The sequence below is a fragment of the Molossus molossus genome, unplaced genomic scaffold (genome assembly GCF_014108415.1).
Source record: "Molossus molossus isolate mMolMol1 unplaced genomic scaffold, mMolMol1.p scaffold_m16_p_22, whole genome shotgun sequence".
NCBI lineage: Eukaryota > Metazoa > Chordata > Mammalia > Chiroptera > Molossidae > Molossus > Molossus molossus.
Window position 1 is genome coordinate 10,510,971 of NW_023425358.1, and position 144,179 is coordinate 10,655,149.

A 144,179-nucleotide genomic window follows, 5' to 3' on the forward strand; every position below is an offset into this window, starting at 1 on the left:
TCTCTCTCTCCCCTTCCTCTCTCTAAAATCAATTTTTAAAAAAGAAAGGAAGGAAAGAAAGAGAGAGAGAGAGACGCACTCATTGAGTTTTTTGATTGCCACAACCACACTGGTGTTCTGCACAGAAGCCTTGCTAACAAAAGCAAATATTTGCCATCCTTGGAAGGTAACACAAAATATCCAGCTGAACACATCTCAAGCGTTTTATCTGTGAATGAATACTCCTTGCTTCGCATCTGCATGCTGAACATCTGTTTTAATTGTACATTGCATTGTAACTATACTTTGAGTCATAGTGACTTTCTCATATTATGGCATTTATTTGCATTGAATACAAACAGCAAATAAAAAGAAATAAGTGGCTTAAAGAGAAACCAAGACGAAGAGGAGGAAGAGGAGCCCGAAAAGGAAGACTAGATCCAGGGCCCCTGAGGGGCAGAAGCACCAGGCTCTGGGTCCAGAGCCAGGGCTCCAAGCCTGGCTTAGACCTCGGAGGTCACTTCTGCTGAGAAAGAGCAGCATCTGCACCCAGAGCTAGATCAGAGGACTCGGCATTCCAGGCCGCTTCTCCCTCAGTTCTGCAAGCTTCTCTTTGTGCCCCTCCCATTCTGGGGTAACAGCTAATGTCCCCTGGCACTGCCTGCCACTCCATAGTGAAGACACTGCTCTGTTACTGTGCTTCAGATATGACCCTTCCCTCTGAGTTTCCTCCAGATGCTTGCACCCCTTTCGAAGGTCTCTGCAAAAAAGGGTAACAACACACTCTCACGCCCCGGACTACACACAGCAAAAAAGGTGGATGGGAACCTGCACTGTTGCTGATCCCGGTGGATCGATGCAGAGCTTGATCATTCCCACTCGGGGGGACGCTGAGGTCTGCTGACTGCACCTCATGGTGTGAGAGACACCCCAGTGACAGCGGTGTGGGGCCAGGGCAAGAGCATGTGCAGGGGAAGCTGAGGGACACACGGTCTGTCTGCTTCAGTGCTTTGCCCTGAGATCAACTCAGGCCTTCTTACAAGCAGGCACAGGCCCGGTTCGGGAATGGGAAGCACGCACGCCCAGTTAGATAACTGGGAGTTCTCCCACACGGTGCCTCAGCTTCCCCACCTCTGAGTGGAGGTGATAACAATGCCTCCTTCAGAGCGCTGCTGAGACGATTAAATGCAAGGATGTCAATAGTCCTTATTACAGGGCTGGTGTATAATCAGAGTGCGTAAACAGACACCAGGCCAGGGTCCTGCAACTTTTGGCAGAGCTGTGTGTGTTTAAGGAGCCAGGTGCTTGGGAAGAAATGCCACCTGAAGGAGGGAAGCCCGGGCAGAAGCAGGAGGAGGGTTCCCAAGGGGCAAGGGCTCAGCCTGACATGCCTCGAGGTTCTTGGCAGCCACGCTGAGCAGGTGCACGCCGCTCAGCCTGCCCCAGCACTGTGCTCCCAGGCAGCTGAGACAAAGGAATGAACTCTAGACCCCGGCGTCCTGCAGGAGAAATGACACACATCTTGACGAGCAGGGTGATTCAAGGCAACTCCGAGGGCCCTTGTTACATTCTTGAGCTATAGGAGAGGCCGGCCGGTGCTTGGGTTTCGGTTGTTCTTGGCCTCCTCACTGACCTGGGGCACTATTTCCTCCTCCTCGCCTCTCCCCCCTCCCTCCCCACCTTCTCTTTAAAAAATGTTTAAGGGCTTTTGTCAGTGAATGACTTTATTCATAAACCAGGAGTGCTGACAGTTTGCAGAGTTAAATGGGCACTTAACTGTGTGTCTAATAAATCTGCAACAAAAATAAACAGAAGGGAAGCGGGTTTGGGAAAGAAAGGAGGTCAGGTATGAAAGGAGCCTGTCACGGTGATTTACTGCAGCCCGGTCCCCTCCTGGCCACTGCCGACCTGGATTTACCAGAGGCCGACAGCAGAGCAGCAGGTCGAGGCCACTCGGGGCAGAGCTGGGTGGGCGCACGCGGGTTTCGGGAGAGGAGGCGGGAAGGTCACCGCTGCCCACTGGCGAGGCAAGCACAGTGCGCAGAGAAGCACGACCAGGCTGGTGCCCGAGCGCCTTCCCTTCAGGGTCCACACCCAGATCACCAGTGGCATTACCACGACCTTTCTGCCCTTGCCAACCATCTCCACCCAGGATTTGGGTGACAATCTGGGATTAGAGGCATATTCAGGTGAGTTTAGCAAACACCTGTTGTTCCTTCCAGGAGCACAAGGGACCTAAGACACTAACGCTCTGCTGGCGGGACTACAGAGGGTGGGGACACATGACTGCGCTCCCCCACTCTCCCCTCCCTCATCAGCACGAGCAGGTGCTGAGGAAACACCTGCCCACAGGAGCTGTGGCTCCGATGGCTGCTTCTAAGGGCGGACGCTTCCGACCCCAGGTGGCTTGGGGCCTCTCTCAAGTCACTACCGTCTCTCCCAGTCTCCTCCTCTGCAGGTGGAAAGGATGCTTCCGGCTATGCCCATCCCAAGATTGTGGAACTGACCCCAGCTATGACCTTCCTGCCGTTGCCCTCCCAGGCTTCTCTAGGAGGGACTCATCTCCTGTCAGCACCTCCAAATGTCACCTTGGAACCAGGCCAAACCACCTCAGCAATGCACTGACAGCTGTCGAATAGGACTCTGGCCTGCACAGGGTTTTAACTTTTGTTTTAGACGATTCCTCAACAGGCGTTTGTCTTCCTCCAAGACCGACTGCTGCAACACTGCCCATGGACACCTTTGCCCGAAAGGAGTCAGCAGAATGGGGGCAAACTGACCCTTGGCCGTGGAGGTTTTCACGTACAGGCTCCCGATCACCCTTACCTTACGCTCTCGTCCCTGAGGAAGCAGGCCCAGTAGTGCCGCCCGCGGGGGTCGGGATTGTTTCTACAGAGATCGGCTCTGCCTTCCCTCTTGCTGCCGAAGGTGCCGGCAACCCCAGCCTGCAGCCACTGAGCATGGTTCCGACAGTGACCGATGGCCGGGAAAGCTGCTTCATGATGTGAGGCCTCAAGGCTTCATGCCAGGGGGCTGGACCCACCACACTGTGGGGAACACAAACCTCTGGACACCCAGGAAAGATGTCCGCAGGAGACCAGGAGCATCCGGAGCCCAGGAGCATCTGGAGCCCAGGAGCATCCGGAGACCAGGAGCATCCGGAGACCAGGAGCATCTGGAGCCCAGGAGCATCCGGAGACCAGGAGCATCTGGAGCCCAGGAGCATCTGGAGCCCAGGAGCATCCGGAGACCAGGAGCATCTGGAGACCAGGAGCATCCGGAGACCAGGAGCATCCGGAGCCTCCAATGGCCCATCTGTGGGCCTGTAGAGTCCTCAGCGCGGAGAAAGGAACTCGGGACATATAATCTGAAAAACAGCCTAAGGAATTTACACTCTCACAGGGAAACAAAACGAATCCACGTCCTCTTTGGAAGTGTGGCAGCAGTGACGGGCACTGAGTGGCGGTGACGAAGGTGCGCGAAGAGGCATAGGTGAGGTCAGACTGGAGAAGAGGCGGGTTCTGAAGGAGCAGGTGGCTTCCAAGGTGTCTGCTGAGCGGGTACGGGACAGGGCGCCGAGGCCGTGTGTGGGCACAGAGCAGGCTGGGGTGCAGCCTCGCAGAGCGGGACTGAGCGGCTGGCAGGAGGAGGTCTGTGCCCGGAGGACGCAGCACTCAGCAAGGCCCACGGACGAGCGAGCCAAGGCGGTGTTAACACAGTGGCAGCAGCTCCTCCAGGCTTTGGGCAGACGGGCGACTCAGTGCACAGAAATCCTGAGGAACGAGTTCGCTTTCTGTGCAAAGCACAGTTCTCTCACCTCACAACATCCCACCCTTCACAGGCTCTTCCAAGTATGATGGGGGCTAGCCCAGGCGGCACCCTCAGAAAACTGCCCGAGGACCAAGCAATCACCTGGTGGCAGGCCGGGGCCGGGGCCGGGGCCGGGGAGGACTGGGGAGAGCCCCTTGGGGTGGTCTTTGATCCGGTCCCACGAAGTCCCTGCTAGCTTCCTGTGAGCGGACAGCACGAGCCAGGCTGGCCAAGCCCGTCGAGGAAAGCATCCCCACCGTGCAGTCCGACTCCAGCCCAGGCCCGAGCTGGGGCTGAGCACTGCTGGGCAGCACGGTGTTCAAAGGTGGTGACAGGGCAGGGAAATCCAAGCACCTGTGGAGGGGAAGGGAGAGTCACAGAGGTCCCCAGACCCCCTCACCAAGACTGTTCCAGAACTGACCAGTCTCTTGAGAAAAACTTAAAACCAGTCTTGTTAAGGTTGGTTGACTAGTTTGAGGGCGCAGGTCTCATAGAATAAGACCCATTTGGTAATGGTTTGAGGCTCAGCAGACCTTTGCGGACCATAGAGAGGACGATCAGAGAGCACGGTGACTGGGGCACAGCTCACCCTTGGACACCTACCGAGAGGCCAGGATCTGCTCCGGGAGTCCCTGACCTAACACTGCACTGCTCCTGGCGCCTCATCTTGGGTCGCCGGGGACCCCTCCCCGTGTCTGCATGAGGGCAAAGTTGAACTACAGGGAGCAGACCGCTGCTACCAGCATTTCCAGCCCCGCCCCCACCCTGGCAAAGGCACAGACTTGTTTGCATGGGAGGAGAGAAGGCTGAAGGCCCTCTGCTGGGACCCGGCCCTGGGCTTGGTTCTGGGCTCGGAGTCTGACTAGCTACGATCCGGAGAAAGACAACCTCTCTCTGACTCACGAGCTTCCTGCAAAACCAAGAGAAACAGCCTATTTCATAAGCCGAGGGGCAGCATCAGCTAAAAGTGCTGGTTAGAAGTGCTCCCCCCTCCCAGAGGAGAGGCTGAGAGGGAGGAGGGTCCGGTGGGAGCTTTGCGGCCGTGGCCCGCTCCCTTCCTCTGGAAAACAAAATGCAGCAACTGACCAGACCTTCAGATAAGACCCCGAAGCCTCAGGGTCTCCATCCTGGGTGCCAGAGAAGGGAGAGAGTGCTGTTGTTTAGCAGGGTCCCAAAGGCAGAGATGACTGGGAGAACCTGGAAGAAGCTGAGAAAATGAGGAAACCTCCGTGGAAAGAACTCCTGAGCATCAGGGGTCACTGCACAGTCCTGTTCAAGACTGCACAGAGCGACACGGAACGACCTACTGACCACGACTCGCTGAACCCTGTGCAGCTGGTTTCCAATGCCTGTCTCGAGTCTCGGGAACTGGAAAAGAAGAGAAAGACTGAGGTGGAGGGAGCAGGCCTTGGCACTGAACCAGTACCCACTGGCATTTGAAAGGCCCGGCCTGGCCCATCCTGAGTCACAGGGCAAAGCTATACAGAGCTGAGGCAGGAAGACAGGCCCAAGGCTTGTAAGTGCACTTGACCTTGGGCTCAGGGTTTCGGAAACAGCGGGAAAGATCATCCAAGATCTTAAACCCTCCACTGACACCCTTTCAACCCCTAGGGACAGTAAACAATACCAAAGATGGCAGGCAAGGACTCAGGGCTGGAAGTCAGAAACAGGCGGGAACCCAGGCTCAGGAAAACTGTGTGTACACATATCTGGGTGCAGTGGCAGTTACTACAGAACACCTCAGACAAGGCTAACAGGTGAGTTCAGGACAAGAGACCAAAAACCATCACAGGAAAATCGAATCCAAATGAAAGGCCACCGGGGGCCCGGAGGATGGGGTGAATAGGACAGAACAATTCCTCAGGAGTGACACTGAGTTGGCACAGATCCACCTGCTTGCTTTGGCCACTGTGTACACTCTCTGGCCCGTTGTGACACCACCTGATCATAACACTGTACTCGGGGTGGGCCTGAGGTGATGAAGACAGCTTTCTGCACACACCACACGAGAAACCTCACACAGACTTGCACAGGGTGTGGCTTGCACAAACTGGTTCTGAAGGCCAAATCCTCCCCTCCTTTGTCTATTCACAGGAGTTGAGAAAAGAACTGCTTTCTCTTTGTTGATCTCAACTGCAAAGCGAGGCAGGTACTGCCTTCGGAAGGTCAGAACGGCAGCTGGTCCCGACTGTCCACGCTAAGAGAGTGAAAACGAGCAGACCACTCCTGTTTCACGTTGACAAGAATCACATGATTGTTTTACAGAACTAGTCACAGGTTTGGCTTCCCGAGCTGAGGCCATTATGAAAGTCTGTTTCTATGTCCTGAGCCCCTGCTGGCCAGAGTTACCCCATAATTAACAATGGACAGTTCACAGGATGGGCACTCTGCCCGTAGGACACCACCAGTGAACGCCCCAGGGAAGACGACCATGGCCACCCCTGTGGGGTCAGGCCTCTGGGCCAGCCCACGTGACAACCAGATGGGAGTCACGTTCTCCCTTCAGGATGCCCAGAACCCACTTCTTTCTGGGTCTTCTGAAAAGCAGGGCAGCATTTCCAACTTAAAATCACAGAGCACACATTTAGCCAAGTAATTCTCAAATCTTCTTTTGTTAAAAGTTGCAGAACCCGTCATCCAAGTGCATACTTAGTAAAGAAAGATAAACAAGAAACCAATAAAAATGGTTACCTGCCGGGGATGGAGGGCAGAGGGCAGAGGGGAATGCAAGCCTTCTTTTTAGATAGCTTGATTTTTGAAGCAAATAAATTGATTATCTCTTAAAATAGTAAAATAATGTTTGAAGGTGGAAGCCCAGAACGTTCAGTACAAACTGTGGCGCTGCTCTGGCAGAAGGCGGGGGGAGCAGAGCCCCGCCACCCTGCTCTGTCTTCACCCAAGGGCGTCTTGGGGTGTCGTCCATTCGCTCCCTGCACTGACACTGCCGGCCGGGCCCAGTCTTTTCGGCCTGGAGACCAAAGCCCAGGGAGCTGGGCTGTCTCGGGGTCGCTCTTTCCATGAGACACATTCAGGAAGAGTTAAATGCACGCCCCAGAAGAAACAATACACCCAACCCTTTCGAAAGATTTATTTTTAATTAAAAAATAAAAGTTTATCTTAACATATCTGCATTGCATCTTCAAGGATGGCAACTCAATGAAGCAAGAAAAACAAGGCTTGTCAGTTCTTAAGTCACCTGACAATCTTATAATGGGTTCCAAGGCACACCGGCTTCAAACAAACAAACTTTATTCGGAAACAATTAAAATAACTCAGAACTCCCTTCCCCGAACTCTTTCAGCCCGCCCTCACCGACCCCTGCCCCAAACAACAACCAAAACATTAAATTCTCTTTTTAAAACTACGGAAATAAGTGCTGAGTCAGCGAGGAACCTGGGCAAGCTGCCCAAGTCCTCCACATCTTTCTGCTTTGATGACTGGCTGCCCAGAGGCTGGCAGGGGGAGAGCCGGAGCCATGCCCCACCGTGCCAGGTGTCAGCCCAGCTGGGTCAGGCAGTTGCAAGGCACTGTCTCCCTTTAAGGGCATCCTGGGGCTAAAGCATCCTTTCAGGAAGAGAAAGGCCTAAGGCAAGCAAGTCTTCTCAAATGCTTGGGGTGGAAACGCCACCAAGACCTGTGGGAGGGAGGGAGACAGGTGGCTCTCTTCTCCCTCAGTGCGCCAGGCTTTGGGAAGTTTTTCTCTCCTATTCACCTGCCTTCTCTCTTTCCCTTCTTCCCAGTCTCCCCCTCCCCTCAAAGAGTTTTGTTTTAGCTTGATGGTGGGGGTTCGGAAGAGGCCGCTGGCGACTCCTGTGGCTGGCCTGGGGGCTCTGCCACCTCTAAGGGGACACCGCATGCTGTCGGTTCCTGTGGGTCACAGGGCTGCTCTCCTCCCTGCAAGGGCGTGAGGCTCCTCTGGCCCTGGGCCTGGCTGTTCATCTTCTCTTCAGCTTCAATTTCTTCTGAGGTGGGGATGGAGTTCTTCTTGGGACGACCTTTGGGCTTTGTGGGTGCTTCCTGGCCACCTTTAAGAACCTATATGGAAGAAAAAGGGTCATTAAATCCAAGAGACAACGCCTTCCCTCTACTTTACCACTGAGGAGCATGTGTCGTCCCTTCCCAGCAGTGACAGAGTTGGGCAGAAACTATCTTCGGCCTGTCGCCTCCAGGCGACAAGGACAATCTTCATCCTTTAAGCTCAATGCACTTTTAGCCAATGTGACACATACCTTGGCATTAAATAGAAGGCTCACAAACACACACACACAAAGCCAATTTCAATAATGAGGAAAGAAGTGAAAATTAAAACACTGATGTGGTATCAATGAAGCTGACAAGTTAAAAGAAAAAGACAGTTATTTGTAGCAAGTAGGAAAATAAAACACTCATACTCCAGTGTCAAAGAATAACTGGTACAACCTTAGCAAAGGGCAATCTGAGAATTCAACAGTTTTAAAATGTGCATACTCTGACACAAAAATTCCACTTCTAGTAATTTAGCCTGAGAAAGCCCTCAAAGACAAAAGCTGATATGCAAAAATACTGATGACAAAATTGAAGAAAATTACCCGTGATTGGGTAGGTAATTATAAATACATCACAAAGAGAGAATACTTGATGACCATTACAACTATTACGTAGGAGAATGTTTAACAACATGGAAAATATTAATATTTGTTGTGTGAAAAACAGATTATAAACCAGCATGTTTCAATTTGGAGGCTTGATGATTATACACCACGTTGTTTATAGTGTCAGGATCATGAATAAAAAAATTTTTTAAATATATCTCTGTATTCTCTGATTTTTCCACAATGATCATGCATAAGTATTTCTGTAATTAGAACAAAGGCGTTGAGATTTCCAGTCAAGACTGTGATGTAGGTGAAGGCTATGCTTGCCTCCTCCCATGATCACATCAAAACAACAATCCAATCATAGAACATTCAGCTTAGAAAACACGTGAAGATGAGCTGAACAGATGTCCTATAACTAAGGATATAAAGAAGACTGCTAGGGTGGACAAAGACATGAAATAGGATGGCCCCACACCCACTGTGGCAGTTGAGAATCAGGGGGTATGTCTCAGCCCCAGAGGTCCCCCCTGGGGAGCAAGGGGTTCCATCCCCAAACCGGGTCCCCAGCCAGGAGCACCAGTGCAGCAAAGGGAGATCCCACAATATCTGGCTATGAAAATCCGCAGGTATTCTGTCTCTCCAAGTGAGATGGAAGGCTGCTGGAAACCCAGGCATCCTCTTAAAGGGCCCATACACAGACTTGTTCACTCGTAGGCACTCACCTAGGGCTATGGTAGAAGGACAGTGACTCAGGAGGCACCAGACACATATAGAGAGAAACTGATTTGTGTGGCTTAAGGTCAAGGGTTGGAGGGACAGCTGCCATTGTCCCTGGTTTGAGCTGTCCTCCTACACAGCTGGCAGGTGGGGGTATATTTCCTGTGTTGAGCTCTCCCTTCACACAGCCAAATCTGTATCTGCATTCACCTGCTCAACTCCACTCACTCCACCCTGACGAATCACTGAGACCCCAATCCACCCAAATCACACAACACCAGGGTCTGTTCCAGAGGCAGGCAACCAACCTTGGCCCACACTGCAGTCTTTAAAAAGAAAAATTTCAAAGGTCCACAGACCCCAGGGGTCTTGGTGTGCCCTGTGACTTTTGCTTAGTGGTCCCAGACTCAGCACTAGTGTCAAATCTGAATCTGCATTAGCTTGGTGACTCCCTGAGAACCCCTCCTTATCAAACTCGTACCACCCAAGGCTCTTTCACTGGCTGAGCTTTACAGGCAGACAGCAGGTAGCAACAGACCTCAATGTGCCCTATACCTTGTGCTGACCTGACCCTGGCCCAGGACTGGTGGCAAACAAACTTGGTTTGCAGCATGGCCTCTCCAATGCACTTCTAGGTCCAGTGCAGGCAGCTACAACTGCAGACTGCTTTGTAGCTCTTACCAGGTAGCCCCAGGCCAGTCACAGGCAGTGGCTGACCTTGGCCTGCACTGGACCCCCTTCTAAGAGGCTCCAGAACCAACATACCCCATGGCCAGATTCAGACCATAACAGAGCAACACCTGATTAGCTTCACAAGTGGCATACCCAAAGGGTGGTTTCAGCAGGCACCAGAGCAGGGTGGGGTGAATCCCCCTCTATGGAGTAAGCCACTGTAGACCATCTTGTGTACTTGGTGGTGGCCAAGCCTCACAACCAGTCAGCCTGAGGGTCCATCCCACCCACTGACAAGCCAACAGCAATCAAGGCTCAACTATAGCAAGAGGTCACACACAACACACACAAGGGCCACCCTTGGAGAACCTGGCTCAGGTGATTAGAGACTAGGCCCCAAAGGACACCTAGTACATAAGGTCACCCTGTGCTAGGAGGTATAGCAGCTCTACCTAATACACAGTAATAAACACAGCTAGGCAGCCAAAAGTGAGGAGATAAAGAAACATGTCCCAAATGAAAGAAAAGGAGAAAACTCCAGAAAAAGAACTAAACTAAATGGAGACAAGCAATCTACCAGATGTAGGATTCAACAATGGTTATAAGGATGCTCAAGGAACTTAATGAGAACTTCAACAAAAACACAGTCGGCATAAAAAAGGTCATAGAAATCTTTTTTTTTTTTTTTTTAAAGCTAGAAATGATTAATATACTAGAAGGAATCAACAGCAGATTAGATGATGCAGAGGATCAAATCAGTAGTTTGGAAGACAAGGTAGCAAAAAACAACAACACCTATTCAGAAAAGAAAAAAGAACTTTAAAAATGAGATAGTTTAAGGGACCTCTGGGACAATATCAAGCATAACAACATTTGCATCATAGGAGTAACCAAAAGAACAGAGAGAACAAGGATTGAAAACTTCCCTAATCTGAAGAAGGAAATAGACATACAAGTCCAGGAAGTGCAGAGAGTCCCAAACAAATGGACCCAAAGAGGCCCACAGAAAGACACTTCATCAATTCAATGGCAAATGTTAAAGACAAGTGAGAATCTTAAATGTAGCAAGAGAAAGGCAGTTATATATTTACAGGGGAATTCCCATAAAACTGTCAGTTGATTTCTCAATAGAAATTTTGCATTCCAGAAGTGATTGGCACGAAATACTCAGAGTGATGAAAAGGACCTACAACCAAGATTACCCAGCAAGGATAGTATTTAAAATGGAAGGAGAGATAAAGAGCTTCCCAAATAAGAAAACGCTAAAGAAGTTCATAACCATCATACCAGTATTATAAGAAATCTTAAAGTAACTTCTTTTAAAAAGAAAAAGGAAAAAAAATACATATGAATAATAAATGGCAATAATGATGTATCTATCAATAATCACTTTAAATGTAAATGAATTAAATGCTCCAATAAGAAGATATAGGGTAGCTGGATGGATAAAAAAGCAAGACCCGCCCTGGCCAGTGTGGCTCAGCTGGTTGAGCATCATCCTGTGCACCAGTTCCATTCCTAGTCAGGGCACATGGCCAGGTTGTGGGCTCAGTCCCCAGTAGGGGGTGTGCAGGAGGTAGTCAATCGATGTTACCCTCTTACATCGATGTTTCTCTCCCTTCCTCTCTCTCTAAAATCAATAATAAAAACATATATTTTTAAAAGAAAGCAAGACCCATACGTACATAAGGGACTGACTTCAGATCAAAAGAACACACACAGACTGAAAGCAAAGGGATAAAAAAAGATATTTTATGCCAACAGGAACAACAACAACAAAAGCTGAAGTAGCAATAGTTATATCTGACAAAATAATCTTTAAAACTAAGGCTACAACAAAAGACAAATGACATTACATAATGATAAAGGAATGAATCCAACAGAGGATATAACCCTTGTAAACATCTATGCATTTAACATAGGAGCACCTAAATATATAAAGCAAATATTGATGGAAATAAAAAAAAAAGATTGGCAGTAATACAGTCATAGTAGGAGATTTTAACACCCCCTTGACATCAATGGATAGATCTTCCAGACAAAAAATCAACAAGGAAACCACGGCCTTAAATGACACATTAGACAGAAGGACTTAATTGATATTTTTAGAGCATTTTACCCCAAAGGAGCAGAATATACAGGGTGTCCCTCAAAAATGTATACATCTTTAAAGTTGATAGCTCAACTGATGTTATTTCTTTTCAGATTTAACCCATTGGAATTTATAATTATTCAAAGTGTGTATACATTTTTTCAGACACCACATATGTTTTTTTCAAGTACACATAAAACATTTTCCAAGATAGATCACATGTTAGGTCACAAAACAAGTCTCAATAAATTTTAAAAAACAGAAATCATATCAAGCATCTTCTACAACCACAATGGTATGAAACTAGAAATCAATCACAAGTAAAAAACTAAAAAACATACAAATACATGAAGGTTAATTAACATGCTACTAAACAATGAATGCATTAGTAATGAGATTGAGGAAGATATCAAAAAATGCCTTGAGACAAATGAAAATAAAAAACACAATGACCCTCCCTGGCTGGGTGGATCAGCTGGTTCTATACACCAAAAATGTTGCGGGTTCAATATTCCTGGTCAGGGCACATACCAAGGTTGTGGGTTCAGTACCTGGTAGGGGCATGTATGGGAGGCAACAGATCGATGTTTCTCTCTCTCTCTCTCTCAAATTAATCAATCATCAAATTTTTAAAAACCACAATGACCCAAAACCTATGGGGCACAGAAAAGTCGGTCCCAAGAGGGAAATGCATAGCGTTGCAGTCCTACCTCAAGAAACAAGAAAAATCTCACATAGACAATCTAACCTTATAACCTAAAAAAAAAATTAGAAAGAGAGGAATTGATAAATATCAGTGAAAATAAATGAAACGGAGTATTTAAAAAATGCAAAATATCAATAAAACCAAGAGCTGGTTCTTTGAAAAGATAAAACTGATAAATCCTTAACCAGACTCATCAAGAAACAAAGAGAGATAAATAAAATCAGAAATAAAAGAAGAGGAGTGACAACTTACACCACAAAAATACAAAGGATTATAAGAAAAGACCATGAACAATTATACACCAACAAATTGGACAATCTGGAAGAAATGGATAAATTCCTAGAAAAATACAATCTTCCAAGTCTGAATCAAGAAGAAAACAGGAAATCTGAACAGACCGATTACTATCAACAAAATTGAATCAGTAATCAAAAAGCTCCCAACAAACAAAAGTCCTGGACTTTTCACAGGTGAATTTTACCAAACATTCAAAGAATTAACACTTATCCTTATCAAACTGTTCAAAAAAGGTTAAGAGGAAGGAAGACTCCCAAGCTCGTTCTACAAGGCCACCATTATCCTGATTCCAAAACCAGACAAAGACATTGCAAAAAAAGAAAAGTATGACCAATATCTCCGATGAACAGAGATGCAAAAATCTCAACAAAAGATTAGCAATCCAAATTTAGTAATACATTAAAAAGATCATACACCATGATTAAGTGAAGTTAATTCCTGGGATGCAAGGTTGGTACAATATTTGCAAATCAATTAACATGATACACCACATAAACAAAATGAAGGATAAAAATCATATGATCATATTAATAGATGTAGGAAAAGTATTTGACAGAAATGAGCACCCATTTATAATAAAAACTCTCAGCAAAGTGCAAATAAAGGAAACATATCTCAACATAATAAGGGCCATATATGACAAACACACAGCTAACATCACACTCAATGCGAAGAAGTTAAAAGTATTTTTCTTAAGATTAGGAACAAAACAGGAATGTACACTTTCACCACTCTTATTCAATATAGTAATCAGAAAATAAATAAATAAAAAGCATCCAAATTGGAAAAGAAGAAGTAAAACTGTCATTATTTACAAATGACATGATATAGAGAGAAAGCCCTATAGATTCCACCAAAAAACTATTAGAACTGATAAAACAATTTTTTTACATAGAGTGTAAGGAAGGAAAGGAGAAAGAGACAGTGTTATGAGAGAGACACACCATTTGGTTGCCTTCTGCATGACCCCAATGAACCTGCAACCCAGGTACATGCCCTTGACCAGGAATCAAACCTGAGACCCTTTGGTCTGCAGGCTGATTATCTAACCACTGAGACAAAATGGCCAGAGCAATCAGTTGTATTTTTATACACCAATAACAAACTATCAGATAGAGAAATCAAGAACACAACCCCATTCTCAATTGCATGGGAAAAAAAGAAAATGAAGTACCTAACACTAAATTTAATCAAGAAGTAAAAGACCTGTTCTCCAATAGTTATAAGACATTGAAAAAAGATTTGAAGAAGATACATATAAACAGAAGCATATGCTTTGTTCATAGATAGGAAGCACTGATATCATTAAAATGTCCATACTACCCAAAGCAATCTATAGATTCACCGCAATCCCTATCAAAATACCAATGGCATTTTTCACTGAACTAAAACAAATAATCCAAAACTTTATATAAAACCACAAGAGACCCTGAATAGCCATAGCAATCTTGAGAAAGAACAGTTCTAGGCATCACACTACCTGATACCAAACTATACTACAAGGATATAGTAATCAAAATGGCATGCTACTGGCATAAAATCAGATACATAGATCAATGGAACAGACTAGAGAGCCTAAAAATAAACCCATGCTTATATGATCAATTAATCCATGATAAAGAAGGCAAGAATATACAATGGGGTAAAGACAGTTTATTCAACAAATGGTGTTGGGAAACCCAGACAGATACATGCAAAAAAACAAACAAACAAACAAAAAAACAAAACCAGACCATCTTCATACATCATAAACAAGAATAAACTCAAAATGGATTAAAGGCTTAAATGTAAGACCCGAAATCATAAAAGTCCTAGAAAAAAACAAAGGCAGTAAACTCTCTGACATTGCCCTTCGTGATATTTTTTTCTTATATATCTCCTTGGGCAAGGGAAACGATAGAAAAAAATAAACAAGTAGGACTACATCAAACTAAAAAGTTTTGTACAGCAAAGGAAACCATCAACAAAATAAAAAGGAAGCCTACTGAATGGGAAAAGATATTCACCAATAATACATTCATTAAGGGGTTAATATCCAAAATGTATAAAGAACTCATATAACTTACCACACACACACACACACACACACACACACACACACACACACACACATCCAATTAAGAATAGGAAACCCATTTCTCCAAAGAGGATACACAGATGGCCAATAGACCCATGAAAAAAATGCTCAACATTATTAATCATCAGAGAAATGCAACTTAACACCACAATTAGATATCACCTCACACTTGTCAAATGGTTATCATCAATAAATCAACAAACAAGTGCTGGCAAGGATGTAAAGAAGAGGGAACCCTCATGCACTGTTGGTGGGGTTGCAAATTGGTGCAGCCATTATGGAAGTTCCTTAAAAAATTAAAAATAGAACTACCAGCCTGGTCGGTGGCTCAGTGGTTGAGTGTTGATCCATGCATCAACAGATCATGGGTTCGATTCCCCGTCAGGGCACATGCCCAGGTTGTGGTCCAAATTCCCAGTGAGGGGCATGCAGGAGGCAGCCAATCAATGTTCTTTCTTATTGATATTTCTCTCTCTCACCCTCTCCCTTCCTATGTCTCCCCCCTCCCCCAAAAAAATCAATAAAGAAAAAAAACAAAATAGAACTACCATATGACTCAGCAATTCCAGTTCTGGATAATTATCTGAAGAAATTTAAAACACTAATTCAAAAAGATATATGCACCCCTGTGTTCACTGCAACATTATTTACAATACCCAAGATATAAAATCAACCTAAGTGCCTATGAATAGACAATTGGATAAAGAAGAAGTGGTACATATATAGAATGGAATTTTACCTATCCATAAAAAACAATGAAATATTATCATTTGTAACGGCATGGATGACTCTAGAGGGTGTTATTCTAAGTGAAATAAATTGGGCAGAGAAAGGAAATACCATATGATTTCACTTATATGTAAGCTCTAAAGAACAAAATAAATGAACAAAAAAACCCCAAAAACAAACGCATAAATACAGAGAACAATCTGATGGTTGCAAGATGGGAGAGAGAGTGGGGGACTGGGTAAAAAAGGTAAAGGAATAAAGAACTACAAATTGGTAGTTACAAAATAGTGAAGGGAATGTAAAGTACGGAATAGGAAACAACGTAAAAAATATTGTGATAACTATATATGGTGCCAGGTGACTACTAGACTTACTGGGGAGACCATTTAGTAAATTACAGAACTGTCTAACACAATGCTGTACACCTGTAACTAATATAAAATAATACTGAATGTCAACTATAATTGAAAAATGTAAAGAACGAAGATGTCATAAATCATATAGTGGTATATTGTTCAAAGAAGTAGTAGAGCATAGTAGAGAGTGTTCCAGCTTTGACAGTGGAATAACTAGATTAAATTCTAACTCTGCTCTCAATGGGGGAAAAAGGAGGGACATCTGTAATACTTTCAACAATAAAGACAAATTTTTTGTAATCCTTACCCGAGGATTTTTTTTGTTCAGACAGAGTGGGAGGGAGAGAGAGGAAGAGGGAGAGAGAAACATCGACGTGAAAAGGACATATCGAGTGGCTGCCACCCACACGACCCAACGAGGGCCAGGGACAAACTACAACCAAGGTACGTGCTCTTAGCGGGAACCGAACCCGGGTCTCTCTGGACCGCAGGCCGACACTCTAACCGCTGAGCCGAACCAGCCAGGGCTAAAGACAATTTTTTTTTAAAAAAAGAATAAAAAAGAAAAAATGCTAACTCTGTTACTCGTGGACTTTGTCTTTGGGAGAGTCCTTTAAAGACTGAGCTTCAGTTTCCTAATCTGTAAAATGGGGATAATAATACCTTATCTCACAGGGTGATGGTGAGAGTGAAGAACAGATATGCATATGAAGAACCAGAACTGTCCTGAATGGCAGATTTCCTCTGCCCAGAATATACTCTGCACCCTGCTCACCTGGTTAATTCCACTTAGGTAGTGCTCCTTTTGGGAGGCTTCCTGACCTCTCAAGTCTGGGTGAATCCCTCCACAATATGCCCTAGGAGCACTCTGTACTCTCTCCATCAGAACACTTTTCATAAAGGACAGTCACTTCACGCTTATCTGCCTGTCCCTCCCAACTCAGTCAACAGCTATTCCTGAATAAAGTAATCTTTCTCCACAAGCCTTTCCATAGTGCTGAAGAAAGACATAAAGCTAGCAAATTGAATAAAATGAACTTTGCTGATTTCAAATGACTTGCACATTTATTATCCCAATTTATGACTTACATAAGAATAATGAGATTGGAATAATTTTTAAAATAATTTTTAAAATATTTTTGTTACTTTGAAATGCATCAGGTAGTCCTTCCTCCACTGAATGAATGCTTGCTTGGTATAGTTGCTGATTTTCTGGGCAGCTAGTGAGAAGGACTAGCACAGATAATCAGAAGTGGGATATATTTTTGCTACCTATATATCTACCTTAGTCTTATCTTCCCCATTTCAACAAAAGCTCCTTGAAAGTAAATTCTACATCTATCCCTGGCTTTCTGCAGTCTTAGCATTTCATCCATTTATGATGTACAATTTAGTGATTTTTAGAACAGACACAGAATTGTGCAACTATCCCCAGAATCCAGTTTTAGAACAATTCATCACCCCCAAAAAGATACCCATGCCCATGGGCAGTCACTCTCCATTTCTCCCCAACTTCTGTCCCCCAGCCCTAGGCAACCACTAATCTGCATTCTGTCTTTACATATTTGCCTATTCTGGACATTTCATATGAGTAGCATATATAATGTCATCCTTTGTGACTGGCTTCTTTCACTTAGCATATGTTTTCAAGGTTCATCCTTGTTATAGTACATATCAGTATTTCATTCCTTTTTATGGCCAAAAAATATCCATTGTATGGATATACCACATTCTGTTTACCCATTCATCAGTTATTGGACACTTGATGGACACCTGAATTGCTTCTATCTCTTGGCTATAGTGAATAATGTTGCTGTGAACATGGGCGTGCAAATATCTGTTAGTCCCTGCTTCACTTCTTTTGGGTTTTATATACCCAGAAGTGAAATTGCTGATTCACATGGTAACTCTGTTTAACATTTCGAGAAACTTCCATGCTATTTTCCAAAGCAGCTGCACCATGTTACAGTCCAATCAGCAGTATATGAGGATTCTAGTTTTCCACATCCTTGCCAGCACTTGTTTTTTTCTTGTTGTTGTTTTGTTTTTTTTTAACTCATCTTTATTGTTGAATGTATTACAGATGTTCCCCCCTTTTTTTTCCCCATTGACACCCTCCTCCCCAATCCCGCCCTCCTTCCTTCCCCACACTATTGTCGGTGTCCATTGGTTATACATATATGCACAGAAGGTCTTTGGTTTATCTCATCCTGCCCTCCCTCCCCCATTTCCTTTGAATTTCATCAGTCTAACAACTATTTGTACTTCTTAATTCCTTCATCTTTTTCATCCATCCTCCCAACCCCCAGCCATCTGGCAAGCAAAAAAGTTCTCTGTATCTATGAGTCTGTTTCTGTTCTGCTTGCTCATTTTGTTTGTAGATTCTATTGTTGATAGATATGTATTAATTGCCATTTTATTGTTCATATTTTTGTTCTTCTTCTCCTTTAAGAAGGCCCTTCAACATTTCATATAATACTGGTTTGGTGATGATGAACTCCTTTAGCTTTTTCTTGTCTGGGAAACTCTTGATATGTCCATCAATTCTAAATGATAGCTTTGCAGGATAGAATAATCTTGGTTGTAGGTCATTGCTTTTTATCACCTTGAATATCTCTTGTCACTCCTTTCTGGCCTGCAGAGTTTGAGAAATCAGCTGATAGTCTTATGGGAGTTCCTTTGTAGGTAATAGACTGCTTTTCTTTGATGCTTTTAAGATTCTCTGTTTGTATTTAACCTTTGGCATTTTGATGATGATGTGTCTTGGTGTGGACCTCTTTGGGTTCCACTTGTTTGGGACTGTCTGTGCTCTGGACTTGTATGTCTGTTTCCGTCACCAAGTTAGGGAAGTTTTCTGTTATTATTTTTTCAAATAGGTTTTTAATTTCTTGCTCTCTCTCTTCTCCTTCTGGTACCCCTATGATGAGAATGTTGGAGTGCTTGAAGTTGTCCCAGAGGCTCTTTACACTATCCTCATTTTTTTGGATTCTTTTTTCTTTTTGCTGTTCTGGTTGGGTGTTTTTTGCTTCCTTATATTCAAAATCGATGGTTTGTTTCTTGGCTTTACCTACTCTACTATTGATTCCCTGCAAATTATTCTTTATTTCAGTTAGTGCAGCCTTCATTTCTGACTAGTCCTTTTTGATGTTGTTAATATTCTAAGTTCCTTGGAGGTCTCCTTAAGTTCCTTGAAGGTCTCACTAAGTCCCTTGAATGTCTTGCCAAGTTCCTTGAGCAACCTTATAACCTGTGTTTTGAACTCTGCATCTGGTAGATTGCTTATCCCCATTTTGTTTAGTTTTTTTTTTTTTTATCCTCACCCAAGGACATTTTTCCATTTTTTTGCACAGATAGAGTGGGAGGGAGAGAGAGGTAGAGAGAGAGAGAGGGAAACATCGATGTGAAAGGGACACATCGAGTGGCTGCCACCCACACGACCAACCAGGGCCGGGGACAAACTGCAACCGAGGTACATGCCCTTAGCGGGAACCGAACCCGGGTCTCTCCAGACCGCAGGCAGATGCTCTAACTGCTGAGCCAAACCAGCCAGGGCTTGTGTAGTTCTTTTCCTGGAGTTTTATTCTTTTCTTTCATTTGAGACATGTTTCTTTGTCTCCTCATTTTGGCTGCTTCCCTGTGATTGTTTCTATGTATTAGGTAGAGTTGCTATGTCTCCTAGGCTTCATAGGGTGGCCTGTTGTTGTAGGTATCCTGTAGAATCCAGTGGCACAGTCTTCCTGATCACCCCAACTGGACCTTTGAGGTGCACCCCTGGTGTGGACGGTACACACTTCTGTTGTATTTGAGTCTTGATTGCTGTTGGCACATCAATGGGAGGGATTTACTCAGGCTGATCAGCTGCTAGGACTGGCAGTGCCCACTAGCCACTGGCCTCTGACTACCTTGGATGATTAGCTGTGTAGGGGCCCACCATAGAGAGCAAGAGTTACTTCATCAGGATTCTGGTACACACTGAGTCTTCTCATTGAGTGTGTCACTTGTGGAGGTGGTTGGGAGGTGGTGCTTCAGCATGGTCTGAAGCTGTCCACTGGGTGTGCTTGCTCTGGGGCAAGGTCAGCCATTGCCTGTGTTCTATCCAGGGCCACCCAGCATAAGCTACAAAGTGATCTGCCGATGGCTGCTTCTTGTGCTGGGCTTGGAGGTGTCCAGGAAAAGCCAGGTTGTGAACGAAGGCTGGCTGTTTCTGGGGCCACTTAATGGGAGGTATGTGGCTCGCTGAGACCAGATTCTGCTTGTTTGAGATATTTTAGGAAACTCTGAAGCAGGATCCAAGACAGGCCAATCCTATGGTAAAGCCTTTAAAAACAGCTTGGATGGGCCCAAAAGTTGGGTGGGGTGGGGCCTCAGGGAATCACCAGGGCGGGGCAAACAGTGTGAGCCAGGTTGCTGGAGTCTCAGATACGGTGGCTGTCTGCCGCCCAGGGAAGGGCTCACCAATGGAACATTAGCCTCGCCAGCACGTCTGTCCATGAGAAAGCTGCCTCTCCAACCCTTGTCCCAAGGCCAAACAGCTCAGTTCTTCCCTATATGTCTCTGGTGCCCCTCAAGCTGCCTCTCCTCCCAGCTAAGAGGGAGCAAGTCTGAGTAAATCCCTGCGCGGGCCCTTTAAGAGGAGCTGCCTGGGGCTCCAGAAGCCTCAGCCTCTCTCAGCCTCAGTTCCCACTGGATTTTCCACCCAGAAGTGATGGGGACTTCCCTCCCTGGCACTGGAACCCTGAGCTGGGCCGCTGGTGTGGGACGGGGACCCCTCACTCCTCAGGGAGGACCTTCCTGGCCAAGGTGTCCCTCCTGATTTTTGTCCACCACACATGGGTGTGGGACCAGCCCATCCATGCCTCAGCCCCTCCTACCAGTCTGGATGTGGCTGCTGCTTTAATTTTGTAGTTGTAGGACTTCCATTCAGTTCGATTTCAGGTGGTTCTGAATGATGGTTGTGTTGTGGTTTAGTTGTAATTTTGATGTGGTTGTGGGATTAGGTGAGACCGTGTTTACCTACCCGCCATCCTGACCGGAAGCCCTTCCCAGCACTTGTTATTATGTATTTTTATTAAAGCCATCCCAGTGGGTGTGAAGTGGTATCATTGTGTTTTGATTTGTATTTCCTGATGACTAATGAAGTTGAGCATCTTTTCATATGCCAGTTGTGTATCTTCTTCAGAGATATGCCTATTCAAACATAATTTTTTTTGTTAATCCTCACCTGAGGGTATTTTTTCCATATTTTGACATCTATGTGAGAGAGACACATCAACTGGTTGCCTCCCACACACACCTGAACTGGGGCCGAGAACTGAACCTTCAACCTTTTGGTGCACAGGATGACACTCTAACCACTGAGCCACACCAACCAGGACCCATTTTTAAATTTGACTTTTTTTTTTTATTATTGAGTTGTAAGAGTTCTTTACATTTTCTGGATACAAGTCTCCTACCAGATATAGGATTTGCAAAAGTGTTTTACCATTCTGTATGTTGTCTTCACAGCACAAAAGTTTTAAATTTGCTCACGTCCAATTGAGTTTTTCTTTTGCTATTTGTGCTTTTGGTGTTATATCTAGGAAGGTTTTGCCTAACCCAAGGACATGAATATTTACTGGTATTTTCTTCCAAGAGTTTTTTAGTTCTAGCTTACACATTTAGTTAGGTCTATGATTCATCTTGAGTAAATGTCTGTGTATGGTATGAGGAAAACCGTAAGTTCTCAATAAATACCACCTTTTAGCTGGGACTCCACCCAAACACTGTACCTTCCATCCAAACACATAGATCTGAAGGGGACCTCTAACAAGGTGTAGATGTTGACAGAATCCACCTTTGGGGAGAAGACATCCCTATATATGTTTTTCACATAAGTCAATATCTGATTTTTATTTCAGTGCAGGCTGTTGAAAGCATCCGAATGAGCCAAGATGGAATTTACATGTTGAAAGCAGCTCCCCTCGGTATGAAAGAGGTTATACAAAATTAAGTTGCTCCATGTAGTAATCATGTTATAAAAGGGCAGGTCTAAGGAAGCCACCTAATTGGCAAAAGAAAGTCCAGCCCAGCAATTAGAGAACACCACCCACACAGCTTGGATCGACCCCACCTGGCTGCTGTCCTACAGCGCGCGCGCGCACACACACACACACACACACAGAGTTCAAAACAATCACACCATTTTCTAAATGGAATAAAACATTCCAGTGCAAGCAATAATTAGGAGATAACTACACTCTTGGCTGCCTTCCTCCCTCGACCTCTGCCCTCTGCCTTCCAGCTCACCTAATACATGCAATTATCTCACAACCATCCCACACTAAGAGCTGCACATTCTCATGCACCCTGTGGCCCTTCTCACAGGACCCCCCGCTCCCCAACTATTCCTAGAGCCAATTTGGTCCCCTTGGTCCTGAGAGGCCAGTCAACCCACTGCACACAAGGTCACATATCTCTGGGAAAAACACCTAGCACATCATCTACTTCCATTAGCCATGCCTGATGACAGCCCTCCTCTGAGCTCTAAACTAGATATCCAATGTCCTCTTGCTCAGGATGTCAGGGCAAGGCCTTTGCTCCCTTTCCAAGGTGCTTAGGTTGGGGACAGGCAGTTTGACCAGAGAACCCAAAACGTCAGTGCAGGGAGGGGCCTTCTCCCTCCCCCGTTATTCAGACAGCTACCTGAGCTGAGCAGGCAGAGGGGTTCATTACTGTCAGAGAGCAAGCCAAGGGCAGGGTCAAGATTTGAACACAAAACTGCTGACCATTTGAATCTAACACTTTTCCCCGTACTTCACTGTGTATAACGTTGGAGGGATACGTAAAATGTGCCACTGTTATTTCTGACTTTCAATATTTATCTGCAGTTACCCAGCCTCCCAGCAGAGCCCCGGCCGTGGACTCTCCTTGCAGGGCTCTGTGCTCCCTTTTCTCCATCTTTATCTGCGGCTCTATGGAAGAGTGAGAGCCACCTAGCTGACTGGCCCCACGGAGCTGAGAAGCAAGTTTGCATTCTCTAGCATGCATCCTTCCCAGGACAGTTTAGCAGGCTTTCTCCACTCGAAGATGGGGTGTTCCACTACATCACGGGTCCAGGTGCTAATGCTCTGACGGGACAAGGCTGGCGTGTGGGGAATGAGAACGGACAAACACCCAGGATTGCTCTTAACCTGAGTCCCAGGAACCTGGCTTATCCCTTCTGGCCTCCAAAAACCTGGGTTCTCTGGAAACATGAATTTCGTGGACAGGTAAATAATTTTTTTTTTCTATCCTCACCCGAGGACATTTTTGCATGTATCTTCCAATAGAGCAGGAGGGAGAAAGGGAGGAAGAGAGAAACATCGATGTGAGAGAGACACATCGACTGGTTGCCACCCACACAACCCCAACTGGGGCCGGGGACAAACTGCAACCGAGGCACGTGCCCCTAGCGGGAACCGAACCCGGGTCCCTCTGGTCCTCAGGCCGGCGCTCTAACCGCTGAGCCAAACCAGCCAGGGCAGGTAAATCATTTTTAAAATAATAATAATGAGAAGAAGAGTAGCAGCTAATATTTCTTGGTTATATACTACGCAGCAGGCACTGTTGTAAGTTTTGCGGGGGTTCGCCCAGTTGATACTACCACCTGACGAGGTATACCTTAGGCATTTACTGATAAGGAAACAGGTACACAGAGGTTAATTAACCAACCCAAGATTACACAGGTAGCAACTGGTAGGAATTTCACAGGATTGTTGATTACCAGGAGACTTTCACTGCAAAAAGATGCTGATGGCACATGATCTGTGACCTACCCAGCTCTGTGACTGGGAGAGGAAGGTGGTCTCCACCTGGATCCCCTCACAGAGCAGAGTTCTGTTTGTTCTGTATTTCAGAGCTGAAAAGGCCCACTGATGATGAGGCTCTTTCAGCCTGTTGCAAAACACTGTGTCCTACTGGAACTAAAGCCAACCAGAGATGGAACAGTGTCCCATCTCGTGTGTGAGATCAAATTTACCCAACCCGCTATAGGTTAAACATGCTGACCGGTAAAAACTAGTCAGAGATGCTATCTTGGTTTTGGCAGCACGGTCCTTGGCAGCTGTGTGAATAACTCTGAGAATCAAATGCTAATCTTTTTCCAGTTCCAATTAGGTCTCTAGCCTTGAGACATCTTTATTACCCAATTATCTTTCTCTTTTCCTTCCCAGTACCCGAGGAGATAGCCTTGACAGAGTTTCACCAGGAAAATACGTGAAGCAATCAGGATCCCAACAATGCCTTGCTGTTCTGGGGGAGTCAGAACTCAGGTCCACAACTGAGCAGCATCCCACGTCTTAGCTCCAGCCATCCTGAAACACTTCAGGTGCACCCCAATGCTTCTGTCCCTTTCTTCTGTCTCTGATACCCTTCTCGCTGTCACTTGGCCCATTTCTATTCATCCACTAAAACCAACTTGTTTGTTGTTGTTTCCATCACCATTTATCCCCTCTGCCCTCTTCCACCTCTGCCCACCCCCGCCCCCACCCCCTGCAATCACCACACTGTTGCCCATGTCCCTGAGTCCTCTATCTTTTTTGCTCAATCTCCCCCCAACCCCCACCTCCTCACCAGAGCCGTCTGCCTGCTCTCTGTCTATGAGTCTGTCTCTGTTTTGCTTGGTAGTTCATCCACTAAAACCAACTTCGATGGCACCTCTTCCACGAAGCCCTCCCTGCTCTATACTGCTTCTGAACCCTGTAAATGCTTCCGCGACTGCCCTGCTCGCTCTGCATAATTGCTCATTTACAGGCTGTCTCCCCCACTTGACTGAGTACCTTTTCTAACTTTATTTCTGAATGGGTGGGTGAAGTCTTTGCATCTCTGCCTGCACTCGGTCTTTGACTGCTAATGCTCCTGAAAACTCGGCTTCCTCCAGTGACCTGAATTGGGTTGGCCTGTGGAATGCTCTCTGGGGTTAAGTCGGCTACGATCCTTCCATCTTGTTCTAGATGACATCAAGAACCATCAATCACCAGCCCACAACTGCGCTGACAGCAGAGCGGCTGGAGAAAAACAAGTGATGTCAGAGGCCGCCGCACACGCGTGGTCCCACGGGCACTGGGCGGTGCGGCAGAGATGGCAGGCTGTCAGTTCCTTAATCATCTGACTCATGAAAAGATTGCTGATAACCAATTTAAACAATGCCTCTGCCACTCGGGAGACATTGATTTTGATGATGATGATTGACGAGGAAGGAGGTGGGTGGTGGAAATTGCACAGAAAGCAGTGAAGGGACTTGCCCAAAATCAGCCAGGGAGGGGCAAGCATGGGAACACGGCCCAGAGTTTCCAACTCCCGAATCTGATCTCTTCTTTCAGAGATCAATTCCGCCAGTAGTCTCAGTGGCATCTTAGCATTCTAGAAGGTTTAGAGTAGCCACAGATTTCATTGAATCTGCTATTCACCCTTCAACTTCCACTTCTCCCTGCAGGTCCCCAAGACCTCTCTTCTGAACTCTTATGGGACGTGAGATCTTTACATAAACAACCAGTACTTAATTATAATGTCATCCCTCGCTGCTTTCTGGACCTTGATTCTCCAACTAGATAATAAATTCCATGAAGGGTGATACTTTGTTTCATTACTTCCTACAGTGCCTAGGACAAGGCATGGTTCACAAGAGACACTAATTGCATATGTGTTGATTCATGGGACTTATGTTTGTACTACAACTGGCCTCTCCACCTCACTTCATGAGCCAAGCGACCTCCAGCTGAAAGTCCTTCCACCTTCAAGGTCAGGACTAGCCCCCCACCCCACCCTGGAGGAAATGATCAGATTTGTCCAGAAATTCGTTTCAGGATATATAATAAATGATGCCTTGTAGGCTTTTTTTCCTACTTTTTCCATTCATAGTCATTTGTTATTTATGTATTTTTCTCATTGTTAGCAAGCATAGCGAGAACTAAAATTTTAAGAAAAATATTATTAGACAAAAACACAAAATTGAGAAAAGGCCTTAATATCTATTACCTATTTAAAAATATTAACTTTCTCTTTTTAAACTTGGTCGGGGAGTGGGATTTTAGTTATTTGGTAAAGGTGAAAAACTTCATATTCCAATCCTTAAAACAACCAGAAATTATGACTTGTGATCAGATGGGTTAGCTAATTAGAACACTATCTGGGCAGGCCTGGACGGCCTGGTCCACATGAGAGGCGAAAGGGCCAAGGATCCGGCAAACATGAGAAAGGCCCAGGGCAGAGGCCCTGGTATATCTGGTCTCCGAAGAACAGAGCAGAGATTCTTTCTTCTCACCCTCATTCCATCCTTTCCTCGGCTTTGACCTTGTCCCTTGTGGTTTACAAAACTGGAAATGAAACACTCAGCTACTTAGGAAAATGTTGATTTAACATGCCTCTAAAAAGGGGGTGTAAACTACTATTAAAACTGAGTTCCTCCCATGTAGAAATGTATTCCTTTTTTAAAGTAACCTCTTTTTTTTTAAAAAAAAATTTTATTGATATTTTTTAGAGAGAGAGGAAGGGAGATAGATATAGAAACATTGATGTGAGATAGAAACATTGATCGTCTGCCTCCTGCACGCCCCCTACTGGGGATGGAGCCGGAAAACCCAGACTTGTGCTCTAACCAGGAATTGACCCGGGTCCTCTCAGTCCATGGGACTATGCTCAATCCACTGAGCCAAGGCAGCCGGGCTATTTATTCTTTTTTTTTTTTTTTAATTAATGTCTTTTCTAATAAGTTCGTTTAAAAAACAAAGATGAACCGGTTCATTAACTAGGCACCAGATCAGTAGGAGGGAACTGTAGTCATTCTGCCATGAGCATCTGAGGAACCCGAGTGCTTGTCAATACATATTCCCACCCCTGTCCTGTGACAGGGATCAGAATCCTGGGAGGGGCCTGGGCTCTGCATTTCTACCTGCTAGCCAGGTTACTCTGATGCCCACTAACGTTTGAGAATCACAGCAGTAGAGGACACACAGCTATAAAAACAGATGTGCCCTGAATGTCACTATAAACAAAGAGTACTGACATCTATTCTTAGCTCCTGGTGGGTGGGGGAAGGAAGTTCTTTGCAAAGGCTAGCAGGTGGGGTTAAATGTAGCAACTGAGAAGCTTGTGGGCTTTCACTTTCTGTTATTCCTAAGGAAACTGTGGAAAAGAATATCCTTGTGGTCAGGAAATCCAGGTCAGGAGGAATGGCTTATCCTTCTGTTCACAGAGCCTCCCTCCCAGCCAGCACCATAAAAGGTCTCCCAGTCCCTGGAACCCACACCATCAAACGGTCCTTCCCGCCTTCTTCCCAGTCCTGCAGGAAGGGTTTATCCCGCCATGACAGGCATGTGGTTGGACGCACTCTTCTTGCTTACCATTTTCTTCCATTTCATCCTGCGATTCTGATACCAAGTCTTCACCTGCAGTTGAGTGAGTCCCAGAGATTGGGCCAAGTCCAACCTAGAAGGCATAAGACATAAAAGAAAGATGAGGAAGAAGACAAAGGGCAATAGAGATGGGGTCCTGTTAACTGGTTCCGGGCACAGCTTCCAAGACTCAGACCTCCCCCATTAAACGAATTCTTCCTCAAAGAGCTTAGCTTTCCTTTCAAAAATCCTGCGGATGAAACTCTGGGAAAGTAGAAACGGATGCCCATGCCCAAGGACTTCTACACTGGCTCTGAAAAGGAATTGAGTCTTCATGGCAAAGTCCTTTTCCTACCTGACAGCCCTTACTCTGATTCTATACAAAATGAAGACTCTGACCCAGAATCCAAGCAGGGGAGGAAAGGTCAAGCCATATTTCCCTTTTTGGAATCCCATTCATCGCTCCAGATCCATCTCAAGTCCCACCTCTTGCAGGCGAGCCTCTTGGACAGCCCTCAGCTCACGCAGGTTGTCTCCTCTACACCCTCTGGTGGGTCAGCCACCACCCAGGGGGCTCCAAGTTCTCAGCTGGTCTCTAATTGCTCCACATTAGTGATTTCTGCCTCCCTGCCTCAACTGCAATAGTAGAGTAGTTTCCTGCTTCTTTTTTAACCACGAAAGTGCCTATCACATTCCAAATCCAGAACTAGCGCTCAAAAACACATTGGGATGGATGACTCACTGTAGCTTCCCTAACTTGTCATAATAACAGGTTCCAAAAGAAACATTAGACCCACAGCCCTCCTGATTCCCATTCTACTGCTAACCTGGTTCTGCATTTCCCTGTAGCCTTCTGCAAAGTCTTGAATGTCAAAGCCACTCCTGGGAAGTATGCAGTTGGAGTAATTTCCGACCACAAAGCAACCATTTCCTTGGTAACACAGTGCCCCAGGCTACGTGCTAAATCCCTGACAAGTGCTGTCTTACTTATTCCTTCACAACCTTGTGACATAGGTATAATTATTCCCATTTTACAGATGAGAGAGCTGAAGCACAAAGAGATTTGAATCTCTCGGAAACCATGGCCAACTCCCGTCAGCTGCCTGTTTTGTGAATAAAGTTTTATTGGAACACAGACAAGCTCATTTTCTTTTTCTTTTTTTTTTTACATAGTGTCTATGGCTGTTTTCATGCTACAACCTTGGAGTTGAGTCATTGTGACAGAGACCATATAGCCCACAAAGCCTAAAATAGCCTCTCTCTGGCCCTGTACAGAAAAAAAAAAATTGTTGAGCCCTGGGAGATAATCCTAGAGTAGGAAGTGGGGCAAGGATTCCAATGTACTTACATCTGACTTTTATGCATCCCTCTGTACAGGGGCAACTCCACCACCATTTTTTGTGCAAGTCAGATCTGCCGAGGGAAGCCCTTGCTCGGGCTTTCGTGGAGAAAATGCAGGGCTGCTCTGTCTCAGGGAGTAGCAAGCAACGAGGGAAGCATATGAAATGAGGTTTCACTCCTCAGTCCTCAAGACTGTAACTGTTGACCTACGTTGCTAAGAACCCCAGGTCAACCTGGGCAGCAGCTGGAAGGACCGCCTCCGCTGCCAACATTAGCTGTTTCCCTGTGGTTCCAACCCTGGCCTGTGAGCCAGTGTGGACTCCTAAAAGAGCAACGTGGGCCAAGCATCCTTGAGACAGCTTAAGCGGTGTCCACCATTCTTGAAGACCCTGGCTTGCTGAGGACTGGGATTTGTGGAGCTAAGGTCTACTCTCTCACACAGGCTTGCACGGCACAAGCCTGAGCCGGGGGAGTCTCGGGTGTGAGTCCTCAGCTGCAACTTTCTCTCCCTGAGGGGTAGTGAGCAACATCTCACCATCAGGACGAGCAGCGGGTACAGGCGATGAAGGTCCCAGGAGCTAACTCTCGGCAGCCAGGTGCAGCTGCCCACCCCAGAGTGCACAACTGAAATCTCCAATAACAAAAGCAGTCTTCCTTGGAAGGACTTCAGACCCTGTCTTACACCTGCATTCACAGATATACGGTTTTCCCAGGAAAGGGGCTACTGGAAGCTGACAGTTTTATTGAAAGCGATGAAGAGATTGAAGCTGATAAACTCCCAGGGCTAAACCACTGGGCTCTCCCCACTAAAGAAGCACTGTTTCCCAAGCAGCCATCCATTAAGCACCCAGAACCCGGGGGGCAACCCCACAGACTTCGGGTCTCCCAGGCCTCCCTGGAAACAGGTCCTCCGGGCTCCCACTGCGTTCGGAGTGCGGGTCACCTGAGGCCATCAGGTGCATTCGTCAGTGGAAGACTGAGCTCGCAGCTCTGCCTCGCGTCAGCAAATGGTGTTAGCTCACTTGGGAAAAATGCACCCTTGGCTCACTCTGGCTACGGAAACACACTTCACTGTCATCGGCGTTCTCTCGTTACCTGCCACCTTACAAATTCTCACTTCCCTGCATATTCACTTAAATGGGGTCACCTAGGAAACTGGAGAAACAAACAGAGAGGAAGAGGGAGTGCTCATGGCCCCGGTCACGTACCGAGGTGAGGAACATCCGAGAGGGCAGGTTAAGGCGGCAGCTTCGTGCCAGCCAAATGGTGTCCTCCTCCCCAGGCAAGTCAGTCCGTCCTGGGTAGGTCACCTGGGCTGCGAGGTGCCTGGGCAGGTATAAGGAAGCCTCAGGAGGTTTACTAGGAACTAACATTTCTGTTAAAAAAACTCCCTGACTTCTAGAAAGTAAGCCTAGAATTTTACCCAGGCCTTTCAAAAAGCACCACACAATTCGTGAAAAACGGTGCCCACTCCACCGGGTTGCCCAAGTATGTGAGGCTCTTCATGATATGCTGGGGCATCAAAACAGCCATTTGATGCCTAGAGAGCCCGTCTAGGAATCCCCAGTTCACAGACCTGTCTCCACTGTCCACCTGAAGGTGGTGCTGCTCATGTCCACACAGAACTCACTTCCTCCACAAAACCCACTCTGTCTTCGGCTCTCCAGGGTCAGTTCCTGGTACCCCTGTTTACCTGGCGGCCCAATCCAGGAACCGCCGAATTCCCAACTCCTGTTTCTCTTCCTCATGGCAGTGTGATTCTGCCCAGCTCATCGTCAAAATCGTTCCTCTCTGTTCCCACTGTGACCACCTTCATTCAGGTCCTCAGACACCGTCCCTGGACTCCCTGGGCCCCTGCTCCATGTCATCCCTCTCTAATCAATCACCAATGTGCAGATCCTAAAACGTAAATCCGGCCACGTCCCTTCCAGCTCTCAGCGGCTGCTGGTGGACGGTCCGGACCACGAAGCGCACGTCCTGTGGCTCGGCACGCGAGGGTCTTCTCACCTCTGCGGCCTCATCGCCCACCGCGCCCCCGTTCGCCTCACGCTGCAGATGTCCCGGCCACGTGCCGTTCCCTCAAGTGCCCAGCGAGCGTGCTGCTGTGCCTCTGGTGTGGCCCTCCCTCCGTGGAATGCCCTCTCCCTCCTGCAATTAAAGCTCTTCTTACATGTTGACTCCTTTGCCCTGGCTGGTTTGGGTCAGCAGTTAGAGCATCGGCCGGTGGACCGAAGGGTCATGGGTTTGAGTCCCGGTCTAGGGCACGTACCTGGGTTGCACGTCCTGGTCAGGGTCATTTGGGAGGCAACCAATTGATGTATCTCTCTCACATTGATGTTTCCCTCTCTCCCTCCCTCTCTTCCCCTCTATCTAAAAAAACAATGGCAAAATATCCTCGGGATGAGGATTAACAAAAAGAAATGTTGCCTCCTCTGAGAAGCCTTCCCTAACCCTGCCGGCACTCTCGGCAATATCTCTGAGCTCCTACTGCCTCTGTCACATCCCGGCCACCAGCAGCCAGCTCACTGTGTTGCGGTACTGCAGTCACTCCCTTCCTGCGACCTCCTCCATCGATCTCCTCGAGAGCTGCAGGACTCTCGTCTGCTACTTTCTAGACCCGTATCCCTTCCACAGTGCCAGGCACAGAAGGCCCTCAGCAAACAGCTGACGGGTGCTCAACTAATGGAATCAGTTAACAAATTCTCTTTTAGCCAGTGATTTGCAGACCTCACTTAAGTTTTATCAAACAGCTACTAAATAGTTTATGAGATACATTTGAGTTTCCTTCCCTTTCTCCTGGAAAACACTTCCAATAAAAACAGGATCACAACGAGCTGAGCCATCTCCAGAGTGAGTTTGAGGAACAAGATAGGACACACACTCTTGAATATTTTTCAGCTAAGATACCAGATTAAAGCAAGGGGCTGAAGCTAATGCCTCTGAGGAAAGGAGTCACGACCACCCTCCCCTGGATCTCAAAAGGGTTTGAAGGAGGAGATCTCCTCCAGGTCCTCCTTGGTCTCAGCCAAGTGGCCCTGACCTGATAGCCATCGAATTCACCAGGACATCGGACAGCTCCCCGCCCACTCAATGCTGCCTGTCCATCAAGAGCCAGGCGGCGATGGACCAGGCAGGAGCTGGAGAGCGAGGGGAAGACCGAGAGTCTGACAAGCAGTCCTCAAGCTAGTCCCGCTGCGTCTGGTCCTGAGTGTGAGTGACTTTAAAAGCCAAGCCTTCTCCCCAGCTGGGAGCCTGGGCAGCCATCCACTGAACTTGACCTTGCTGGTTCTGCTGGAGTAGTTAAGTTAAAATACGGAGAGACAGTGAGGAGGACAAATTCAGCAACAGGCAGGTTCCTGTCGGGCCAGGTGTGCTGAATTCCCATGGGCTGGGTTCTCTCGAACCAAGGCTGAGCTGTCGTAAGCCAAGGACCAGAGTCCTGCCACAGTGTCCTGCGTGGAACCGTTCTCGTGCCCCCGCGTCTCAGAGCGAGAGCAAAAGGGGTCTCCCCTCCTCAAGGGCCTTAACTGTGGACAGCCCCTCCTCGTGTCCTCACCTGTCTGGGGTGGACAAGTACTTCTGCTTCTGGAATTTCTTCTCCAGGCCCATGAGCTGCAGCTCGGTGAAGATGGTCCGACTCCGGCGGGGTTTCTTCTGCCGGGGAGTGAGCTGCTCTGTCTCTGACTCGCTGCTGCCTGGAGCCTCCCCGCCCGGGGCCTCCGCAGGGGCAGCCTCGGCAGGCGGGCGGCGGGGCAGCGGCGGGGCGATTCCCGGGGCGGCAGGGACCAGGTGAGAGATGACTGCGGGCTGGCGGGTGATCACCGAGAGGAGAGGATATGCCCGAAGGGAAGTGGGGCCTGAAAGACAAACAGGGAGGCAAGTCATCCCAGGAGCAGGGGTGGAAGGAGGCCAGGGGCCCTTGAGGCCCACTTGCTGAGACTGACCGGAGGGGCCTCCAGATCCTAAAAGGTAGGGGAAGAAGAAGCAACTCAAGCCCGTAAGGGTTGGGTGGGCAGGAAACACACAGATGAGCTCAGCCTGGTGAGTGAGAACATTCAAGTGCCCCTTGGCCAAGAAGAGGTGCCTGCAGTCCCTCGGGTTTTAAATGACTCTTTCCTCTCTCTCTCTTTTGAACCCCTAAATTATGGTTTCAGAGATATAGGTCAGTAGGATTCACCAGATCAAAAAGAAGTAGTCAGAAAATGCTAGAAACACATACTTTAGAAAGTCAATGTAGCTCTGTAATATACACACTGCTGAGGGCCACCTGTGGTCTTTATTAAAATACATGGTTGTAACTATGAAAGCCTCCTGAGACGTCTGTATACCTTGAATCATAACATTTTCAAACCTGGAAGGATGCTTAAAGGTTATTTAACTCAAATCCCTTATTTCGGAGACAAGGAAACAGTCCCATAAAGGCTGAGTGACTTGCCTAAGATCACAGAGCTTGGAAGAAGCAGATTCAGGAGTCAAACCAAGTTCTTCTGGCTTGAAGTCCAGTGTTCTTGTCACATCTAGAATCACATGGATTCATTGTTTGGGGGGTGGGGAGAGCCTGGCCAGTGTGGCTGAGTGGATTGAGTGTCGTCCCATGCACCAAAAGGTCATCAGTTCGATTCCACAACATGCCTGGGGTGTGGGCTCGATCCCCAGTAGGGGTGCGCAGGAGTCAGCCGATCAATGTTTCACTCTCACATTGATGATTCTCTCTCTCCCTTCCCCTCTTTATAAAAACAAATTTTAAAAAGATCTTTAAAAAAAAATCAGAAGGGCGGCAAAATTATTTTAACTCACACGAAGACTCAGACACGTTATGACTAGCTGCCCACAGTACTGTGCTGAGGAGAATTCTGAGGGCGGGTCAGAGCTGGGCTTAGGAAAGAGAGCGGAGTTAGAGTAATGCTGCCTGCCACGGGCATGCAGGGGAGGACAGTATGGTGGTAGACATACTAGTTCTGTGACACTCCTGCTTTAGAAATTTCAAGGCAAAAGTCCTTTAAGGCTTTACATAACTTATTCAAAAAAATTTTTTTAATTTTTATTAATTTATTTTTGTTACAGATGTTTCTCCTTTTCCCCCCTAAACATCCTCCTCCCCATCCTGCCCCCCACCCCCAGCATTGTTGTCTATGTCCATTGGTTATCTACACATGTATAAACGTTCTTTGGTTTATCTCATCCCTCCCCCCTACCCTGCTCCTCTGAGATCTGTCAGTCTGAAGAGTCCTTTTCAAGAATATGTTATGTTTTTAAAGTTCAAGTAAAAAAGTTCTTCCTTTTCATGATTCAATAGTATCGGGTTTTAAATGTAAACAATTATATCTCTCTGGGCCTCAGTTTTGTCATCCGTGTAGGGGGTAAAAGTAGATCATTTCAAAGAATCTTTCGAACTCCAGCACACAGAAGTGCCTGTTATCCCGGGCCCGTCTTGTGATCTGATGAAAATCAGGAAGACTCAAGGGCTGCCCTTTGGGACTCAGTTCAGCCCTGACCACTCACTACAAGGGCAGGGCAGGCACCTGAGCCCGCAACACTCACCTGGTTCTGGGTTCAGCCCAACAAATATCACGAACCACCAGGCGCTACTTGTGTTCTCTCTCGGCTGGGTTGGCATTTCTTATTCATTCCTAAGCTTCTATTTTGGACCTAGTCATGCTATCAAAATAACCTGTTCTTTGACTATACTTCTAGAAAGGTTCAAGCAAAACCACAACGTTGCTAAAGAATAAATCACCAAGGGCTACGGCTGTCAGTAACGCTCCAGCCAACGCCAACACTTGAGGTTTTGTATTGCAGGTCCTTTTTAAGACAGAAAAAAAGCATCTGGGAATATGTTACAGTAAGAAAATGAGGACACCTGGCCATTGGTGTTCGACTTCCCAGTGCACATTATGAAATGCTACTTCTTGAAAAAAGATTCTGAAGTTTTCTTATAAAGGCAGAAGATGTTTCTCATCTCAAATGATCATTTTACTCCTTTAATTCTGCCATTTCTTCCAAAGAAACAGTCTTTCTTTACTAAGCAGGCTAACACAATCTGGAAACCTAAGAGTTATCAATACAGGGAGAGGTGGCTAGTTACCTACTTTTAAGTGAGGCTTTTAGTCACCAGAGTTTCAGCTTTCTCTTTTGTAAGAGAGTTAAATATATATATTTAGGAAAATTAAGGAATAGAACAATTTGCATTACCATAAAAAACTGTGTGTCTGCATTTATAAATGCATTTTTAAAAGAAGTCCAGGAAGTTAGTCGCCAAACTATTCACAGTGATTATCTCTAGAGAAGGAGTGGGTGCCGAACAGGTTGGGAAAGAATCTATATGTACTCAGTCTTGCCGTAGATGTTTATTGAGCACCTACTGCGGGCTGTCCTCTGTTCTAAAGGCTGGGGATACAGACCAGCAGTGAGTACTATAAATCCCGTCTTCATGAAACTTACATTGTAGTCAGGAAGTAGACAGTCAAGAAATAAACATATAATGTCAGGTAGTGACAAGTTCTACGAAGACAAGTATAGCAGATCGTGAAGATCGGGCAGGATTTCAGACAGGGAAGGGAAGGCCTCTATGGAAAAGGCGACATTTCTGCAGGGAAGGGACTCAGTGGAGAGGAGAGCCTTGAGAAAATACAGGGAAGGGCACTTCAGGCACAGGGGCAACTCATGCAAAGCCCCGAAGTAGGAATGAGCTTGTGTTCAAAGAATAGCACAAAGGTGGAGTGAGCAAGGGGGGAATCACAGAAAACAAAAATTTGGAGAAATCTGCTACTGTCAGATCATATAGGGTCTTGTAGGCTAGAGCAAATAATTTGGATTTTATTCAGAATGTAGCAAAACCATTGACGAGATCTGAGATGGGGAAGGACATGATCTGATTTATGACTTTAAGATCCCTATGGCTACTGTGTGAAAGAAGAGAAGTAAGTTAGGAGACAAGGCAATGTTCTGGACCAGAGGCAATTATGGCACAGGCCAGAGAAGTAGCAGAAGCAGTAGGGAGAGGCAGTCGGATTCCGGGTGTACTTTACATTTAGGGTTGAAAGAATCTGTTGAAGGACTGAATAGACCCAGTCTGGGAGAGAGTGCCGTGTGACGCCTGGGCTTTTGGCCTTAGCAACTAGAGAAATGACACTGCCATTTACTAAGATGGGAAGACAAGGCTAAGAGCAGGATTTGGTGGGAAAATTTTTATAAACTGACAATATCAAGTGCTGACGAGGACTCTCATCCATTGCTGGTGGGAATGCAAAAGGGTACAGACTCTTTGGAAGGCAGTTTGACAGTTTCTAATAAAGTTAAATTATGTTACCATATTACCCAGCAACCCCCTCTCCTAGGTATTAATCCAAGTGAAAAGGAAACACAACCCATATGCAAATATTTACAGTAGTATTATTAGTAATTATAAGAAACTGGAAACAATCCAGAGATCCTTCAACTGGGGACAGATAAGTAAACTGGTACACATACACACAATGAACTACAATGCAGGAATCAAAGGGGAACAAATTATTGTTATATGTAACAGCGTGGATGAATCTCAACTGCACTATGCAGAGTGAAAGAAGCCAAACTCAAAAGGCTGTATAATTCCATTTATATAAAATTCAGGAACAGGCAAAATTAGGGGTGGAGAAGAAATCAGTAGTTGCCAGAGGTTATGGGTCAGGGGGAAATATGACTAAAAAGGAATTGGGAGAGAGTGGGTGAAGTAAGGAGACTCTTTGTATCTGGATTGTGGTCGTGGTTATACAACTTTATGCACCTGTGAGAACTCATAACCATACACTAAAATAGTGAATTTTTACTGAATAGAAATAAAACCAAAAACAATTAAAATAAGTATTTTAACCGCTATTTTGTTTTTATTACCAAAGTAACACAATTTGTTTTAAAGAAATTTAAAACAATTCAGGAATATATAAAGCAGAAGCCTCCCCTCACAGTTTTCAACCCCAAATTGTAGAGATAGACTTCATAATTGTTTCTATGTATATCCAAACTTTGCATGTGTTCCAAATGTAGTAATACATATACTAATCTATTGACACGCATAGTTACAAAGTGTTTATTTTGTAAAATGCAAATATCGCATTGTTTTTTCTAAATGCAGAGCCAACAATCTCAAAACCATATGATGACTAGTCCAGTGGCTTAAAATGCCAGCTCTAAGGCTCCCTATGTAATGCAGTTGGTGCCCTAGCCAGGGGGGCTCAGGGCTGCAGGCTCAGCCCCGCTGCAGGAGGCAGCCCAGCGATGTTTCACTCTCTCATCAAAGTTGGGAGTTTTTGTTCATTAGAATTCTGGGAATCTGCTGGGGAAATTTGGTCATCAGAATTCTGAGAATCTCCTACTCATTAGCAAAGCAGCCAAACAGAAAAGAATGCTCCTTGTCCGAGGCTGCCCTCCGCAGAGGTGGTCACAGATGAGATGGTGTGGCTGAGGGGGGGAGAGGCTGGGGGAGGCGAGAGAGAAGAAACCCCGAGCATCAGAGAGAGGGCAGAGTTTTTAGAGGCTGCCATGAGTCTGCAACACTGGGGAGAGTGAAGGCTACTTACAGGGGATTTCTGAAATTCATTTTAAAGAGTACACTGTGTAAAATTCATGAACATACTCCTTTAAGAAAACCTGAATATTTTTCATGTTCAAGGTTTCTGTGGTCAGGTTGCTGTTGTCTTTGAATATAATTCTGTACTTACACTGGGCCATGTGGGGTCCTAGAAATAGTCGGCTTATGTGTACATGCGTCTATTTTTGAACTCTGTTCTTTGGAACTAATATATAAGCCTATTATTTTGGATTGTTTAGGAAGTTTTGTTATTGGGTAGAACTAGTCCCTCCTCTTTATTCTTTTTACAAAATCTTCTTGGCTATTGTCATTAATTTATTTTTCCAGTTAAATTTTAGAATCGACTCGTTAGTCTCTTAAAAAGCAAGTCCCACTTAAAATGTGATTAGAATCACACTAACCTCATAGATTAATTCAGGAAAAGATGATTTTTTTTTTTTTTTTAAATGATCCTGTGCTCTAGTAGGTTGAAAGCAACTGCTGTTATTTGAACATGGCTTTTGGATATTTATGCAATTTTGGGCCCATAAAGTTTTACTTAATGAAAACCTTCATTTAAAAAAAACAAAACAAACAACTTCTGATGAATAATAGTGATTTACGTCAACACCCTTCACCGAAATCTCGTTTCAGGACTCTTGACCCAAAGTTCTGATGCAACTTGTGACAAAACCGACCGTCTCCCAGCAGATGAGAGCAGCTTCTGACGCCAGAGGCACACACAGGCCACTGTGATGCTGGTCAGTGTTTGGGGGTTTCAATGAACACACCGGCAGCGAGGCGCTGTGTGAGTTCGGGGCACATGATACGTCTCCGGGGTCCAGAAGGAACAAACACGGCTGCAGCAGGAGTCAGGGCGAGTCACGTGTGTCTGCAAAGCCCTGAGTCTCCCTATCGGCAAACGAATGGGGCACAGAAAAGTGAGACAAAATGTACTTTCACCAACTGCCTGCTGCCTTTTCTTATTTTAATATATGGCCCGATTTCCAACAAAACAGCATTAGCCCAGAGCTTTAAGTTCACAAAGCACTTGCACACCCCCACTTCATCCTCGCCAAAAGTCCTGTGAGATAGTCCAGCCACATATTTATATTTTGGGCAAAAATCAAATTTAGGTTTTAAAAATAGGGGTTATCCTCCAAGTTTGTGGAGGGAGGTGCTTTGGTTACTGAGAAAGCAGATCGTGTATAACACAATGTATTAAGTGTGTCTTTCTCTTTTCCTGGAAATTCTCACTATGTGAAAATGTTGACTGAAGAAGCTGCCTGCCACCCGTGGATCACGTACACACACGTGAAATTCAAACACATCATCTGCTACTGGAGGGAGTAATGACAGCAACCAAACCAAAGACACTGTTTGAGCAAACATATTTTTGGTTGACAAGAGGAATGTAAACATGATCACATGAATGCATTTTCTAATAGTGCTTCTCTTCCTCCAATCCCCCGAACCAGTGTTTGGCTGTAGGGTGGCTATCACATAACCGTGTGCATCCTACACCTAGAAACAGTTCCTACCGAATGCCTGGCCACTTTGAGAATCTGTTTTGGATCAGAAAACCTGAGTACGATACGCTGATGCCCAGGGGCGTGCCAGGGACTTGGGGACGTGGGCCGTTTGGTAGGCTAAGCAGTGCAGTGCCCACTGCGCGGATTCTGAACCTGAGCTCGTGGGTGTGACCGCGCGTGGGCCGGAGTCCTCACTGCGGGAGCCGGCCCACTCCTGCAGCAGCTGTCCCTCGGCTTCGCAGCGGAATCCCCAGGGGACCTGTTGCTCCCTCGCATCTCCCGTGGGCTCCTGTTCCACTCCTCCAACATGCCAGTCCCCAGTGGACTCCCCACACCCATACGCCCGGTCGACGCAGGGAGGGCCCAAGGTCTGAGTGGGTGAGATCTCTAGCCTGCCTGCCTGGTGTACGATGCAGGGACGTGGGGTCTGCATCTCTGCACAAAGCTTCAGAGGGACACACAGTACACGCAGACATGGGTGCAGATGTGGTCAGCTGACCTGAAAGAGACCTAAGTGATTGAACAACTGGGCAGCTTTGGCCGTTTCCTGGGAAAAGTCATAAAGCCACCCACACCCCCTTATTCCCATAGGCTCACATCCCTGCCAATGGGCTGAGTTGTGGAAAGAAGAGGATCTCTACCAGTGACTTGTGAGGTGACCTTAAGCATAATTTTCTTAGTTTCAATTCCCCTTCTAATCGTAGGGCTAATAAGTGATCTCCCTTGCAGGTTATTGTGAGGATTAAATGTGTTAACATAAGTCCAGTGCCCACCGGGCACGTAACTGCTCTCATTCCCCTCCCTTTCCCGCCTTCCATCTGTTGCCTGATGCGCTGTGAGTGTGCCCAGTTAAAGTGGATCGACTGTCATCCTAGGAAAGCAGACCTACCTTTGAACCGCGTGTGTGGGTCTTATCCGCTGTGCACTCATGTGCAAAGCGAGAGGCAGCAACGCCAGAATCTGCCCGTTTTTCTCTGTGGAATAGAGGTCTTCACATGCCCTCACAACTCTGTGCTGAGACCGAGAGGAACAGGAGAGCAAAGGGAAATCAATGGAAGGCCAACCTGGCCAGACATCCCCCTACAACTATCAGGATCCAGAAGTAGCTGCCTAGGTTCTGCAGCCCTGTATCAAAACTTCACAGGGCAGCTTACGAGTCCTGAACCACAACCCTGCCCAAGGTTAGGCATCAGCACAAACGGATGAAGTTCGTGGGACACAAGAGGAACCGACTTTTTTTTTAATTGCAGGGAAAACAGATATGGAGGGGGTAAAATTAATTTGCCCGTCTTATGCTTAAAGTGGACTAAGGAAAGGCTGACATCAACAAATTACCAAACAAGTGCTGGCGAGGGTGTGGAGAAAAGGGGACTCTAGTACACTGCTGGTGGGAATGCAGACTGGTGCAGCCACTATGCAAAACACTATGGTGTTACCTCAAAAAATTAAAAATTGAACTTCCATTTGACCCAGTGATCCCACTTCTAGGAATATACCCTAAGAAGCCTGAAACACCAATCAGAAAGAATATGTGTACCCCTATGTTCATAGCAGCACTATTTACAATAGCTAAGATCTGGAAACAGCCCAAGTGTTCATCAATAGAAGAGTGGATAAAAAACCTGTTGTACATATACACAATGGAGTACTATGCAGCTGTAAGAAAGAAAGATCTCTTATCCTTCGAGACGACATGGAGGGACCTGGAGAGTATTATCCTAAGCGAAACAAGCCAAGCAGAGAAAGACAAATATCACATGATCTCACTTATTTGTGGCATATAATAAATAAAACAAACTGATGAACAAAATAGACCCAGAGACACAGAATGACAAACCTCAGAAGAGGGGGTGGGGGGAGAGATAAACTACAGAACTTATATGCATGTACGCATAACCAGTAGACATAGACAACAAAGCTGAGGACGGGGCGTGGGGGCGGGGGGAATGGGGAGGAGGGTGTCAATGAGGGAAAAAGGAGAAACATCTGTAACAAAAATAAATTAATAAAAATAATTTTTAAACAAAGAAAGAAAGAAAGGCTGAGCTGTGGGCAAGGGTAACGACATGAATGCCAGTCCCTGTTTGTCCACGTGGGTAATCTGTGCGCATGGGCAAGAGGGACAGGAGGAAAGCAAATGCGAAGAGGCTCCAAGTGGCTGTTAGCTTTGCAATCTGCTTAAGTTTCTAGCTCAGGAAGAGTTAATGAAATAGATGCAGTCTTTCAGGTTAAGGTTTTGTATGACTAAAGAAAAGAGAAAATTTGCTTTAAGAGGCCAACTCAAAGGCTTACAAAACACCTTAGCCATTAACTATCTCGTCAAGGGGCGGGGGCGGGGGGCATTTTGATGAGTTTAGTATAAATGGGTTAGAACATATGGAATAAAGTTATTCCTAAATCCATAGACTCTGGAATAAGCATCTAGTTAACTAAAAGTCTTAAGAAGGTTCACAAAGGTTGAAAAATAAAGAGATGAAGCAGGGAGATAATATTTGAGGGGTTTAAAAAAAAAAAAATGAAACAAGTTTGCAAAATAAGCAGAGGACATCAGAGTAACCCTGGTAGGCCAACTGCATCATCACAGTATCTTTTCAGAGTCTTGATTTTGCAAAGAGACCAGCTCAAGTCTTATCACGTTCAACCTGCAGTGTCATCAAAACTGCAGACGCCCACAGAAACACCAGGCTACACTGGGAGCTGTGTGATCGAATAAGCTAGCCTGGCAGATCGGATCGCAAACCTTCCCATCCTGCCGACAGTGCCATGCCACCCCAATGCGGTCATCCTCCACCCGCTAGCCATCACCACTCCACATCTCCCTCAGCCCAGAACACACTGGAAATGGCATTGTCTTCCTCCCCCTGCCCATTCTGCATCTCCATACACCCACACCTGCTTTCCCCCATACCTCATCATCACTCCCTGATGAAAAGCTTCCCAAGCAGCTGTTGTTTAGTACAAACATCAGGTTAGCCACTCCTACCTTCATGCACCCACAGCATTCTGTTTGTGTTCTTACTCACCTTTACTTAATTCAAGCCTTGTAGTTCGAGTGCACTTGTTTACTACTCATGAGATCTCAAACTTCTTTAGGACAAAGATCAAAAAGTGCACTGTCCAAGTGCTTAACTCCATGTCTTACTTGATCTGGTTTTACCTGGAATCAGAAGGTTAGGGCTGGAGATGTGGTTTTGACACCTTTGGGCTTTCTGGCTTTGGTTAAACTATACTTCCAAGCTTCTGTTTTATCTTCTATAAAATGGCAATAAAAATACTTCTCCACAAACTTGTTGAAGGATAACACTGGATAATAATTATGAAAAAATATGTTGGAACAACAAAGAACTATAACAAAAAGGCATTATTTTTTTTTCAAACACTCAAAAGGCACTAATTTCTCAAATTTTAGAGATGCCTCCTCTATTCACAAAGAAGTCAGAACACTCGTGCTAACCTAATCCACCCCTTTGCCTCGTACCTTGTGCCTCACGATTTTGAATTAAGGTCCCGGCACCCAGAAACAGAGTCTGCACAAAGCTGACCGGGAGGCATCCTCTGCTTCAATGTCACCATCATCAGTCAACTCTACCAGACAGCTACTAAGCGCCGTGCTAACTGCTAGAAACAGGAAGATAAACAATTCCTCATCTCTGTCCACAAGAAGCTAATTACCTAATTGGGGAAATGAGACATTAAAATAAAAAGTGAAAAAAACAAACAAACAAAAGCCTGGCTGGTGTGAATCAGTGGATTGAGCATCATCCCATGGACTGAGAGGTCCCGGTTCAATTCCCAGTCAGGGCACATGCCCAGGTTGCGGGCTTGATCCCCATTGTGGGATGTGCAGGAGGCAGCTGATTGATGTTTCTCTCTTACATCAATGTTTTTATCTCTCTCTAAAAAATTAATATAAACCTATTTAAAATAATAATTAATTAATTAATTAACAACAAGAAGAACAAACAAAGAAGCATGTGGCAAATGCTGAGTGGCACGCACACCACAGGAATCCAGAACAGACAGCTGGGCTCTAGAGCAGTGATTTTCAACCTTCTTCATCTCATGTGACATGTAAACTAATTACTAAAATTCTGTGGCACACCAAGAAATATGTTATATTTTTTGCCAATCTGACAAAGAAAATGGGTATAATTATTTTTTAATTCCTGACCAGAGGGCATGCTCAGAGAGAGGAAGGGAGAGAAAGAGAAAGATCGAGGTGAGAGAGAAACATCAATCGATTGCCTTCCATACATGCCCCAACCAGGGATCGAACTCACAACCCAGATATGTGCCCTGACCTGGAACTGAACTGGCAACCCTTTGGTACACAAGATGATGCTCAACCGACTGAGCCACTCTGGCAGGGCAAAATAAAAAAAATAGGTATAATTTTGATTGATTCACACCGGATGGCTTTTATTGTGTTGGCTGCTGTCATTTTTTATTTGACAGTCTAAGGGAAAAGAGGTCAGTGACCCTGACTAAATAGTCAGGTACTGTACGTTTTGAAAATTCTTTTGGTACACCAGTGTGCCTCTTGTGGCACGCCGGTTAGAAGTCGCTACTCTAGAGTACAGTTGTGAAAAGAGGAGGAGCTGGGTTATAAGGGGAAAGAAAGGAAGGGATTCCAGAGGCACTATCAAGAAAGAACCAACCTTATTTGGGAAACTATTAGGTTGGGGCAGGAGAGGAGGTTGCAGACATATAGAAGGCGTAGGAAGACTCAAAGACTCCATAGCGGTAACTGCTGGAATCAGAGCACTCTGCCATGCGAGAATGTTTTGGGGAAAAGATAAGGACTACAGAGGCATACTTGCTTTGAGATGACAATCAGACACCCAAGGAATGATACCTCCCAGGCAGGGAGAGCCCCAGCAGAAGGGTTCTGAGGTGGGGATGTAGATTTACACAGAACCAGAAATGAAGAGTCCAAAGTAGAATTCATCTCCAAAGTTGAATTCATCTCCAAGGAAGAAAGATTTAAGAACAACAGAGTGCAGAAGACTGGGCTTTGGGGTACATCTTCACCAATGGGGCTAGAAAACCTATAAACAAGACGGACATTGTAGCAAAAGCCAAAGAGCACAGGATCTGTGAAAATGGCCAAGAAGAATTCCAAGAATGGTAAACTTTCCACACGGTTACTTACCAGCAAATCTTTGACATAACTTTGGAAACCTCCCCCCTTCTCTGACATTTCCAGACCTGCCTTCCTGGTATAGGACTCTCCACCAGGCAGGCTGGGAAAATGTGTATAACGTCAGGGCACTGAGCAAAGTTTCCAGAAAAAACACACAGATCTGATTACCTTCCTGCTGGTGGCCCTGTGGGTCCACAGGCAAGCTCTTAATTACTCAGAGGGAGAATCATCTGCCAAACTCAGAATACCTTATGCCAAAATGTAATTTTCTAAATCCAATTTAATTTCCTTCTTCTCCCTACACATTCTAATCCCAGCTTAAATATAGTCTCTATAGCTGGCCTTTAGTTGCAAAGAATTAGAAACAACGTGAGATAAAAGAGAATAAAAATTCAATTCAATTTAACAAATTATGGAATATCTCATGTAGATACTGTGCCAGAAACCGGGGCTAAAACAGTGCACACAATGGACTGAGTCTTTGCCTGACTTATGGTCTGGCCAGGATGGCAGACAGTTAAGAAAGAAGCAGGTCACGGTGCTCTAAAGACCATTCAGCAAGAGGATTTAACCAAGTATAGGTGGTCAGGAGCCCCCTGAGGAGTGTCATTTGAAGGATGAGGTTAGCTGAGATTCCAATCGAAAACAAATAAAGAATAAAAAAAGAACAGGTAAAAGTATATAAATTTGCCAAGTACTAAATGTAGAGAAATATATTTTTAAGCAAACAAAATTCATAGGAGTAAAAAAATATATAAAAAGATAGTTGTGCTTTACTGAGAACTACCTAAAAAACTGCTGATGCTGAAACGGGTTCCACTGAGTCGGGGGGGAGGGGTGGACAAGTGGAAGAGTTCTCTGCTGGAACAGGAAGGCAAGTCATTAAACAGGAACACTTTCAAACAATCCAGGGACTGGGAAGGTCCCAAAAATAGAGTCAATGATCAAACTTTTCCCTTTGCTATGATGACTAGCATAATACAGGCGTTTTCATCAGGATGTCTCAGTATCATGCAGTCATATGATTTCCATGGTTAAAGCCTTATTTTCTGATAAAAGTCTATCCTTAAAGGTTACACAGCTAATGCAATCAGGGGACACAGAACTGTGATGCCAGAAGGACTCAAACTTTGGAGGAATCTACCCCATCAAAGAGAGGAGAAAAGAGAAGCTCTGTATTTAGTGGCAGGATCTTTCTGGATAGAATAAAAGAGTTCCTCTCCCTTTCTCTTTTGCTCAAACCAGTAAGATCAAATGGCAGCCAGTGTGTCCCCAAACAGTAGTGGGAAAATTATAGAGCAGACATCAATATTGACTAATGTTTGAGTCTTGCTCTTGTAAATAATAAAGTATAACAATAATAATGGATAACAGTAGGAATAACAGCAATAAAATTCTACAACACAATGAATCATGTGGAACATGGCATCCATCTGGTCAACCATAACCAAAGACAATGGCTACCTAGAGCAAGAAGGCTTCCCCTTCTCTGCACTGAGCCAAATTCTGTTTTAAAAGCCACTCTACCCTTAATGCCATTAAGCTTGCTCAGTTTTCAGTCCATAAGGAAGTCTCTCTCCAAATTTTCCTCATCTGTAAATGGTGAAGTTAGACGGTTTTTAAGGTCTCTTTTTGGTACGAAGATGCAATGATTTTATGAACACTATCACACCAGAGACACTGTGTCTCCAACATTTCTCAACTCAACTGTAAAGTCTTTGCCTTATACCTCTGTCTCCCACTTGTACTTCCCATGCTTTGTACAGGATATCAACTGAACAAATATTAGGTGAATTGAAGGAGTGTGCTAAGATGACGCATGCGTGCAAACTTCTCCAACACACCTAAATCTTCCCAGGTCCCAGGAAGTGGAGTGATAAACTATTTACTCATCTGATATCCCCATGGATGACCCAGCTCAAAACCACTGAAGGCAAAAGAGGATTTCTGAATAAATTTCACCAGGCAAAATTAATACTTTGAGGCTTCGTGATTTATAATAATGACACACTGAATAACAGAGCACAGAGATTATTTTTCTAACCCAGCCTTCAGTGGATGAGGTAGAGGGAATTAAATAGTCACACGGAAAGTCAAAGTCTGCCCCAGGACCAGAGCTCAGACCTCTAGTCACCGTATTGCCTTTCTAGGCCAAAGCCAGCAAAACGCTTGCACTGGCCTCACACAGCTACTTTTCTCTTTCACGTGGTCCATTTAAAAAAGTGATTAACTCTTCCACTCAGCAACCCAGTATTAAAAGCACTGCGATTTCAATCATCTAAGAAGAGAGAGTAAATATTACCTTGGAAGTTTCTGGGTTTTTGAAATTTCTTTCTTTTTTCCCCCAGCTTTACTGATACATGATTGACAAACAAAATTGTACATATATATTAAGGTATACAACACAATGATTTGCTATATGTATACTCTGTAAAACGATTACCATAATCAAGCTAATGAACATGCCATCGCCTCATACAATTGCCCTTTTTTTTCTGGTGAGAACCCTTAAGATCTACTATCTTAGTAAATGTAATGGTTACAGTGTCTTATTATTAACTATAGTCGCTATGCTATACATTGGGTCACCAAACTGAAAGTTTGTGCCCTTTGACCAACATCTCCTCATTTCCCCCACCCCTCAGCTCTCTGTTAACCCCTCTTCTACTCTGTTTCCATGAGTCCAACTTTTTTAGGCTGAACATATAAGTAAGATCATGCGGTATTTATCTTTCTATGTCTGGTTTACTTAGTATAATGTCCTCCAGTGTCATCTGCATTGTCACAAATGGCAGGATTTCATTCCTTTTTTAAAACTAAATAACATAAGGTATATACATACATATATCACATTTTCCTTATCCAGTTCTCTTTCAGTGGACACTTCGGTTGTTCCCACGCTAGGGCTCTGATGAATAATGCTGCAATGGACGTGAGTGCAGACAGCTCTTCTAGGTAGTGCTTTTATTGCCTTTGGATATTACCCAGAAGTGGGAATGCTAGATTATACGGTAGTTATAGTTTTATTTTTTGAGGAATCTCCATACTATTTTCCATAATGGCTGTACTCACGGGGTCTATTTTGTAGGAAGCTTGAGTGTATGAGAGATTAACTGGTAATAATTTGTTATATTATCAGCCAATCTGAAAAACTTCTGCTTGGAAATCTCTCCTAAATCAGGTTAACGTTTAGAAAGAGGAGAGAGAAAAGTAGGGGTAAACTTTTAATTGATTACATTTTAGCCTGCAACATTCACACTGATTTGTTCATTAAAATAATGATGATGATGACAATAATAATAATAAAAATAACAACTCATTCTGTGGCAAGGGCCTTCCGAAGTGTCAATCTCTCCAAAAGAAGAGAGGCTCAACTAGCCACTCAATCAGTCTCATGTCTCTTAAATTCCACCCATATCTCAAGACAATGGACAGACGGAGAAGACAAAGGAAGGAAACCTTTGAGCACCACCATGAACTAGACTATGCGCGCACACACACACACACATTTCTTTTACTCTTCACAAAACATATCCAATGACTAAGGCACGTATCTGGGATCTGAACAGAATTCTGTTTGATTCATGGCCATGCTCTTTTTTTTTTTTTAATATGTTTTTATTTTATTTTATTTTTTTATAGAGAGATAGAAACATTGATGTAAGAGAGAAACATCAATCGGCTGCCTCCTGCACACACCCCACTGGAGATCAAGCCCGCGACCCAGGCATGTGCCCTGAATCGAACTGGGCCTTCTCAGTCCATGGACAATGCTCAATCCACTTGAGCCACTCCAATCGGGTCATGGCCATGTTCTTTTAATTATATCACCCTGTCTTCCAAAATGTTAAAACACAATTGCCAAGGACTTTCTGACAGTCCAGTGTTACAGACAGTCGAAGTACATGCATACATCGTTAGAACCTTCTGCTTCTTCCACGGTGTACTGGTGAGTTACGCACTAGTATTGGCTCATGTTGCATAAGAAGAGTTAATACCTATCTCAAGTCTCCTTTAACATTCATGACACAGCACCCAATTCCCCAAAGAAAAAGGCAGATAAAGGATATATGTTTCTTCTTAAATCACATTAATTTTTTCCAATAGGAAGCATTGTGTTTCAATGTAGAAAATGTAAATCTATAGAAATATGAACACCAAAAAATATGTATATTCCCACATACAGAAAAACCAGTGATGTCCACAGATTCTGAAAGATGAAGGATGTACTATTTGGAAAGGCTCTGCTCTACCTGGAAGAATGATGGTACATGGTTTTTAATCCAGGCAAGAAAAGAGAACAAACAGTTGTGTTTCCTGGGGAACAGCTTGGTTGAAACAACATATGACATTCAGAAACCCATCTAACACAGAAATAATGACTCTGTTACCAACACCAAAGAACTCAGCCAAGCCATACACATGGGCAAAAAACTTAGATTTGTAGCCAGATGCCCAGGTGTTTTCTCATTTTCCATGAGCCATTTTCCCATTGACCATGTGAGAAGCAGAGAGGCATTTTTATATAACTTGCAGCCATTATTCCCAGGAATATATACCAATATTGCTTTGGGTTTCCCTTAATTAGTCAGATTTATTTCCCCAGCTGGTAACAAGTTAGCAAGTGCTGTAGAAAAGAAATTGCAAAAACAAATACTTTTTCTCCTCAGGAGAATCTGAGCTCAGGGTTATAGGCTCAAAATTGTCATTCTGTCAACAGAAAAAAATAATAAGGTCAATAAACTGCAGCGCGGAATGTTACCAAGATTACTTCAAAGCATAGATTTCTAAAATAAGTATATATATTTAAGTTTTAGGATCTGTTGCCTACTGAATGAAATGGCTATCATAACAAGGTTTTGAAATTTAATTAGAAAATGGAAAATTATGAAAATGTCAGTGTACTAATCGACATATTTCACTTTATATATACTATTATAAACTAAAAAGGGCTACAGAAATGTAGGTGTTATTTATCTGACGGGGACCTCTGGACCAGCACGGTCCTTCCCAAATGTCTCCCTTCTTGCTGTCCACATTATAGAACCCAGTTCCCACACTGAGGAGAACTACCAGCAGAGGCGCAATGTGACTCTGCCACAGGCCCACATCTCTCTGACATCTGCAATGTGTATTCATCTCTGCTATTCACATTCAGCGCAGCAAAGAGGATTTTTGAAAAGAAGAACTTTTAGGTCCCAAAACAGAAGAGCTTAAACACGCACTTTGCCCTGTAGGCACAGGCTCCTTCAATCTGGCCAGGGCTCTCTTCTCGTGGTCCAACCCACAGGTTCCCCATCCTGCTGCCCACTGAGTCCTTCCAGGCCAGATCCTGCTTTGCTCTCATCACACATGGGAGAGGATGAAACGGGGCTGTTCCAGGAGCTCAGGAACAGAGCTGAGGATGAGCCAGGGAATCACAGTGTCCCTCTCTGAGCTGGCTGTGTCCACATTATTACCCCCTCAACTCGGCAAAGGACTGGCAGAAGGCAGGAGTGTTCTAATGTCTTTTTAAATATTTGTATTGATTGATTTTATAAAGAGATAGGGAGAGAGAGAGAGAGACCACAATTTGTTGTTCCACTTGTTCATTCATTCATTGTTTGATTCTTGTACGTGCCCTGACCGGGGATGGTACCTGCAACCTTGGCATATTGGGACAATGCTTTAACCAACTGAACTACTTGGTGTACGACCAGGACTCTAATGTCTTTTTAAGTACAAATAAAGACTTTGGTTAAATATACTCTATAAATAGCCTCGACAGCAGCCAAGTCACATCACACCACGATCTCAGTGCAGAGGAACAACCACAATTGGTCTTTCACATTTTTAGGCCTATAATGAAGTTATTAGAGTCAGGTTCAGTTGTTACTCTTCGAAGGTAGTAATCAAATATAAACTAGTGGTGACACCTTGTTGACTTACCCATTTACTGATTAGGGAATCTACCTGGTCAGAGTTCGGGGCGGGGGGAAATAATCAGCCCCAACCTATCAATTCCAAGTAGAATTGATGGACTCTACAATTTCTTATTATTCTTTTTTGCCTTTAAATTATTTTTACTTTTCAATTACAGTTAACATACAATATTATATTAATTTCAGGTATACAACCCAGTGATTAGACATTATATGACTTACTAAGTGGTCGCCCTGATAAATCTGGTACCCACCTGACACCATACATAGCTATTATATTATTATTGACTATATTCCCTATGTTGTACTTTACATCCCCATGACTATTCTGTAACTATGAGTTTGTACTTCTTAATTACCCTTTCCCCTTTCACCCACCTCCCAACCCCCTCCCACCTAGAAATCATCAAAATAATCTCTGTATCTATGCATCTGTTTCTGTTCTTGTTTGTTTATTTGGTTTTCTCAGAGTCCACATACAAGTGAAATCATATGGCATTTGTCTGCCTCCTCTGTCTGACTTATTCCAGTCGGCACAGTACCCTCTAGGTCCATTCATGTTGTTGCAGATGGCTAGATGTCTTCATTGAAAGGAATTGTTGATAGACATGTGTTTATTGCCATTTTATTATTAATAGTTTTGTTTTTTATTCTTAAAGAAGATCCTTTGCCCTGACCGGTTTGGCTCAGCAGTTGGAGTGTTGGCAAGTGAACTGGAGAATCTCAGGTTCAATTCCCAGTCAAGGGCATGTACCTTGATTGTGAGTTCGATCCCCAACTCTGGTTGGGGTCATGCGGGACACAACCAATCGATATGTCTCTCTCACATTGATGTTTCTCTCTCCTTCCCTCCCTCCCACTCTATCTAAGGAAAATCAATGGAAAAGTATCCTCAGCTGAGAATTTTTTTTTTTAAAAAACCCTGTAACATTTCTTGTAATACTAATATGGTGGTGATGAACTCCTTCAGCTTTTTTTTTTTTTTTTTTTTTTTTGGTCTTGAAAGCTTTTTACCTGTCCTTCAATTCTAAATGATAGCTTTGCTGGGTTGAGTAATCTTGGTTGTAGGTATTTGCTTTTCATCACATTAAATATTTTGTGCCAATCCCGCCTGGCCTGCAAAGTTTCTGTTGAGAAATCGGATGACAGTCTTATGAGAGCTCCCTTGTCAATAACTTCTCTTGCTGCTTTTTAGATTCTCTCTTTGCTTTCAACCTTTGACATTTTAATTATTATATGTCTTGGTGTGGGCCTCTTTGGGTTCACCTAGTTTGGAACTCTCTGTGCTTCCTGAATTTGTATGTCTATTTTCTTCTCCAGATTAGAGACATTTTCCATCATTATTTATTTTTTATTTTATTTTTTTATCCTCACCTGAGGACATTCCTCCATTTTTTGTTCATATAGAATGGAAAGGAGAGAGAGGAAGAGAGAGAGAGAGAGAAACATCAACATGAAAGGGACACATCAAGTGGCTGTCTCCCACATGACCCAACCAGGGCCGGGGACAAACTGCAGTGGAGGTACATGCCCTTAACAGGAACCGAACCTGGGTCTCTCTGGACCGCAGGCCAATGCTCTAACCACTGAGCCAAACCAGCCAGGGCTCCATCATTATTTTTTCACATAGGTTTTCAATTCCTTGCTCTCTCTCTCTTCCCCTTCTGGTACCTCCATAATGTGAATGTTGGAACACTTAAATTTGTCCCAGAGGCTCCTTATACTATTCTCATTATTTTTTTTAATTCTTCATTCTTTTTGCTGCTCTGATTGGGTGTTTTCTGCTTCCTTACCTTCCTAATCTCTGAATTGATCCTCTGCTTTATATACTCTACTGGTAATTTTCTCTAATGTATTCTTCATTTCAGTTAGTGTATTCTTCCTTTCTGACTGGGTTGTGTGTGTGTGTGTGTGTGTGTGTGTGTGCTTTCTATATCTGTTTTTATGTTTCTTATCTCTTTGCTGAAGTTCTCACTAAGTTCATTTATTCTTCCCCTAAGTTCATTGAACATCCCTATAACCAGTATTTTGAACTCTGCATCTGGTAGATTGCTTATCTTCATTTTGTTTAGTTCTTCTGGAGTTTTGTTCTGTTCTTTCTTTAGGGACATGTTTCCTTGTCTTCTCATTTTGACTGCCTCCCTGTGTTTGTTTCAAAGTATTAGGTAGAGCTGCTGCATCTCCCGGACTTGACAGAGTGTCCTTATGGAGTAAGTATTCTGTAGCGTCCAGTGGCACAACCTCCTCATTTACCCAACATGGGAACTCCAGGTGTGCCCTCCGTGTAGGCTGTGTACACCCTCCTGTTGTAGTTGAGCCTCAATGGGCTGTTGGCACCTCAGTGGGAGGGATTTACCACCAGGTCACTGGCTGCGACCACTGTGGAGGATCACCTTCTCAGGGGCCCACCTCATGAAGCAGGACTTACTACAGCAGGGCTGTGGTGCCCACAGAGTCTGCCCCTTGAGTGTGTCACTTGTGAAGGTGGTTGGGTGGTGCTTTGATGTGGTCTAAAGCTGTCCACTAAGTGCGCTGGCTCTGGCACCTCCTGGGAGGTGTTGGCCAAGGTCAGCTGCTGCCTGCATCCTGCCTGAGGCCAGCCGTCATGAGGTATAAAATAATCTGCAGATGGCTGCTCCTTGTGCTGGGCTTAGAGATGCCCAGGAGAGGCTAAGCTGGGAACCAAGGCTGGCTGCCATTAGTGCCAGGTCTGGGGCCACCGGGGAAGAGATACAGGACATGCTGAGGCCAGATGATGTTTGTTTGAGAGATTTTAGAGAAGTCTGAAGCATGAGCCAAGACAGACCTCTCATGAGGAAAAGCCACTGGAAATGGCTTGAGTGGCTCTGCAGGTTGGCTGAGGAAATCACCAGAATGGGGCAAATGTGTTAGCCAGGTTGGTGGACCCTCAGATATGGTACCCGCCTGCCGGCTCTGGGGGAGTAGGGCTCAGAAAAGGAACAATGGCTCCTGCCAGGACTTTTGTCTGGGAGAAAGCTGCCCCTCTAGCTCTCACCCTAATGCCACACAATTCAGTTCCTCCCCTTGTGTCCCTGGTGCCTTTCAAGCAGCTGCCCCCGTGCTGGAGCTCAGAGCAAGTGAGTCTGAGTACCTCCAGGCATGGGCCCTTTAAGAGGAATGCCTTCAGTCTCCCTCAGCCCAATCCCCGCCGGATTTTACAGCCAGAAGTTATGGGGACTTCTCTTCCTGCCACTACAACCCTGGTCGTGGGGGCCTGGTGGGGGGTGGGACCCCATGTTCTTCAAGGGGAGCCTCTGCAGCTGAGCTATTCCTCCTGATTTTTATCTGCCACACGTGAATGTGGGACCAGCCCCTTCTGCTTCTCTGCCCATCCTACCAGTCTCAATGTGGCTTCTTCTTTGTCTGTAGTTGTAGGACTTTTGTTCAGCTAGATCCCGAGTGGTTCTGAATGATGGTTATTCTGCAGTTTAGTTGTAATTTTGATGTGGTCGTTGGAGGATCTGAGTACTGCATTTACTTACATCGCCATCCTGACCGGTCTCCTCTTATTACTCTTAACTACCAAGGATCTATACAGTTCTGAGTTTCAAACATCTTTGGGCACGATAGAGCAAGATAATCAATCAGAAACACAGCCAACTCATTTCTCCCAAGTAATTTTTCAATAAGTTTCTGTAGGAGGCAGTCTCCCAAACCTCTCAGTCCTCAGCACCCTTCCTCCTACTTCTCCACACACTAACATTTGCTAATCTTTCTTTCTTTCTTTCTTTCTTTTTTTAATCCTCAACCAAGGACATTTTTCCATTTTTTGTTCAGGTAGAGTGGGAGGGAGAGAGAGAGAGAGAAACATCGATGTGAAAGGGACACATCGAGTGGCTGCCACCCGCACGACCGACCAGGGCCGGGGACATACTGCAACCGAGGTACGTGCCCTCAGCGGGAACCGAACCCGGGTCTCTCTGGACCGCAGGCTGACGCTCTAACCGCTGAGCCAAACCGGCCAGGGCTGCTCATCTTTCTTAACCACATTCCCACTCCACCTAACCACACCCTGCTCTCTCCACAACCACCACTGAGTGTCACCCATCTGTCGAGGTGGGGTAAACAATCTAGGGCACGAACACCACCGGCATGATTCCCAAATGTAGAGATAAAGTGGCAGAACCCACAGAATCAGTGCTAAGATTTCAGAAGCACATTTGGGAGTTATCCTCCACACCAGCCCTGGGCCTGACCTTGCCTGCAAGCCAAATGGAAGGCCTTCATTCCAGGGGTCCACATGGGGAACAGCCAGCCCATCGACCCTACCTATAAAAGACAAAGATGAAACAAGGGGCAGGAGGTTCTGAAAAAGTCCACACCTCTGAAACTGAACAGGTCTTTCTGGGCATGGACTCTGAGAAGCCTATGATGGGAGCCGAAAGCTCAGGTGATGTCAAGCCCCGTAATAAATAGTCTCGAGAAACAGTATCATGGGGCGATTTAAGGAAATTAGTGGGACTTAAACTAGCCATTCACTTCAAAAACATCTGGAGTCACCTATAGCTTCAGATAGGACTTAAAATGGCATGTTGGCATATTTTTTCAGGAGGAAAGGTACAAAGGAAAAATGGGGTGAAGGAAGAGGAGTTTATTAAATCAAGTCTTGGTAAATGCTTGTCTCAGCATATCTTGTGCAATGAAGGATATGTTCACTCATCAGCTTATGACTGCAAACGATTTCGTTTTAAGGAGCCAGAACATTTCTGAACCCAGTGCTCTGTGATCTTGGAAATGGTTTGGAAGCATCTGGTCTTTCTTGCGGAGAAGGAGGATATGCTGAAGGTTACGGGAGATGCATTTACCATACACGTTATAACAAATGGGTTCAGCAGAGCAACCCGTATTGCTTGTCCGAAATCTCTGGACAGCTGTAGGAAGGAAGGCTTGCTGCCTGGAATAGTTCTGAGGGAGCATTTCCCATGACATCCTGCAGGTTTTGCTATAAATAAATAAATAAGCCACTAATAATTACATAAGGTGACAGGCTTTTCCTGATGCCTTTTTGTCTAAAAGAGGAAAAGGGCTGTGAGGAGAACAAATGGCCAACCTGGCCCCCACACAATGAAGTCCCAGGAAGCACCAGAATCTGCCTTGTTAGGCAGTACTAGCGCACTTAAAACTTGTCGTTAGCCTTGTTAACACCATTAAACATTTATTAAGAGCCTAATTATGGGACCCGTCACCAGGAGTGAACTGAAAAATTAAAAAGTACTAAAACCTTATAAGGTTTATAATGGGCTGGGGAGGGGGGAAATCATCTCATTTTTAAATTAGAAAGAATAAAAGATTTAACATTAAATTAAAATAAAAGTAAAATAAATTGAAACCACGGTGTTAAATAAAGGTACACATGAGCCATATTGTCCTATTTATCGCACCTTAAAATGAAATGCTTAATGCCCTGGAGCCAAACAGAACAATAAACCCATTCATTAATTGCCATCTCATTATTTGGGAACTACACTGACAGATCTATTGTTCATTCTAATTATTTTTGGCCTAAACTCTTTAGCCATTATGAAAATCATTAGTAGTAATGCATTTTAATTTCTCACACCTAGCTCGAGTGGTATTTTCACATACCTAGGATGCCTGTGATCAAGGCGCGGGATCTTTCTTAAGCTAGCACAGGACAACAGTCACGTAGGGTCCCAAGCAGACACTGATCCATTCCCTGCTCCTCCCCACCGCTGTCATCCCATGGAGGGCTCACGTGTGACTGGAAGACAGGTATTAACGCAGCATCTGGAAGCCCCGGCAAAGGATCCGTGGAAGTTTCCCATCCAAGACTTGGAAAAGAGCTTCAGTAGAGAAAGATCCCAGGTTGTTAAAGAAAGGTCTGTACCCAAGCTAGAAGCTGTAATTAATATCATAGAAAAGAAAGTGGGGGGTGGGGGGTAAGATATAAGGTCCGCTGCCATGCTGAGAAACATTACCAGACCCCTACATTAGAACGGAAGATTGGACTTATGTAATTCCTTTATCTCAGAAGCACTTAGATATGCCACATAAAATAGCTTAGTCACAGGGCCTAATTAAATAATATCCAGAAGTACACTGAATCAAAGGTCATAGAATCTTTACGAGCCTAGATCTAATTTAGAACTTAAACAATTTCAGAAAAATCACCAGTTGCCTTTTTTCTTTCTTTCTTTCTTTCTTTTTTAATCTTCGCCCGAGCATATGTTTTTATTGATGTTACAGAGAGAGAAAGGGAGAGGGAGAGAGAGAGAAATATTGATCAGCTGCCTCCTGTATGAGCCCCTACCAGGGATGGAACCCGTAACCTTTCAGCGTACGGGACAACACTCCAACCAAATGAGCCACACTAACCAGGACACCAATTGCGTTTTCCTTAAAACAAGAATATATCTTTTCAACTCCCAAACTTCCTTCCTTATCTTACTATAATGTAAGGAAATTCAAAGTAATATCAAATTAAAATACCCCTGAGGTATATACTGTCCCTTCCCACATTCCCCACTATCTGTGGAAATAAAGTACAATCATTCTTCTCCACAATGCCCTACACCTGTCCCATCTTTTCTGGTTCCACCAACCTTGTCCAGGCTCATTAGCCTTTATGCCTTGACCACTGAAACCTCTTTTCAGTTGCTCTTCCTAAAAAGTACTTTTCATCCTTGCACTCCCTGCCTCCAAAACCTCTGAGAACTCCCCAGTGTCTAGAAGATAAAGTTAAATTCTGTGAAACAGCAATCAAAACCCATGATAAATGGAAGGGGGCCCAACTCACCTTTCCAATCAAATATCTACTCAACCTAACCTGCTCCTCACTCAGTATATAAGAAATACACTGTCCACCCTTCCTCCTGTGCTCGCGCTGGTCCTGTCCCTGGTGGTTACAAGCCCAGCTCAAGAGCCACACAGCCCTGGTTTTGAGTTTAACTCCACCACTGAATAACTTACGTGACCTTTGACAAATTTCTTTAACCTTGATAAGCCTTGGTTTTACCACCTGCCAAACAGAGATAATAACAACACAGTAAGTATACTGCGAGAACTAAATGAGATAATCCGTGTAAAGTGTGGTACCTTGGGAGAAGTATGCCCTCCCTGCCTTTTAAATTATAAAATTAATTCTTTAAGGTAAAACTCAAATTCCACCTGCCACTAGAAACTTTTTCCAAATCTGTCTACAGATACCTCTTCAAATTCTTAGTGCACTTAAATTTCCAATTATAATTTAGCAGCAAATAACTATTTGTCCCCCAAGCTTATCACCCTATCTAGATGTTTCCCTCTATCTAAAATAGAAGTTTCTTATATTTCATGAATTCAGGACCTTACCGTGGTTCCTACTAATGTCTTGGTTTTGTACTGATGATGATGATGGCTAACTCTAGTAACCAGTACTTTTCTGTCTCCTCGGCATTATTTTAAGCACTGAGTACATGAAATTATTAAATTTTCCTAACAACTTCACAGAGAATTTACTGTTGTATATCCATTTTACAAAAGAGAAACTGAGGCACGGGAAGTTAAGTAACTTACAGCTACGTGGAAGAACTCAGATAACTGGAATTAAATTAAACAAGGAAGTCGTTAGTCTAATGTGGCTCTAATGTTATGTGACTCACGTCAAACAAAGCATAAGCCTGTAAATGCCTCAAGTTATGAAAATCAAAAAGCTAAGGACAGTCAACCACAAACAGCCAATGAGGCTTTAATCGTTTACTTATAAAAGTCTCCCCCCAGCCCCTATTGGAGGAGTGCTCCTAACTACTTCCAGTTTGGTGCTGGCTGATTGAAATTGATTTTTGCTCAAATTAACTCTTACAAATTAAAAAATAAAATAAAAGTTTCTTGTTTCGTCCTCTGAGAACCCTTCGGAACTTCAGGCCTGGGCACAGAGCTAGCACTCAATGAAGAGTCCCTGCCTACCCCAAGCACAAGAACAGCTCCTTGCTCCAAGCTCATCTACCTATATTTTATAAACCACGTATGTGATATACCTTATGTTATCACTTCAGCTTTCAGAATTAAGTTTCAAGCTCCAATCAAGCACCTAAGGACAGGAGTCCTGCTTTACATGTTATTATCTTCCATAGACACTCCATCCCGATGAGTCTCAATCCCAGCTGTAAATTTAAATGACCTTGGCCCAGCCGGTGTGGCTCAGTGGTTGAGCGTCAACCTATACACCAACAGGTCGCTGGCACATGCCCAGGTTGTGGACCCAATCCCCGGTGAGGGGCGTGCAGGAGGCAGCCAATCAATGTTCTCTCTCATCGATGTTTCTATCTCTCTCTCCCTCTCCCTTCCTCTCTCTCTAAAAAAAGATCAATAAAGAAAAAAATACTTTTTAAAATAAATAAATGACCTTGGAAGCTCTTAAAATAGATAAATTCCTGCTCTGCTGGAGTGGCTCAGTTGGTTGAGCACTGTCCTGTGCACCAAAGTGTTACCAGTTTGATCCCTGGCTAGAGGACAACCAATAGATGTTTCTCTCGCATTGATGCATCGATGTTTCTCTCTCTCCCTCCCTCTCTCTGGCCATGTCCTCAGGTGAGGATTTTTAAAAAATAGATTAATTCCCAGGCCCTACCCACCGAACATCTGATATAACTGGCCTAAGGTGGGGTCTGGTGAGTCTACTGTGCAGCCAGGGTTGACATGTAACTCACAACCAAGTACAAACTACAAGTCACCAACTTCTTGTGGATTTGCTGATTGACAGCTCATGGACCATAATGAAGCTTGCAGTCCTCCTGTCTCTACGTGAATAAAGCCATTTCCTCTGAACTTTGCCTTACGTGAGCCTCATCCCAATTCTCACTGTTCTCCTGATTCCACCTGGCCCATTAGACCACAGTTCAGTTACAGAATTCTCATATAAACCCAGCTCCCCCAGTGATGTAAAGGGCTAACTGCTGAGCATAACTTCATCATGTCCACATTATTCTCATTTTTGCCCACTCTCTGTGATTCTTTATGAACTCTTGGTTCAACATAAAGGGTCACCATAGCACAACCAGCCAGACTGTGAAATCTGCTCTATTACAGACCTCTTTCAAGCCTGTCCAAGAATGTACTTGGAACAATGTTGTTATAATGCAGGCTTGCTGATAATGTAGCCATCACTCTGGAATCTGGATAGTGATCAGAGTCCCCTTTGAGAGTAATAAAAATCACTGCCCATCTCTTAGGGTTCATGTCCAACCATACTGAATGGGTATTTACATAGAAACCTTATTTAATAGCACCTGTGGTAGACAAAATCAACATGGTCTCTCTGCTCAGAGAGCTTGGAATCGAGAGAGGCAAGAGAGAAAGAGAGAGAGAACAAATAATATAATAACCAAGTAAACAAATACATAATCAGTTTGGGGGTGAGAAGGCTGAGATACAGCTTCCCTGAAGGGGAACTGTCTTAGAAGAAATCTGAAGGTTGAGAAAAAGACAGCCACAGAGTTTCCCAGGTAATGGAACAGCATATGCAAAGGGTCAGAAACAGGGAAAGGCTTAATATGTCCCAAGAACAACAAAGAGAATGTGAATGAGGAGACAGGCAAGGGCCCAGTCAGGCCGGACGAGGTGGGCTTTGGTTAAGACCATCACATTCAGTGTTGTTTGAAAGCTACCTTTCAGGCCATGTGAGAAACCTCAGTCCCTGTCTTATTATTCTTTTTTCAATATATGTATTTAAATTTGTCTAGAAACTAGAGCAGGCATTCTTATCAAATCTTCTTATGTCACAAAAAAAGTAATATGTTGAATGACATAACAGAAGTTTTAAAGCTTGGAGTGGGCTAAATCAATGCTTGATAAATACAGTAGTCCCCATTTAGCCATGGCTTCACCTTTCATACCATGGTTACCCACGAACAGCCATGGTCTGAAAATATTAAATTGGAAATTACAGAAGTAAAAAATTCTTAAGTTTTCAATTGTGTGCTCTTTTATTTATTTATTTATTTTTTAAACTATTATTATTATTATTATTTTTTTTTATCCTCACCCGAGGACATTTTTCCATTTTTTGTTCAGACAGAGCAGGAGGAAGAGAGAGAGAGAGAGAAACATCGACGTGAAGGGACACATCGAGTGGCTGCCACCTGCACGACCAACCAGGGCCGGGGACAAACTGCAACCGAGGTACGTGCCCTTAGCGGGAACCGAACCCGGGTCTCTTTGTACCGCAGGCCGACGCTCCAACCGCTGAGCCAAACCGGCCAGGGCTGTGATCTTTTATTTTTTTAATCCTCACCCGAGGATAGTTTTCTATTTATCTTCTAATAGAGTGGGAAGGAGGAAGAGAGAAGGAGAGAGAGAGAGAAACATTGACATGAGAGGGACACGTCAAGTGGTTACCACCCGCACGACCCAACCAGGGCTGGGGAAGAACCGCAACCGAGCTACGAGCCCTTGACCGGAATTGAACCCATGACTCATTGGTCAGCAGGCTGACACTCTACCACTGAGCCAAACCAGCCAGGGCAATTGTGTGATCTTTTAAGTAGCATGATGAAATGTCACACTGTTCCACTCCATCCTGCCTGGAACGTGAAGCATCCATTTGTGCAGCTTCTCTGTCTCTATATGCTTACCTGTCTGTTGGTCACCCTCCCGGTTATCAGATCAGTGTCTCAGAATCACACTGGCATTTGAGTCGGCCTTATTTTACTGCCCCAAAGCACAGGAGCAATTCAGATATGCCAAAGAGAAGCCAGAAAGAGTTTCTTTCTTTACTTTTCTTTTTTTTTTTTGGTGGTACATGCCCCTAGCAGGAACCGAACCCACGACTCTCTGGTCTGCAGGCCGACGCTCAACCACTGAGCCAATCTGGCCAGGGCCAGAGTTCCTTTTAAATGAAAAGTAAAAGTTCTTGACTCAATAAGGAAATAAAAACATCGTGTGCTGAGATTACTACCGTAAGAACAAATCTATCCATGAAATTGTTAAGAAGAGGAAAAAGAAATTCATACGAGTTTGCTGAGGGAAAGAGACAACACAGTCACATAATTTTTATTACAGTACAGGTGATCCTTGAACAATGCAGGGTGAGGGTGCCAGCCCTGGCACAGCTAAAAATCCACATGTAAATTTTGACTGCTGCTAAACTCAGTCATCCCTTGGTATCCAGGGGGAATTGGTTCCAGGACCCTGGTGGATACCAAAATCAACTGACGCTCAAGTCCATTATAAAAAATGGTGTAGAACAATGTAGGTCGTCAGTGCTCTGCATCCTTGGATTCCCCACTATGGATCACAAATACTGTTTCGATCCATGGTTGGTTGAATCCATGGATCTGAAACCTGGAGATATGGAGGGCCAACTGTATGTTTTTTGAAAAAAAAAAAAAAAAATCTACTTGTGCCCTGGACAGTTTTCTCAGTGGTTAGAGTATCAGCCTGAAGACTTAAGGGTCTCAGGCTCAATTCCCAGTCAAGGGCACACAGCTGGGTTGAAGGTTTGATCCCCAGCCCCAGTTTGGGTCGTGCAATCGATGTTTCTCTCTCACATCAATGTTCCTCTCTCCCCCTCCCTCCCTTCCACACTATCTAAAAATTAATGGAAAATATCCTTGGGTGAGGATTAACAGAAAGAAAGAAGGAAGAAGGGAGGGAGGGAGAAAGGAAAGAAAGAAAGAGAGAAATAAAGAAAAGAAAAAATCTGCTTATAAGTGTCCCCACACAGTTTGAACCCATGTTGTTCAAGGGTCAATTGTATATTGTTATAATTGTTCCATTTTATTATTAGTTATTGCTGTTAATCTCTTACTGTGCCTAATTTATCAACTAAACTTTCTCTTAGGTATGTATGTATAAGAAAAATACAGTAGCCCGACTGGTGTGGCTCAGTTGGTTGAGCCTCATCTCATGCACCAAGAGGTCTTGACTCCAAAACTGCTTCTTGGTCCAGAACTGTACCTTAGAAACAGCATCCAGCTGACTATTTAGGAGATACTCAAGGTTTGTTGAATGAATAAATGAAGTAAAAAAAAAAACCATGAACAACATCTGTTTTAAAAGCTCTTTGTGGAGTGAGGTGGTGAAAGGCGGGACTTGAATTGATGTACAGTTCAGATGGCCAACCCAAGCCAAGGCTTCATTAATAGAAATACCAAACACAGACCACGTAGTGTCAGATCCAATTGTTAAAACCCTCCTTTAAATGAGATGTGAGTCTCCAGGAGAGGGTGATGAGAACAGGCTGATTAGAAACAATTTACCTCATGAACTGCTCACAGAACTAGCCTGTGCGCTCTTGATGGAGGGGCCCACGGGAGAGTGGGGGTAAAAAGTTCTGCCTTCTTCATTTGTATCCCTAGCAGATAGCATTATGCACAAAACAGATGCTCCATATAGGTTCATGTATTAAATAAAGATGGAGGGAGTTTGGTCTGTTGTGACTTAGAAAGGGAATAAGAAGCTGTCTTCAAATACTGGAGGGGCCTCCCGGCCAGTGTGGCTCAGTGGTTGAGCACTGACCCATGCACTAAGAGGTCACCAGTTCGATTCCTGGTCAGGGCACATGCCCAGGTTGTGGGCCTGATCCAGTGGGGGGGTGTAGGAGGTGGGCAATCGATGTTCTCACTCATCAATGTTTCTATCTCTCTCTCTCTCCCTCTCCCTTCCTCTCTAAAAAAAATCGATAAAGAAAAAAATTATATATATTATATGTATATATATATATATATATTGGAGGGGCCTTTGTCTGAAAAATTAGATTCAGAATATGTGGCTCCAGGTATTTAAATGAAGACTTTGAGTAGGTGACTTTTACTTTATGAGTCATCTATTTTATGCATTTGACAGACTACCTATTACCTCAGAAGCCATAAAAATCCCAAAACTTGGGGTAAATGCATGTGTGTATCATGCAGTGCAGGCTAACCTGAACTAAGACCTCAAGAAGGAACAATTATGGATCCAACCTCCACTGAGGCTGGTTGGCCCAGCACAGAGAAAGCCGTGTGTGCACTCTCTTCACAGTCCCCTCTCAGAAACAGTCAGCTGACCGCTGGGAGGTGCCCTTCCCAGGGTCCCCTCTCCTATGTCCCCAGAGTGCTTGTGCGGCAGGCACCCCCTCCAGCGGCCCTCTCGCTGCAGTGCAGTGTGGCGACAGGCACCCCCCTCCAGCGGCCCTCTCGCTGCAGCGCAGTGTGGCGACAGGCACCCCCCTCCAGCGGCCCTCTCGCTGCAGCGCAGTGTGGCGACAGGCACCCCCCTCCAGCGGCCCTCTCGCTGCAGTGCAGTGTGGCGACAGGCACCCCCCTCCAGCGGCCCTCTCGCTGCAGCGCAGTGTGGCGACAGGCATCCCCCTCCAGCGGCCCTCTCGCTGCAGCGCAGTGTGGCGACAGGCACCCCCCTCCAGCGGCCCTCTCGCTGCAGCGCAGTGTGGCGACAGGCACCCTCCTCTAGCGGCCTGAAAGCTCTGCTCACCTCGTGTCTCCAGGTAGGACACCTGAGGGACAAGCAAGCCCAGGAATATAAATGTGAGTTTGGAGTCAGACCTGAATTTCATTTCGGACTCTGTCACTAACAAGTAGGAGAGTCCTGGAGGAATTATTTAATGTCTTTGAGCCCCATTTTTCCAAACTGTGAAATGAGGTCAAAAGTAATAATTATGCCATAGGATTAGTGTGAGAATTAAATGAATGTTTGTGAATTTTATTGATGAAGAGCTCCTTAAATAGTTGTTTAAAATAATGGGCACAAAAAACAGAGAACAACAAACACTGCACGGTGTCATTTATGTGTGGAATCTAGGGACAAATCAGAGAAGAACTCGTGGAAACAGAGTGGAAAAATGGTTGCCAAAACGAGGAGGCGGTGGGGAGCAGGGAGGGGCTGGTAAAAGGTGAGCAACTCTCAGCTATAAGATGAATAAGGTCTGAGGAGCTAATGGAAAACATGGTGACTATAGTAACACTGTATTGTGTAACTGAAATTCACTCAGACTAGAATTTAAATGTTCTCTCACACAAAAAAGGTGAATACATGAGGTGATGGATGTGTTAATTAACTTGATGGGGAAAATCCTCTCACAATGTAGACATATATGAGATCATTACATCGTACACTTTAAATATCTGACAATTTTCTTTGTCAGTTATACCTCAATAAAGCTGAAGAAAATAATGAACAAAAGGGATCTTAGATGAATGCAAGATTATCATAGTTTTATACCATCTATTTATTTTTTTTAAGTATTTATTTAGGAGTTAGCATACATGAGGCACTATGCTATCCTCTGTAACAAATTAAAAAACAAAAATCTCTTTGTCCAAAAATTCATAATCTAGTAAAGAGATAGATAAGTGATATATATAGGTACCTACCGAGCCAGGCATTCAATTAGATGTGGAATGGAGACTATAAGGCTCTAGAAATTCAGCAGAAGGAGTGGAAACTTCTGCCTGGAATGGGGAGGGGAAGAGACAACAACGTGCTGCTCTCGGGATCACAGAGAGGATTTAGAGGCAGGAGGAAGGAATGCAAACATTCTAGGAAGAGGGAACACCATGACAGAGGCATGAGAACCAAAACACGTAGAACAGGTGAGGGAGGAAAAGTCGCTGGAGATAATTAGGGACTAGAACGAGATGTGAAAAAGAGTTTTCGATACTTTCAACCTCTGATGTCTTCTGAAAGTCACTGTTTCTTCTGTGTTCTCCCAAGAGCCTAAAGGCTGTGTTTGAGCTTTCCATTCTATCATACATATCACCAAAACAACGTTTACTTACCATCTTTAAATGTCTTATCAGTTAGGAAACTGTGACATGAGTCCTGGTAACAATGGCCTGAACCTAGAGTGTCAATGAAGAGACTTATGGAGACTGATCTGAGGTGGGGAATGTAAGGAGATAAATCAACACTGCTCCAGAGCTTCATGCCTGTGAGTGGACAAGTGGTGATCCCATTAAATAAATGATGTCAAGAGAAAGTCCTCCTTGGGGGAGAGGGTCACAGAAAAGAAGATGAATTTGGTTTCAGACTTACAAACCCTATCCAAGTATAAACCCATCACCTCTACAGACTATCTACTCAAGTTACGTACCCTCTGGAATGTGAGTAGCCTGCTCTTGGTGTATTAAGGAGGGCTCTTTTATTATACTATAGTTGGAACATCTCAGAACTGCTCCACGTCCAGGGGAAAGAAATGCTTCTGCCCAAATGATCTGGAGTCTTAAACCCCTCAGAGCATTAAAGGTCTGTATTTCACAGCATCGATGGAAATCTCTCTCAGATCAAGCGATGGTTACAAGGATGCAAAGCATGGATCAAGAGGATATATGTATGAATGTATATTTAACCCACATATTTTTTGCATACTTCCAAATTGCATTGTTTATGCAGCTGTTCACAAACCCAGCTCCTCTGTTTATTTTTGTCCTTAGAGGAAACGGAGAAGAGGGTTCTGCCTATTAGGCAAAGGAAGATCAAAGAGTCCCCTTCCCAGCCTGAGAGGGTATTCCACTAAAGCCTCCCCTCCGAGCAAAGATCAAACCGAGCCTGGTCCCTCGGAACGGCTCCTCTGCAGCAAGCTTACAGAGGCACCTGTTGGAACCCTCCCTTCACTGCTCACACCAAATGGACAGGCTTTGTGTTTCCTGGGACTGAGACACGAAGCAACAGCGAGGTTCTGCAGAGAGAAACGCACTGCCTGCCAGGCTCATCACGACGGCACTGTTCTCCCGGGCAGGCAGCATCACTGTGGTTTTATGGACCAAGGGGGAGAAGGGTCTGGAAAGGTCACCTGAGAAACTGAAATTATCCAGCAATTTGTCAGTGAACATGGGAAGCAGGTAGAAACAACCCTCTCTTTCTCTCTTGGGACATGGGGGGAAATGACGCCCTCTGTGTTTTCTTTCCCCATCTATACGGTGTGTCACCCTCTTAATTGGTTCTAATCACCTGAAGCAAGATATAAAAGTGACATCTATTCCCGGCACCGTTTTGATTGGCACATGAGACAGGCCCTCCCTTGTAACCTGTGAATAGGGCATTATTCACCATCTCAGCCTGCAGCCACCCGCATGCCCTCGCCAACGTGACTGGGGTTTACTTAAGGATGTGGCAATGGCAGTCACAACTATAACAAAAATGGCAGCATGTGAAGCTCTGGGTTTCAGTAGTTCTCCTCCGGGGCATTTCAGGGTGAAATGAGTGCTGGATTCTCTCTCATGGAAGCTTTGCTCAGATCATTACTTAGAGTGGGTTCCTGGTTCAGCACCCTGAGCCCTGTTCTGGTGCTGTCCTTACCTCTGCTGACCTTTCTGTGCCTTCAGAAAAGGACAAGTTACCATTTGATCCAAAATCCAGTTGCGGCAGAAACAATCAAGAGCTATCGCAGCAAGAAACAGCGTGGGGGCCAGGTTACTGCTGTCACATCCAGGCACCCACGATTCTGCATCAAAACTACTGCAGGAAGTGCCGGTCAGCTATATGGTAATGTGAAATGAGCAGTCATGTGTGGTGGGGGGGGGGGGTACGCCTTGCACCATCACCCCGGCCTGGGGAACACCCATGCTGAGTGAGCACTGTGGCCGAAGGCGGTGGGGCGTGTTGGGAGACAGTGGTCTAGGGATGGAGGCTGCCAATGAAAGGCTGAGAGGGGAGAAGCCAGTAGCAGCCTCCTGGATGAACTGGGAATAACAGCCAGAGGCAGGTCCACATTTCCCATAGTCTTTAACTATGGCTCCTTCCAAGAAGACAATGCAGGGCTCATGCTACAATTTCCATCATCAAAATTAAGTTTGCAACACTGGCCCTGGCCGGTTTGGCTCAACGGTTAGAGCGTCAGCCTGCAGTCCAGAGAGACCCGGGTTCGGTTCCGCTAAGGGTGTGTACCTCGGTTGCAGTTTGTCCCCGGCCCTGGTTGGTCATGCGGGTGGCAGCCACTCGATGGGTCCCTTTCACGTCGATGTTTCTCTCTCTCTCTCTCTTCCTCTCTCTCCCTCCCACTCTATCTGAACAAAAAATGGAAAAATGTCCTCGGGTGAGGATAAAAAAAAAAGTTTGCAACACTGCTCTGCTATATCCACTTCTATTTCTCCCACCTATTCTGTAGGCAAGTAGGAGAGGAGAGGAAGAAACAATTTCAGAGTAAACAACCAATATTAGACGGCGTACCTACTCTTTTACATCAACTCACGCAATCATTTGTTCAAACATCTAGTGAGTGCCTGTAGCTTCTGACTCCCTCCAAAATTAGTTGGCTCCAGGACTGCCTCAGACACCAGGATCTGCAGATACTCAAGTCCCTGTAAAAAATGGTGGAGACCAATGCATACAGTTGACCCTCTGCATCCGCAGGCTCCCAAACGCAGACTGAAAAAAAAATCCACGAATAAGTGGAGCCACAGTCTCATTTATAATCCTGTGAAGTGGGTATTATTATACCTTTTCTAAGATTAGGAAACAAATGCTCGGAGCATCTAAATAATTTGTCCAAATTTACCCATTTACTGGTGAGAGACAGAATTCAAATCAGGCCTGTGCTTTAAAAAGTTGTAGGCTAGCCTTGGGTGGTTTGGCTCAGTGGCAGAGCGTCAGCCCGAGGACCAATGAGTCATGGGTTCGATTCCAGCCAAGGGCACGAACTTGGTTGTGGTTCGTCCCCAGCCCTGGTCAAGTCGTGCAGGAGGCAACCAGTTGACGTGTCCCTCTCATGCTGATGTTTTTCTCTCTCTTTCTCCCTTTCTCTCCCTCTCTCCCTCTCCCACTCTATCTGAAGATAAATAGAACAATATCCTTGAGTGAGGATTAAAAAAAAAAAAGCTGTAGGCTAGCCAGAGTCGCAGGTTCGATTCCAGTAGACGGCACATGACTCAGTTGTAGTTCGGTCCCCAGCCCTGGTCAGGGTCGTGGTGGAGGCAACCAATCCATGTGTCTCTCTCATATCGGTGTTTCTCTCTCTCTCTCTGTCTGAAGATAAGTGGGGAAGTGTCCTCGGGTGAGGATTTATAAACACATTAAATAAATAAAAATGGAAAGCTGAAGAAGCTGTAGGCTAGTGTAAGTGCACAGCGATGCGTTGCAGAGAAACCCTGGGAACCGGAGCCAGGACCGCCAGCCCAGCCCCACGACTGCAGGGCAGCGATCGCTCGCCGCGTCCCGCGCGGTTTGTTCACACGACTCTGCGGGAGGATGCGGATGTCTTCACGTATTTGCTTTTTCTTTAGCCACCATCCTTATCATAAACCTCAATCTCTCTTCTTCCCTTTAAGCCAAAAAACGGGTGCTGAGGTCTCTGCCAGCTCACAGTGTGCTTTCTCGACCTGTATCGGTCTCTAACAATTTCTCTCTACTATCTTAGCCCAGTTTCTGGCAGGACTGTATCCCGCTTTCTCATTTCTCATTTCCTCCCAAATCGACGACCGCAAGGTTGATTCTGTCCCAGCCATTCCAATGCAAATATGTCCAGGTCCTCAACACCATTTCTCCTCTGAGGTGCGGTCCCGAGTTCGTGTTCCTAACAAATTCCCAGACGCTGCTGGTGCTGCTGACCCACAGAGCACACCCTGGGAGGGCTGCGCTGCACACTGCGCCGTCCGTAGTCAACTGCGTGTCTCGGCCACACTTAGCCCTGCTGGGCACGTAATCCCTCTGAAATTCTCTTCTCGATACCCTTGTCTGATGTGTCTTTTCTCTCTCTGACTGGGGCTTTGCTTAGGGTCCTAATTCTCTCCTGCCCTTTAAATGCTGGAAGTCCCGAAGGTGCCATCCTTGGCCACCCCACCACTGCCCTTGTCCATCAGCTTTTGTCTGGTAATGGCAAGAGCCTCCTAACTGCTTCTCCTGCCTTCCGCCTTGTCCCGGTCAAAGTCATCTTTCCAAAGGGTTCTCCCCAAATCCCAATTCAGTTGTTGCTCCCTTGTTAAATGCACGCGGTGTCTCCAGGGCTTACAGAATAAAACCTCCGTGGCGCGGACGTCTCCCTTTCCAGGCTCACCACTCGGTACTTTCTCTTTATGCTTCACATTCTCTAGTATCGACCTGCCCAGAGTTCCCAGGCACAAACCATGCTGTCTCAAGCTGCTTTATCTTTGGTCCTATTTTTCCCTCTTCCCCAAATGTCCCAGCCTTGCCTCCATGAGCCCATTCCCCTGGCTAATTCTTATTCATACTTTAACATTCCACTCAGGTTTTCTCATTCGTGAACGCTCCTCAGCCTTTTCCTGCTACCTCCTCCACAGACTGGGCTCAACCCCCTCCTGGGTGTTGCTACGGTGCCACAGCGCTCTCCACTGGGTGTTTAAATGTGTTTGTGTTCCTTCCCTACTCAGTAAGCCCTCGGATAATCCATCTCTGGAGCTGCTCCCTCAACAGGGCGAAGAGTAGGTGTTCAATGAATGTTTTCTAAACGGACTTAAACATCTATTTCTCTTCTGCCAAATGACGGTGTCTTGGGTCTATGGTTCTAGTCATAGAACCAGATTTGAGAGAGGCAATGACCGGCTTAAAGTTGAACTTGTTCTCTTGGCTCTAAACCACTTGTCCTTTGCCCGTCTACGTCAACCTGACAGTCTTCCCAGGAGAACAGTAACCCGAGTAGTAATCGAACTACACCCCGGGAGAGCCTACAGAGCTGAGGTCCTGGACCTGCAAATGCAACACTGATGGGCTGATCTACTGGGTGGACATGAGCTGATCCATGGACCATCCTCTAGGTAGTCTGTCATGATGGTCCTTGAATAGCTATTGACAAAACTGGTTATGTTTTTTCTCTTTCTGAAAATATCCTTCATGTGGAACTGAAATTCCAAAATGGTAAGTTAGAGAGGTAAAGTCTCCCGATACAATTTTCTCTAAGCCTCTGTGTTAGGAAGGAACAAACCACAGGAATCCCCAGCCTTTTAAGAACAAGAAAGCATGGCCCTTGGCTCTCTTGAGGTTTCTTAAGCCAAGTATTAGAACTGAAATCAAACCCAGCTTTGCCAGTGGAGCTGCAGTGCGTGCGAGTGAACCAGGGCCCTTCCTGCCTCCCATGCAGATTCTGATGAACTTAGCTGACAAATGACAAATGAACCAGAATAAAAAATACTCACTCACGAGGCTGTGAAATTCCAATGGGAACAGCAATGATGTATTTCTTTTTTTCATTCACCTGTTGCAACTAGGATTCTAACACTTTACAAAGAACTGTGAATGGTTAAACTCTCAATTAAATTTGCTTCAACAAACATTTATGGAGCATCGGCTTAAAACAGGCAAACATTTGTATGTATATAATCATATCTGCATTTTCCTAAGTTTCCTATTTGACATTTAAGAACCTCCACACATATCAACAATGAGCATATCTCCGTTCAAAAGAATGAAGCAGCTTACAAATGTCACTCTAGGTTCATTACAAAATTAAAAGTAAACTCTGTATATCAAACGAACCTCCATGCCTGGTAAAACATAGAACCTCACTTTCATCAAAAGACATAAATAACATCCTGACCCTCCAAAGTAACAATGGTGAAAGGAAGGAGAGAAAGAGAATGGATCTGTGAAGCGACAATAAGTCATAATTCAAAAACACACAATTCACCCTAATGGTTTGCACTGTCCTGCTGCCTAAGTATCAGGTAGAGTTTATGTAGGTTTACTTGTTAAACACAACTTTTACTAATTTCACACAACTACACCTACAACACTGGTGAGAAAAATAATTCCCTGAAGGTCATGAGTTCTTCAACCATCAAAAACATGTTTCATTATATATAATGCTGTATATTCTTTATAGCATTTAGGAAAAGGAACTCCTTTTAGCAACGTTCTGCCTGTTCATCCTGCAGCCTCGGTTCAGAGGGTGCCTTCCCTAACTGCAACCCCAAGTCCAGTGGGGAAGGGGCCTCGGCACACCGACCTCCCGCCATCACAGAACCTGTCATATCATGTTGTACTGGTGACTTCGTATTTGCTCCTCTGCGTCTCCCACAGTGTGGGCAGGAACGTGGCAGCCCTGTCACCAACATACCTCCAGTCTTACCACCACACCTGGGGCAGGGACGTGGGGGAGTAAGTGCACGACGTGTTTTTTTTCTTTTATTAATGAACTCTAATGGAAACACTTCTAGTTGAAACAAGCAGGGCCACCAGCTTTTCTTTGCTTCAATCAGAAAGTTTAGTGTGGATCACTCCATCCTGGACGGGTTATATTTAATTCACTAAGGTTTTTAATGTAGCCATTGTAAGTTTTTGATAGGCTTGTTTAGCATCGGGTTTTGTATGAAATCTTAAAAAAATCCCAGCCGTCTGTTCAACTTCCTATGCACAAAAAGAGGCTAGTGAGCTCATTAATAATGTTCCTTCCAATGGGTTACCACTCTTAAATGATGCTATAAATATTTTTAGGGCATTTTCCAATATCCACTAGCTTAGGCCAGATTCTTTCATGAAAAAATGTTTACTGCCCTGGCCGGTTTGGCTCAGCGGTTAGAGCGTCAGCCTGCGGTCTGGAGAGACCCGGGTTCGGTTCCCACTAGGGGCACGTACCTCGGTTGCAGTTTGTCCCCGGCCCTGGTTGGTCGTGTGGGTGGCAGCCACTCGATGTGTCCCTTTCACGTCGATGTTTCTCTCTCTCTCTCTCTCTCTTCCTCTCTCTCCCTCCCACTCTATCTGAACAAAAAATGGAAAAATGTCCTCGGGTGAGGATTAAAAAAAAAAAATGTTTACTACCAGTGACGTGTTTTAGGTGACTTCTTTCGGTTTCTTAGCACTTTTCATGTCTGAACGTTCTTAAAGATCTTGCAACTTTATGGTTCATGAACGTGGCAAGACTATATGCCTCTATTGTATGGAAGTTTAAGGAAGAAAGACGTAAATGTTGGGTGGCAGGGAGGGCCAAGTTCCACAAGCTGCATTGGGACCTTGCTGGTCATTCCACCAGCCTTTCTTCTGGACACTGGGGGGCTAACGGTTAAAGGGCCATGGTCTTAGGAGGTGTAGTCATCTACAACTGCAAGTTCAAATCCCGTGTCCTGTAGCACTGTGTCCTCACCAGATTCCAGTATATTCTATTACTCCAGTTCCTTGTTCATGTTTAAACCGTGGTGAGGAGTTGCTATGTGCATTGAACAGCTGCCATCTAACTCCTGTCTGCCGTCCAAAGAGGTTGCTCTCCAGTCTTGTAGGTGAACTTGAAATGAACCATTATGCTGCACGGTGCAGTACAATCAATATGAACTTAGAGAATTAAAAAGAAAGCAGTCCTGCCAGTGTGGCTCAGTTGTTGAGCACTGACCCCTGCACCAAGGGGTCGCCAGTTCGAGTCCTGGTCAGGACACATGCCCAGGTTGTGGGCTCGATCCCCAGTGGGGGGCATGCAGGAGGTGGCCAATCGATGTTGTCTTTCATCAATGTTTCTATCTCTCTCTCCCTCTCCCTTTCTCTCTCTCTAATATCAGTAAAGGAAAAAAAATTTTTTTAGAAAAAGAAAAGAAAAGCAAACAGTTTGCTATAGATAAGTAAGGCCTTAAATGTAAGAACTATAACACTGGAACCAACCATTCTCGATAATAAAGTCCATTAACAAAGTGTAATGAGCTACATATTAGAGGAGCAGCAACATCTGACAAGCGCAGGTGGTCCCAGGGAGGAAACAGTCGTCTGCGTGGAGAAAGCAGGGGCTGAGCACGGAGAAAGATGTTGACCACAGTGAGAAAAACACGGAAGAAACATCAGGAAACATCGGCAGAGACAATTCTCAGCGGTTTGATAAGTTTCAAAACCGTACTGTTTTTAGCACCTACTCTGTGCCAAAACTCTGCCAGATGCTAGAAGAACAAAGAAGAATAAAGCAGAATCTTGCCTGATGGAAGCCCAGAGCCCCACAGGAGAGAGAGAGTCCAACAAAAAGTGTCAATATCCTGACTTGACTAGCCTGGTGGGGCTGGAGCACAGGGGAAGGGGGCAGCTGGTCCAGCAGACCCAGGAGCATCGGTGTTATTACTCCTACGGCACAGTTGGAAAGGAGAGGCTCAGAGAAGCACAGCAACTTGCCCAGAGTCACCCAGCGAAAGCCAGCACTGGAAGCTCAGTCTACAAGCTGTGACCCAAATCCTGTTGCATTCCTGCTAGGTTTTTTATTGTCAAGTCTTTTCTTGTTTTTTAGTTTAATGTTTACTGTTGACATTATTACAGATGTCCACGATTTTCCCCTTCTTCCCTCCTCTATCCAGGCCCTGCCCCACCCCAGGCCTTCACCACCCTATTGTCTGTGACCAGGGCTCTGCATATATGCATATAAATTCTTTGGTTCTTCTCTTCCCGCCCCCAGCCCTCTCCTCTGAGACCTGTCCCTCTGTTCCATGCATCCACGCCTCTGGACCTATCTTGTTCATCAGTTTATTTTGTTCATTCGATTCCACATAAGTGAGCTCATGTGATATTTCTCTTTCTCTAACTGGCTTATTTCCCTTAGCCTACTAGGGTTTTAGAACAGAGCTTAAGCTTTTAGAGATTCTCCTTCAGGGGAAGAAAGTCAAACCCACCCCCTGGCAAATGCAGAGCTCGGCAGCTCATGAGGATTAGGGGAGTAAATTTCTTCCATGCTGAACCGTGGCTATTTCAGGATGGGGGCAGAGGAGAGGGCTGGATGCGGCACTGCAGGGGTGTGCCCGGGGGACTAGAGGAGAATCCAAGAACATTAAAAGCCTCACACCCAACCCCAAATGCATGAACCCACTGCCCACTAACCCAGTCTGATCCAAATGACCTCATTAAGATCTCTCTTGCAAAACTGCCTTCCTTAGAGGGAAAGCCCCAGGGTGGAGTGTGGACAAGCTGTGGGAGGGACAGATGCCTGTGCTGCTCTTTATTGACACTGCAGCAGGGTCCTTCCCTCTCAGGGCTGGTCTCCCAGCATAGCTGGTGGCTGCCCAGGTGTGAGACAAAGGGAATATTGTCAATGCCAGAAACCAGGCTGTGGGAACTAAATCAAGTCTCTCCAGGGTCAACACAACTAATGGTGGGGAAAAGCAGTTTCCACAATCAAACCTCCAACTGTCAGGACAGATTTTATTAATGATTTTTTAAATGATGCTAAATTTCAGATGCACTCAAGCCAAAGAAAAAAGAAAACCATTATGGAAAGAAGCTTCTAATTTAGAAGGGAAACGACAGATCCATATAGCTATTTTGGAGAAGTGGCATTTGAAAGGCACGTCGGACCTTGCCGTGGTCTGGGTTAAGTCATTTAATTAGTCTGGGGTTGGTTTTCTTCCCAGTCAAAAAACCAAATGGGCTGTAGACCTTTGTGCCTTTGCACAACTCTCTCAAGTATTTCAAAGGTTTTTAAGGTCTATCTTTTTAAGTTGAAAAATGTTAAAAATAAAAATTTCTTTTCTAGTCTGCAAATAAACAAGAGTGGAGCAAAGAATTATAAATGCAATGCTTTTTGTTTTGTTGCTCTGGATGACAAAAGCTTATTTAATGTTTCATTTAGAGAAGAAAGTACTTCATATTCAAATTTAGATTAGTTAATATTTTCTAATTTGTTTATTAAAATAGTTATGAAACCTTTCATGTAAAATTAGGCAGGCTTGCCCTGGCTGGTTTGGCTCAGCGGTTGGAGCGTTGGCCTGCGGACCAGAGAGTCCCGGGTTCGGTTCCCACTAGGGGCATGTACCAATTATTTTTACAATAAATGCCTTGATTAATTTAGAAAAAAATATATACAAATTATTGTCAATTCTGGAAAAATAATCACCAACAAAACAATTAAAAATAAGCCCATTTAATATGCAGTATGTGTTTCAAAATTAAAATGATATTTAATCTATGCAAGGGGTAGATACAATAATTTTCATTAAACTGTAAAGCTGTCCTTTTCATAGAAAATTAATTAAATTAAATGAGTCCTGATCACTGGTGTTTTAAAAAGGAATTTGTCAAGAATGTTCAAAGCAGCAATGTCTATAATAAGAACTGGATACTATACAGTTCAATGAGAACGAGTGAATTGTAGCTACACATAACATACATGATTGTTGGAAATGTAATGCTATGTGAAAAAAACAAGTCACAAAAATGCATGCAGTGTGATAACATTTATATAAAGTTTCAAAACCCAGCCAAGCTAAACGGTATGTGAAGTAGGGATACAAACATGGTAAAACTACAAAGAGCAGGATCTGAACACAGAACTGGATACTGGTGACCTCTTATGGGAAAAGGAGGCACTAGGTCAGGGAGGACATAGGGCAACTTCAGAAGAAACATTCTGTGTTCATTGTATTAATAGTCCTTCTATCCTACACATATTTTATAAATATGTTTATCCATTCAACATTTGATTTTTAAACTACTATGAATGAGATAAAATTTATTTAAATCCTAACCATCCTGGACCAGGACCTAAGACAGTGAAGCGCAACGGATAGAACACGGAACTGTGGCCATATCATTACCTCACTTTGCAAATCTGGTCACGAACACATTCCCTCGGACCTCAGCTATGTCAGAACTTGACTGCTCCTTGGGAAAAAATATCCCAGTCATTCTAGGGGTTGTTTGATAGCCTGGAAATAAAGAACTAAGTAAGGAAAATTGAATGAGTCTTAATTTTAAAACTCTGAAATTTAAAAAAATATTGCTGAAGGTCTAATTTGTACTTGGCACCACACTTTTATTTACTTATTTATTTTTTCGGTACGTGCCCCTAGCGGAAACCAAACCCGGGACTCTCTGGTCCGCAGGCCGACGCTCCAACCACTGAGCCAAACTGGCCAGGGCACCACACTTTTAAAAGTAAGACTTGTTCAGAAGTCTAAGCTCCAAATTAGGTAAGTGTGTGCCCAACACATGACAAGGTTTAGATTTCTCTTCTGCTCCTCCACCCATATGTTTTTAGTAAATTTTTTTTAATTAGCACTGTAGAAATCAGAGATAATGCTTTAATGTAGTTGATCTCTATACAACCTAAAATGTTACTTATTTACTTTTCCATACTACCCCACCCAAAAAGAGGGCTCTCTCTACTTCTATCTCTTTCCTCATTGACTAAATGAGAAGAATAATAGTATCTCACATGATTATTAAATGAGTTAATTCATGTAAGGTATTCAGAAAAGTTTCCGGTACAAAGAAAGTGTAAGTGTTGCCCTGGCTGGTTGGGCTCAGCGGTAGAGTGTTGGCCTGAGTCTCAGGTTTGATTCCAGTCAAGGGCATGTACCTTGGTTGCGGTTTGGTCCCCAGCCCTGGTCAGGGTTGTGGGGTGGGGGTGGGGGTGGAGGGGTAGCCAATTGATGTGTCTCTCTCACATCAATGTTTCTCTCTCTCTCCCTCCCACTCTGTTTGGAGATAAATGGGAAAATATCCTCAGGTGAGGATTAAAGAAAGAAAGAAAGAAAGAAAGAAAGTATAAGTGTTTGCTGTTATATTTATGTTACTTATTTTTGTTATTATGGCCATTTTGTAAATTTCACCTCTGATTTGAAGTAAGAAAATCCGTTGTAGCATTTACCACACATACTTCTCTTTGAAATCGAATTTTACCTAGAACACCAATAATTTCTTCCTCTGAAGTTCATACACCTTCCACATATACACGCTCCTCTCCAACTCCATTTTAGTGGTAAGGGCTTCATCTAAAGGATTCTCAGTCTCCTGCCTGGACAAACCCAACAGCAAAGAGGCAGTTATAGCTGAATCCAATTACTTCCACAGCTCCCACCTCTCCATGGATTTCGTTAGCCCCAAGCCCGCCTCGGAGACTTAAGCCTCACCCAAGTACCTAAATGAAAATAAGAGTGTGACTGAGACTCCGCGAGAATCACGCTTCTTCTTTCCTGAAAGGTCGGGTAGCCTCCGACCCTAAATAGTTCAAAGTTCCAGCAGGTACCTAGAGACGTGCACTGCACAGCGGAGCTGCCCTAGCAACCAGGGCTGAGCCCGCTATGCACACCCTTCCGGGTGGGGCCGTGACAATGTGACCGTATAACTCTCATTAGTATCATTACTACCATTTCAAGACATGGGTGACAAATTAAAGGGAAGCAAGAAGCATATAAAATGTCACTCGAACCTCAAACGGAAAAATGTCAGTAATTTTGATACTCCAAAGGTCCCATATGTTGTCTTCCTCAAATTTCCTGGGAAGAGTGGTGAAGGTTGGAACAGCAAAGAAAAATCCCCCAAATTCGGTTGAATCCCAAATATTTTCTTGTAAATATTTTGACTCCTCTCTCAGTGCGGAGAAATCCTGTGTTATCTCGAGAAAGGCTTGGACATCTATCCTCAGAGCTAAGCGCCTGATCTCAGTTTAAAAGAGTCCTTGCAAAATTCCCCACTAAACTCCCACCTTCGGGCCTTTCCCACATCGCAGGGTGACAGCAGAACCCTGGTGTGTGAAGCATCAAAGGAGTTATTTCGGTGGCCTAGAATGACCTCATCTGTTGCGGATCAGCGATAACCTTATTTCACAACTGAGGAACCTGCTTCCAGTTGGATAGTTCAAGGGTCAGCCAACTTTTCCTGCATGTGGCCAGAGAATAAATATTTTAGGCTTGTGGGTCATACCGCTTCTATTGAAATTACTCACCTCTAGACTGTTCCTAAGATGACAGGCATGGCCAGGTCCCAATAAAACTTACGGACACAGGTTGGATTTCACATAATTTTCATGCCACACAATATTCTTTCTTTGATTTATTTTCAAGCATTTACCAATGTACAAACCATTTTTAGCTTGTAGCAGTAGAAAAAGAGGTGGGAGGCCAGATTTGGCCTCTGGTCCAGTTGTCTAGAAAAACACAGTAACATGTTAGGCCCCTTGACTGTCAGCTTCCTTCCCATTGTCTTTTTTGTTTGTTTGTTTGTTTGTTTTTATCCTCACCCGAGGACATTTTTTGTTCAGATAGAGTGGGAGGGAGAGAGAGGAAGAGAGAGAGAGAGAAACATCGACGTGAAGGGACACATCGAGTGGCTGCCACCCGCACGACCAACCAGGGCCAGCGACAATCTGCAACCGAGGTACGTGCCCTTAGCGGGAACCGAACCCGGGTCTCTCGGGACCGCAGGCCGACGCTCTAACCGCTGAGCCAAACCGGCCAGGGCCGCATTGTCTTTTTTTTTAAAAAAAAAAACCTTACCTGAGGATATTTTCCACTGATTTTTTTAGATAGAGTGGGAGGGAGGGAAGAAGAAAGAGAGAGAGAAACATCGATGTGAAAGAGACACATCAATTGGTTGCTTCCCGCATGACCCTGACTGGGGCCAGGGACCAAACCTGCAACTGAGGTATGTGCTCTTGACTGGGAATCGAACCTGAGACTCTTCGGTCCAAGAGCTGATGCCTTAACTACTGAGCAAAATCAGTCAGGGCTCACGTTCAGTCTTTGCCTATGTTCACCACACTTTCATCTTTTCAAAGCATTGAACTAATTAATGCTCCTTAACCTGTCACTCCTCCCCAACACGGGGGAGGTAGGTCTGATTTCCAGAAGCAGAAACCGAGGCATTGCGATGTCACAGAACGAGTCAGCAGAAGGCCCAAGCAGAGAGCTTTTCTGACAAGATTTACTCTCGGACCTGGGCTCCCACACTGCCTTCTGACATCCAGTACTCAAGATTGCTGGCCTGGCACCACGTGATACCATTACTGTAATCTAAAACAATAATGATGACCCTTTGTGACCCAGGCTGATGAAATTCTTCACTCCATCATTTACATCTGATAATCAGGCTACATGTGTGGCTGGGCAGGCCATTGCCCCATCAGAAATCATCGACTGCTGTCACGAGGCACACCTCTGATAATAAGTACTCATAGGACAAGTTCCAAAATGAAATATTCCATTCTCATTTTAAAATCTGTTTTCCTACTAGGGACAGCCAACGCTGCACAAGCGCCTAAAGACCCGTGCTTCCGTAGAATGACCTGCTTCCTCACCCTGACTCCTCTGCCCCATTTGCCAACATTCCTTCTCGCCTCCTGCCCACGTCCCTCCTACTGGAACATCAACACCTGCACTTTGCTTCTCTGAATTCACAGGTTAAAAGAATATTCTCACCAAGCTGCCAAAGATCCATATCTCCAACTGAATCCTACTTGAACAATGTTCTGAGGAACTTGGAGACCAAATCAGTTTCCCTACACAAATCATTATGACTCCATGGCAGCCATGAGGACACATCCACATGTCCTATCTCACCTGGCCCCCACCCACCACTGCACCTGGATGAGGTCACTGGAGATTGTTTATAGCAATCTTCGCTACAACTGGTTGGGCAGAAGTAACACCCTATCCATTAGGGCTTCCTTCACACCATGAAAAGGGAGAACACCTCATCAAGAGACGTTTTCTCACACGATGGAGCGGATTCACCAATTACAGTATTACATCAGCAGGTAGTTGACTTCCTAAGACACCAGTGACTAGTTGAGAAACACAATTCCAAGGGGGAAAATCCATGCAGAGCACTTGTCTCTGCAGCCCTTTGCACAGAATGGTTATCCTTGCTACTCAGAATGCAACCTAACCCAACCCCAACAGCAACGTAAAAGCCGTAAAAGCCGTAAAATAAGGGCTTCATTTGCAAGTCCCTCTGAATCACAGACCCAGGAACGTCCCAGGACAACAATTAGCTCTCACACTGCTACTTTTTTTCACACCATACTCTCTTCTAAAAGAAAAGACTGTCCCCAACTCTACACTTCAAAGAAGAAATTAAACTTGTTGAGAAATTCTGCCCCTTTTCTAAAGAAGTTCTCCCGATGCGCAGCTGCGTGATGGGACATTGCTTTGGGGTAATTAATCCTAAGCAACTCTTGTAAAAAAGTAAGTAACACAGCACATTTTCTGATGCTGTAGTGTTGACCTGTTTATGCCACTCATTAACAAATTTACAAAATTCTGAATTCACATTCTAAAACAGAAAGGTGGGGGGAATGAAGTCCACCTATTCATGAACACTCGAAATGAACAGCTCACAGACCACCCAGGTTGCCAGAGGCCTTAAAAGGCAGCTAGCGCAATGACATAAGCCACAAGAATGCTCCAGAGTGAAGTGGTGTTTTCAGGATATTTAATTTTTCTTAAGTTTATTTCACTGTTATAGTGAGCTTTCCCTGAGGGCTGTGCTTCAGTCAATCAAGATGAGGTGATTATTATAAGATAATTATTTTTAATAGAAACTATCAATTACCAAGCATTTATGTTCCAGGAACTATGCTAACAGCTTTACATACATTATTTCATTTAACCTACATGAGTAACCCCATTAGGTTGTTATTATTCTCTTCCTTTTACAGATGAGGAACTTGAGTGTCAGATTAAATGACTCGCCTAAGGTCACACAGACAATAAAATGCAAACAAACCCAGCACTTCTGATTCAAAATCCATAAATTACATCAATCTCATCTGTAAGCTAAAGCAGTTCTAAAATAGAACTAAAGTAGTTCCCAAATTTGACTTTTCATGATAACCCTAGAGAAAGCTTTTTAAAAATAGAGACTCCCAAACACACTGCAGCCCAACTAGATATAACGTAAAAAACTGGCCTCTTACTCTTTTGTTTAAGTGATGCCAAAGCACTTTGGCCAGACTCTTTTCCCCCCACTGAACTTAACAAGCACTTCATAGAAAATATTCCAATATATTAATAGAAACTATCCATTACGAAGCATTTATAGAAACTATCAATTACTGAGCATATATATTCCAAGTCTCAATTCTCAAGACTCGTCTGGTATTTGGTCATTAAGCATTTTCTCTCTGAGTCACAATAATAAATGAATCCATGAGTGGGAATTCCACCTCTGACTACCCTAGAACCACAGTTCAGAGCCAATGAGATGGGAGTTCTGTGTCCCACAGTCCGACAGCGTCTAGTCTACCATCTCTCAACTACCCCACTTCCTGCGAAGATGGCATTGCTTCTTAGAATTGTTCCGGAGTCCCTCAGCAACCCGAATCATCACAAGAAATGGGAGACTGACCGGCACACATTACTTGATTGTGGACATGCATCAAGGAGTTAATAGGTTCCAAGTAAACTCCTGTGGAGCCGGCTCCTTCGATGGCCCTTGTTTGTCCTCAATAGGGGGCCTCCCTGGAAAGGGACAGACCCCAGTGAGTGTGCTTACAGACTTCCATGTAGCTTCCAGGCAGTGTGGAGCTTTGTACTGAAAGAGACAGACCTGAGTTCATTTTCAGCGGGCCCGTAGTGATCTTGTTACTGTTTCTCCCGAGTTCCACGTCCCTCACCTGAGTAGCAGTGACAGCTCTCCCTCCTTCTGAGTCTCCATTTCCTTTGAGGCGACAGGCGCCTAGCGCCTGGCACAGCTGCCATTCACACTCACTGTCCTTTCTATGTTTCAGTTCCCTAAAAAGTGAGACAGATTCTCTCTAGGCAGCTAATTCTTCTAACTGCCAAGGCTCACTGTCCCCGTAAAAAAAATCAGCACTCCAATAGGATGCTCCTTGAGAACACACTTCCAAAATACACAGCTGTCCAACGTGCTAAGAGCAATAATGAGTTACCATGATGTCCAGGGATAACAAAATTAACGACAGCCTCCCCGCAAAAAATCTCCTCTGGGGTGATTTACCAACGACTGCAGTAAAATTTTCAGTCATGGAAAAGAAAGGACTTGGATTGGAAACGTACTAAAATAGACTCCCCGCTCTCCTTCAGTGACACTTGTTAAATTTACCGTAAGTATCCTAAACCCTCCCTTGTCTTTTCAGGGAAGCTCCCAGGGGGTGTGTCGGGTGGTGCCAGTGAACAGACTGCGTTTTACCTTCCTCACGCAGCCGCTCGGCGGCTCTTTGGACCGTATTTCTTGATAATATTTCTTCCATTCCCCAAGCCTCGCTGGCTTCCTCCCTCAGTGAGGAATGAGACTGCACTGGAGGGACTCGGGAGGCTGACCGACACAAGCGAAGTCTCGGTCCATTGGCCCGAGGCCAGCCATCGTGCACGCCGTGCTCAGAGGACTTGCTCCTGCCACCCAGGAATGTGTGCTCACTGGCAGCAAATCCGACAGATCCACCATTCTTTCAGTTAGGTCCAATTTGGCCACAACCCTCTGGATGTGGTCATTAATTCCTGCTGACCGCGGTGGCCTGCCAAGCGCCAAAGCACAGCCACACTGGCTATAAAAGGTCTGATGAGGGCCCTCGAGTGCTTTGATTTAGGACTTTCTTCTCTGTCCATGTGTGCATTTCGGCAGAGAGGGCTGCCCGGGGCAGGGAAAACCCTTTGGCCGACGCAACTGTACAAACTCCCATCCACACGAAGGGGTATTTTCCCTCGGAAGGAGCACAGGAAGGCAGAGCTCCGTAAGGGCCTCATTTTTGTCAGAATTTCTTAAAGTAATATTTCTACTTTGGTCCTACGTATTTTGCGGAGAAGAGGAAAATGTCTTGGCTGAACAAAGCATCTGCCACCCCAGTCGTCACTGTAATGTGGTCTAGGTTACCTTCTCCAAACCACAGGACAACCATTTATTACCCCGAACAGGCAGCTCTCTGTGTGATTACCATGGTGACGGTTCCCATCCCTTCCTAACAAACCCAGGTACCACACATCAAACAAAGTTTGAAAATCCAATCGTGGTTACAAAATGTAACGTGAACTCAGCCAGCTTATCAACCCATGTCAACATCATTCTTCTCTGCTAAGAAGCTACATTTTAACCTTTTTATTTATTTATTTATTTGTGTTAATCCTCACCCGGGGATATTTTTCTGTTGATATTTTAGATAGGGTAAAAGGGAGGGAGGGAGAGAGAGGGAGAGAGAAACATCGATGTGAGAGAGACACATCAATTGGCTGCCTCTTGCATGACCCTAACTGGGGTTAGGGATCGAACCTGCAACCCAGGTATGGGCCCCAGATGAAAAATCAAACCAGAGGCCCTTCGGTCCACAGGCCAACATCGCTCTAACCGCTGAGCCAAACGGGTCAATTCTATCCTTTTTGGATCTTTGGTGTACACAGCTGTCTAGATGATTTTTTAAAGTTAAATTGTCTATAGCAATGGACACATCTCAAAAGCCAAGGACTGCATATCATACCTGCAACACTTATAAAAGCAAGATGCAATCAGAGGCACCTTATTGTGGTTTTAAACATCATTTAGAAGTGTGTGTGTGGGTGGGAGGGGGGATACCTCATGACTCTTACTTGCATTATTACTGATGTATATTTGGAAAAATATATGCTTCCCAGCAATTCTTTCCAGCCCCAGTGCGCAGCTCAGAAACCATTGACTCACATGCCAAAGCATTACTTGGGGAACAGCAGTTATCTTGGTGACAAATAATGTCCCCGTCTAGCCAGGGGAGATAAATAAGACCCAAACACCAATTTCAGAAGCCACAGTGGCTGTTGTAGTGTGAGTTATACGTGTGTCTAACTAAAAAGTGTTCTTATTCCCCCTCTGTGAGACTGAAAAGCTTCTGTTTCAGGATAGAAAAGCTATTAAGAAAAGCATCAAAAGTTCCACAAGATCAAGGGTTTCATGGGTATGGGTGTCTCCCATACTATCAGTTTTCAATGTTGATATTATAGAAAATTTCAAACATATAGAAAAGCACAAAGAATCGTGTAGAACATCTGTCAAATCTTAATGCTTGCTCATATTTACATTAGGCCTCTTCCTTAATAAATAATTACAGAGGAAACTAAAAACCTGTGGGTAGCCCGCTCCAATCCCATGCCCTTTCCTCCCTGAACAGCAGGTAGTGTTAGTTCCTATGTTTTCAAGCATGATATAAATGGTGTCAGACTGTAAGTGTCAATCTCCAACTTTTCCCCCCCTCAGCATCGTATTTCTAAAATTTATCCATATTAGCACAAGGAGGTCTGATTTGTTCATTTTCATCACTGCATGAAAAATACAGCTTCTATGATTTATCTTTTTTCCTTCTGAAAAGCAGTTAGACTGTTTTAATTTTTCATATCATAAACAACGTAGACATGAACATTTGTATATACGTGTCCTTTTGCACACACAGTGATTTCTCAAGGCACACACGCAGAAGTGCTGGGCTAGAGTACGTGTGCATCTGCAGGTTTACTGGGTGTTGCCACAACCCTCTCCAAAGTAATTGTACCAAATAATACTCCCACCGTCAGTGTATGAGAATGTCTCTAGCTATACATCCTTGTCATTAATCGATGTTGTCAGATTCTTTCATTTTTGCCTATCTCATGGGTATGAAATAGTATCTCATTTTAATTTGTGTTTTCCTGATTACCAGTGACGCAAAGCATCCTTTCATGTTTACTGGCCGTCTAGGTCTTCATTTCTGTGACTTGCCCATTTTTGTACTTGCCTTTTTTCATATTGCTTGTAAGAGATCTTCACGTATCCTGTGACTTTGAGAATGTTTTATAACGTCTCAACTTCCCATTGGTAAGCAGAGATAGTAACATCTATCTCTTAGGGATGATTTGAAGCTGGTCATAAAGTACTTAGTCCAGTGCTTATTACCTGTTAGACACTCAAAAAAGAAAACCCAGGCACTACTTCTATTATTGTTATGAATATGAATAAGGTTCAGGATATAAAGTATTTCTAGCATTTCTCTCAAACGTGTAGCTCTCTTTGGAATAAGTGCTGCAGGACTTGGGAAAAGCAGTCTCAGCAACTCTCCATGTCCAAACCCCTTCCCCATGATGCAAACACATAGTATCAGTCCCTGGTTGTTTGTAAGTTACCATTAGGGGAATGTGGAATCACTTCCCCTAGATATCGCTTAAACTCAACATCAAAGTTACCCTTCCTTCAGTCCGCATGTGGCTGTGACCTCCTCTGCATGACCCTGAGCCTGAGCAGTTAAGTTAAAGTGTGGCATGAACTCTGGGAGGAGGGTGACGGGCTGTGGAGGCTGGCAGGTAGATCGGCGTAGAGATCTGTCGGGTATTCCTGAGATGGAAATACCGCCGTGACTTCATGAGATTCCACCAGGCTCAAGGCCAGTCCATTTCCCCACATGTCATACGTGACCCTTGGATGAGAAAAGCCAAAGGACAATCATCCTACCATTTGTCACATACATGAGATTTTTTTTTTTAATAATGACCACAAGTACACTGACATCACCCGAGTGGCAGCCAATCCCATTCAACGTACACTGTGAAAATACTTATCTGTCCCCAAGACCCAGAAGAACGTGTTCCTAAGGGCATGTTGGTAAGCTGGAGAGATGCAATAAAAAGGAATCACGTCAGCTTCTCTGCTTGCACTCTGAACATATTTAGTTTGGTGTTGAGATCCTCCCAGATTGGCTCCTAGTCAGGGGCAACTTGACCTTTCCTTGGAGAAAGGCTGTGTTCATTCATCCTCCTGAACCCGGCCAGTGGAGTCAGAAAGCATATATAGCTGTTCTCCAGGCCTATCAAGTAGTCCTGACACCAGCTTCAGTTGGTGACTGGCAGGGTCCCTTTTCAGATGTACTTGCACATAATCTAACATTCAGAATCACCTCCCTCCGTATTCAATTTCAACTGGCACCAAAGAAAGCAGAGACTTTCCTTAGTGACTAAAGAGAGGCCCTCTCTCCGCCTGTCCTCTTCAGAGCAGACATGTGTAAGAGACAGCTCTAGCCCAAATATAATTAGACCATCTTCTGATATCTATCTAGGTGCACTGCTTTGTTCCTGGAATGGGTGCCAAGTTTCCACCTTCAAGAAGTTAAATTGCCATATAAAAATGCCCTGGCGATGATGAGTAATTAGATACTGTAATGGAAAATTAACTGTGTTTTTATTTAGAGCATTCATTTTAACAAGACATTTCTTTTTCTAACTGTTATTAAGTGGCAATAAAAAATAAATTAAATCCTGAGGGTTTGCAAAGGCTTTTCTGGTTTAAAAAAAATTAAAAGCCAGAGTATTTAGTTTGCTAATACCACTGAGTTTATACAAGACCCCGACCTGAACCCCGTTATTAATACATTCTACTGCCCATTCTAATCCTGTCCCCATGCTGTGGAGGAAGAGAGAAACATTCCAACCTCAGGAGCGGCTAAAACGGAGGCAGACACTGGCCAGGCGGACAGAGGGGCTCTGCCACATGTAAACAGTCTTCACGGGGTATCCTCAGTCCTCTTCCTTCCCTCCTTGTCATTCTGCTTCCAAGAGAAGTGTGCCACTTGCAGCAATCTGGTTCGTGATGGCTCTGCGGAAGTTCTCACTGTGAGGAAGGCTGACCCGGCTGTGCGTGTGGGGTCCATCTCCCCACACTAAAGAAACCCACTCCGCAGTATCCTGGCATGGAACACAGTCATCCCCCAAAGAGAACGTTAAGTGAGGCTTCAGTCTGTACATCCCAGCCAAATCCTGCTGCCTATAGTCATATTCCAGTTAAGAGCTGGTCAACATACTTAGTGATAAGACCCGAATTAATTTCACTGGAGCAGGACAAGTGGCAAGCGTGGGGGTCAGGCTCACGACCCCCCAGAAGCTCACAGGCTCACAGGCTCGATACAAATGAGGGAGCCTCCACCAGTGACCTAGTTTTCATCTCTGTTCCTCTTCCTCCCTGACCTCAAAACAAAGTGCTCCCCTGGCCAGTGTGCTCCGTGGTTAGAGTGTTGGCCCTTGCACAAAAGGGTTGCGGGTTTGATTCCCAGTCAAGGGCACATACCTGGTTACAGATTCAGTCCCCGCCCCCATCAGGGCTCATGCAGGAGGCAACCAATCGATGTGTTTCTCTCACATCCATGTTTTTCTCTCTCTCTCTCCTTCCCTTGCACTCTCTCTAAAAACCAGTGGAAAAAATATCCTTGGGTGAGGAATAACAAAACAAATTTTTTTAAAAAGTACCAACACCACCTAAAAATGCTCCTGGGTTAACATTTATTCAGTCCCCCACGATGAACTCTAAATACTGGCAGAACCCAGGCTCTGAGTCTCCTCCCTTAAGGGACCCCAGCATGTGTCTAAGCAAAATCAACTTTAGCTATTTACAGTCCACACACTGACAGAAGACCGTCAGAAGCCACCTTTGTTTTGTCCTTGTAGCCTTTCTGAAGGACACTGTGCCACATACAAGGCTGAATCAAGTAGCTTCGAGCGTTTCAAAATAAACCTCTCTTTCTTTTTTCCTATTCCTTTCTTTCCTTTTTCTTTTTTGTCTTAATCTCTCTTTACAATCCTTGCTGCTTTTCATATAGATTCCTGGAATATACTAAACCTAACAATCTTCTCATTTAGATTCCTGAGGTATGTTAAAACTAGCAACTTTATACTGCCCACGCTTGTATGGGGCAAATTGTTTTCAATCTGGAGGTACAACTGAAAAACACACTACCATATCTTTAGGAAACTGGTTTCATAAAGAGTTACTATGTATAAAATTTCATCTGTGTTGTAGCTAATGAGGTTCATATGACAGTTTTGCTGGTGATAACGCCCTTTAGGTGGAGTTCAAAGAGAAAATTCCATATGGTAAGCAAAAGTATTAAATTGTCTTAATGTTCCCCTATCCTAATTCCAAAATGCCCATCATGCACTCGAGAGAACAGCCAAGAAGGGCTTGGCAGTGGTTCTACAAGTAGTCTAGAGAAATTTTTTAAATATCCCAACTGTTAGTCAAGATTTAGAATAAACTTGAAAATGACTCATAACAGTGCCATCACTAAGCAAATATAAATATTTGTTGAATCAAATTATTGCATTCAATGAAACTGAAGATCACAGGTGTTCAAAGAGGTATTTTAACTTGTGAACTAAATTCCTAATTATTTTCCCATTTGCTACTTAGAAAAATCACAACCAGAGAAGAAACTGCTAATGAACTATTCACTAGTTAAAACGGACTCCTTAAAGAACCCCTCAGCATCTCTATCCAACAAAGGAGTTATAAAATTTAAGGAAAAATAAAACAACAGCTGAAGATCTCAAAAGAACTCAGCCCCAAATATAGTCTGACCCTGGATGAGTCCTGACCCTGTGAATCCCTGGATTTATTTACCCTTACAATGGGAACAGGAGAAGCAGTTATGAGTAATTGCTAATAGAAGCCTATTTGCCTCTGGCAGAAATGCAAATGCTTGTTCATAATGATCATTTTCCCAAACTCCAGTTTACATTTCTCCATTAACATTCCAGTGCCCAACTCCCAGTTCCCAAGATCCTGCGGGTTTGGTTTCTGACTAAAAGACAGAACTGAGTTCGGAGAACCGCTGGAGTCAACTCCACGAAGCAGTAGCTGGCTCCCTTCCTCCCAAAGAAGTCATTATACACTTCTGCACCTCATTTCATTTTTCACTGCAATGACACCCAATCTTTGTGATTAAAAAAACAATGAACCCAAGGACAGCACCCAAAGAACTTGTTTCTCTTGGACCTACCAAAGGATAAAATGTTCTCAATGCCACCTCCTAATGCTTTTCCCAAATGCCCCTTTTAATTGGCTGGTTGACTACGCCGTGGGTGTGTAACTAAGCTGGAAAAGCTGTCCTGACTTCTGAGTACCCTAAGAAGGCAGCAGTGGACAGCCTGGACTGAAACAATGTTAGGGACTGATGGGACCCTGACACTTTGCAAAAAAAAAATTTTCTCCTTGGGGAGACAGGCCTATGATCCCTGCCAGATCTGTGACTCCAGTCAGCTATATAATAAGATTGGCCAATGAAGGTCACAGAACCATTCTGCCAGAGAAGGGGAAAGCAACAAGACTATGATTTTAATTTTTTTTATTCTCACCTGAGGATATGTTCACTGATTTTACAGAGAGAGGAAGGGAGAGAGAGAGAGAGAGAAACATCAATGTGAGAGAGAAACATCGATCAGCTGCCTCTTGTAGGTACCCTGACCAGGGGTTGAACAACAACCCCAGTATGTGCCCTGACCAGGAATCAAACCTGCAGCCTTTTGGTATATGTGACATCGTTCCAACCAACTGAGCCACCTGGCCAGGGCTAGACAAAGGTTTTAATGAAATAATTAAAAGTCATATACTGGTCATGGGTTGTAAAATGTCCAAATATTTCTGTTTACCTCCCTCCAGATGTGTATGTGGGAGTCTAGAGTAAACCTAGGTTATAATATAAATAATTACAATAAATTATAAGTAATTAGCACAGTAGGATGGTTTCTCAGTATCCTCATATGAAAACTCTTAGGGTAAATTGTTACATCCTTATTTTTGTAAAGCAAGTTATTCATCTTTTCCAAAAACTCTTCAAATTTAAAAACTGACTGTTTCTAAAGATCAAACTGAAAGAGAGATCCTTCAAAAGCTACTGTGCCGATGCCCCCGCAATCTGTTCCGTCCTGGGAATCTGGGTGTCTTCAAGTGACTCTTCCACCAAGAAACATAAATCACAACCAGAAAAATCGCGATGCACTCGGGCGCTAAACAGTATTTATTATACCATAAACGGCACTCATTTTTGGCCTTTAATCGCTGTCAATGGTCTAATGTTTATGAGTGATCATTACTGATTTCCAAATGGTAATATATTTCCATTCCGAATAAGCTGGAGTTGACTGTTACCAACTTTAATATTAAGACCAACATGTTATATACTAAATTAGTTCTGAACACATTCCACATCTCAACAATGGTTTGAATAACAAACCTGTTTTCAAATGGAGGCTTTCTTCGCACTTAGTTTTTTTTAAGTTCAATAATAAACGTTCCTTTCATTTGGCTTCCGAGGAAAGGATCCCTCTTCTCAACGATTATAATTTGCTTTAGGAGATCTCATGTGATTTAGAGACAGCTTTCATAGACTAAAACCTCATCATTTATAGTAAGAAAGGGCCTGTTAAAATAAAGAATAATTTTTTTTTTAAGATGAGCATTCCATTAAGGTTTGAGTGTCTAATAATAATTTACTGTAGGTGATTATCTGCCCGATGTAAAACGTTCCATTTCTCCGTTTATCTGACTCATGCTCCTTCTGCCTGAGGAGATTCAGTATCACAAACTGTCATTTTAATTACCAAATCTAAGCAACATGGACCGCTTAACTACGTAGAGGCTTTTAAAAGGTTCTAGCTTCTTTTCCACCCAATTTTGTGAACTTATTGTGTAGGGTGATAACTTTTTTATCTTAGTTTTCATTGTTTGACCTAAGTTCACTTCTGTTAGTGATTTACATCTTAAAACCGCAAACTAACTTTAGTTCCAACCTCTGACTTTCACTAGATTTGAACTTCTTATTCATTGGTTCCATCAAAAGTACTAGTTATCTTTATACAGAAAAAAACAAGTTATAGTTTCATTATGGATGATGGATGCCGAGAACTTACTGCTGGATTTTTTTAAATTAATAATAAAAAAAAAGATTAAGTTCATCCAAGCTAAGATTTTGATCCTGAACATGACTGTTAAAAGCAACAATATGCTTTGAAAGTAGGGTATTTGCAAAACCTTTGCGAAGTTACTAATGGGATTCCCATGATCTAATACATGTAAGGCTTTAACTGTAATTGTAAACCCACCGAAAGCTTTAGATCTGAAAGTATGGACTATTGTAGCCAGTTTTTATGGATATAATTCCACTGGCAAATCCCAGTTTCTGTATTTAAAATCTCGACTAGACCAAAATCACAACATATTTTCAAAAGGATAATGTAAAGCAAGCAAGCGCTGGAATAATAGGGCAAGAACAGCAACCCTCTCCTACAAACCATCAGTGAACATCAGAAGCACAAAAATGAGCAAAACTTTTAGTTCATGATTATGTGCAGTTCACTTTAACAGTCATAAAGCATCACATGAATCATTTTATTTTCCTCTGATTTATTTCCCACACAAGGTTCAATAAAACACAGAATTTAGCCTCAACTGATAACTGGATCACTGCTTTCAGAGGCCATTTATTACTTGTTTTCTGGCATGTTTTCTTCTATGATCCAATTCTGTAACTATTGAGAGTCAAGAAAAGCTGACTTCAAATCAAATGCATGGCACAAAGTCACTAAAAAAACTTGGCAACACTATGCTCTACCCGAGTGTTTAGAAGCTGTTCTGTTTTGTCCAGGTATATAATCTTAGCAGGGTGCAATGAGATTTGTGACTAAAACAGATCCTCTCTTTTGCCTCAAAAGGATTAGAGCTACTGTAGCAAATGATGTATGTTCAAAACCTGATTCAGCCTACCTCCCCTGGCCAATGTCTATGTAGAACATTCATCCAGGGTTTACACACGGCAGGCACACGACTGTAAAAATATCAATATCAAGGATATCTACCTTGTTTCTCAAATGTATTTGTTTCTTGTTTTGCATATTTCTTGATTTTCAAAATCCAGTTTTACAAATTTTGTTAGGGGCATTAGGCCTAATTCCACCTTACAGACATTTATTTTACAAAGTTGTAACTGAATATAATATTCATTTTATAACCACATACATGTAGGGACAACTTGGTTTTAAAAGAATGTTTCTGTATGTACTTCCACACATATTTAGTGACTGTCCTACAGGGACTATCAGTGAAATCAACAGAAAATAAAGGGTTCCAAGCACTGTGCACTGGCAGGTTTGGGCCCGAATGCTCCAGAAACATCTTTCAAAAAACACTGCTAGTTCTTTACTTTTCTTTTTTAATGTAAGTATAATTAAATCAATTTACTTCATGCTGTCCATGCAACAAACATAGCCTCTAAGGTTCTTTTGGTTTGGAAATACCATATTTACACCTTGATTTGAAAGCAGAGTCAATAATTTTTTTGAAAAAATGCTTCAACTTTTGTGTGTGTGTTTTTGTTTTGCTACACTTACTTTTAGATAGTCTAAATTCTCTCCTAATGCACTCAAAATTGTTTTATAAATATCTTTGGATTTATTTCCTACATAAAGCTACAACTTTTTCGGTATATTTAGTAAGTGCTCTTTGTCATCACTACAGATCTTAGCTCTTGTAGAACTCAGATTTGAGTAATATCTTTATTATCATTGTTGTTTAGTTTAGGTTAGTTTAATTTGCACTTAAAACTAACTCCTCAGTTTATGACACAATGTGACATATTACAGAACTATTTTCCCCAAAGGGAGATCCTTTTAAGACAAGTTTAGTGAACACAGGCTTTTGTTGAGAGCCTCCGGATACCGAATTACTTGAAAAATTCCCAGTGAAGACAGGAGGTTGGAGTTAACTCAAGGTGAGAAGCAACACCACTTCCCCAAACAATATTCTAGGCGCTGAACGAGGTCCAGAGCTTTCTGACTGGGAACCCGGGCGGCGCTGGGAGGGAGGAAGCGCTCTCCGGCCCTGGCGGCCCGCTCCAGGGACGCGCTGCCTTCCCTTCTTCATTTCCAACCTAGTGCTGGACCCCTTGACAAGCCCTTCCCAGGCTGCAGACGCCTTTGCAGTGCCTGTCGCTGGCTGGCAAGTCTAGCCCACTGCTAGGGCACAGGAGAGAACTCCTCCGGGCCCTTCCTCTCGCCCTCGGGTGGGAGGGCAGAGGCAGTAAATCGCCGGACAGCGGCGTGAGAGTTACCGCATCCCACCAGTCCCCCAGCGGGGCGCCTTACCGGTACAGGAATGCAGGGGCTTGGGGCGCACGACCAGCGACGGGCACACGGAGTAGAGGGAAAGTTTCTCAAAATAGTCGCAGGTCTCCTTGGAGAGGATCTCGTCGATCATGAAAGTCTTGTAGCGCCGCCTGGCTGCTTTGAGTTGGCCGGGCGAACTCAGCCTCAACTCCGCGTGGCAGTGCATGGTGAGCCGGGCCGCGGGGGGTGGCGCACCCGCGGATCTCTGCCCGGCGCCTCGGCAGCCGGGAGGCGGCGGAGCCCTGGAGGGGCGCGGAGGGGAGTGGGCACCGGACACGCCGGCCGCGTGTCTAGACCCACCCGCAGATCAGCATCTTCGTCGCGCCTTTTTGGGACACCGCAACTGTCAATCAGCGCGCGCTTCCTGCAGGGCCGGGTGCGGAGTCACGCGGAGGGGCGTCGGCGCCCAGCCCGCCTGTGCCTACCCGGCGGGAGCCCGCGCGCCGCGTGCCCGCTTTTCTCCTCGCCTCCTCCCGCCTCTCTCGCTCTTCTGCCAGTCTCTCTATTTTAAGACACTCGCTACGGATGTCCTCCCCGCCCCTCTCCTGGAACGAGCTCCAGGTGTGTGTGTGTCTGTGTGTGTAGAGTGTGCGCGCTCCAGGGTGCGCGCGGTGCGGGGAGCGCGCACCACCCCGCCCTCCGGCCTGGTCTAAACCCGCCGCGGCCCCCCGCCGGTCCCCGCGCACCTCCTTCGCGCGCGTCTCGCCAACCACCTGGCCCGCCTCCGAACGCCGGCAACCCAGCGGACTGGCGCGTCCAGGTCTCTTACTAGAAAGAAGTCGAGTCCTCCCGAGGCCCCCGAGCCATTGCACCAAGGGACCAGTGTGTCTTTCTCCTTCCCTACACGGACCCCCGCTGGCCCTGTCCCGAGGACTGCGGCCGCCTCTCCTGTCCCCTACGCTCGCTGCCCGCGCGCACAGAGCACTGCGCGTTTGCTCCGATTGCAAATTTGACGGCCCCTTGGAGATCCCAAACCATGGACGACCCTTACCCTGTCCGTTATCCCAGTAATAACCTGTAAAAATGCAAGAGTAAACAACAAAAGGGGATGTTCTTTCTCTTTTGTTTCTTTTTTTCTTTTTTAAACTCTTTATATACTGTTACTGTCGCCGGCTCCGGCGGCACTTCCCAGGCGGCACGTCCGCGGCATCTCGCAGCACCGAACACTCTAGGCAAAGCGACTCTTACGCCCCATCCCTCACCACGCGCAGGGATCCAGGAGTCCGGGAGACACATGCTTATTAAGCGGTTGGCCTTCTTTCTCCTGGGCGCCTACCAACAGAGTGCGTTCCAAACCATATCTGTAGGAACTTTTGTTTTCAGTTGTAATCATTGGGAAAGGGACCCCTACCCAGTCTTCCGCTCCGGGGTGGCACCCACTGTCCGCGTCCTGCCACCAGGGCAGTCCGTGGAAACCGCTCCAGGGCGCCGGGTTCCCAAGATTTGTCTCCGAATTGATGTTCGCGGGGCCGAAAGGAAAATGCACGATGGGGAAATAGAGAATTAAAGATACGGATAGTCTTGCCCGAGACCGAGTTTGGGGCTGGTGACATATCCTCACTCAAAATCTGGAAGAGGCCCGAATTGTGACAGGCTCTCCCAGGAGCTGCTTGCCCAGGAGCGAGTCGCTGCGGATCAAGTCGACTCGACCCTACCGCGCGGGCCGGTGGTTCGATTCAGAGGGAAGGGACATAAACGGGGAAACTAATCATTAAGCACTTGGAGAAAACAGTAATAAACCTAATCAGAGCTGAGCAAAATCAAGGCGCTTTGAGGAACTTCATTCCCGAAGTGTCTGTGTTGCCCCTCTGTCCCCTTCTCTCCATTTACAATCTTTTTTCCTTATTCTCTTAATCCGGGCGGAGGCGGCCCCAGGGCTCGCCAGAACTGTGGTCAGGTGCCCCGATGACTGCGCGCGTCCCGCAGCAAGGCCGGGAAGTCACTGCGCTGGGCCCAGGCGCGCCCGGCTCAGATGGCAACCCCCGCGACGAGTCCGCTATCCCGCGCGGGGCGGAGGACCGAACCCGATCAGCCCAGCCTCGCCGTCTGGCTCCAAGACCGAGGGGTTCTCCTGGGCCCAGGAGGAGCAGGGACCCGAGGGGTCCCAGGGGCGCGGCGTTCGCGCCGAAGACAGCCTTAGATAGGGAGTTATATTTGACCCTTGGATGGTGCGGGGCTGTCCACAGCCGCCGAGAAATGAGTGTTTGGCAGGATATGAGCACGGCGTGCTGGGGAATGGGGGTTGGCGACCCCACCGGCTGCGCGGACTTCGGGGCAGCTCGAATACTTGCGGGCGGGCACCTGGGCAACAGACTCTCCATCCCTCCTGGCGACCCTGGCAAGGGACTATCATCACCTGTTTGGACTCTTCTCAGGCCCTGCCGTGCGCTCACGTAACGCGCGCCCTCCGAGTTGTTCTCGCGGGCCCTGTCCTTGCACGGCCCTTCTTTCCCTAACCTCTTCCCCATCCTCCAGACTATTTTACCCTCTCGGGCTCTTCCCATTCCTTCGCCGCCGCTAACCCCTTCCCAAGGTTCCCTCCCGGTCTCCCACTGTTCGCGGCACAAAGCCCTCTTCTTTATCCAAATTCCCCATCTCTTTCCTCTTCTGCCCTTGCTTCTCTTCTACCCCCCATTTTCCATTCCCATTTCTCTTTTTCTTTCTCTTCCTTCTTTTGGTCATTTTCCTCTTCCTCTCCTTCCCTCTCTTCAAGCGGGGATCTGGAGCTGCGCTGTCGTGTCCCTGCGTCGTGGCGCTCCCCCACGGAAGGCTGCAGGCTGCCCACCACAGAGGACGTGGCAGGAGCTCCAGCCCCTTGGCCCGGCGGGCATCCGTGCCGCCGCCGAGGGCTGGCGGTGCCTCCAGCCCTCTCCCTCCTCCCCGCTTCCACTCGACCACAGGCTCACAATTAGTCCAGATTTTCCTGCAGACTGGTCTTTTGATTTTCAACCTGCAGTGTTTAAAGAAGTAAAACATTTCGATCCAACAAATTATTTTATTTTCCATCTTTTCTATTTTCTACCACACAGGCAAAATATCTCAGAGCGGGGCTGAGGGCATAAGTCCCCAGGTGTAGTGGGGGAGACAGATTCCAGATCCTGGAGTCTAGGAGTCTGTCGTTTATAGTCAAAGCTGAGCCTCAGTTTTTTCATTTGTAAATGACAATCATAATACCTACTTCACAAGGTTGGCCTTTCATAATCTATGCCTTTACACAAGCAGTTCCCTTTATGGGAATGCCCTTGGCACCCCACCCCCTCCCTCCTTCTTAGCCTGAAAAACTAGTTCAAGACCCATCTCAAATGTCACCTCTGTGAAACGTTTCCCGGCTCCCCAAAGCTGTGATTCCTACCTCTATCTTAATGGTTCCTTTACTGTCCTTTTGCATGTATATTTCATCCACTGGACAATGAACTCCTGGTGAGCCAATTCCTTGTATGTTACTATTCATCTTGTATCACCAACACCAGCATGCACCTGGCACAAAGTAGGTTCTCAGGAAATGTGTCATGAATGAATGAATGCATGAAAGCTGGGACAATTATATAAGACGCAAGCACACAATGGGACTTCAAATCTTAACTAATTGTACTGAATTTCTTTTTCCTTAAATGAGTCTCTCCTCTCCTCTCTCCTTCCTTGATATTGTAGTTTTGGTTTTTTCTTTCTTTCTTTTTTTTTTTTTTTTTAGCAATAGCATCCAGCACAGTTCCTGTTTTGCTCCTATCTCCCTCTTTTCACTCCCTCTCTCCTGTCTCAGACTGTAAAGGACTTCTTCTGTGGGAGGAAGCACACCCCAGCTGTCAATCACGACTTGGGGCTTTGGTCAGGAAGAGTCAGGGGTTTAGTTTCCAACATTAATGAGGTGGCTGGAACAGCAAACATCTGCCAAAGGGACTCAAACCTTTCCAGCTGCTGGAGACCCACAGACACTTCCCAGCCTCCTGTGACTGTACCCAGGCAGTGTCTGTCCCTGTATCAGGGAGGAACACACGAAGAGGAACAGTTCCATTTGTACCCAGCTGCTTAGGCAGCATGGCAGGGAATACAAATTCACACCCTCCCGGAGGCTTCAGGAGATCATGCCCCCTTCCAATCTGGCACCTGATTCCTGGAGGGCCCAGCCGGAAAGAAGGGGGCAAAAACACCTTTGCAAAGTTAGGAGGCTCTGACGACTAGAAACCAAAGAATCCCTTTTCTCATTTCAGCTCACACCCAGTATCCCCACTCAACTAGAACAAAATGTTTTTGTTTTTTTTTCTTTTTTTTTTTTTTAGCCTCACCTGAGGATATTTTTCTATTTTTTGTTCAGGTAGAGTGGGAGGGGGAGAGAGGAAGAGAGAGAGAAACATCGATATGAAAGGGACACATCGAGTGGCTGCCACCCGCACGACCAACCAGGGCCGGGGACACACTGCAACCGAGGTACATGCCCTTAGCGGGAACCGAACCCGGGTCTCTCGGGACCGCAGGCCAACGCTCTAACTGCTGAGCCAAACCGGCCAGGGCACAAAATGTTTTTTTAAAGTCATAGAGTAGCGTTTAAATTGCAACTAGAACCTAACCCTAGAAGAACTTGCCTGATTTTTACTTTAACTGTCCTTTTATAATCTTGGGCTATTTGTCCATGTAGATATTCAGAAGCAGCCAGGACATATCTTAAAAACACACTACTTCATTCCCAACCACCTTTTCTCCAAAACGGGGGAGGGAGGAACAAAAGCACTTCTTACATTCTAGTAAAGTGTACTTAGTAACTTGTATTTCAGTGGCTAAGTTTTGAAATAGTTTCAGGCATGTAAAAGCAAAATAGGGGAAGCCTTGTAAGTTAATATTCCCCTGGGCCCCAGGGCCATGCCAAAGCTGCTGTCTGCAGAGCCGAGCACGGCAGCCTTGCATAACAGAAAGTTAAAGGAGGTGTACAAGGAGACCAGCTTATTTTTAATGATGATATTAATTTACAAAAACTGCTCTCATACATTGTAAGGCATCTTTTTAAGAGAGGGCGCACATGCAGTCCACTTGACAAATGGACTTGGAAAGGACTGAATAATCCTTGTATCCTTTTTCACAACATCTTTCTGGAGGAAAAATGTAAACTGAAAACAAACAAACAAACAAACAAACTAAGACAACAGCTGTATATACAGAGCACCAAACATTACATGAAGAGTGAAAATGCAGTAAATCATCCAAATGGATCAAGTTTTTAGAAGCTTGTTATACAGATTAAAATGGTTTGTTTTGCTCATTGTTTCCCCTTTTTAAATTGTCTGTCATAACATCAAATAGCCCCATTTCTGCCAATAGCCTGTGTGCCTCAATTATCCCAAAGATAGAATCAGGAAAATAAAATGGAATCTCTTCTATCTTGGCCATAAGGTTGTGAAACTAGATATAGAAGTTTGGAGTAACATTGGTTTTGACTTTTTCCCCTACATGATATCCCTTCACTAACGAGAAAGCTACAGCAAAAGAGAAAAGCCCTCAAATACGCAGTGGGTACCTTCCTGGAAAGAGCTTTTGAGTTAGAGAATCTGGGACCGTTCCCACCTAGTAATTTCCCTGACTTCCAGTCTTCAACCTTAACACGTGGTGATAGCCAACTGAGAACTCTGTTGGAGGATTCCGTAGAAGATTGTGACACAGCACTAACTCACGAAATGCCGGTCTCCCACCACCTTTACTTCGAATTCAATTAAAAGAGCAATTTGCTATAAAAAATAAAACTACATTTTAAAAATCATCAGTGCCTCTGCTGTTTCAGACATGTTTGGGATTAGTTTTTGCTTGAGGTTTAAAACCCAGGATCAACCAAGAAATAAAGAGTGGGAGGAGCAGGCATAGGAGTGGGGACTATTGTTAACTAAAGGAAATGGCTCTGGCCACCAAGAGTCCCTAAGTGCTACTTAACATCTGGCACCTACAACCACCAGACTCAGCACATCTGCAGGTGTCAATCATTCTAACCAGCACTTTTCAAGAGACTGGCTCATTTATAGTTGTCACGTTCTTCGTCTTCAAAAAAAAAAAAATTGCCATGCACGCACTGGTGACATAGCCAAATTATTTCATAAAATATTTTTTATTCTCTCCTTTGCCTTAAGCAGGCCTCGGTCAGGTTTCATGTGAATTTTCTGTAGTCTTCCCTAACACAGGGCCAGTCAGCAACACAAACGAGGTAGAATTTCAAAGAGAAGAAGTGGTTGGTGGTTCGGTCATTCCCATCGCCTGATCTCAAGGACAAGAAGGGCCCTGCGTCAGCCAGCACAGGGACAGACCTGTGGAGCCAGTCTGCCTTCTGAACGCATAAAGGAAAAAACAGCACTCACAGAAAGCTTTAATGATTAAAGAAATTCGCTGGCGTGATTGTTATTATGCTAATTCAGAAGAGAATGTAATGGTGCCTGCTCTCTATGTTGTTAAGAGGAAGTTTGAGCAAACTCCTGGACACAGGTGCTAATCACCTGCTTAGGTCTAAGTGTGTGTGTGTGTGTGTGTGTGTGTGTGTGTGTGTGTGTGTGTCTACTGCTGCTTGTGCCCATGGTCTATAAGCTCTTTCGTTTTGTTTTAGGAATGAAGAGACGGGAAGGAAATACAAATAGAAAAAAGGGAAAGGATAGAGGTTTGAGAATCTTTTTTACTAAACAAATTCAAGAGAAATCCTTAATCTTAGAGGCAGAAAAAAGAAAATAGAGTCAAGTGAATTGTCTAGCCCCAATTCTCAGCCTAGGTTAGCAGGCTTTCATGCAGGGAATGACATGTAGGCTATTTCTTTTTCTAAGAAATAACCCAAATTTGCACTGTCTTGTGATGATAGGTTTTTAAAAGAAAGTTGATCCCTGTGAGCTATTTATAATGAATATTTTCATCACCAATAGAGATTATAACAGCAAATATTCTCAGATCGAAATGGAGGATCAAAAAATAATATGGAAAATATTGGTATTAAACATTCTCATATAAAATGCTCAAAAACTGCCCTGGCCAGTTTGGCTCAGCGGTTAGAGCGTCGGCCTGCGGTCCGGAGAGACCCGGGTTCGGTTCCCGCTAAGGGCACGTACTTCGGTTGCAGTTTGTCCCCGGCCCTGGTTGGTCGTGCGGGTGGCAGCCACTCGATGTGTCCCTTCACGTCGATGTTTCTCACTCTCTCTCCCTTCCTCTCTCTCCCTCCCTCTCTATCTGTACAAAAAAAAAAAAAATGCTCAAAAACTTAAGAAAATGCAAGTGTATTATTTTCCAGATAACATGAGTGAAATAAAATTTTGCTTACATTTTTTCATCTGTGGATTTTTATGCACAGAAATAGTACATTTCACGTTGAGCAGACAGCCTCAAAGACCATTGTTGTAGATCTCCAATGCTGAAGCTTTTCCTTGCTAACTTTCACAAGTTGCAGGGATGCTCAGATATAAATAGGCTGTAAATTACCAAAGTAAATGAATGAGATGGTGCCAATCTCTATGCATTTCAATTACAGGAGCAGCCTGCCCTTTTAAATGGGATTTGAAGTCATCACAGAACAGAGAATCCACAATTCTACTGCCAGTCCACATTCTGATACGTTTACTTAAGTCAATTATTGAGTCTCTTAGATTATGTCTACATAGGCTGCCAAAACATCTGGTCATTTCAATCAGTTCAATAAATGATTCTGCCAAGTGTGTGTGGGGAGGAATTAGTCAAATAGTCATTTGTGTAGGCAGAACAATGGTTGTTTTCTCAGGGTAGACAGTAAGTGGGTAGAGCTCAAAAGGTTTTGGTTTTCTCCTCTGAAACCAGAACATAGTCCATAGTTCCTGGAGGACATGATTTTTATCAGTTAATGTTTGGAAGGTGTTATGACAGATCTTTGGTACAAAATGTCATGCATATGAAGGTGACTTAGCCATATCTTTAAGACAATTCTGTGTCCATTTGAATGCCGTGTACTCAAAATTGGGGCTATGTCAGAATTAAGCTGGACTGGTGTTTGCTAAATGTTGAAAAATAAAAGTAGCAGTGCTACAAATCACAGAATAGTCTTTATCCCCCTCTAATTTATTGGCATTCCTGTGCTCATGCATCTTTACTTTAAGGAAATCTGACATGATTTGAATTACCAAATATCGGTGAACAGCTTTTCATCGGAACCACTGCTGCCCCAAAATGCTTCTTTACAAAATCAAAATAATGCAGTCCTTTCATTTTTTTTTTTAGTCTCTTATATGATATCATCTATGCGTATGTGGAATTTCAAATCATTATCTTTATGGATTACATAAAGACAGCCCCACAGAGAAACAAATGCTCGAAGAAAGGGAGGGAGAGTTTCAGGATCCCAGCCCAACATTCTGCTCACATTACCTCGTTTTCCTTTCCCATTAACATTCTCACTCATGGAATAAAGAATCCTCTGATCTGAAACGTTCTGAGAAATGATTTGGTTTAGAAATCTATATTGGAATGCAGCTCTCAATGGAGAAATAACCTGGACAAGGAAAACATTTTTATATTCATTTGGGGGTAACACTAAGTACAGATAACCTGCCCTTGTGAAATTGTATATGGCTTTGTTCTCTGCACTGATTTAAAGTTTTTTAAAAGCCATAGAAAATTAGAAATAATTATTGTCATAACTGAATAATGTAAGCTTGGTATTAAGTCTGAGATGACTCACCCGCCCACTGAATATTCCAGAATACACAATCTCTTAGGTTGAAGTCTGTTATCCCTTGTTAAATGTCTATAGCTTAATTGTTGAGTTAATTGCTAATTAATTAGTTTTTGAAAAAGGTCTGTCTCCTTTAGGAGAGAAAGTAGCTCTTTACTTCAAGGATGAAGAAATGAACAGAAATCCAGTTTTTTAAGTAGGAGGAAGATAATTTTTAAGAAAGAGAAAAAGAGTTTTATTTAGAACTTCAGTATAAAGAGAACCTGACTTTATGTAAAACTAGAAATTATAGCTAATAGCTCCAACATTCTTAAGGGTAAAATCTGGGGTTCAGCAAAGGAATAATGTTTATGTAGTCAAGGGGGACTTTCATTTTGATGATTTTGGTGTTGAGATTGCAAATTGGGAGGATCAAGTTTTTTGGAGATTAAGCAGAAGGACTCTGGACTAAGAAAAGGGTAAACTAGAGACATCAAATATGGGGGTTGGGGGCCAGGTGGAGGGTAGATGGTAGTTGACTTCTTGTGGGAAGAACTAGAATTTATTTCCCATCTGTAAGGACCAATTATGCAAAGTTTATGCCTTCGTTTATCCAGTATAATATTACAGAAGTAGACCCTACAGCCCTGAAGACAGTGGCTTGGAGAACAGAAAGGAAGCAAGGCATAAGGGAAGGTGTTGACGAGATGAGAGAGAAAGAGAGTGTCAGTAAACAGAATTAGCAGATAGCTTTCTGAGAACCTCAGAATGATTAACAGCTTGAAGAGAGGTGCAGAACCTCAAATTCAACCTTCAGAATTACACACACATATGTTAAGTAGTCTACAAGTAAGTTATTGTCCTGATGACAAACTACAGAAGGAATTTACAAGGTAGTATTGTGGAATACAAAGACCCAAACAAAAAAGCCTAAATGAGTCACCCACTCTCTGTGGTCATGTGAACTGGGATGGTATTTCTGGACAGCAGTTTAGCATTATTCTCAAATTCAAAATCCCGCAATCCTAATCAAGGAATTTAAACCAAAGTTATGGTTCTCAAACGTGATTGTGCACATGACAATCTCCTAGGAGAGCTTGTTTTAAAACCCAATTCCGCCCTGGCCAGTGTGGTTCAGTGGATAGTGTGTCAGCCCTCACACAGAAGGTTGTGGGTTTGATTCCCAGTCAAAGGCACATACCTGAGTTGCAAGCTCTATCCTGGGCTCTGATTGGAGCGTGTCAACCAATTAATGTGTCTCTCTCACATCTCTCTCTCTCTCTCTCTCTCTCTCTTCTCTCCCTTCCACTCTCTCTAAAATTCAATGGGAAAAAAATATCCTTGGGTGAGGATTAAAAAATAAGTAAATAATGCCCTGGCCGGTTTGGCTCAGCAGTTAGAGCATCGGCCTGTTGTCCAGAGAGACCTGGTTCGGTTCCCACTAAGGGCACATACCTCGGTTGCAGTTTGTCCCCAGCCCTGGTTGGGTTGTGCGGGAGGCAGCCACTCGATGTGTCCCTTTCATATCGACGTTTCTCTCTCTCTCTCTCTCTCTCTCTCTCTCCCTCCCACTCTATCTGAACAAAAAAGATGAAAAAAATGTCCTTGGGTGAGGATAAAAAATAAATAAATAAATAAATAAACTCCCGATTCCTAGGTGTCTTCCTCCAGAGTATTTTAGGTGTGAACAGACATTTTTAAACAGGCAGCCCTCTGGACTTGACTCCTTTTTAACAAACAGGGTGCTAAAAAGACAGTGAAAGCGGGAAAAGCTGTAAGCAGAAGGAAATATGTTGCTTATAAAATTCCTTAAAATTGCAGAAACCTAGAAAATCTATTATTTCACCTCTCTGAAATTATTTCCCTTATCTTTACAATAAGTATACCTACTCACGTCATAGCTGTAAGGTTAAATGAGAATTCACAGAAATGGTTTCAGGGGTGGGAAACCTTTTTCCTGCCAAGGGCCATTTGGATATTTGTAACGTCATTTGTGTGCCATACAAAGTTATCAACTTAAAAATTAGCCTGCTAGCCCTGGCAGGTTTGGCTCAGCAATTAGAGCGTCGGCCTGCGGTCCAGAGAGACCCGAGTTCGGTTCCTGCTAAGGGCACGTACCTCGGTTGCAGTTTGTCCCCAGCCCTGGTTGGGTCGTGTGGGTGGCAGCCACTCGATGTGTCCCTTTCACGTCGATGTTTCTCACTCTCTCTCTTCCTCTCTCTCCCTCCCACTCTATCTGAACAAAAAATGGAAAAATGTCCTCGAGGGAGGATAAAAAAAAAAACTAACCTGCTATATTTGGTCAGGCTAATTTGGCCAGGTGTGTGTTGTTAGTGTGTGATGATATTGATTTCATGGGCCTTATACAGCCCCTGGACGGGACATTCCCCACCCCTGAGACACACTGTTGGAGATCAATAACAGTTAGCTCTTATTACTGAAATGTTGCTGGGAGGGGGTCAAATTTAAATGATTGAATGTATAATATAATTTTTGAAACACTGTTACGTACATATGTATACTATGTGCATGCAGACATGTCCAAAAGCACGCTCAAATACTAACAGTGATAATTTCTTGAGAGTGGGATTTTGAAGGACTTACTTTCCTTTCTGTAGTTTGAGTATTGTTTGAATTGTTTTACAATTAAAATTGATCATATTCCCCCAAAATACTTTCTACATTTCAGAACACTGCAGAAAATTTCCCAAACCTTACTTCATGTGAGCCTCACACAGTCCTGTGAGTGACAAAGGAGGTGTCTATTCATTTCTGTTTCACAGACGAAGAAACTGAGGATGGAAGGTTCGCTTGAGGGCATTCACACTTGAGGGCATTAAAGGTGCAGACTGGTCCCAAACCCAGGTCCTTTGAGTCCAGATTCACCGAACCTTCTACTGGATGATGTTTCCCCATTAATCTTAGTTATAGATATATTTCGTTTTACAAATATCTATTTTTCAGGTATCCTCCCCATTTAAAAAAATCCTAAGCACTTGATAAAAGTGAAAGAAACAGACTATTATAAAGGTTGATACGAAAATATATTAAAGTCAGGATATATCAAAGCTAGACCTCTGATACAAACCGTGACCTGCAGCTCTGGTTACTAGGCAACCCTCTAAATATAGGCGTTCCCAATCACCTGTTAAAAGTTAACAGATTTCATGAGCAAAGAATATGAGTTGATAATTGTGTAGAATGTGGACTGTCAACGGGGTTTATCTGGGTTCTCACAAGTTTTTCACTTTCTAGCAATCCGGGCCGGGCGTCTGACGGAGCTTTGGGCCAAGCAGGTGCGGCCTTGGACCACGTCTGGAATCGGAAGGCTGCGAGGGCGCAGATGCAAGCGTGGCGGCCACAGGCAGTTCGGCGTCTGTGCGGCGGGATTATGTCTCCCTCTATTGGCAGGAAATCATTACATGATCGAGGCTTTAGTGAGGTGCTGAGTCGGTGCTCATCACCGCTGGTCTCAGAACATCATCTTGGCTCTTAAAAGCTCATGACTTCAGCCCTGGCCGGTTTGGCTCAGCGGTTAGAGTGTCGGCCTGCGGTCCCGAGAGACCCGGGTTCGGTTCCCGCTAAGGGCATGTACCTCGGTTGCAGTTTGTCCCCGGCCCTGGTTGGTCGTGCGGGTGGCAGCCACTCGATGTGTCCCTTTCACATCGATGTTTCTCTCTCTCTCTCTGTTCCTCTCTCTCCCTCCCACTCTACCTGAACAAAAAGTGGAAAAATGTCCTCGGGTGAGGATAAAAAAAAAAAAAAAAAAGCTCATGACTTCAGTAGCTACCTGATGGGTCTTCAACACAGAATTCCACCAGCACCCCTATGTCAGAGGTGTCACTAGTTGCTATTCTTTCCTAAAACAGTGAAGCAAATCAAGGGACACGTTTAGATTTCACAAGAAAGGTTGTCTGCTGGTCTCAGATTCTAGGTTTGGTCTTAATATTTGCACTGTCACGAATTTAAGTTCTCCATCAAAAATAATTTATACAATTTAATTCTACTTCTATTGAATAAGGCAGTGATTTTCAACCATTGTGAAGCAAAAACAATTCTTAAAAAAACTTTTCTTTATTGAGTTTGTTTTTTTAGAGAGAGATAGAAACATCAATGAGAGAGAACATTGATTGGCTGCCTCCTGCATGCCTCCCACTGGGGATTAGGCCCACATCCTGGGCAGTGCCCTGACCCGGAATTAAACCCAGCGACCTCTTGGTGCATGGGTCGACGCTCAACCGCTGAGCCACACCGGCCAGGCCAGCAAGAATTTTTATAACAAGCAATACCTGACTATTTAGTCAGGGGCACTGACCTCTTTCCCCTAGATTATTAAATAAAATAAATCACAACAGCCCTGGCCGGTTTGGCTCAGCAGTTAGAGCTTCGGCCTGCGGTTCAGAGAGACCCGGGTTCGGTTCCCACTAAGGGCACATAACTCGGTTCCAATTTGTCCCCAGTCCTGGTTGGGTCGTGCGGGAGGCAGTCACTCGATGTGTCCCTTTCATGTCGATGTTTCTCTTTCTCTCTCTCCCTCCCACTCTATCTGAACAAAAAATGGAAAAATGTCCTCAGGTGAGGATAAAAAAATTAAAATAAATCACAACAGCCAACAGAACAATAGCCGTCCAGGGCGAATGAATAAAAGTATACCTATTTCCCTGCTGGTGTGGCTCAGTGGTTGAGCATCAACCCATGCACCAAGAGGTTGCCAGTTCGATTCCCAGTCAGGGCACATGCCCGGGTTGTGGGCCTGATCCCCAGTGCGGGGCATGCAGGAGGCGGCCAATCGATGTTCTCTCTCATCGATGTTTCTATCTCTCTTTCCCTCTCCCTTCCTCTCTCTCTAAAATCAATAAAGAAAAAATAAGTAAATAAAAGTATACCTATTATTTTGTCAGACTGGCAACAAATACATTTTTTGGTGTGCTGCAGAATTTTAGTAATTAGTATACAAAGGCTGAAAATCGGTGGAATAAGGGCATTTAACAAGGGAGGGTGTGAAAGCATCACATGATGCAAGTAGAAGGTGTACACCACACAACCACAAGATCCAGCGCTGTGGCCTCATACCGCAGCCGACAAAAACGCAGCTTCAGTCCAAGCCAGGTTTGGGGATCTCAGCCACAAGTCAAAGGCCTGCTTTCCCAAGTTCGTTTGTCTCATGGATCTGAATAGTTTACGGTACTAGATATCTCTTATGTTCAGCAACATGCACATCCAATTACATTCAATTATGTCTGTTTATCTACTTCAGACCATTGTTTAATGTATCCAGTTTTTATGGATTGGGTGCACTTATAGTACGGTGAGTTTATAGATGACATTTGGTCTTAACTTAGGTTAAAGTTCAGTGTCTGAAAAAAGAGTGGAAGGTCTTAGTAAGAAAGAATAATAGAAGAGGTAAAATGTTAATAACAGGATAAACATTAAACAAGAGAAATAGGAAGAACTCATTTTTTTCCTACCAGGAGATAAAGCCCTATAAATTGCAATACTATAAATTGCAAATTCAAAACTGCTAGCAACTGTGCTATTGGCACATCAAAGCCCATTTCGTCAATCTCTCTCTCTTTGCAATGGATCAACAAGAGCAAGTCAGTCTTGCCCTGGCCGGTTTGGCTCAGTGGTTGGAGTGTCGGCTTGCGGTCCAGAGGGACCCAGGTTCGGTTCCCGCTAACGGCACGTACCTCGGTTGCAGTTTGTCCCTGGCCCTGGTTGGGGTAGTGCGGGTGGCAGCCACTCGATGTGTCCCTTCCACATTGATGTTTCTCTCTCTCTCTCTCTCTCTCTCTCTCTCTCTCTCTCTCTCTCTCTCTCTCTCTCTCTCCCCCCTCCCACTCTATCTGAACAAAAAATGGAAAAATGTCCTTGGGTGAGGATAAAAAGAAAGAAAAAAAAAGAGCAAGTCAGTCTTGACAGGTATGAAAAACAAGTTTGTATATGACTATAGCCACCCCTCCCCCATAATAAAATTTTCAAAACAAAACTGCAATTCATGTGACTTGCTAAAAGTACCACAAAACTATGGACAGTGATTAAGAAGCTGGCAGAGGTTCTGCATTCTTAATGACTGTTTAGTCAATCAGATAAGTGAGTGTGGGGATAGGATATTGTTACAGTTCTGGGCATTTCTTACCATGTTCTTGAATGGCACCATTTTCTTCTAAGCATCGCATTGCATTGCTTTATTTAAAAAAACTGTTTCCCCTTTATTGCTTTTTAGAGAGAAGAAGGGAGAGGGAGAGAGAGAGAGAGAGAGAAACATCGATGAGAGAGAACATCAATTGGCTGCCTCTTGCACGTCCCCCATTGGGGATTGGGCCCATAGCCTGGGCATGTGCCCTGATCGGAAATAGAACTGGCGACCTCTTGGTGCATGGGTCGATGCTCGACCACGGAGCCACACTGGCCGGGTGCATTGCATTGCTTTAATTGTGGTCAAGCATTGCAATTCTGTGGTGGAGATAAATAGACACAAATTGAATGTAGAGGTAATTTATACTATACATATTTATTAAGCATCCATTCAGTTTGCCCAGGGACTGTGCTGCTTCAAAGACATATACTGCTGCACGATACACACTCTCTATCCTCAGAGTAAGAGGCTGGCAGTGGAGACAGACAAGTCAACAGGCAGCCAAACCCAAGATTATGTACTGGGGACAATGGGAGCACAAAAGAGGGGCACCTAACTCAGTCTTAAGAGGAATCAGGAAGAATTTCAGGAAAAAAACTGTTATCTAAGCTAAGACCTTAAGGAAGGGTAGGAGTTAGTAAGCAGTAAAGGAACAGGAAGAGCATTTAAGGCAGACAGGAAAACATCCAAGGCCTTTAGCCAAGTAAAGGTATCTTCTTTTCTGGGACCTGCAGTAGTTAGTGTGGCTGAAGCACAGGTTTGGGGAGAAGAGTGTCAGGAGAGAGAGAAGAAAAGTAGGGCCAAATCATAACACATTGTGAAAACTACATTTTTGATTGACATTTTATTCTCAACAATGAGAGACGCTGAAGGAGTGTAGCCGGTGAATGACGTAATAGGACTCACGCTCATCCCCCGTTGGCCACAGTGTTTGTAGAGTATAGATTAGAGGAGAGCAGGAATGGACACAGGGAAACAGGTTAAGATGTCACTACATTAACCTAGGTGAGAGGAAGTGGGCTTCTGAAGTAATGGAGGGTTTTGTTTTTTTCGTTTTTTTTTTTCCTCACCCGAGGACATTTTTCCATTTTTTGTACAGACAGAGTGGGAGGGAGAGAGAGGAAGAGAGAGAGAGAGAAACATCGACGTGAAGGGACACATCGAGTGGCTGCCACCCGCACGACCTACCAGGGCCGGGGACAAACTGCAACCGAGGTACATGCCCTTAGCGGGAACCGAACCCGGGTCTCTCCAGACCGCAGGCAGACGTAAAGTTTTTTTGTGTTTTTTTTTTATCCTCACCCGAGGACATTTTTCGATATTTTGTTCAGATAGAGTGGGAGGGGGGGAGAGAGAGAGAGAGAGAGAAAAACATCGACTTGAAAGCGACACATCGAGTGGTTGCCACCCACATGACCCAACCAGGGCTGGGGACAAACTGCAACCAAGGTACGTGCCCTTAGCGGGAACCGAACCCGGGTCTCTCCAGACCGCAGGCTGACGCTCTAACCGCTGAGCCAAACCGGCCAGGGCAATGGAGGGTTTTTTAAAGGAGAGATTGAAGTGCTTTGAAAAAAATAGAACCCACGAGGGGCAGTGACTTGCAGATCTGGAGACATCTTTGGTTCAGCGGCTGTGCACCAATCACAAGAATGGCATTTCACAGACAAGAGCAAGCCTCCTGGCTTTGGGTTCAAGATGGTGGAGTAGAAAGATCCTGAGCCGCCCAGCCAGTGTGGCTCAGTGGATTGAGCGTTGTCCCATGGACTGAGAGGTCCTGGTTCGATTCCCGGTCAGAGCACATGCCTAGGTTGCAGGCTCCATCCCCAGGAGCGGGGCTGATTGAGGTCTCTCTCTCACATTGATGTTATATTTCTCTCTCCGTTCCTCTCTCTCGAAAAAATCAATTAAAAGATATATATTTTTTTAATTTTTTATTTGTGACAACATTGGAAAGAACTAGAGGGTATTGTGCTAAGTGAACTAAGTCAGAGAAAGAAAAATAGTACATCATTTCACTCATATGTGTAATGTGAAAAACTAAACTAGTAAACAAAGCAGATTCAGTTACAGAAAACAAACATAGTTGCTAGAGGGTTGGGTGGTGGGGGCTGGGCAAAAAGGTGAAAGGGATTTAGAGGTACAAACTTACAGTTATTATATAAGTAAGTCTTACGATCATTTGTATTTTTGTGGAATCAATTGTAATATCTCCTCTTTCATTTCTATTGTTATTTTTTGAATCCTCTCTTTTTTTTTTCTTGGTGAGCCTAGGTAAAGGCAGTCAACTTTACCTTTTCAAAGAATCAGTTCTTAGCTTCGCTGACCTCTATTGTCTTTTTAGTCTCTGTTTCATTTATTTCTGCTCTAAGCTTTGTTATGTCCTTCCTTCTGCTAACTTTGGGCTTTATTTGTTCTTCTTTTTCTAGTTCCTTGAGGTATAAAGTCAGTTTGTTTATTTGAGACTTTTTCTGTTTTTTCCCTCTTAGAACAGCTTTTGCCACACTAGATGAATTTTGATATGTTATGTTTCCATTTTCATTTGTTTCAAGGTATTTTTCCAATTTCTCTATTGATTTCTTCTTTGACCCATTAGTTGTTCAGTAGCATGTGGTTTAATTTCCTCATATTTGTGAATTTTTCAGTCTTCTTCATGTAATTTATTTCCAGTTTTATACCATTGTAGTTGGAAAAGATGATTGATATGATTTCAATCTTTTTAAATTTATTAAGGCTTATTTTTTGGTCTAACGTGATCTATCCTGGAAAACGTCCCATGTGCACTTGAGAAGAATGTATATTCTGTTGCTTTTAAGTGTGTCATTTAAAGTTCATGTTTCCTGCCCTGGCCGGTTTTGCTCAGTGGTTAGAGCGTCGGCCTGCGGTCCTGGGAGACCCGGGTTCGGTTCCCGCTAAGGGCACGTACCTCAGTTGCAGTTTGTCCCCGGCCCTGGTTGGCCGTGCGGGTGGCAGCCACTCGATGTGTCCCTTCACACCGATGTTTCTCTCTCTCTCTCTGTTCCTCTCTCTCCCTCCCGCTCTACCTGAACAAAAAAAAAAAATGGGAAAAAAAAAAAAAGTTCATGTTTCCTTATTGCTTTTTTGTCTGATGTATCCATTGATGTAAGTGGGATATTAAAGTTCTTTACAACTATTGAATTTCTGTCTATTTCTCCCTTCAAGCCTGTAGATGTTTGCTTTATACAGTTAGGCACTCTTATTTTGGATGAATAAATATTTACACATGTTATATCCTCTTGTTGGATTATATATAGAAAACCCTAAAGACGCCATCAAAAACTGTTAGAACTAATGAGTGAATTCAGTAAATTATAGGATACACAAGATTAATACACAAAAATCTGTTGTGCTTCTATTCACTAATAAAATAATCCAATTTACTATTGCATCAAAAAGAATAAAATGCCTAGGAATAAATTTAACCAAGGATGTGAAAGAGCTGTGTATTAGAAACTACAAGACATTAATACCAAAAATTTAAGAAGACACAACAAAATGAAAAGATATTCCAAGCTCATGGATTGGAAGAATCAATATAGTTAAAACGTCCATATTACCTAAAGCAATCTACAGATTCAATGTAATCCCTATCAAAATTCCAATGGTACTTTTTACAAATAAAAACCAAACAATCCTAAAACTTGTATGGAACCACAAAAGACCGCAAGTAGCCAAAGCAATCTTGAGGAGAAAGTACAAAGCTGGAGGCAACACACTTCCTGATATTAAACTATATTACAAAGCTATACTAATCAAAACAGTATGGTATTGTCATAAAAACAGACACATACATCAATGGAACAGATTAGAGAATCCAGTAATAAGTTCAGGCATGTGTGGTCAATTTAATTTATGAAAAAGAAGCCAAGAATATACAATAGGGAAAGGATAATCTCTTCAGTAACTGAACAGCCTCATGCAAGAGAGTAAAAATGGACCCCTATCTTGCACCATACACAAAAATAAACTCAAAATAAGTTAAAGACTTGAAAATGAAACCTGAAACTGTAAAACTTCCAGACAAAAACAATTGTGCACTCCTTGACATCAGTCTTGGCAAGTCCTTTTGGATTTGACACCAAAAGGAAAAACAATAAAAGTGAAAAATAAACGAGGGGACTACATTAAACTAAACAACTTCTGCACAACAAAAGAAATCAGCAACAAAATAGAAAGGCAACCCAGGGGATGGTAGAAAATATTTGCAAATAGCATATCTGAGAAGGGGTTAATATCCAAAATATATAAAAAGACATACAACTTAACAACAAAAAACAAACAATCCCATTTAAAAATGGAACGAGGAACTAAGTAAATGTTTTTCCAAAGAAGACATACAAGTGTCCAACAGATACATGAAAAAGAGCTCATCGTCACTAACCATCAGGGAAATGCAAATCAAAACACACTGATCAAAGGAGAATGCAATATTACCTCATACCTGTTAGAATGGTATCATAAAAAAGACAAGAATAACAAGTGTTGCAAGGATGTAGAGAACAGAAAACCCTTGTGCACTGTTAGTGAGGTTGTAAATTAGTGCAGCCACTATAAAAAAAAAAGTACAGATTTCCTTACAATGATAAAAATATATCTATATTTTGATCAGGCATATGATCTAGCAATCGTAAGCTCTAGTGATCTTACTTCTTGGTATATTTCCAAAGGAAATGAAAACAGAATTTCAAAATGATATCTGTATTCCCATGTTCATTGCAGCATTATCCTCAATAGCCAAGATATGGAAATAACCACCAGTAGATAAGCAGATAAAGAAGATGTGAGATACATACATACATAAATGTCACGAACGGCAGGATTTCCTTCTTTCTGTTATATGCTTATAATGGAATATTATTCAGCCATGAGAAAGAAGAAAATCCTGCTGTTTGTGACAACATGAATGGACTGTGAGGGCATTATACTAAGTGAAGTAAGCCAGACAGAGAAAGACAAATACTGCACAGTACCACTTATATGTAGAATCCTTAAAAAATAAAAAGTTGAACTCATAGAAGAAGAACATAAGTATTTGCCAGGATCTGGCAGGTGGGAGATGTTAGTAAGAGTACAAACTTTCAGGTAGAAGATGGTAAGGTGTGTCCAGCCAGTGTGGCTCAGTGGTTGAATGGGGACCCATGCATCAAGAGGTCACCAGTTCGATTCCCAGTCAGGGCACATGCCCAGGTTGTGGGCCCGATCCCCAGTGGGGGCATGCAGGAGGCGGCCAATTGATGTTGTCTCTCGTCAATCTCTCTCTCTCTCTCTCTCTCTCTCTCTCTCTCTCTCTCTCTCTCTCTGTAAGATCAATACAGGAAAAAAAAATTTTTTAAGGTGATAAGGTGTGAGGATCCAATACATAACATGCTGACTATAGTTGATAACACTGTATTGTGTAATTGAAATTTGATAAGAGAAAATTTGGCAAGAGAATAGAAATTAAATGTGTTTTCTCTCTATATATATATAAGTGTGGGGTGTGTGTGTGTGTGTGTGTGTGTCTGTGTTGAGAGGTATGTTAATTAACTAGATGGGGAGAATCCTTTCACAATGTATATGTATATCAAATCATATTAAAAATCTATCCTTAAATATGTTATAATTTTATATGCCAGCTATACCTCCAATAAAGCTAAAATAAAAATTTAAATGCATAGGTGACGGTTCTGCCTTGACATTTCTCCAAGGAAGATACACAAATGGCAGGCAAGCACATGGAAAGATGTTCAACATTATTAATTATCAGGAAAATGAAAATTAAAACCACAGCGAGATACCGCTGTATACCCATCAAGATGCCAGCCCTGCCCTGCAAGGTCCCCTATCTATAGTGTGTCTGAGAGTTCAAATAGTGTCTCACAGGTGCTCACAAATAAGTTGGTCACTTTAATGCTCTTCACAGAACTGGGCAGGTAATGCATCCATGTATAGGCATCTTGTAAATCATTTCTCCCTTCTGGAGGGTGAGTGGGGTTTTCTTGTGGGGTCCAGCACACTGTGGCTGTTTTCCTCTTTCTTAGGATGATTTCTCTCTCAGGAAACTCCTTACAACTTTCCTGCGTTCAACCCCGAGAGCCCTGCACCTTGGTCGGGGCTTACAACCAGTCCCACAGATACTCTCTGCACATCTGGACCCTAGCACAGGCCGTAACTGTGGCTCTTTCCCAGGAGTTTCCTGAGCCCACAAGCAACTTACTTTTTGGTTTTCCTGATGAGTTCAATTAAACATGTTTCAATCTCATTTAGGCAACAACTAAAATCTCCTTATTCATATTACTTTTTTTTGTACAAGTGACTGTTTGATTTTATTTCTATCTTTTATAGTGGTCCACAATGATTGTTGTGGTTCCCAGGCAAGCTCGACTTGGTGGACTTCTTCCTCTATAAAAATATACTAAAAATTATATTTTAAAAATACTAAAATTGTATTAAAAACTTGCATTGGCATAAAGATGAATATATTGATATTACAGGGTAAAGCATTTTCCTCCACCTAAAAGTTCATTTTTCCTTCTGATTTTAAAAGAAATTGTTTTCATGAGTCCTGTTAAAATAAAAAACAGAGGCCAGCCTTGCAAACTCCTTGAGCAGACAAAACCAGTTTAGTCATACAAGCAAAGCTTAATTTAGCTAATTTTACAATGCTAACTTGATCTGGGTCATTTCTTGTTTACGCCTCTGAAAACCATAAGCAAAACTTAAACTGTTTCCCAAGGTTGACATGAGGTAACCACGGACTAATTCCCTATCATTTAAGAAAAGTATACTCTTGTAACCAACCTCTGCTTTAAGAATAAGCAGTCGCTGTTTATAATGTTATTTAAGCAACTTTATAACAATATACCCCAAAGCCTCATTCCGTGTTTTGGTTTGAGTGCTCTGGTTTGCAAACTGTCTTTTTTGGTGCGTGCACCAGGCTTTTAATAATCACTACTTTGCTGGTTTATTGGCTTTACTTCTGTTATTTCTGAACTTTGACAGTCCCTAAAAATACTGCGGACTCCAGGCATTGGGCCTTCTGAACCTAGTGGACAAGTTGGCTCTGGTTTTTTCCTCTTCGTCCCTCGTTCCCAGTATGAGCACAGCCGATATTCAATAAATGTTTGTTGAATGAGGTTAATATTCCAAAAAGTTGTTTGAGAACCAACTGAGAGAGTAGCTTCAGAAGCAATTTCTAAACTGTGAGTTCTAATAAAAGGAATTTGGGGGAAGGAGAGAAATGTTAATTTGGTGAATGGAATTCAGGATTTCATCCAGAGAAGGGGAAACACCAGAGGCAAAGCAGAGGAAAATCAACGATAATTTTTACCCCCCGCCATATCTTGCAAAGACAGACCTGAGTGGTTCTCGCTCCTGGATTTGGACAGCTGTCAAGAAAACCAGCAGGAAACAAGAACAAACGTGTGTCAAGACACAGGCAGCATCAGCCGGTGGCGAGGATGCACAGGCCCAGCTCCACCAGATGGCAGTATGTCAAAGGGGAGTTGACAAGGAAGGACTGATTCCAAAACAGGGGCACTGCTTGTTTGGATTATTGCTAATCATTTTTTCTTCTCGTTATCTAATGAGGACCTTTTTTTTTTTTTTTTAATCGAGAGCAAAGAATACAAAAATGAGTATGTTATTATGGTCTTTGCCCACAATAAGACTGCAGTCAAGACATGCAATATTTATTGACAGTCACTATACACAAATTAAGTCATCATCATCATCATACATTATAAAATATCATTGGTATCAACTTTTTATTGAGTTGACCTTGGTGAAACTTCTTGTGGCTGGAAATTAGTTCACTGGGTGAAGTTGTAAGTTGTGTGGGCGTGGCCTGGGAAAATATTCATTCCCAAAGCAGTCCAGAGCTGGGTAAGTGCCATGGTGCTAGAGGTCTTGCCCTGTGCCAGGTACTGGCTCCAGCCTTCCCTCCGCAGCTGAGGACTTGCAGAGAACACCTGCCTGGTACCACAGCCTCACCCTAGTGACCTGCAGAGGCAGTGACAGAGCATGGGCCTTACAGCAAGGACACTTACAGTAGTTTGCTAAGGCCACCATAGCAACCTACCACAGACTGAAAGATTTAACAACCGAAGTGTATTTCCTCACAATTCCAGAGGCTAGAAGTCCAAGATCAAGGTATCTATCAGGGTTGATTTCTTCTTGGACCTCTGTGCTTGGCTTATAGATGACTGCCTTCTCCATTGTTTCACACAGTTTTCCATCTATAGGTATCTGTGTCCAATCTCCTCGTCTGGTGGAGACGACAGTCAGGTTGAACTAGGGTTCGTTCTAATGACTTCATTTTAACTTAATTACCACATTAAAGGCCCTATCTCTGCCCTGGCTGTTGGCTGGACATCATCCCATGCCCTGAAAGGTCAGGGCACCTGCCCAGGTTTGGAGCTCAATCCCCAGTGAGGGGCATGCAGGAGGCAGCCAATCGATGTTTCGCTCTCATTTGATGTTTCTCTCTCTGTCTCTCTCTCTTTCTCCCTGCTTCTCTCTCTAAAAGTCAATTTTACAGATCTTTTAAAAAGTTTATCTCCAAATATAGTCACATTTGAGGTACTGAGGATTAGGATTTCAACATATGAATTTTGAGGCTAGACACTCAACCTATAACAACACCCAAATGCTCATCCTGGTTCTCCCACTAACTGAGCGATGTACTAATGTTAAGCAACCAACTCTCTAGGCCTCAGGCTTATTGGTTATAAAATAGCATAGCTGGATTCTGCCATTTCTGTCGTCTAAAAGTGTATGATCACTACAATCGGTTCAAGTGTGAATTTTGCAAGATCAGGATAAGGATGATTTCCAAACCAGCCACAAAGAACAATTGTCTCCGTGCATGGAAATCGACATGTATATGCACGTAGGTTTTCTATATACTCTCGTATCTGTGAAATCAGCTTTCTTCAACTTTCGGGGGCTACCTTCCACATCCTCACACGCACTCGGGCTTTCAGGACAATATCAGAACAAAACACAGTAAAAGGATATTTTTTCATGCACATTGGTAATTTCCCCTTTATTTCATCTTTGAAAGAAAACAAATGTACTCAAAGATCCCACAAGCAATCAGTCCACTTTTTCTAGTCACCCCATTCTCTTCCAAGAGCCCTTGTTCATGCATGTGAGATTGTCTCTGTGTGGATTCTCCTCTCAGGCACTGACCCCTGTCCTATTTCTGCCCGGCAAACTAGATCAAGGCTCAATTCAAATGTTACCTCCCCCATAAACCTCCCAGACCTCCCCAGGGCGTCACCTGCTCTTCCCTCTGTGCCCATACAGCATGTGGTGACCTCTGTGATAATAATAATAATAGTTTCCAACATGGATGTAGCACTGATGTTGTGCCAAGCAGAGGTCCACATACTTTGTGTATAACTCATTCAATCCTCACACCTTTACTTTGGGGAAGAAAGATACTGTCACTATCCCCATTTAACAGATAACGAAACTGAGCCACAAAGAGTTTAGTTAACCTGATGAAGTTTACTCAGAAAGTGATGGAACTGGGATTCAAGAGGATACAGTCCAAATGCAGAGGTTAAGCAAGCCATTAAGCAGTAGATTCTACACTACGTTGTTTTGTAATTAATATGTGTTTACATTTCTGTCTTTCACTAGACAAGGACCATTTCTTATTCATTTATTTCTTGCAGGCTAGCAGGACCTGGCCCATGGTAGGCAGTCTAATAGTAAATAAATATATTTATCATTCAATCGCTTTATCATTTACTGAGCATGTAGTCCCTGACACCTTCCCTTCTCCCTATATCTCCCCATTCCCATTCCTCTCCTCACCATTGTGTTTCCTGCTGCATTTTTCTCCAGCCTGTAGTGCAAGTCCAAAAAAAGTACCATGTGCATCTGTCTACTGGCAGGGCTATCTATGGGATTCTGCATGGATAAGAGATTGGTCCAGATGACTCCTAATAATTTCAGTCACTAACATGCATATCTCAACTTCAGGTTTAGAAGTGTCCCCCTCCCTCCTTGGCCCTCAATCCACTGCATTTCATGGACTGGAGAAGGGGAACAGATAGGTATGTGGGGCACTTATTCAAAGGGCGATTCACCCCAAAGAACCCCACACAACTGAAAGGTCTTTCCCATAGCCCTCGAAAGTACACGTTTGAGCCAAGCCGGTGTGGCTCAGTGGATTGAGTGTCGTCCCATGGACTGAGAGGTCCCAGTTCGATCCCCAGTCAGGGCATATGCCCCAGTTGTAGGCTCAATCCCCAGTGGGAGGTGTGCAGGAAGCGGCTGATCAATGTTTCTCTCTCACATCAATGTTTCTGTCTCTCTTTCCCTTCCTCTCTCTTTGAAAAATCAATAAAAACATATTTAAAAAAATAAAAAAATAGCTCAGCCAGTGTGGCTCAGTGGTTGAGCATCAACCCATGCACCAAGAGGTTGCTGGTTTGATTCCTGGTCAGGACACATGCCCAGGTTGTGGGCCCAATCCCCAGTGGGGGGCATGCAGGAGGCAGCCAATCAATGTTCTCTCTCATTGATGTTTCTATCTTTTTCTCCCTCTCCCTTCCCCTCTCTCTAAAATCAATAAAGAAAAAAATTTTTTTTTAATAAGAAATAAAAATACATGTTTGAAATATGCAGTTTGTTAAAGAATTAAGTGCCCTCTGCTTTATGCACAGAGAAAAACATATAGGCTTGGCTCTGACAGTACATATTCTGTTTCTCTTAATATTAAAAAGTAGTTACTATTAACTAATGGCATGCATTATCTTTTCTAATTTTTACAGAAACTAGTAAGGTAGGCGCTTTTTTTTTTTTTTTTTTTTTTGCTTTATTTAACCAATGAGAAACCACCAGCTCGAAGAGTTTAAATAATTTGCTCAGGATTCCACAGCTAGTAAAGGTCAAAACCAGGGTGTATCACTGCCCATCTAGAGAAACAGCCCTGGATGGTAGCTCATGTGGTTAGAGCATCATCCCAATGAGCCAAGGTTGCGGGTTCGATCCCCAGTCAGGGCACCAAAAAGAAAAAAGGAGAGAGAAAGAGAGAGGTGAAAGAAGAAAGAGTAATAGACAGGAGGACTAGGACTCAAATTGTCCCTGACAGTAGAACATTTTCTAAAGGACTAACAGTGGCCAGCAACTAGCTATGTTTGTAAACAAAGAAAAAGCAGCAGATTAAGATAAAGAGGGAAGACGGGAGGTAGGGGAGAAGGCATGGAGGAAAAAGAGGAAACAGAAAATGGGTGCTGAAATTGGTGATAGAGGGCACCCCATATTGTTACTAAAGTTCAATGTGAAGTATAATACCATTGGGCAGATCTTTTTCGTTTGCTTTAATTAACAAAGTTCTGCAAATGCACCCTGTGAGGCTGTGTCCTAGATGAGCCAAAGGCTATCCATCCAGAAATGTCCTGTGGGCAGCTGAAAGATCTCAGAGTACTGAACAGAGATTCTAACCCACATGGTTGATTCAGCTGTTCTTCCCAAATCTCGTGTTCATCCACTTAGCAGGACCCTGGCAACCACTGTACCAGGCCTCAGAATGTTTAGGCCAGCATAGTGCATTCAGTTAGAACCTGGCCTCAATAACAGAGAACTAGCCATCCTCACTCAGAGTTGCATGCTTCCTTTCTCTCCCAGGGGCTAGCCTTGTTTTATGTAAGAATGTGCCAAGGAGATTACTTTAAAGGTAGGGCGATACTCCCAAAGCCCCTCTCCAGAGAATTCTGGTGGGGAGATGGGACCAGCACTGTATTCATTGCCAGTCATCCATGGGATCAAATTAAAAGCAGAACGGTCTCATTCCGCCCTCTCCAGCTCTTCTCTATCCCCAAGTGCACACCAGACGGAGAATAACCACAGACATTAAACAAAACAAAACAAAATGTATAACCAGATGCAAACCAGGCTACTCTAGACTTATCTTGTACTTTTCTCTAGAACATTCTCCCCACCAATATTCCCCACCTGATTGGATGATGTGTTAGAAATCGGCCCTAAACCTGGGCTCTGTGTGGTCTTCACAGTTCTCCTGGAAAAGGCAGAGCCGCTGTTAATTCGAAGTGTGCACATTTGTGATAATCAGGGAAGGCAATGCTGGAGCCCTGGAGGCGAGAGGAAGGCCTGTGACTTCTGGCACAGTGGACAAATCGTCCAGACTGAAAAGACAGAAGCCCAAGAAGTGGCAGTGGGACCTTCTCTAAGGCACGACCAGTGGCCAGCAACCAGCTGTGTGACTGTGAGCAAATCAACAACCTCGCTGGTTCTTTCATCTGTAATAGGTAAGGATTGACTTCCTCTATCTCCAAGATGCTCATCTAGCTAAGGAAGGCTGATTCAGCTAATCAATCCCAGGGAGGTTTTTCTGAGGAAAGAAACAGTTTCCAGAGAAAGGAGGGGAAAGAGTGTTTTAAGTGGAGAACTACAGCCTAGCACTTTCTCTTGAAGAAGAGACCAAATCTACAGCACGACACTCTACCGACTGACTAGGAAAAGAAATACAGATGTGAAAACAGTTATTTATATTTCAGCTTTTCACTAGTGAAAATTCTTGTTTATTTTAATGAAATTAAAGACTAAATTTGCTTAACTACTGAATCTGCTTAACAGGCTAGCATTAGAATAAAGCATTTATCTCCCCTAATTTATTATTCTTATTCTGAATTTAATCATGCATTGTGTGTGAGTGCAAATGTAAAACACATTTAATGTAAAACACATTTGATGTCAAATTCACAGAACGGAGGCATATTAAAATGAAATTTAAGCAGAATAACTTTTCTTTGATAGTTAAATTCAATAACTGTAGTCTTAGATTTCATTCAGAAGCTGCCATTTCAAAGAAATTTTAAGCAGTGGGCTCTGGGTCCAGTGGGGAAGAATTGTGAGCTGGGGGAAACTTATCTTCCCCTCTGTCTCCTGCCACACCCATGCCCTCCCTATCAACAGCCTCACTTTAACGACCACTGGGGCCCTTATGCTCTCATTTGGCCCTTCAGCTTTTCATGACCCCTTCCCTTTCCCCATTTCTCTACCTAACTACAGTTCCCAGCATGGCCACGCCTTTCCCCCCAAATCTCCAATTCTCCAGATATTTCTCCATCCTACTTACATCAAACCAGGCTGCCCTGTCCTCTATTTTCCCCGGACTACCTTCCTGAAAATCTGCGGTCTATTGCAGCAGCTGCGGAAAAATCTAAGTGCCATGGGTGTGCATCAGTAGAAAAGACAGCAGGTGGCGAAGGAGGGGGCACACAGGCTGCTCCGTCCTGCAGAGACTGGAGGGAATTCCTAGGGCTCACCTCACAGGGGTTATTAATGAGCAGGAGTGGTTTCACAGGAGACTTCTCACTGATATGAAGAAATATTTAAAAAGAGTCACCAGGGCAATGAGGGTTAGCAAAACTTGCCATTTAAAAGAAAATTCAAGCCCGGCTGGTGTGATTCAGTGGATTGAGCGTCACCCCATGCACCAAAAGATGGCCAGTTAGATTCCCAGACAGGGCGCATGTTTTGTTTCGGGCTCGATCCCCAGTCAGGGATGTGCAGGAGGCACTCAATTGTTTCTATCTCTCTCTCCTTCTCTCTTCCTTTCTATCTAAAAAATAAGAAAGAAAGAAAAGGAAGGAAGGAAGGAAGGAAGGGAGGGAGGGAGGGAGGGAGGGAGGGAGGGAGGGAGGGAGGAAGGAAGGAAGGAAGGAAGGAAGGAAGGAAGGAAGGAAGGAAGGAAGGAAAAACGCTTAAAATGAAGAAGAAGAGACTTAGGAAACCAAACATCACATAGGAAGAGATATTGTACTTGTACTTGTGACCCCAGAGGGTGAAATAGGAAGAATATTTGAAAGTTATAGAAAGGCAGATTTCAACTTTATGTGAGAAAAATCTCCTGAAATGTAGAAGCATCTGTTAGTGGAATGGGGTGGTCGGTGAGGTCCGAAGCTTGCCTTTGCCTGAAGAGAATCAAGGAGAGACACATCAGTCACACCGAGGAATTACTTTTGGAGAGGGAAATTGTTCACTAACCAGCCATCAAACACCATCATTGTCAAGCACTGCACTAGCTTCTGGGCTGTAACACTGAATCAGGTATGGTCTCCATCAGACAGGAAAAAGGTAGCAACAAGAAACAATGTTACAAGTAACTCATAGGTCCTGGGCTCACCAACCAGTGTAGCCAAACAAGACTCATTTATTTATTAATTTATTTTTAACCCTCACCCAAAGATATGTTTTTATTGAGTTTTAGAGAAAGAGAAAGGGAGAGAGCAAGAGAGAGAAACATCGATGTGGGAGAGCAACATCGATCAGTCGCTTCCCTTACATGTTCCAACCAGAAATCAAACCTTGACCCTTTGGTGTGTGGGATGACGCTCCAACCAAGTTAATGGCTGAGTAGATGTAGTTTGGGCCTGGAACTGGGCTCATTACCTGAATCCCAACCATAAAGGGCCCGCTTTGCTCAAAAAATCGGGCCAAGAATGTTGACATTGCATGAGAGAAGTTTGTCATTGAGAAAGGCACCGGTATGAGGTGAGCTGTGCATAGCGGACAGTTTCCAAAGTGACCCAGTTGGGGCTCAACTTACTTTTTATATACCAAAATTATTTCAGTACCAGCCCCACCAACCTAAATTCCAGAAATCAGCCTCCTTTAAAGTGTCTCTCCAGCTATTTCTCCATCGCCTAGGACAAAGTCTTCTCCTCTGGCCAGGAAGAGAAAGGAGAGACTCAAGGACAGAAACCCATGGCACTCACTACAGAGCAAGCTACAAAATTGCAATCACCACCGAAGGAGGAAGCCTGTTTTGGAGCTTGATATGGGGTTGGATACTCCTGGGTGAAGCTAATCAGGGGACTTGGAGGGTGGCAAACTATTTCAGAAGTTATTGGCTGAGTAGATGTAGTTTGGGCCTGGAACTGGGCTTGTTACCTGAATCCCAACCATAAAGGGCCTGCTTTGCTCAAAAAATCGGGCCAAGAATGTTGACATTGCATGAGAGAGGTTTGTCAGTGAGAAAGGTACCGGTATGAGGTGAGCTGTGGATAGCAGACAGTCCAAAGCAAAGGACAACCACTGATCTTTCTGTACAACCTGAAAGTCCTCCCTTTTTTGTGTGTATTTCTTTTTTTTTTTTTTTTTTAAATCCTCATCCGAGGACATTTTTCCATTTTTTGTACAGACAGAGTGGGAGGGAGAGAGAGGAAGAGAGAGTGAGGGAAACATCGATGTGAAAGGGACACATCGAGTGGCTGCCACCCGCACGACCAACCAGGGCCGGGGACAAACTGCAACCGAGGTACATGCCCTTAGCGGGAACCGAACCTGGGCCTCTCCGGACCGCAGGCGGACGCTCTAACCGCTGAGCCAAACCGGCCAGGGCTTTGTGTGTATTTCTTAACAGAAGTGTGCTGATGGTGCCATTCTGCTAAGGGTGGTTGCAGGAGGAGACAAAGAGAACAGACTATGTCTGAAGATCCAAGACTAATGACAACCAAACTCACCATGGTGGAACCTACCAGAAACCAAGTCACGGAGTGTGTCATTTGGGGTTGCTCCTGGCTGCTCAATCACATGAGTTAACAACAGATTTTTCAGGAGAATCCTCCGGAGGACATTTTTTCATGCACGAGAGTAACTTGATGAGACAGAGAAGTGGGACCTGCTATCCTTTCCAAGTTCGTGAAACTCAGTGGTTAACACAACCTCATTACCTCGGCCCTGACTGCATTGTTCTTACTGCATTTACTCAGGCTCATAACTCAAACATGAGCCTAAAGGTCAGTATCGCCTCTGCTGGTCCGATTTCCCTTTCCAGTCCCAGCATGTCTCCTGGGTCCAGACATTGATCCAGAACAGATGAGATTCCTTCAGCAGAAGTGACCCTGAGGCTCCTTAGTGATCCGGAGGTGGGATTTTATTTTACTGTTTGCAGTGCAAACAGGATGCCACATACTTCAAACACAACAGAATAATAAACCTCACGGAAATGCCAAGAAATCCTTGAGGGGATTGGGGGAGAATAGCGGGCAGGAATAGTCTTAATTCCAGAGAGAAGGTGAAACTGTAATAATGATACTACCCCAAAGAAGTCACTTAGAGAAGTCAGGTGATTGTCTAACACAGAGAGACACACGAGTAAATTGTTGCAAACTAGAATGAATGCCAAAAGGAGTCTCTTGAAACAGTCACTATTGCAACATTAATATCCAGATGGCTTTCTCTAGGGCAGACACATGTTATTGGAGAAAGAAGTGGGCAGGAGGGAGGATGAGAGAGGCAACAACATTCACACCAGGCGAGGAAAGGGAAATCTGCATTTAATTTTAAGCTGTCCTCCTGGGCTCCCCACTGCTTGGGCCCACCAGAGAACAGAGGAAAGGAAAATAGTAACATTGTGCTGCTGGGAATGTGTGTGTTCTCCTCTCCCCGGCACTGTTTATCCAGTTCACTGGTGTTACCTCAGGGCAGTGTATTCCAAAGGGGATCCTACGGAACACTAGTTCTTCAAGATGTTAATCTTTGTTATTGCCGGGAGATGAGGGGCAGGGATGTCTTGTGATCAGGCTATTTCAGAAATGCAGGATTTATCAAAATTTTCAATGTTTGTTTACGGCAGGGTTTCTAGATTGCTTTAACATGCTAATGTACTGGGAGATGAGTAGCATTTCTCAAATTTAGATGAACAGATACTACTCGTGAAGTGCTTTCTAGATCTAGTGTTCTAAAGAATGCTGCCAGGGGACATCTCAAAAGCAATTTTTCACCCATATTGGCATTCTGTCCTGAGGTCTGCCTCAGATGTGCCTTTGCCTTTTCTTGCCACTCCCACTACCCTAAACCCAGCAACACCTTCCTGGCTCCGCTGCCCAGGTCAGGTTCTTCAACCCGAATTCTATTCTGCACACCACTGACTGCCGTATCCTTGCCACGCCCAATCTAACTCCTCCAGCTGCCTTTGAGATTCTACAAAGTCCGCACCGCACACCTTTACTCTTACGCCAAGTAAGAAGGAGTATTTCTTGAGTTCCCGCTAAGTGCATAGAACTGTTCTAAGCATTTTATAGATTAGCTCATTCAGTTCTCCCACAACCTCAAGAAGTGGCAAGTTTGACAAGTGGGAAAACCAAGATGGAAGTTTAGTAACTAGCTCAAGCTCATATAGCTAATAAGCAGCGGGACTACGGTATTGTTGACCCCAAGAAGTAAGATACCTGCCAAGAATGAATCCTTGTGGTTAGCCGGGCTCAAATTCATAATCAGAGTCTACCAGTCACTGCTGACAGGAACTCACATGCTCTGCATTTCAGGGGAAGCCACAGACTGAACTGTCAGCCTCCTGCCCTGTGTTCCTGCCATCTGAGCCCACTCTGTCAAAGGACTTCCAGGAATCATCTTCCAACCGAGGCTGAAGCCTGCCCCATCCAATTGGAAGTGTACAGCTATATCTTCATTTGCATCTTTGCTGCCTAATTAGAGCAGCTCCATAAGGACAATCAGAATGAGTGAATCTGGCCAAACAGGACAGTGCTATTTGGACCAATCAGACTGTACAAATTTGCATTCCTCATTTGCATAGAAATGGGCCAGTCAGGTACTGGCTCAGGAAGTTTCTCTATAAAAGCAGACCTCCTGTTGTTACCCAACTCAAGGGGTTTGCTGCTTGGGGTGTTCTATTCAGGAATAAGTCGTGGTTTCCCTTTCAGCCGTTCTTAACCTGTGGGTCGTGACCCCTTTGGGGGTTGAACAACCCTTTCACAGGGGTCGCCTAAGACCATCGGAAAACATATATTTCCGATGGTCTTAGGAAGGGAGACACCGCTCCTCTATCCGTCTCCAGGCGGGTCCGCCCACATGCAGATACGCCCACATAAAACATGAGGACCGTATTAAGGGTCGCGGCATAACGAAGGGTGAGAACCACTACTTTAGATACTTTTATTTACTTGCAGCAGATAAAGGAGACAGGGGATTCACATCCAAAGCTCTGTCTCCCTAAAGGGAGGCTTAGCCATTGCTTATATACAATATTTGGTTAATTACATGCTGATTTTTATTTTTTGGCAGTTGATGACACTTATCTGTTGGATTCCTGTCAAGCTCATCCTGTTGACAGCTGTGTCTACAAAATACTGTGCTATGTTTTTTGTTTTGTTTTGTTTTGTTTTGTTTTGTTTTGTTTTTTATCCTCACCCAAGGACATTTTTGCATTTATTTTCAGATAGAGCGGGAGGGAGGAAGAGAGAGAGAGAGAAACATCAATGTGAGAGAGACACATCGACTGGCTGCCACCCACACGACCCCAACCAGGGTCGGGGACAAACTGCAACCAAGGTACATGCCCTTAGCAGGGACTGAACCCGGGACTCTCTGGTCCGTGGACCGACACTAATCGCTGAACCAAACCGGCCAGGGCTGTGCTATATGTTTTAACAAGAACAGCACTTCGTAAAAACTGTCCAGACCTTGAGACCCTTATCCTATTTAACACTTTGTGTTCACAGAATGTACTTTTAGTCTAGAGACCACGCTTCCCCATTTTGCAAACTATTTATCTGAATGAGGTTTCTCCTCTTTTTGCACTCCAGTTTGGGGCTTTTGTTGACATCAGATGGTGTCAGACAGCAAACCTTTGTTGACAGTATGAGCTGCTGCAATCCAGCTGCAGACCAAGACTTGCTCATAGCCACCTCTCTGCTGACCTCTGCAATCTACCTGCCCTGTTTCTTCTTTCTCACGGTGTCCCAGCCTGGAATGTCCTCTCTCCCCTGCCTCATTCCGATGCACGAGCAGATGAGACTGGGTCAGACCTCCCAGGCTCCAGGAAACGATGTGAAGGAGTTTGGATTGTGTCCTGAGAGATGCAGGGGCCAGTAGAGTATTTAGGAAGGTGTGTGACGGGTACATTTGTGCTGTTGATTTGAGCTCTCTCTAGAGAAAGAGTGCAAAGTAGATTGGGTTAAATTTGACAAAATTAGAGAAAGATAGAGATTAAGTCTAGGCATATAGTATATAAATGAATAAATTAATTTAATTCTCGCAGCCCAGTGAAGCAGTGTACTGCTCTCATCACTCATTTTATAGATGAAACTAAGGTTCAGAGAGGTCAAGGAACTTGCCAATGTTATCTAGCAAGAAAGGGGCCAAACCGAGATCTGAGCTGAAACTGTTTATTTCTAAAGTGATTTTCTGTTAATATGTCCAAAATGAACCTTATTACCTCTCCTGAGTATTTTGATACTGTTCTCTAAACTTCTCTCCTTGCTCAGGTGGTGAAAAGCAACAATCTACAACCAAGACTACTCTATCCTGCAAAGCTATCGTTTAGAATCAATGAACATATCAAGAGTTTCCCAGACAAGAAAAAGCTTAAGGAGTTCATCATCTCCAAACCAGTATTATATGAAATGTTGAAGGGTCTTCTTGAAGGAGAAGAACAAAAATATGAACAATAAAATGGCAATTAATACATATCTATCAACAATGGAATCTACAAACAAAATGAGCAAGCAGAACCGAAACAGACTCACAGATACTGAGAACTTTTTGTTGCTTGCCAGATTGGCGGGGACTGGGGAGATGGGTGAAAAAGATGAAGGAATTAAGACGTACAAATTGGTTGTTAGACTGATGAACCTCAAAGGGAAGGGGGGAGGAAGAGGGAGAAGAAATAAACCAAAGAACTTCTATGCATATATGAATAACCAATGGACACCAACAATAGTGTGGGGAAGGCTGGAGGGGGGTGGGACTGGGGAGGAGGGGGTCAATGGGGAAAAAAGTGGGGACATCTGTAATATATTCAACAATAAAGATGAGTTTAAAATAATAAAAATAATAATAATAATAAACTTTTCTCATTGCTCAAAATTGTCCACAATTGTTTTTAAATGGGCCAGAAGGGGGCAGATTTGATGCAGTGAGCCTGTGAGGAGGCTGTTGCAGAGGAGCCAGGGGGGGTGGGGGGGCTCGTGATGTTCAGAACTCCGGGAGATGCAGGCAAGTGGGCAGATCTGAGAACCATCCAGGACTAGGACTCCACATGGACTGATGTTGAACGAAGGCTGAGGGATTAGGGAGAAAGGAGAACTAAGAGTCGACCCCAGTACTCAGGTTGGAAGAGTGGGTAGCACTTCCAGCTTCCATTGCTTTGTGCAGGGACTAGTGCAGCCACCTCCTGGTGGGGCTGCCTGGCTACCAGTTCTTCAACCTAATTTCTATTTTGCACACAATGGACAGCCTATCTTTAGCAATGAAGGATCAACCTGAAATACTTACAAAGCAGCCATTATCACTTTTCTTTTTTAACAGAAACCTAAATTACCAGGAGACATATGCTGCGCGCCAGACACAGGACAGATGGGTGGAGACTTGGATAAAGGTATGAACATCAAGATCCATCTCTCAAAAAAACCCATTTCAGCCCTGGCCGGTTTGGCTCAGCGGTTAGAGTGTCGACCTGCAGTCCTGAGAGACCCGGGTTCGGTTCCCGCTAAGGGCGCGTACCTTGGTTGCAGTTTGTCCCCGGCCCTGGTCGGTTGTGCAGGTGGCAGCCACTCGATGTGTTCCTTTCACATCGATGTTTCTCTCCCTCTCTCTCTGTTCCTCTGTTCCTCTCTCTCCCTCCCACTCTACCTGAACAAAAAATGGAAAAATGTCCTCGGGTGAGGATAAAAAAAATAAATAAAAGTTTAGAAAAAAAAAAAAAAAAACCCATTTCATTGATGACAGCCTGTCAGAGCAATGGAAAAAATGGTTGCATGGTTGCCTACTTGTGATTTGAAGGAGAAAGGAATTCTCCCTGCCCTCAAATAGCCCCCTGTTGATGCCTGAAAACCACCATTTGAGAGTCCATAGAACCTCTGAACAGATCTTGAAGCTCATGTAATCAAACACTCTAATTTTTCATATGAGGAAACTGGGCCCAGAGAGATTATGGAACTTGCCCAGAGTTACACAGCTTGTTAGTGGACCCAGGTTTAGAGTCCCTGAATCCTCCTGATCTATCTCTCGCTCTCTCTCATTTTCTTTGGTACATGGAAATACTGGCGGGAAGGGGAGGTAATATTTTGACATGCCAAGGACCTTGGAATGAATTCTCGGGAGGTGTCCCACTAACAAGGAAGGATGGCCCGGGGAGCTTCACGTCAAAGGCCACTGATCTCCCAGCATAGGACTTCCTCTCTCCAAACCAGCAGCTGGGCTGGTGCTCCTGGTTCTTTTCCAGGTTGCAGAGGGACATTGCCCTCAGGGACATCATCGATACCTCTGTTCAACCATTTGGGTGGCAGACTGCAGACCTCTTTCAAACATACAGGGGTCCAGCTTTGCCTTTGTTCAAGCAGAGGGGCCCCAAGTCATTGAATCATAAATCTTTAGCAAGAGGGCTCGCTATTTCATCCAACTCCCTGCCTTGAAACAAGATTTTAGTATTCCTAATTTTATACAGAAGGACCTGAATCCCAGAGAGGTTAACCGACTCGTCCAAGGTCATAACACTAGCAGTGAGAACAGTCAGTGAAGGCTGTTACCTACTTGGAATCCTAGAGGCATAAAATGTCAGCACTGAAGTGATCTTATAAATACAGTGACCATATTTTCAGAACCCAAAACTAGGACATTTAGCCTGATGAACCCAAGTGCACTTACAGGGACAGCAAACAGACTATTTGAGTTGGTGCTGCCCCAGAAAAGGGGATTCATGGCTGTGGTTCTTCGAGATCCTCCAGGTCAGTCTCCCTCATGTCATAGTTGAGGCAACTGGTCCACAGAGGCTAAGTGACTCACGGAGGTCGTAGGCAGATACATTTTCTGTTTTCTCAACTCTGAAGGTTGAGTCAACAGGGTGTGGGTGGCAGATGACAAGAAGGGGCCATTGTTCCAGGCGGCTTTTTCTCTAGTGGGCTGACCTCACCCCACAGGGCCTGCATTCGTCCAGAATGGGTGCGTCTGTCTCCCAACCCCCAGAGAAGTGACAGCGGAAGCCAGGTAAGGTCGGGGGCCTGAGCTCTTGCAGACCCGGGCAGCTAGGCCAAAAGGAATCTGGAGAATTGAAAGTCGTTTTCCTTCAGGGAAGTATCATTTTTGTGGAAAGTAGATGATGTTTTCCAGGGTTTTCTTTTTCTTTCTCCCAGAAACAGGTCATTAGAACGACAAGATATAAGCTAATAACCCCTTTGGCTTTCTAAATTCTAGTGTAAATCAAGGAAACAAGTCAAACTGACAAGTATTTAATAGGAATCTACATAAGCCCTGTAATGAGCTAGGCACTATAAATATTTATTATTAAACCTTCAATTTGCCCTTAACCCCTGCTTCATGTGCTGTTTGACCTCGTTTCATATTTAGTAAGAGAAAAGGAGAGCAAGTCAGCTCAAAGCTCAGGGTAAGTCTGCTTCCAGCCAGTTCCTTTGGCCCGGAGGCCCCCAGTGTCTGGATCAACACTCCTTCCCACATTAAAAAGTGCATTTCAGAGCATCCTTTGAACACTGAAGCTATCCAAATGAGGACTCCAAGTAGCAGATGGAATCCTTCCAACTGTCAGCCTAACCTCTCCTCTATGCAAATGCAGAACTACTCTGCTGATAGAGAAATTGCTTCCTGGAAAACCAATTTCCTCAGTATTGTCCTACAGGCTGCTATGAGACACCCCACTGTGTGTATGTGTGGGGGCTAGGGGGGTGTCTCTGGCCTGCTCTGCCCACCAAGAGAGTAAAAATGCAGGGAACATATTGTTGAGACCGAGATTTTGAAGACAAGTTTGAATGGGAGTTGTGTTCCCAAGTCCCTGGTTTAGGAATTGTTTTCCTGATGCTTATTTTCCACTAGTCTAGTTGCTTTGCACTCTCCAAGGCCTGGAGCTAGTGTTCCCAAAGGCTCACTGCCCACGATACACCCGTCATTGTCAGGGTTCAACAATTATTTCATTCATACTTTGTTCATTCATTTTCTCTAAATTTGTTTCCAAAGAACCGTAACCTGCCATTCAAACCCACCCTCCGTTCTGCTGGCAAGGAATCAAGACGGGAGGCAAATGGCTGGACTCTACAATGTGCTCCCCAACACGTGGTCCAAATTAGGGCGTTTTTCTACGTCCATCATCCACCCCAACCTCCAATCCTGCCTTGGATGAAAGCGAGTGACAGAGAACTTGAGAAGAGCTAATAAAAACCTGATCTCCCCGATAACATCTTCTTTAATTATTTAAAGAAAGGGACGGCCTGTTTAAAAACCCTTCCTGTTCCAGTTCTTTTGTTAAAACTCTCTCGGAATCAGTGACATGCTGTGGAGCCGAGGGTGGGAGGGGCTGGCTTTGCTGCGGGCATGCAGCAGGAAAGATGCCCTCTGGATGCGCCACGAAGGGGAAAGCGAAACACCCCTTGTTCTGAAGAAAGTTATGCACACATTTGCTTTGCCAACTGAAAATGTCAGCAAAGACTCCTATATATTTTATTTTTTATTTTTATTTTATTTTTTCAGATAGAGTGAGAGGAAGAGAGAGAGAAACATCGATGTGAGAGAGACATATTGACTGGTTGCCTCCCGCATGACCCCCACCAGGGTTGGGGATGAACTGCATTCGAGGTATGTACCCTTAACAATTAAGGCTTAACTGGAATTGAACCTTCAACTCATTGGTCCGAGGGCTGATGCTCTAACTGCTGAACCAAACTGGCCAGGGTAGACTCCTATATATTTTAAAGAGCAGATTAGAGAAGACCAAGAGAAGAGTCAAGTCTAACTTTTATGGGAACTTGCTGGTGCTTGTGACTACAGTGTAGTGAACTTAACCTTTGGAGGCAGGTTTCAGGACTAAGGACTGTCACTGACTACTTGTGTGACCTGGGATGAGTTAACTTGTCTAACTTTCAGTTTCTTCCTATGTAAATAGACACTAGCTACTCTGTAGTAGTGATTTGAAGATGAAATGAGAATGTGGCAGCATGTAAGAGCTTAGGAAATACCTGTTACATAGTAAATACACAGTGAATGTTACCATACAGAGGCATAGGGCACTGGATGAATTGGGAAGAAAGTCAATAGAGTGACTAATGGGACTGTTCTCACACTGTCTCTGGTGGATTTATTTCCTTTATACCCTGGAATATACATTTGAATTCCTCACATAAATATTTTGTTGTTGTGAATTCTCACCCATGGATATTTTTACATTGATTTTTAGATAGAGTGGAAGGAAGGGAGAGAGAGAGAAAAAAACATCGATGTGAGAGAGACACATTGATTGGTTGCCTCCAGCATGACCATGACTGGGGTGGGGAATCGAACCCACATCCCTTCAGTCTGTAGGCCATTGCTCGAATCTCTGAGTCGAACCGCCGGGGCATCCTCACACACATTTGATAAATATGTACTTAATGAGGACTAGACACTGCATCCAGTGGAACCTCTGGGCCTTTTCATTAGAGGTCACAATAGGAAACACAGGCGGAAGCTGGACACAAGAAGAGGAAAATGACAGGTGTAGGCAGAGCTGTGGGTTCTGCTCACACACTCGCAGTGATGTGGGGGGTGCTGGATTCAGTTGCTAGTCCTTTTGTTGGTGGCAAAACAAAAATGGTACCAAGTGTTAGATTGGTGGAGTCAGACCGGACCTCAGTTCAGCAAACTCGGGACTTGAGTTCTGGCTAAGAAAGAATTCAGAGCCAAGACTCAAACCATAGGAGAAAATGTATTTAGAAAGTCACAGAGGTAGAAGTGAGCTGTAGAAGGAATGGGTTCAGGAAACAAGTTACAGAGGCAAAAGAAGGGCCCTTGTTGCTTAGGGGAAAAAAAGGATAAAGGTAACACGCCCTTGTGGGCGAAGAAGAAGCGGGGAAGGGGGAATGTGTGTGCCCGCTCTGAAGGGCAGAGCACGGGGTCCTCTGTCTCGAGGGTGTTCATCTGGAGGTCTCAGCAGAGGATCCCAATAGAATGTGCATCAGCTTTCCAGGCGTGTCCTTTCAGGGTCGTGGTCTCCCCTGATTGGTCAGCACCAGGGCCAGGGCAGGGGGTCATTAGTCAGTGCAGCTGGTCCCAATGTCAGCCATAGCATGGCTTGTCTGGTTTTGCTGCTTTTCTGGGCCTGGAGCTGAAACTCAACTGGGGCCCAGATGTACTAGATGTGGGTCAGAACCTCTTTGTCCTGGGGGCTCAATGCTTAAGGGCTATTCTTCAGCCCTCCCGTTCATTCTCCCTCTAAGGGTCTAACCCACATGACTAGCAACATGCCAAGGGAGGAAAAGTCAGGGGACAGTCTGAACTGTATGACCAGCGATATGAAAAGTCAGGGGTCTGAAACACATGACCAGTGATATGCTAAGGAAGGAAAGGTCACCCTGAGGGCGAGGTCCTTGTTTTCTCCATTGCTAGACCCAAAGCTTTCTGCCCTGGTGATCTTCCGTACCTGGCTCATGGTCCTTGCTCTGCCTGCCACACTTTCTTTTTTTAAAATTATTTTTATTAATTTATTTTTGTTAGAGATGTTTCTTCTTTTTCCCCCATTGACATCCTCCTCCAGATCCCCCCTGCCTGCCCCGTCTCCAGCTTTGTTGTCTATGTTCATTGGTTATGCATACATACATTCTGTAGTTTATCTCCCCCCGACTCCCTCTTCTGAGGTTTGTCTGTCTGTACCCTACTTCTATGTCTCTGGGTCTATTTTGTTCATCAGTTTGTTTTGTTCATTATATTCCACAAATAAGTGAGATCATGTGATATTTGTCTTTCTCCACTTGGCTTGTTTCGCTTAGGATGATACTCTCCAGGTCCCTCCAGGTCGTCTCAAAGGATAAGAGATCTTTCTTTCTTACAGCTGCGTAGTACTCCATTGTGTATATGTACCACAGCTTTTTTATCCATTCGTCTACTGATGGACACGTGGGCTGTTTACAGATCTTAGCAATTGTAAATAGTGCTGCTATGAACATGGTGGTACATATATTCTTTCTGATTGGTGTTTCAGGCTTCTTAGGGTATATTCCTAGAAGTGGGATCACTGGGTCAAATGGCAGTTCAATTTTTAACTTTTTGAGGTGACACCATAGTGTTTACCATAGTGGCTGCACCAGTCTGCATTCCCACCAGCAGTGTACTAGGGTCCCCTTTCCTCCACACCCTCACTAGCTCTTGTTTGACTGCCACATTTTCTTAAAAGAAAACCTTGGGCAGAGGGAATGGAGGAGAGGGCTGACAGAGATGGTCCGGACTGAGGCATCAGTAACAGGAGGATAAACAAGCAGAAGAAAAAACAAAAGTATGCTACCCACTCAATTCACAGCCACCTCTGTGGGTGTCTTCCCTCATCTCTTCCCTGACCCTTGTGTGTGCATTAGACTGATGTCAGCAGTGTTTACGAAAGCACCTACTTGGGAGAGGCAGCACCCAGGTACTGTGAAAAATGACAGCATGATTAATATTATTTAATAAAGCTTGGACACCGCGTGCTAGGCACCTTTCTAAAAAAATTATAAATATTAACTTGGTTAATTTTTAAAACAACTAAATATGATGGGTATTTATTATCCTGATTTTACAATGGAGGAAACTGGAGCCTGATCATAAGCTACATTTTATGAAGTATCTACAATGTGGCTTTGATGTGACCTGAACATAGTCCTCAGAACCCTATAAAACAGAGTTATTGTTTGTACTTGACAAATGAAGAAACTGGAGTTCATGAAGCTCACAGTCCCGCAGACGCGAGTGGTCTAATTTCCCAGAACTGCACCACCTCCTGAGTCTCCAAGACATGCTCTTTACCCTCAGCAAGCTTGGCTGGGATGAGAGGTAACCACACCATAAAAACACATACAACCCTGGCCAGTTTGGCTCAGGGGTTAGAATGTAGGCCTGAGGACTAGAGGGGTCACAGGCTTGATTCCCAGTCAAAGGCATGTACTTTGGTTGCAGGTTTGATCCACAGCCCCATTCAGGGTCGTGCAGGACGCAACCAGTTGATATGTGTCTCTCTCTTTCTCCCTCTCTCCCTATTTCCCTCCTTCCCTCCTACTCTCTGTGAAAAAATCAATGAATCAATATCCTCCGGTGAGGATTAAAAAAACAGATACAAATGTCATAAAATGTATCAAGAATGTCCTTCCCTTTCTTCTTTTTTTTTAATCCTCACCCGAGGACATTTTTACATTTATATTCAGATAGAGCGGAAGGGAGAGAGAGGAAGGAAGATAGAGAAAGAAACATCAATGTGAGAGAGACACATTGACTGGCTGCCACCCACAGGATCCCAACTAGTGCCAGGGACAAACTGCAACTGAGGTACGTGCCCTTAACGGGAACCAAACCCAGGTCTCTCTGGACCGCGGGCCAAGGCTCTAACCGCTGAGCCAAACCAGCCAGGGCCTTTCTTCTCTTTCTTATTACCAACACCTGGTAGGATTGCAGCTACCACGTTGCTGTGGGAGGGATGAAAATAACCAGACATATAGGAAAACTTACAGAAAAGCTTGAAGTGAGACCCTCTCCCCACCCACTCCCAAAAGTGTCCTGTCCTGGAGGTTTAGTGGCTCTAACATTCCTGTCTGTCACCACCACCATTTCGACCCCTGCCCCTTTATCTCCACCCTCTAGCCATTCTCTGCTCTTCCTCTTCTTTTATCTCCAAGTCCAAGTGATTAAAAACAATCATCTCTGGGATGAGAAGGGGTCTCAGTGCAGGAGAAGGATGGATGGGAAGAGTAAGGAGGATGGAGAACCATGGACCCGAGGGTGGGGCTCGGGGGCCATTCCATGTAGGTCCAACTGAGGCCGAGTGAGGCCACGGCTGACGCTCTGTGAGCAAACTGCACGCGGCTCCCAGAGCTAGTGCTGGGCATTCACATGGGCAGAGGCCTTCTCCAGGGCAGGACACTGCAGTCGGGCAGGAAGGGCCGGGGATGGCGAGAACCTCTGGGCTGGGCAGTGGCTCCTCCTCCCCGGCTCTCCGTGAGGAGTGCGGTGTTCGACCCAAGCTGCTTTGAAACCCTGCCCTTTGTCCACTCTGAGGACGCTGAGGGAAACCTGGCCGATCAGGTTAGTGCTGGGGCAGAGCGCTGAGACTGCCCTGACCCCGGGCTGCTGTCACCTGGAACAGCCAGAGTGGAACCGACGGTCAAAAGTCTCATGTGACCTGCTATTTCCACTCCCTTCCTCCAGCAGAGGGGCCTGGTGATTCTGGGCGGAATGAGAGAGGGAGCTCTTAGCCAGTGCTTGGCGAGGATGAATTCAGATCCTGGGAAAGAAGACAGCAGCAGCAGGTGGGGAGTAAGCAGGGAGTAACCAGTCTGGGACAATTGCCTAGAATAAACACTATTGTCTGCCACAGCCCTTTCTGTGCCAGTCTGGGCCTGTGGAGCTGGCCGTGTTTAAAGGGCCAGCTGCTGGACTGACAGAGGCAAGCCGAGATCGGTCCTGGAGGGAGAGATCATAGCAATAACCTGAGGTTCATGGCAGGATGTGAAGACAGAGGGCCGGAGCATGTGGCAGCAGGAATGTCAGGTGATGGGAAGTAAGTCAGAGGTAGAGCACGGTCCAGGATGAGCCTGGGGATAAGGCCAAGTGACAGTTCATTCTCACCTAACTCTGGCTGCCTGGGGTCATCTCAGATTGTTCAGTTTAAAAGAACAAGACCTGACCGGAAATCTAGCAGCCTCTCCCTAGATGTGCGGGGCTGACTTCACCGTATACTCACTGCTTTTTCATGCCCTGGAATTCACGTACTGCCGGCAGCCACCTGCTCGATTTGTCCCTGTGATGCCTTCCATTTTTTACCCACATCCCGAGTGCTATTCTTCTCGATCATGGGAAACTTTCCTTCTATTATTATCTTCACTCCTCTGAAACCCAAAGTGTGAAGACAGAAAGATTCCACCACATGAAAATCCACACTTTACCCTAAATTTACCCACAGTGATATACTCATCTCCTACTTCCTGGGGGAAGATTGATGGCCTCCTTCTCCCTTTTCCCTTAGACACTGAGTGTCGGGAAACTACTACCTGGGTTAAGGGCCCCTTGGCAAGTGCACTGTGGTTACCTAGAAGCAGACCTGTGGAAAATGTGCCATCCAGATCCGAACGGGACTGACCGGTCCCCTGGGAAGATGGCCACACCCCATCCCTGCCGCGGGATACTTTAATTCAGGAATGGTGACTTGGATCTCCTCTATACCACTGTCAGAGTCAGGTGGAAATCCAACTAGGGGGAAAAGAGGAGTCCTCTAAGGAGGACCAAGGAGATTTATTTGTGGTGTAAGAAAGACAGACAGAGGGGAAGAGAGGGACAGGGTGGGAGGCAGGAAGGGAGAGAGAGGGAGAAAAGGAAGGAAGGAGAAAGGGGAAAGAATACAGTAATGCCCTGGCCGGTTTGGCTCAGCGGTTAGAGCGTCGGCCTGTGGTCCGGAGAGACCCGGGTTCGGTTCCCGCTAAGAGCATGTACTGTGGTTGCAGTTTGTCCCCGGCCCTGGTTGGGTCGTGCGGGTGGCAGCCACTCGATGTGTCCACTCGATGTGTCCCTTTCACATCTCTCTCTCTTGCTCTCTCTCCATCCTGCTCTATCTGAATTTTAAAAAATGGAAAAATGTCCTCAGGTGAGGATTAAAAAAAAAAAAAAGACTACAGTAATAGACGAGTGGCAGAAGCAGCCGCACATGATTATAACTTGTCTAACTTTGTAGCTTTCACCTCAGAGACAGTTATAGATAAATCGGAACCGAAAAAGGCAAAAGAAAAGAATAGGGGTGGGTGGGTGGGTGGGCAGTGAGTTATACTTCCTTTTACTTAGTTCCCAGCTCAAGACCCACTGGTCTTCTGACATATGAGGAAATGTGTGTGGCTCGCTCTGCGGTCCCGTTTCAGCTTCCCCACAGTTCATGTGATGTCAGTACATCGTGGGAAAGGCAGCCTGAACGGGTGTTTGCATTTTCTTCGAAGGCAGGGGCTCACCTACCAAGCCTAGTGCAGGGCGTACAAGCAAGTCATCAACATTTCTGATTCCAAAGCTTCCCCCGCCCCCCCAGCTCCTTTCATTTGGTTTCACAGTAGCGCTGTTAGGACATTCCTTGGCCAATGCTCAAAATCACTATTGGCATGTCCAGTCTGGAAGCTCAGTTAGCAAGCTTCCTCATTAAATCGTTACGAAGCTTCCCACCTACCAAGGTAGGGTGCTGCCCACACAGGGGCTGGCACTTGGGTACTCAAGGAAAAGCAACTTTTATTTTTTTATTTTTGCCGGAAGTTCTAGCAGAAGCAGCCTCCTCAAGGATCTACATGCTGCTTGTTGCACTAAAAGGAAAGCACTAAATATGGTGTTTGGTGCCGAAAAAGGCCTTTGCAAAGTGTTCTCTGCCAGAAATGGGAATTTTTCTTGAGGATAGTCTCGGCCAATGAGATTTTTTGCTGATGATGTAATGCGCTGCAAAGAAGTTTTATTGGTGGGAAAGCTCTTAGGTGTTTTGAGGGTGTCGAGTTTCCACTGCAGCTCAGGGAAAATTGTCTGTGGCTTCGTTTAAGGTCCTTCTGGATTCCATTGTGCTGATATTTCCAACCAAGCTGAGCTTATATTTGGCACACATTAAAAATGGGGAAATCAAGAAACTTTCTGTGCCTCTGATGTCAAAAGCTCCCGATTCCTCAGCATCCACTATTTTGCTGGCCTTAGGAAGCTGACCAGCAGAGCATCAGTACACGACAGTGGGTAGGACATGCTGACACCACAGGTCAGGATGTGGAAAGGAATCTTCTGGGTGGAAAGGATGTAGGGAGCAGGCTTCTGCATGCATGTACTCTCAGCTGATGAATTCACAGGCACGCACATGCTTTAGGTCTGCTCTGTGTGGAGATGCAGCACTAAAAATAACCCGGAGCTTATTCCCCTCCTTTCGAATTGTTGTCCGCAGCTCGAGTGCCCTTCTCTCCCCAGACAGAGGACTGCTGGGCTGGAATTAACGCACCCGTGTCTGTGCAACTCGGTAGCCCTGCGGCTGGGGGCTGCCGTGGGTACAGTTTAGTTCGGGCTGCAGTTGTGTCTTTGTGTCTCTTGGTTACCTGCATCCAGGAGGCTGGGAGCAGCCATCCTTAACCACGGATTAAAAGGATGTCATTGACCGAGTCACGCTCTGTTATTTCAGACAGCAGGCTGTTCCTGTCCCCCACCGCCTCTCCACCACACCACAGCCTTGCCCTCCACATAACCGGCTACCTTTTCTCATTCAGGAAACCTCGCAGGAGCTCCACCTTCCTCCAGCCAGTTCCTTGCCCCTAGCTTTGATCTCTGCCACCCCTCGTCCCAAATATATGACACTTAATTATGGATGTCTCAAACTGTGTTAGTGAGTCATGAATATGTTTATGTATTTCAGCTCTCGGGGCTTCTATGCACTAACTATATTTCCTTTCCTCATCCCCCACCCCAATTGTGACATAGTAGAAACAGGTGGGCTTGAATTTGAATGGCCTGGGAATAAAAATTGGGATAATAATACTTACATTGCAGAAATTCTGTAAGATTAAATGAGATCTACTTGGTACATTGTAGTTTGTCAAATATCAGTTGACTCTGAATCCTAGAATGTAAACACTTGAAGCATTCTCCTCCTCCCACATATGCTTTTCTATTTCTCCCAGAGCCTAGTTCCTCTGAGGACAGGGACATTCATAAATGCCAACTGACATGCCTTGAAATTTAGGGTACAGATTGGGATCAGGCATCTTCAGCAAATGGGCAGGTTTAGGCACCAATGAATGACAGTGACAATGAGATAGCACCATATAATAACTGAGCATCTGCACCCTTTGGTCACCATGGGTTGACAGGGAGGGACTGGAGCACTTTCGTGGCACATTCGGGGCCAAGGGGAGCAGAGCTGTGGTGCGCACTGAGATGCTCTTCCTTGGCTGTCAGGGGCCTTGCTCCACCTGTTTCCTCCAAGTCTCCTGCCCTCCTCTTGCTTTCAGCTGGCATCCAGCTAATTAACTCCAATGGAGGTGTTAACGGATAAGGCGTAACTGATAAGGCATTCACTGATAAAGGCTCGCGGACCCAGCCTGACTTGTTTCCACCAGCCCTCCTGTCACATCAGCAAAGTGGCTTCTGAAACACGGAAACCCTTCCCAGTCCCCAAGGAAACCTTTCACTTGGGATCGGAGAGGAGGGAGGGGCACTGAGAGGTGCTGATCACCCCTAAGGCCAGTGAGGAGTAGTAGGCAAGAGCTTGCCTCCTAATCCTGACCCTCTGGGGTTTACTGGCATCTCTTAATCGGATGCCAGGGGACCAAACCACACAGCCTTGGTCTACTGGGCTTCCCTCAGCCTCTCAATCCTCTCACTTTTCAGCAGCTTCGGGTAACATTCAGAAATCCATGAAGACCCCACCCCTTCCTTTTATGCCCCGAGTACCAGACAGGGGTACCTGTTCTGAGAGGCTCCCTGGTCCCATTCTTGCCAGCAGTGCACCTGCATGACCCTGAGAGTGAGCACCCCTTTTAATTTTACACCCCGGGCACCTCAGTTGTGTCACCCTAATCCCAGCTCTGCAAAGTTGCTAGATGAGTAGATATGCACACACTCCTTATTTTTCAATTACTTTGGGACATTTAAAACACATCCCTAATCATTGCTTTATTTGGTCCTCGCCTGAACCATGTTAGAGTTCAGAATCTCTCATTCCTAGTCCAGAGTCCCTCCATAACCTGCTCTCTCCGAACCCTCAACCTAGGCTTCTGTGCACATGAGATGTATTTAGCTAAAGAGGCAGAAAATCCAAACCTTAAAAAAAAAAAAAAAAGGTTTTCTGTGTTTTAAAATATCTTTTAAGGTGAAAAAACATGGAACTTTAGATTTTCAGTCAAAAATAAACCGGTGGCAGCAGCTTGATAAATAGTGATAGGTGGGCCGGTCTGGGGTTTTCCCACCCGCCGTCCCGTCCTCTGTGACTAGCGACACACATCCACCTGAACGCGGCTAGTCCCAGTGGGACAGGCTGGGTGGAAGGGCCGTGGAGCCGTGCACAAGGCAGTCTCGGAAAAGCCTTTCTGATCCAGTGCTCACGTTCTGTTTGCAGACCTGAGACCAACCTCACCCGACCTGCTTTGCTTCAGGCACTGAGGCTTTCTGTCCAAAGGCCCGACTCTGCCCCAGTCCCAGGCCAGTGCAGACCAGGGTCAGCAAGACAAATGGCCTCATCTTTCGGTCTCAGGCCTGATGCTCACTTCATCAGAGATGAGGCCCTGGGCAACCATATACCTCCAACCTTCAGTCTCCCTTCCTTCTTTGTCTTTGTCCACATTTACAATTTTTCTTGTTTTTCTCATTGGTATTCCAGTTCTCCTTCTGGGGTAGCACCTGTTGTGAAGCCCTGTCCCTTAGGAGGACCCTAGTCACGGTCTCTGTTGCTAGAACCTCTTGAGGAGCTGGGCTCTACTCTGATTCTCCCCAGATACCTGCTGGAGTCCTGATCCAGCCCTCTAGGCCCCGATGTACTGTGCATGCCGCTGCCTCCCTCACGCCAACCACCCATCCCCACTGTGTCTCCACGGCCTCTCAGTCTGTCTGCAATGATGCTCGGTTGAGCCTAAGTTCTCCGTGCAGATGGTGGGCTCGTGAGCCGCGACTGCTGACTTGCTTTCTGTTGTCTCTTACCCATGGCCATTTAAGTCACACAGACTACATGTCACAACCTGCTGTTTATTAGAGCAAGACTCGAATGGTAGTGCACCTTTGAAGCAAATTGCTCAAATCCCACTGTCATCCGCACCCCACATTCTTGGCTTTCTCTTCTTTTTCCTTCTTTTTTTGAGGGGCAAGGGGAGAGAGAGAGAGAGACATCGATTAGTTGCCTCATGCATGACCTGGACTGGGGCTGGGGATCAAACCTGCAACCCAGGTATGTGTCCTTGACCAGGAATCGAACTCATGACCCCTCGGTGAGCAGGCAGACGCTCTAACCACTGAGCCACGCTGGCCAGGGCTTGGCTTCCTCTTCTGACTGACTCCTGCCTTTGGCAATGCCTAAATTTGGCAATCGTCCCGACTTTTCCAACCTATTTGGACCTTGGCTGTCCTCCCCAATTTCTAGCCAGCTGACCCTCTGCCCGTGTTCCCATTGTCTCAGGGGAGCCCACGTTGTACTTCTTAGGCCCTCAGAAATCCGTGCTCCTGCCGGCCAGCCCTTCCACCACGTGGTCCTCGGGCTTCTCTCTCCACTCAGCTGTGCTTGAGACGGACTTTTGCACATGATCGAGCCTGGAGGGAACCAGAAACCTGTAGTCGTGACCGCATCGTTTCCCAGCTCCCTTCCCCTTCCTCACAGCCCGGTCCATTGCTGGCTATTTAAGAAACCGTAGCAAGCAATCCTATATTCTGTTGTGCGTGTATTTTAAAAAAACAGTCCTAGCCCTGGCCGATTTGGCTGAGTGGTTGGAGCGTCGGCCCGCGGACCAGAGAGTCTCGGGTTCGGTTCCCGCAAAGGGCACGTACCTCAGTTGCCGTTTGTCCCCGGCCCCGATTGGGGTTGTGTGGGTGGCAGCCACTCGATATGTCTCTCTTGCATCAATGTTTCTCTCTTCCTCTCTATCTGAAGATAAATGCAAAAATATCCTTGGGTGAGGATTAAAAAACACACACACAAAACCAGTCCTAAAGTCAATTATTTACTTGTGATGCTGTGAATTTTGATTTTGGATGAGGAAATGTAATCGCCATATGTGTATGTGGCAGAGACGGTGCTCACCACACACTCCATATACCTGCCTCTCTTGCAGTTAGGTCAGGGCTATGTGCAAGTTCTGACCAATAAGCCATGAATGAAAGTGTCTTCTCTAACCCTCTCTTCCCCAGCATTGACTGTGACAGCTACACGTTGGATGGACCCCTGAGCCACTGGGTCGAAAGGTGTCCCCACTGACCCACATTGCTGTTACACAAATAAGAAGTACACTTTTGGTGTGTTCGTTGCCGAGATTTTAAGGTGCATTTGTCATCACAGCTGAGCTTAACATTACTCTGACTGATGCAATATAAAAAGAAACCTTAACCATGTGTGATGATTTATTCCTGCTTCTGCCATCACCCAGAAGTTGCTTTTAAATAACTTAAAATGTATACAAATGTTAGGTGTCTATAATGGAAAAGTATAAAATACAAATAAACAAAAAAGAAGAAAGTAAAAACCCACTGTAATCATATTAGTCAAAGACAGATGCTGTTAATATTTGATGTCTATACTTCATGTTTTTTCTAAGTACATATAAAACAACATATATTTATATATTGTTCTGGAATCTACTTTTTTATTTGACCAAACTTTCTATACATGTTCCCAAAGAGATAAATATTATCCTAGAACGCAATCTTTAATCATTGACTAGCATTACATTATGGCTGCATCATCATCTAACTACTATCCTCTGACCAAATTGCTTCAATAACATCTCCGCTCCCTTCCTACATATTTTATCGTTTGCTTCCCCTCCCACTCACAGACTGGCTCCTAATCCTCTGCAGTGATAGAATGCAAATGAGACAATCCACAAGTGATTCAAGTGGCCGTGAAATTCACAAGGTGATATTTTTGGATAGGGAAGGAAGAAGCAAGGTTTTTACAGTGAATTCGTCATCTTCCTAGTTGTTATTATAGTTATTCCTCCTCTTCCAATTTGCTTGAGAGACCTTGACTTTTATTCTCTGAGTTGTAACAACTGACTTGGAGGGGGAAAAGGAGATGTCAGGATGGTTAGCAAGGGAATTGTTTAGGTTAGGATTAGATGTGGCTACAAGAAACAAAAACAACACACTTAAACCAGAAGTAGCTCAAATAAGTGGAGGTTTACTTCATCCCTACAGCACTCCATGAAGTAGCAAACACCCAGACCTCTACTTGTTCTCCTGAGCATTTTTTTCTATTCCCAGTGTCACCTCAAAATGTCAAATGGTTGCTATAACTCTAACCATCACATTCGCATTCCATCTAGAGGACAGGACATGAAGGAGGAAGGAGAAAATGTCACTTTTTTAAAATGCATTTAAAAATTAATTTCAGAGAGAAGAAGGGATGGAGAGAGAGAGGGAGAGAGAGAAACATCTACGAGAGAAAAACACCAGTTGGCTGCCTCCTGTACACCACCCCCTACTGAAGATCAAGCTCACAACTCAGGCATGTGCCCTGCCTGGGAATCAAACCAGTGACCCCTTGGTGTATGGGATGACACTCAACCAACTTAGCCGCACTGGCTGGGCTTAAAATGCATTTTTTTGGAAGCCAAACATACCACGTCTGCTTAGTCACTTGGCCACCAATACACGTAAGAGAGACTGGGAAATGTAGTCATTATCCTCTTACCCAGATAAAATTCAGCAGGATGCTTTTACTATAGAAAAAGAGGAAGAATATATATTGAGAGACAGCCAGATATCTCTGCCATACGAACCACCAGGTGATTAATAATGGCCCAAAATGGCAAAGGCAAATACTCCAATCATAGGTAGTTTAGTTGAATGTAACTATAAAACTATTTCAGTCTCTCATGGGGTGGAGGGACAAAAGGAAAATACAGTAGACAACAATAACATGTAATCAAACTCTCACAATGGCCCTGGCAGGTGTGGTTCAGTGGTTAGAGCATCAGCCCGTGCACCGAAGGGTGGCAGGTTCTATTCCCAGTCAAGGGCATGTACCTGGGTTGCAGGTTCCATTTCCTGCCCGAGTCAGGGCGTGTGCGGGAGACAGTCAATCAATGTGTCTCTCACATCGATGTTTCCCTCTCTCTCCCCCCACTCTCTCTTCCCCTCCCTTCCTCCCTTCCACACTCTCTAAAAAAATCAATGCAAAAATATCCTCAGGTGAGGATTAAAAAAGAAGACAAAAACAAAAAAAATCTCACAGTGAAGAGTGGGCTAAGTAAATATACATTTAGTGCTTTCATCTCTGCTGGGTTTCTGAAATCAGCCAATTCCTTCTGAATGAACATGTGCTGAAGGAAAGAGCAGCTGACAGTTTCTTGAGCATCTTCGTTCGTACCAGGTTTCACCAGAACGGTGCTATGTAACACAGCAGGAGCTGAGAGCTGCCGGCTCCATGGCGCACTTGGTCAGATCAGGAAGTGAGAAGAGTAGGCTACAT

The 144,179-nt window shown here is 44.6% G+C and overlaps 1 protein-coding gene across 1 annotated transcript; it reads right to left on the reverse strand.

Annotated features, from left to right (window-relative positions):
* Positions 1-6,929: 6,929 nt before the first annotated feature.
* Positions 6,930-92,670, reverse strand: BARX2 (BARX homeobox 2). Its single transcript, XM_036276906.1, has 4 exons — positions 92,280-92,670; positions 32,258-32,558; positions 27,370-27,454; positions 6,930-7,824 (listed from the first exon to the last, which is right to left on the reverse strand). The coding sequence occupies exons 1-4, from the start codon at positions 92,464-92,466 to the stop codon at positions 7,558-7,560; spliced, it is 840 nt and encodes a 279-aa protein (XP_036132799.1). The 5' UTR covers positions 92,467-92,670; the 3' UTR covers positions 6,930-7,557.
* Positions 92,671-144,179: the final 51,509 nt, after the last annotated feature.

Coding starts and splice junctions, on each gene's coding strand:
- BARX2 (XM_036276906.1), bottom strand. CDS start 92,466: ATGCACTGCCACGCGGAGTTGAGGCTGAGTTCGCCCGGCCAACTCAAA. Junction 32,559..92,279: donor GCCCCTGCATTCCTGTACCG/GTAAGGCGCCCC, acceptor TTTGTCTTTCAG/GCCCCACTTCCCTTCGGGCA. Junction 7,825..27,369: donor GGATGAAATGGAAGAAAATG/GTAAGCAAGAAG, acceptor TCTTCCATATAG/GTTCTTAAAGGTGGCCAGGA.